The following is a 119,445-nucleotide window of genomic DNA, read 5'->3' as shown; positions in this document are numbered from 1 at the left end:
TCTTCTAAAGCAAGCAAATAAAAAGAGCCATATACAAGTTATCAATACATGTGTTTATAATTACACACTGATTCATCAAGAAAAATTAGCAGGAGAGCTAGTGTTAAATATTCAGCCTCATGGTGTTGCAACACTTCCTCACTTCAGGATACAAAGCCTAGAACCTGGGCCATAAAAAGACTGTAGATCCTTCGTTCCAGCAGGGAGTGGTCTATGCATGGTCACTTCTCCAACGTGGAATGCTCACCCAGTCTTGTTCCAATCACTGTAGGTAAGAAAAGACAAAAGAGCCTGAAAAAGTTTGAACACTAACAGGCAAACAATAACTTGTTAAACACCTTAAATAGTATCAGCACTGATCATGTTTGAACTGTTGGCTCATGACATCTGTGTTTTTAATGGTTCACCTACACTAATTCTCTAACAATAGGCAATTAAAAATGTGAATCATTACAGGGCTACCTGTTACAGAAGGATCAAATGACTAATACTGTTGGAGTCTAACATAATGAATAGAACCCAAAAATAGAGGTAGCTTTGTCATGCATAGAAAAAGTGATAAACACTCATTTTCAGATCATGCTGTAATACTAGAACTACCAAATGAAATTTGATGGTTTGATACCAGTTATACATAATGAAGTATGCAGTAAGAATCTACACTAACAAAAATTAAGTGAAGCCTTACTTAGCACTAAGGCTTATGACTGAGTTTCAGATGGCCCCAAAAGTGATCAAGAAATCCTCTTCTAATATCATATCATCATTTAAATGTTAACATAATTTTAGATTAGTCTAATGACCTATACCATTAAAATACAACCACTGACTACAGAAAGGATCTGTAAATCCCTTTTCTTAGGCTCATCAGAAAGGCTAAAAAGTTTAAATCACAGCCTTTTAAATACGCAAGTAATTGTCACTGGTCTATCAGAAAAGTTCCATTAATAAAAATCTTAGATCAAAACTATTCTATCGATATAAAAGAATACTTTGACCTTCATAATCTATCAAATATGCAATTATAAGAACTTAAGGTATCAAAACCTTATGAAGCTCTAGAGAAACTTCAGTCTGTACTCTTTTCATAACAAGGCTAAAATGCCTGTGATAGTGGAGAAAAAACAATACTTCATCCTTTTATACTTCTACATAAATTAGAGATGTATGCAAAAACTTGCAAGATAAACTAGTAAAAGTCTACAAAAATTAATACTTTATAACTTCTGCAGCCCCTATTTTCATGCTAGTAATACACACAAATTACATGAATGTTTTAATAAGTATATTACATACTTAGATTAAAACTAAGGACTCAATTCATGCTAATTATGATAAAACATTTCTAGATCACATACTTCTGTCTGGCCTTTAATTTACAACAGTAAATCAAGAATGAAAAAAATGAACATATACCTGCTAATACTAGAATAAAATAGGCTTTCCTGCTGTTTTCTCTTGCACATATGATGTAAAACGCTTCAAGAATTTTGGATATTCTCGTTTTGCCACTGCCCGTAACACTGATGCTGGTGCCCATCCTCCTGGGTTCACTAGAAGTAGAGAGCGAGACAGACAGTGAAATACAGCAAATCTGCTAAAGGCTAGAAAAAAAAAATTAAGTCTGATATTCCTTCAACTCTTTCTGAAGTAACAGGAAAGAATAGTGATCAGCAGATTCTTTTATGCCTTTACAGCTTGTGTTGTAGCACTTTCTACTCTTAATACTGAAGCTTAGTCCAGTTCTATGATGCTGCTATTATAGAAAACATTAAACACGATGTGTTGTGAGTCTTTGGGGAATTTCCAAATAGAAGATCATATTCTCTAAGGACCTCCAAGAAACAACAGAAAAATAGACTTGAGTTACTTCTTACTTCAAAGAAAGCAGAAGTCAGACTTACTGAAAAGTTAACTGCTGCATAGTCAGTGTCTTATAAATTATTTTTAAAGCACTTTAAACAAAATTTGAACTGATTCTAAAAATATGCTTCAATTCACAGAGCAAGTATTTAGCTGGAACAGCTGCCACTTCCCATATAATCACAGCTCAGGCATTATCAATGAAAATGTATTTTTTTAAGTAGTTGGGGAAACTTCTAAAAAGGAAACAAAGCAGCTTACCCCAGAGTTTAACACCATATAGTATTATTTGTACAGGATTTAATACAAATTACATCACTCCTATATGGCAAAGATTTACTGAACCAATGTTCAGACTGTGACTTTTTAGTAAGCCATGTAATAGGTGGTTAAAAGTAATAAGCAGGTGAGCTACTCTTGAAATGTTTTGTAGCTACAGGAGAGGAGCTAATAAGTATGTAGCTCAAATACTACAATACACTGCTAAATACTGGGTACAGTAACAATACAGTTTGGCTTTCATAACTTTTCAGTCAATACCCAAAAGTTGGGTATTGACTGAAATAATATCCAGGTAAAAAATTATAAAAAAAAAATGTAGACTAGATTATACAGCTTGCAAGCATCCTCATACAAAATGTATTTGCTCCTTCTTAACAGTGAGGGTAAGAACTGTATCTTTACTATCAGCAGCTTTTCAGCCTAACAAGATTAATCAAGGGGAAAAATATTACAGCAATACATAAAAAAATGAAACTAAAATCTATGCCAAGTCATCCCAGCTGCAGGTATTTCTTCTGTCCACCCTCCTCCACTCCAAGGTTCTGTACTTAGGACTGACCTACACACCACTTCCATTTATACCTCACAGAATGCCACACAATGAATGATCACATTCTCTGATTCATGAGGCGTATTAATTCAATTCTTTGTGAACATGAAGACCACAAGTGTGATGCTATATATAAATTTAACAGAAAACTGCATCAAGCTCTTTTTGCCAGTATTCAGCTCCCTGGAATTAGCATATATCATAAATGTCAGAATAAAAAATTTTGGACTTACCATTAGCTACATACGTAATCTTGCATAAGATGTTGTCCCTGCTTATTTCCTTGTTCCCCTCTGGTGGGCTTACTAATGTCTGACAAATCATAGCAATATTTATTTTGGCACGGACACAGCGATTGTTCAGCTACCAAAAAAAAAGAAACATTTGTAAGCTTCAAACTGAATTTGTTTCAGCATACTTGACTGCTAACATTTTAATTTACCATGAAGTCTAAGACACTCCAGAAGCTGTGCTTCTGAGAGTTTGCATTCTAGCACTACATGGATATAAAATGAATATAAGTGAAAAGGATATGATGAATAGGGAAAGGGTTAAACTGAAATGCCTGAATCTCAGGTTTCTGCTTGCCTAATACATACTAAAAGTAAATTACTTCAGTTATTTTGACAAATGAGTAAGGAAACATTTAAAAAATAATGTATTAGCATTTACAAATATCCGTTAGTAGCTTTTCCCTTGTAAGCAGGCTATGGCATAGCAATCAGCACAGAAATACTCCAAAGAAAACAATCATTGCTACTATCTGACAGAAAAAAGGCAGAGCTGTGTAAGAGAAGTTTAACAGATTTCGTATCTTCAATTATATGAGTCTACTCCTACATTTGGCAATACCAAAGAGTAATTGATTTGATTCCATACAAAATAACCTCAATTCTTTAAAATGTTTTTACAGCTCCAGAAATTTTGCTTCCATTCTGCTGCAACACCTTAGATCTGCCAACTGTTGAGATAAGGCAAGAAAGCTTTTGGCTTAGAATGCCTTCATCAGGTCATTGTATCACCTAGTTTAAATAAACTGTACTTTTGCATAACCTTCTCACCTCCCTGACACTAGTCACATATATTACCACATAATAGAAACATTATCTTAAAAGCAGAACTTGATAGAATGAAAATACTTACAGGAGCACTGTCATGTTCCACGGAGAAATTGCACACAATCCAGGTTTCAGGATCATTTTCACTGAATGCTGGTATCTTTCTGATCGCAGACAAATACAGCACATCCCTTTGAGAAGCTGGCCACACCCTCTGCAGAGAAACACCTGAATATAAGCTTTTCCAGTTTTGCAAGTTAAGTACTTACTATCCTTAGATAATGGAAAAAACAAGGCAAAATAGGTAATTCATGTTATTTAAGTAAAAGTTTCTTCAAGTTAGTAATTTCATTTTCAAAACTGAAACATAGGTGTTGCACAGACGCATATCAGGTTATATGGCTATGCTTCATTTTAAAATATTTAAGGCAAAAGTTTAAGGCCTTTGAAATGCAGGAAGCCAAGCTGCAATGCCTTTTTCAGTAGACAAACAGGAAGAGGCAGTTCCCCTCCTGTTCCCTCAACCTCAGGTTTGCATTTTAGTTAATACTTGTAAGGTACAAACTGAGCTAGTGGTTAAGTATAAAGAGATGCATCTACAGTTATTTATGCCTCCAGAGAGCGAGTGTGGGAGAGAAATTTTTAAAACAAATATTATTTCAAAAAGCTACTACTTCAGTAAGACTGATATGGTAAACCGATATTATACTGATTATATAATAATTATATATTTATTATACAATTATTATATGTTATATGTAACATATAATATGTAATAATTATATAAACTGATATGGTAAACTGATATTATAAGCAAAATGTCTGATAAAATAAGAAAATACACAAAAGTGATTTCCCTGACACTCAATAGGGGGGAAAAAAGTCTAGCTTTTATGACGACACTATACAGTTTACAGCAACTGTCTTACTCGCAACTGTCTTACCTCTGTTTATGGTAACCACATTACTGGTAAAATTGTCAAAGAAATATATTTGGTTTAATATCTGACTATACTAATACTTGGAATCATGCAAGATTAAAGATGAATCTGCACACTTCATTCCCACCTTTTTTTAAACCTTAAAGTTAGTTTTTGGGTTATAATTCAAATGAACATGTAGTAAAGCTACACCAGAACTGTTTGCAGTGGGGGGAAACAATTAAATTATAGGAACAAATATTGTACCAGCAATTATACGCCCTCATAATGCAAATGTGTATGTCAACAATAGCTTGCATTATTGCAACAAAACCTATGACACAGTGGTATGGGTTTTTTCCTTCTAGTCAGTGTTGATTTATTGCTTCCATTCGCTTTAGGTGACTCTTGCTATTGACTCCAGCAGGCAGTGATGTATTTAGAGATTAAAAACAGTCCTCATTTGTTATTACAAGCTCTATCAGACACATGCACAAGCAATTATGCTATCAAGACAAGTTTTAAAAATTGACAAAGTTGCAGTTTAATACAGAACTTGTTCTGAAACATTGTTCTGAACAGTATTTTAAGTTGCTAAGCCACTAAAGTATTTCAGAACAAGATTAGAACATGTATGCCCCAGACTGTCTGAGTAAGGTATGCATATGGCAGAAGTGTTATTACCTTATGTGTTTGGTAAATGATGATCGCATTATCAGCTAAATTTTCGACAACATGGAAATTCTCAATTGTTGCTAAAAAAGCAGAGAAAAAAAACCTATCAGTAAACAAGTACATATATTAGGTCAATGTTATAAATACACTTGCTGATAAACATGCCATACTTAAGAACCAATTCCTTACTTTCCCAGTCATTACGAACATCAACATTCCAGAAGTAGTGGCAAACTTCATGCCCTGTTACCCCTTTAACAGCATGGGTTGCTTTCAAAGGATCTAAAACTATTCCATTCTCTTCCACCTCTCTTCTGTATACCTATAGCCAAATACAAAGAAAGAAATGTAGAACAGAAATTGTCAAAATTGTTCATGTTTTAATTGTTTAAAATTTCAGCTGTTTTTTATAAAAACACCTATCTAAGAAGACTAAAACATGAAAAATTTGCCATGTCAGTGTTCTCTGGTAACTACCAATGCAGACATTCTTACCTGGTAATTGACATTGAAAACCAGTACTTCAAGAATGGCTACTCCAAAAATGACTAAGCTGCCTTATTTGTCACTATGCAAAAGGATCCATACAAGCACAGTAGAGCAGCCAACACAGTAACTTGCTAAACGTTTTCGTAGATTGAGTTTACACACCATTTTGATACCAAGTTTTAAGTATGAGAGAATGAGAAAGGAATCTACAAAGATAAAGCTATTGCGAGAGTTACATAGGATTTTGCATGAATAAATATATTAAAAGCCACAGCTCTTGTGGACTCCAGTCCTAATGAACAGTACTGTTCTCAGAGACAAGTTTTAACAGCAGAACTCACTGACTGATAGTATTAACAGAGAATCACAGAACCATTTAGATTGAAAAGACAGTACCAAGTCCACTAGACTGAATGAATCTGTCTTCACAGCATATCATCTTACATCAGTTAAACAAAAAATCCCACACATTTACCTTCATCTCTCCTTCTTCAACAACTAGCTGCCAGTTGGCATCTCCTCCTACATCTTGCAAGGAGTATGTCATGTGGTTTTGTACCATCTCTTCCACCTTTAAAAGAAAAAAAAATTACACATATTTAACTCATTCCTTCCATCTTCTTAGGCAGAGAGTATACAGTATTGGAAGGCACAAGTCAAATACTTCAAATCCTGCGCAGGAGCTGAATTTGGACAACAGAGCTTTCTATTACAGGTTAAGAACAAGCAGATAATTCTGGCTTTTTGATTCAACTTCCAACTTCATTCTTTATGGGCACTTCCTATCCTTCTTTTGCACCTCGAAACTGTCAAAACTCATTATTCCTACCTAAGACAGATTTATTTCAACATACAAGAACATATTTCAGGTATGTCTAAATAGAATTATAATGCACTTTTAAGATATTCACTGAAGAACGTTTAAAAAGCCGAACAAAGGTGGGGGGATGAGAAGACAGACAAAAAAGTGAATGCATATCAAAAAGTCATATTGGAAGAGCACCGAAGGAAACAAGTCATGAGCAAAGAATGTCTAGTCTGTTTCGCTGGCATCCTTGGACAGTTGCCAGATAGAAAAAATGAACAGAATTGCTTACATTCAAAAAAATGATAATGCTACAGAGATTCTACTATTACAAAATATTAATTTAAAAATTATTTCACTAGACAGCTGTGTGCTTTTCTTAAAGGCCAAATATTTGATACATTTTTATCAAGCTATGTGAATACCTCTTTTTATTCCATATAATGTGCATGAAAATGGGTGCTGTGAAAGGAAATGGATTTTTATTTTAAATCTACAATCTTACTCTGTTTTCTTTGGTTCCCCACCCCTTTCTAAATCCCACTCTCCCCCAAATAAAAATAGAAGCAAAAATATGAGGTATCCATTGCTATGTAATATTTACAAGTACTGGAAATGCTTTAACTTTTTTCTACCCAAAAGGTAGATGACTACTAAAACTTGTCACAGCAAATAAGTCTGTGATTGACACTATTTTTCTGAATTACTAGAAATACCTTTTTGTCCAACAGGAAAGGCACTACAAGCAAAGTTTAGTTAATGGACCAACACAAAGATTAATTTAAGTGCACAATCACAAGATCAGTAGCTTGAATCCATAAGTGGTTTTGCACAAGCTACAAAGATATGAAGCCTAGTGTGCACATAAAATGACACAGAAAACATATTTGAGCAAGTACGTACAAGTAGAAAGCAAAATTAAAAAATACTTAATGATCTTTTTCTTTTCTTATTTAATATAGAATTGAAAAAGGTTATTTACTTTTAATTTAAAGCAGTAATTTTGTTTGTACTATGTGGGCAATACACTTAAGACCAGTAAGAAAAAAGGTAACTGAATCAAGTCAAAATCCTCAAAGTACAACATCAAAATAAAATCCACTGGATGGAAATTCTAGTTTATCTTATTTTAGCTATAGACTTCTCTGCAGAAGCAAATGTTGTCACTCCAGTTTTTGGGGTTTTCTTTGCGTTTTCTTTGTTTGTTTTGTTTAAGTTATAAGGAAGTAAATACCCACAATATTTGTGTTTCTGCTTTTAGACAAGTCATCTTTTTCTGCCAGTTAGTAGCAGGTTTTCTACAAAAGATTCTTTTTTTTCCCAGTGAAACAGTAACAGTACAATCCAAACCAGATAGGAATGTGGGCTATTTAAATATTCAATTTACTAGCTCTAGGTCACACTTCTTTCAGAAAGGAATCCTCGCCATACTCCCACTTACCTGCAACACCTCCAAGTCCCTATGTCTCTTCTCCCCTAGCTCCTCATCTACTAAGGACAAAGCTAGCTTTTACATGTTTGTTTTGTCTTTTGCTGCTTTTTGCTTTATGCTAAATGCAGAGGGATGAGGGAGATAGTAAGGAAAGAAAAGGAGTCATCCATGGGAGTGCAATCTAAACAGTTTACTTTTGCTTCACCAAGGAATTGCAGTACCTACAACTGCTTTGTGGATACTACCTGTACAAACTGTATGTAATCTATGTACTGGTCACTGTCTGTCAACTTGCATCTATTCCAAAGGCCCACAGTCAAGATTCATAACTTCTTTCCCACTGGGGAGGCCACACTACCACCTCTGGGTTCTTGGCAGGCTACAGGAATGGTCTGCAAAAAATACTTGTAACCTGTACACCCTGCAGCCTTGGCCTGAACATTATGTGGGAAGTTCTTCACTTTAAAGGCCCTCAGAACAGCTTAATCTATTTTAAAATCTGATAGTCCTTTAAAAGAAAGTAATCTGAAAAACATCTACAGAGTTTTAAGCCCACAACCTCCTACCCAACTGGCAAACACAAATCAATGCCTTTCTACAGGCACCCTGAAGAACCAGCTCCCATTAGAATACGTATTTATACTTCTCAATCTTAAAAACGAGGCAAGTTTCTATTTGACCTTTTACTGATACCAAAATTCCCTTTGTATGAATGAAGTCTAGACACAAGTCACATATTATTTGGCTTTTCAAAAGCCAAATCCTCAACCTGGGGACAGAGGCCAGTTTCGTATTAATAAGGTCCAGGGCAGACTGTCACCAAAAGAAGGTGTGCTGCTTTTCTCTTCATGCTCTCAGGTGCCTTTCACCTGCTCGTTCAGTAGCAATGAAGCTCTACAACAGGTAGACTGACTTGCAGATTTGGCAAAAATTTGTTCTAGGGAAAATATTTGGGTGGGGGAGGGGAAGAGAGTAATTTCCTGTAAGTTAAGATCATCCTTTCTGCATTGAGTTCATTAACTTGAAACTGCATTTGAAGGCATGCAGTAGTAACTTCTACATACTATAATCCATGCAGCAGCTGAAAAGAGCAACAAGTTGATCCAGTCCATTTGATCCAGACCCTTAACCTCAATTTGCATTACTGTGGTAAGGACCTGGTCAACTTCACACTTGTTTTTAAATGCTTAGTTTTTCAGCCACACTAGTGCTCTGATACTCAGCTTTATCACATGAATGCACAAATGTTATTACAGGCGTAAAAGAGGTGAAAATGAGGAGGCCTGCTTATTTTAGCAACTATGAGTTTCCCTTATATTGAACTGCCCATGTACCCATAGCCTGACAGACAACCAGTTCCTATCTTTGGAATCAAACTTACTTTCTATTACTTGATTTCCCCCTTCCTCCCAAACAAAAAACTTGAAAAACTAACTTGACTACTGGAGTACTAGTAGATGAGCTTATCAGTGTTGTGCCATGTGACCTGCATACTTTGCCCCTTGCAGTAATTTCAAATTTCAGAATTTAATTGACTGCAAAAGGTCAAGGCAAGTGGTGGGATTTCCATCCAATAAGCAAGTCCTTAAGTGTTAGGGACCTGGTCATAAAGCTGGTAGTAAGGTCTGCAGGTGGTACAATTCCAGGATCTGTTAATCAAAAGAAAACCCATTCCTTCTATTTGCAAGAGCAGATTGTTTGCAGTGTTAGTTAAAAATTTCAAAAAAATTCCAAAATAATAGACCCAGAAGGAAGCCATATTCACAATCACATATGGACCACAGCAGAAGGAAACCAATGGCATGAATGCCATGTCTGAACAATTTTTTTTGAGACTAAAGAACAAACACATGAACTCACCTGTCTAATTCTACTGTAAACTATGATCTCCACAGCAAGCACCCAGGGTGATTTTGTACTTTACTAGAATGTTACTATGAATACATTGACATATTCAGGATGTCAGACATTTTTTGAAGGGTAAGTGAATATTTACTCTTCAGTAAAAATTCTCATACCCCCAAGCTTGTTTGTCAACAACACACTTTATGAGCTTTCTGTAATAAAACTAGTTGTAGAGGTAAAAAATGGTAATAATGAACCTTAACATTTAGTATCTCAATGTCATTACAAACAAAAGTTAAAGACAAAAATAAACCCTTTGATTTAAAAGCAAGAAAAACTATTCAATTTGAAGCCAAGACCATCTCCAGCCCACACAGTAGTAGTGTTCTACTTTGATTATAATCAGAATTACAAAATTTTCAAATTATAGGCTTTTTTATTAAAGATGCTGAATTAAATCCAAGTTTCACAAGATTTGGGCCTCTGCACAAGTGATATGCATGCAAGCAGAATGTAAAAAGACAACCATTTAGTGCAGAAATAGAGAACTCCTTTGTTTGTCTCAACATACTAGTTTAAAGCAAGCAGTGATTTCTGTAACAAAAACCCAGGTTCTAGAGAAGAGGATGAAATACAGCAAAGATATGCAACCCCCACTCTACACATTAATACAGTACCTGGGCGCTGAATCTGTGAACATCATCAGAGGCACTGACTAGATCAATGGAAGACATGGAGGAAGAGCGACTATAGGGCTACCAGAGACAGACAAAGAAAAAACCAAGTAATCAGAACAAAGGCACAACAGAGCATTCAGTACCAACTTGCAAGCACAAGATAATGAAGAAAAGGAAAACAAAAGCACCATAAGCAGCAAGCACAGCAGCAAATGCTGATTTCATGCACCTATTACGTATTACGCTCCCAGCATAGCCCTGAGAGGAACACAGTGTTTCCAATAACACCAAAAAAAGTCAACTGGTCCTGATACAAGACACTGGATTTTTTTTTTTTATAAAATAAATTCAATGAATTTTGGTGAAGGTATGTTAAAAACACTGAGGTTAGCAAGCTGGGATTTTTCCTTTGTTATCTGACAAGCTTGATACAAGTCAAGGGTATTCTAAATAGATACTCAAATCAGTATTTTTTAAGTCAAGACAGAAAACAGTCCTCCTCCAATTCCAGCTACTTCATTTGAAAATAAAGCCATTGAAAGTTACTAGAAACACCTAAAAAAAATCTCACCTAACTATACAAAATATTACACAGAAATATCATAGGTCATCATATACATAGGAGATCATGAGACATATCTTACCTTTTGGACAAATCGATGAGTCCCCACAGCAGAATATGCATCTCCAGAAGGTAAGTGTGTTGGCCAGTGTAATCTGACCTTTTCACTTTGGGACTGCAACAAAATAGGTTTAATTACTAGTAGTCAGCTGCTACTGGGTGGACTATGAAAAGAGTGAGTCATCTTCAATCTACTTAGTGGCCTCAACTAATGCTGTCCATGACAGGCATGAAGCTATCATCCTGCTGGAATTCTCAGTAAGTTAATAGGTCTGAAGATTGATTTAATCTATACTTTGAAGTGTATTTCGGCGTTAAGGAAAAGAGATTGGCAGCATTAAAGACCCATGTGGACAGTCACTCAAAACTTCTACTCTCTGCTAAGAGGTCCCAACATAGGTAAACTTTGTTGGGTACTGTATGTCCACCAGAAAGTATTTTGGATCTTAACCAAGTCATTGTATTCACTATACTTACAAACCTAAACATTTTTAAGACAAAGGGTTCACCACTTTGTTATTCCCTCTCCTTTTATATACTGCTATACGTTCTCATATTCTATATATTTCCTCACATGCATCATACCCCTTTTTGATCCTTGCCACTGAAGTGTATTCAAGAAATGAATTAGAGAAGTAGGCAGACCCTACAGAATTTTTAAAGAAAAACAAACACCAACAGAATCATGTCTATCCTATTTCACATACTGCTAGAGTCAAAAGAAGCTTCAGAGCAATAATTAGTTTTTGAGAAACAGCTGCAGTGTTTGATATTCTTATTTGCACAGGGCATCAGTTACATACAAAGGTAAGTTTTACACAGGACACTTGCTTAGGAATTAGAAACTAGCAACATTCAATTAGCTTAACACTTATACTATCTTTTTCTATGTAAGCTGTGAAGTCACCTTCTCAAAATTCATGTTAAGCAACAATATTTAACTGAAAAAATACTAAGTGAATCCCCCTTACGAGCGCCAGAATAAAATATCTAGAGCTTCAGGAGAAGCACCCCAAGACTGAGTTTAAGTCACAGAAGTCTCCCACAAAGTGCCTATCATTAAGGCATCTTTTGTCTCCCACGAAGTGCCTATCATTAAGGCATCTTTTAAAGTATCAATACCTGTTCTTCCATTTTATCCTGTCTATCGAGAGCAGCTTCAACAGCATCAAAGAATTCTTCTTCATTAATCAGACTATTAGGACCCTCCTAGAGCATAAGAAACAAAACTAGTTCAAAGTTTTGGAGACATGAGAATTCCACTGAAGTTTAACATTTGAAATACACACTTATTATGCATATAATTGATGGAAGCAAATATTTTCTACAGACTTCAAATATTTTCAACAATATTCTTAGACTACAATTCCTCTGAAAACCCTGCTTCTTAAAGGAAGTTACTCCCTCTAACTACAATTTAGGGATAGTTGTACAAAGAATAAGAAAACCAGGAAACTGAGTAACAGTGTCAATACGCTTTGACATCAGATTTAGGTTTTAATTAACAAATAGCTTCTCTTAAAATGTTTACAGAGTGTCAGTAATGTACACATATTAACCTAATTGTGTAGTTAGACTCCTTCCAAGTATTCCACTGCCTTAGGGCAGATTTCAGATATGTGCTTGAAACATAAGACAAAATCCTGGGGTTCTCTATTGAAAATTCTTGGAAAGAACTTTAGTTTAATGCTAAACAGCAGGTAGAGTTGAGTCAACTATTAAAAATTTGAGTTTATTAAGTAAAATGTTAACTCCAGAAAATTAGATTTACTGCTTTTTATTGTAAAACAAACTGGTCCAGCTAATTTCAAAAAACTATTTTACAATAAGGGATATCTGGGAGAAATGGCTGGGTTCATAACCAGGTAGACAAAGTCCAACTCCCTATCCATCTTTTTCTTTTACAGTGTATGCTGCAATCACAACAGAGAACCTAAGCTCAAGTATGTTTTAAATATCTCAACATATTAGTACTGTTTCTCAGGCTATGATTTGTAAGCAGAAACATGTTTGACTAATGTACATGAAGTGGTCAAGTTCTGAAAAATTATGCAAAGTGCATTATAGGTACATTAGCTTACATTATTTTTTAGGAGGTGGTTTAAGTGTCTTAGAATTTGACTAAATATCTCACTCAGGAGGAAGCTGCTGAAATATGCAGTTTAACAGATGAAAGGAACCTAAAATGACTGAATTTGTCAACATGAAATTTCAAATGGCAGTGACAAGTTAAAAATCAATTCAAGTTAAACTTCAGATTCTAGGACTACCTCTGCAGTCATGATTTTCATATTTGCTTTACATATCTATACAGCTGAGCCATTAAACAGGGAAAGAAACTATTGCATATAAGCAGTATCAAATGTACAGGAAAATAAAAAATCAGCAAAAATATCAGTAAGCAAAATATGTTAGACAAAAGCAGAACATGGAAGCCTGAGGTAAAGACAGACCTCAAAAAATTAGGGACTGAGTTTCTTCATCCAGTTTCAATTTCCAAGGTGGAAAAATAGAAGTGCCACGAACACACTTGCATAAGCCAAACACCTTGATTTACCAACCCTTTCCCTCTTTGAGAAAAAAGAAATCTTTAAAAGTCATAGTGTTTTTAAAAATTTCAAAAGCAGAATTTGTACCTCATAGTCTGGCCCTCCAAAGTGGGACTTTTTCTTCAGTTCTGTCACAGCATTTTTGTATGCTTCTTCAATTCTTCTCCTTTTCTCTATCTCCTGTAAAATTACATTATCATTTGACACAGTAAGAATAAATTGACTGATAATAGCTAACATGCAAATAAGTGGAGTGACCAGTATTATTTTTTCCAAGTAACAATTACAAAGCTGCTGATTTTCTGAATTGATTTGCATGCATGCATCATGTCTGCCCATATACATGCATATATAAACACAAAGCTTGGGAAGCTAGCTACCTTGAGGATACCTAAGTCATGTAGGAGAAATAAGATCAGCAAGCAAAAAGTGGAATCTAGTTTAAGCATAGCTATTCATGGTTCATTGAGGGTCAGACTTTGTATCTGACTGACAGTTTATATAAGCCTCTTTGACACAGATCCTTGTGCTGTGATAACAAAGAGTGAAAAGTAAGACTGGTAAAAAACTAACTTGTTGAATGTGGTGAGATACCAATGAGTCACAGCGTGTCAGCTTCTATCTATAATTAGCTGGCATAGGATCAACGTGAATCATTTTGCAAACTCCATGCAGAGACTAACAACATCATTCTCCCATAACAGGTGTGTGACTACCTAGCGCCACTGACGTCTATTGTCATTGTATATTTTGAATTAAAAAGTAGTAATGCCAGAATCAGATTAAGTATAATATGTCCCCTGCAAATTCTACATACTGCCAGTCTCAGTGAAAAAGCTATACACACTTACAGAATTCTTGCAGAATTTAGCTTTAGTATGTAAGATGCTTCTCTGTCCCCTTTCAGAATCACTTCAGGTGGAAAAAAGTTAAGTCTTACAGGTGACAACTGCACACCACAGACTATTTTCAGACATGAGTATAATTATCCAGTAACCCAATTTGAACTTTAAAGTTTTAGTGGAAAATCCCAAAGCAATACTGAAAGGCTGAGTTTACCAACTGGGAATTTGTCAGTAATGTTCACTCTGGAATACATTTTCCAGTTTCTAAAGAAAAGTTTGAAAAGTAAAGCAACAGTTTTGATGTAAAACAAAGTAGTATAGTTTTCCACAGGAAAATTCTTAGGAAAAGAAAGCAGCATTTAGGTGAAGACAGTATTGTCTTTATCTGTGAACATGTGTTTTTCCCTTCTGAAACTATCACAAAGAGGCAGTAACTGCTAACACTTATATGTCACAAAATGTTGCACGTTTATCTTTTTTGAAAAGAATTGGGGAGTCCTGAAGATGCATAAAGTATGACTTGAGTAATTCAATAAGAGAAGGCATAGAGGTTTTACCAGAACACTTGGAAGGAAAAACAAAAACCCCCAACCAACCAATGCCACCTCCCGCTCGCCCCAAATCCCCACACTTTCTGTACTTCAATCCACAAATTACTGATAATTCACATGTGTCAAAAGACAACTCTCCAAATATGCCAGCTTCTCTTGGCAAAAACACTAAATAAAGCAGAAACTGGGAAACTGACTGCACAGCAGAAAAATTACTGGTATATTCAAACTCTGTAAAATGTAATGAGACATTTAAGTTGTAATTGTCAAAGGTGAACAAAATAAGCTAGACGTGTTAATCTTAAGGTAAAATTTAATGTTCAGAAGATAATTTTGCTCATTAATAACAATTAGCAAGACCAAAGGAAACAAGAATAGAAAAATGTTTCTGCAGTCAAGACAACACGAAAAGCATCATCACAAGGATTTTGCTGCAAATAAAACAATGGACCAAATACTAGAGATTAAATCCTTTCCTTGTTTATCCATTTTTAAGAAAAGTCTATTTTAAAATAATACATTCAAGAGGCTTATACTGAAAAATATACTACACTGGAAAAATAAAAAGTCAAGCTCTGGATTTTAATAGCTAAAAGTGAAAGGTTGAAAGCAAAGCTGTAACTACAGTTACAGTTACCTTTAGGTAACATTACATGTTTTCATATTGCTTTTATTCTGGCCATCTAACTGTTTTGGTAACAGAAAGAAACCTAAGTATAGAATTCTAAAATTACAATCAAATGCATTATTTTAGCAGTCTCCTTAAAAATTAAGATGTTTTTAAAACAATTTCTTTTTTCAAAGGTTTAAAAATAGTTTCCATCCTTCAGAATGTAACTTAAAACCCTTCCTTACATTAAAAGAGGCCGTTATAAAGAAAGATACTTCATAAGATGATCACCTCCTGATTCAACAAATTCTATTGAACTTGAGCTCTTTTTAATATGAGAATTCTTTTAGGACATCTATAATTTTGAAACACATTTGCTTCAAGTTCAGGAGACATAAATCTGTCTTGCATCTTTAGGCTAAGATAGCCCTCTAGAAGATGGAGGATGTATAGTTTTGGGACATAGCAGGACTCTTACTAAATCACCTTTGTCTGTTGCTGTTAAGTAAAAGGCAGTTCTGAAGCTACTGGAGTGAGGAGGCTGGAGAGGAGCGGAAAGTGAGCTGGATTACAGTGGCACTTATGCTACTTGTAAAACACTCATTGATATTAGCCACCTTCCGTGATCTTCCTTGTGACAAACCTGCACAGTGCAGAGCCAGCAGTATGAATCTGCCGACACTCAAAGGAAAAACTTGATGCTGCCCCTTTAAACTCTGCTAGATGGTCTTTTAGAGGCACTGGATAGACTTATAAGAGCTCTAAAACCCTCCCAGCTAAAACACAAACAGCTGCCTAATTTAATGTAATTTTCCCCACTAATCTCTTCAAGAAGGTATTCTGAACTTTATTATCTCACAGTATGTACTTCCTTTTCAGGGCAGCGTACGCATCTATTCAAGAAAACCAAAAGTACAAAGATCAACACCATTCTCCTCTCACATCTATTTATCAGGTGACAGAGCAATGTTTTTTGTTCAGGCCTATAGTTACAGAAGATACTTTTGTAAAGCCATGTTTAACCACTAAAACAACACGATAAAAAGAAAACAAAAGCAGCTCTAGAACTGAAGTGGAATAGTGCTAGCAAAGGTCTGAATACAGTCAACTTTAAGGGTGTAGGTGTCACGGTGTTGGTCATGGGGGACTGCAGGGGTGGCCTCTGTGCAAGGAGGCCAAAAGCTGCCTTGTGTCAAACAGAGGTGGTTCTATCCAGCTCTGAAACAGACCCACCACAGCTGAGCCCATCCACCATGTGTGTGACACCTCTCCGAAAATGTATTTAAGAGAAAAAAAACACCCCAGAGAGAAAGGAAGGGGGAAACAAAAAAAGTGAGAAACAGGGAAGATGCAATGACCAGAAGAGGAAGAGGAGCAGCTCCAGGACAGAGACCTTATCCACACTGTAGCCCATGGAGGACCCCACACAAGAGCAGAGGGACATTTTCTGAAGGAACCATGTTCTATGGAGGACCCATACTGCAGCAGATTTCTCCCACAGGACTGCTGCCCACAGAGAGTGCCTGCACTGGAGCGGGTAGAAAGTGCGAGGAGGAAGGAGTGGCAGAAATGAAATGTTTTGGAATGACTGCAATGCCACATTCCTCACCCTGCAGTGCCTGGAGATAGCAAGCAGTGGGTAGAGGGTCCTGCAGTGAAAGAGTGAAGTTGAGCTTGGGAAGAAAGCTGTTTTAGTGTTTGACTTTTTGTTTCCCATTAACTGGATCTACTTTAAATCAGCAACAAATTGATTTTCCCCAAGTCAAGAACATTCTGCCATGACAAGAACCAGTAAGCAATCTTCCTGTTTTTCTCTTGACCCATAAGCTTCCTCACCCTATTTTTCCTCCTAGTCCTGCTGGATGGGTGGTGAGCAGTTGGGTGGGCATTTGGCCGTTAGCCAAGGCTAGCCCACCACAATTCTCTATTATTTAGTTCAATAGAAATCTCCTCTTCCAAAAGGCTAGCAATTATAAGAACACAAAAAGTACTTTACCATGAGTGTGCTGTAGACCCCAGAAAATTTAATTGACAAACATGACTTTAAAAAAGTTGCAAGTGTACCAAAGCAGAGCAACTTAAAACCTCCAAGTTTTTAGAAGCTTTTGCTATTTTAATTGCTGGGAAAACAAGTCCAAATAAGCTTGTGGCCCCTTTAAAACATATTTACTCTTGCTGTATAAAGTGTCAGTTACATGAGACCCAAAGTGAAATTTAGGTTTGAACTTGTTAAACTACTTGCAGCTAAAAACAAGTTCTTTAAAGTTAGTTCAGAGAAAAGTGACAAATACCTAAACTAAATGAATTCAAATTTTATATTAACATATTATTCTGTATTAACATATACTAACCTAGGGACAAGAAAAATTCACTTCATCCATGCTCTACGCAAAGTCTGATCAACAAGAGTGAACTATGTTTGCTCAGCCCGCAGAAAAGAAGGCTTTTTGAGGGGCCCTAATAGTAGCCTTCCAACACCTCCACAGAAGTCATAAAGAAACTGAGCCAGACTCTGCACAGCAGTCTACAGTAGAAGTATGAAAAACAATGGGCAGATACTGGTATAAGGGTTACTCCAACTGGATGTAAGGAAAACTTTTTCACTATAACAACAGTTGAGCAGCAGAACAGGCTGCCCAGAAAAGTTGTGCACACTATGGCCTTGTAGACTTAAAACCAGACTTGACAAAGCCCTGAACAACCCATTCTTATCTCAAACTCTCCTTCCTTTAAGCAGGAGAATGGACAGAGACAGACCTCTTGAGGTGTCTAGTCCAACCTGGGTTACCCTATGATCAAGCTTCAAGTCTTATATCTACTGTAATTTCTCCAAATATTTAGATGAAGCAGTAACAATTTAAGTTTTGACAAAAGTTGCAATACAGTTCGACAGTGCCAGGCCTTTGACATATGGACAAAGAACCCAGGAGACAGGGGCAAGGATTCAAACATGGATGTATTTTGTCCAAACACATTCATTCTTTGAATCGTGTACCACTAAAACATATGGTGTAAGATTTGTAGTGTGATATACACTACATGGAATCACATTAATTGAAAAACAAGAGACAACAACAGCTAGAGGACTGCACAGGACACCAGCCAGTGATGGCAGGATTCTAGAAAACAAAGTGTGAAGTACAACCTAGCCACACCTCCAATGCATCTCATGAGAAGGCACTGCACCTTTTGAGTTGTTATAGTGGTTGAGTAGGCTTAGCATGAACTATTACTGCCATCAGAATAACAGATATTTTAGTACCACACACACCTAAAAAATTTAACCAATTAGTATAACACATGGCTTAATTTCGTCAATCTCCTAAATGAAAGAGAAATAATTGTATCTTAAAGAGACATTTAAAGTTAGAACTGGTTGTTCTCCTCAGTATTGTCACCATCACTTATCACAATTACAGTATTTCAGGGATTTGCACATCATTTTGCAAGTATGGATAATTAGGTCTCTTTTAGAAGGCTGCAAGCAATACACTTGTTACTACGGAATACTGTCAGGTTCTCTATAGATATTAAAAATATAGGAATACTATCTGTACAAGGGCTTGGAAAAGAAAGACTATGATGAATAGTGTTTCTGTATCACCAGTCAGGTTGAGGCTTTAACATGCTATAGGAGTAATAATGAAAGCTCCTAAAATTAATAAATGCTGTACATAAAAATAAAGCAATATCTGTAATAAAAAAGTTAAGAACAGCTCATTTGAAATGTCAATTTCAAGCTAAAGAAACTTTTTTTTTTCCAATAAAAGTAAAAGGAAAATGATCTTACCTTATCTAGCCTTTTTTGCCAGCTTTCTTCACGTTTTACCATGAGTTCAATACAATGAGAGAGTGTAGCTAGGATTCCAGCAGTAGTTGCCTTGAAAGTTATAGCTTCTCCTTTAAAGTCTATGCCATTAATTCCTTTGGGTGTCACATGTGGAAACACTACAACGAAACATGAATCATTCACTGATAGCTGCCTTTATCTCAAACAAGAATTTCACATGTATGTTTTATATTACAACTGTTTGAAGACAACAGATTGGCTAGAAAGATAACTTAAAAATAAAAATCAAAAGTGCTAATAATTTTCAGCTATCCACACGATAAGGAAAGATTCAGAAGGAGGAACTCATCTCTTCAGCTTCATCTTGCTATACTGTGTTTCAAGTCTGCTTGTAATGCCGTATCACTCTGCACCCTGCAAATCATGTGGGTGGAGAGAGTGGTAATACTTTGTAACAATAGCGATTTGACAGCTTGAAGTGGGGCCCAATTAGAGAAACCTTAAAACGTATCTGATACAGCACTAAGAAAGGAACAATTTCAAAATGCAATCAAACCCAAAACATAATATTCAAGGTTGCTTTAAGCAGGTAATTATAGACTTAAAAACAAAGTAAAAAGGTATGATATAAGATAAAAGTATCAAATGTGTTGAATTATCCAAGTACTGTGGGTTTTGCAGTTGCAAACAACTACTTCATGCTGTCAACCAAGCCATCTGTTGCTAAGGCTATTTAAACAAGTCACTTAAAATGTGTGACAAAAAAGTACCTATTATATGTCAAACTCATATGTAGGTTGACATAATAACAAACCAAACACTACACATTAATGTCAGAAAATATTAGAAAGCAGAAGTAACACCCATGCTGAAGATGACTGAGCCCAGCAACTTAAAGTAACTCCTGCTATGCCATGGGGCAAGCTAATGACTTCTCACCTAGCTGGATATCGCTTCCCTCCCCAGTCTATCCGTTTGTCAGCATGCCACTGTTATGGTTTAAAAACTACAAATAAATATTTGTGTAAGTTTATCCAGTATCTACCCACAAGGGCAAAGCAGAGCTTTCAAGCAGTTCAGTTCTTGTACGGCAGAGAAATGCAATTGCTGTTCTCTAATGGTAAAGCACAGTAGCTACACTTCAGGAACAAAAAGCAATCGTCACATGATCTTAAGCAATGGTTTAAGTTTCCAGAGGCTTCATATGCCCTCCTTTCAGGAGGAATCAAACTATCTTTTCCAACAGATAATTACAGACTACACACTAGTTCAAATACCTCAATAAACATACATACTATGATAGAATACAGCTTGTTTTTTGTTTCATGTTAATCAAGAATACTCCTAAAAGGTAAAGATGACAGGGGCTGGAGAAAAAAAGAAAGCAAGAGAAAAAAATCTGTTTCAGAAACAATAACGAGCACAGCAGCTCTCCCTCCCTTTAACAGCTGCAGAGGGAACACGGAGGAGGCTGAGACTGAAAGTGGTGTAAGCTGGCAAGGAGGCGATGCAGTGAATTCACTGAGAATAATGAAAATTACACAAGAGCTTCGCTCATAACACTTCATGACTGAAAAATACAGTTTATACTAATAATTTGTCCTGTTAGTGTAGACTGTGTTCATGTGCAGGCTTGGCAGCACAGCTATAATGCTTATGGATGTGATTTTTCTCTCAATTATGCAACTTGCTAGACATGCTGAAGAAACTACCACTGGCTGCAACACTGTAAAATCATTTCAGAAATTTCTGTGGTAGATTGTAAGGGGGATGCAGCAACACAGCCTCCTTTCCTGGAAAAAAGCCAGCTTTTGTTCCTGGATATCTTTAGGTCTCAGCTACAGCTCATTAATACTTACATACTGTTTCAGTCATCACATATTCTAAGTCATTCGTTAACGACTAGTCTCAAAGCAGCAGTGACACATGCAGAGCTTGCAGTTTTAAAGTCAGTGTCCATAGTTCCTTTCAGACATTACAATTCTGCACAAAAAGGACTTGTTGCAGGAAGATGCAGAACCTGTTTCTTTGAAAAAATGGTCACTCAAGAGTTTCCTTACAATGGATGAGAGTATTTTCAGTCATTCCTAATCACAGGAGACATTTGTCTTCCTGGAACATGTCAGAAGATGACCTCAAGCCCTGTGTCAGTAACAGTTGAGCTTCAGCACAACAGAAGTATTTGTCAGGAGATTTTCTATTTGGAGAGCCCCAACATCTTCCCTATTCATTCTTTATGCTTTTTTTTTCATGTCAGGTACAAGACTGAGTGTTTCAAAATGAAATCTGACATCATGGTTCAAGGTAAAGGCTAACAGGAAAGTGTCCTTGCCATTGCAACTGTTCTTCTAGCTTGGTGATCAAACTGCATGCAGCCAACTGAAAAAAGCAGCAGGATGTTTTTTTCCCTCCCCTACTTTAACTTCAATTTCAGCATCTTCCAAGTGGTTCATTTTCAATTATCCTGTCTTTTAAGCATTTTGCTTTGTCTGATTTGTCTTCTCTTGCCCTTCATATCAGGGATTCTTCATACCATGCTTTAGCCTGCAACAGCTCTTTAGCCCTTCTCTCTTATACCTCCATGTCTGTTAGGACAGGTCAGTTTTCCATTCCTGTTCCTAAGATTCTGTTTGTAACACTTTCCCAGATGTCCCAAACATCACATAGTTAATCAAATCCATTTTCCAGTGAAAACGGAAAACTATTTTAAAGACAGCAAGTAGAAAGAAGTTCCTTTATCTTTTCCATTTTAAATCACCTTAAGATCTCAGGTCACTAAACTAGCTCTAAGTGAAAAAGAAACATTCAGGTGCATGAACCATTTCTTGATACCTACTGTTGTTGAACTTCTGTGTGTAGCAGTAGAATCAATATGATTAATTTTCCTCTAAGAACAACCCCATTATTTCAGCAATACATTGGTGACTATTCTTCCTCCAAAGCACAAAAATCCAGCATAAATCCCACTGTATTTTAAATCAAATTTCTCTCCTTCAGTCTCTGTACCATTTCCATCTTTATAGTTTCAATACAAAAACACCTTCTGTCTTCAAAGTGGTTCCTTAAGTAGGCTTCACCTGCTCTTCCTATTCTTACACAGTTTAACTCCAATATGCTCATTTTCCTGGGTGGATGGATGGGAGCACTTGCTGATTAAGATTCTACATTATTAGAATATAAGATCCCAATGGATAAATATGCATCAGCCAGAAACTCTCTTGGTATTTTATAAAAATGATCATTGTCTCACTTACCAGATTTAATTGGAAAGTGACCAAAAAAATTCAATACATTCATAGTACTCTTCCTAGCTCTTTACTCAAAGATCCTAGGGAACACAGAAAACAAAAAGCCTCCCTATCCAAAATGTCTTCTTCAGAGTAGTACACAAATCTCAATAGTCATGTTAGCTTTCACTTCCCACCCAGGAAAGGCACAGAAGAGAACGTATTTCAAAAGACAATGTGAATATGGTCTCTTAATGCAGTCTTAAATATAGTGGTTTGAGCATTAGGTTGGTGCACTGGTGGTTTGAATGGTAGGCTTAAACACTCCTTATCATAGTAGGCTAAGTAAGAGGTTGAACCCATGCTTCTCACTTCCTGGAGCACTGACTGCAGAGCAGCCCCAGAATAAACAGTCAATCACTTCTTAGGTACAGTTAAAAAGATTGTTCCCGTCCTTCCAGGACTAGATAAGAAGGGAAGTTCCCTTCAAGGGAATCTGAAATTCGAGAAATCAAAGAATGTTAACAGCTGCTCTGAGATGAATCTTTAGAAAAGGGTGAAGCTGAAAAGAAATCTTCCATTAACAGTCTGAGTAGTTTTCTGCCCAGTACATGGGCATGGTTGTCTCAACCCGAGACATCTGCTTTCCCCACTGCATCACTTATGACTTACGATTCCACTTTAGGACAGAGACTAATTTTTCATTTCTAATCAAGCTTTGCAGCACTCAGCTACTAAATGTTTAATGGATTTAGCCCTTAGAAATCAAACTGAGGCACAGAAAACCTAAAGTGGGCATAAAGCTTTTCATAGAAATAATTGATGGAAAGTAAATTTAATGGAATCAGGAATCATAATGGAATTAGAAGTTCTGCAAAAAGCAAGGGGTTGCAGAAACTATTTTCTCTAGAGAGCTATAGTAAGTGAGTTTACAGCTACCCATAATATATAGCCATTTCTTAGCATGTAAGTTCCCAAAGACTTGATGCAGAACTTTTTACAAGAATATGGGTATCATTTAAAACTCCTGTTAAACAGGTGATAAAAAAAATGAAGCCACTTACTTCACATTTAAATGTTTTAAGATGACCAGATGTACAAAAAATATAGCATTTTCTAATGACATTCCAAATATCATATGTGCATATACAGCAGATACACCACAAGAATACAGACATGAAGAAGTGTTCTGAAGGTAAATTAAGCTGAAACTCCTACATGACCCTACAAAAATTAAGCCTGACAAAGGCATCTCTTTCAAAATGAATCATACAGCAAAATTAAAGTCTCACTTAACATTTTTTAAAGGAGGCTTTTTCAGTTTTCTGAAATTCGTTCTACTTCAGTCCTCAAAAAATAGAGTACCCTTTCACATACACAATAGGGTTAGTGGAACTGTACACTTGCTTACAGGTGAGCATCACAAGCTTGCTTATCTTTGGTGATAAGATGCAAAAAAGATTTATTCAAAACTTCAGAGTTATATGCTACTTAACTGCTAAAATAAGCAGATTATGATTAATCCTCAGACCAAGCACTTTATATAATGGAAAAAAATCTATTCGTATGATGAATTCTCGAAGCATGCTGAAAGCTCCTTCCATTTCCTTTCCTCACAACAGTTTTGGCTATACTCTAGAAAGAGCACTTAAATACAACACGGAAAGATGTAATCCATGGGGACAACAGCCAATTAAAAAGAAAACAGAACACAGAAAAGGCTTATTTTGCCCATATATTTTAGAGGTTCTTGATGAAAGTGTTTACATTTTTAAAAACACTTTTGGTGAGTATTTCTTTGGGAGATTCCATCAGATTTGAAGCTGGAGCTAGGGCAACTTCAAAGTTTCATGAATCAAAGTCTAAGAAATACCTTAGGACTAAGTGAATTGTCAACATCTAGAGACTGTAAACACTAAAATATTTCAGTCAGGAAACAAGGGAAAGTCTAAGAAGAATGCAAACAGATTTTAAAAGCATACACAACTTCTGCCAGGCCAGAAGTATTGTAATTCTAGCACAGGAAGACTCGCACGAGTTCTTCACATTTACTGCACAGATGCAGCAAGTACAGTAACTAGATCATGTAGGGTAAGAATAAAAAATAGAATTATGTTAATTATAACAATGGAAAATGCAGTTAAAAAGTGCTAAAATTATGATGAGTGAGAATCAGTGAGTGTTGACTTAACCATCAGGTAGCCACAGAACTTGGAAAAACCATATTGGAACATACCTACCTGGAAAAGCATTGTGCTCCATCACGCTCCTAAAGCGGGTAACACTTGCAACAAAAACTGCAATTAGCTGTTAAAAATCTCAGTTACCAGTGTCTGAATGATGCAGCTGTTTCAACAAAATTTTGTAGCAAAAATGGCTTTGAACACAGAATAGGAAATTCCAGCTGTATTAATATTTGTGTGAATTAAGAGTAACTCAGCAAATCATGAAAAGCAGCTGATGAATGATAACATGAATAAGAACTTCCTGTCACATACATTTAAATAATTATTCTTGCCATTTTCTGCTTAGAATAGAGCATAACTATTCATATCAGGCTTATCATTATACCATTTATATGAATTTCCAGGGAAAAGTTGGGACACTTACATTTTTCCTTACTGCTGTTACTGTTATGTAAAAAATCCCCATCGGAACGCATCATAGGGAAATCATCTTCATCATCTTCTACCACTAAATTTGAGAGAGAGTGTGTCACAGGAGTGAGAAAGCTTTTCCAATTCTTTAGTGCGCAAGAAAGAATTAAGAGCAATCTTCATGACTAAGCAGCATTTAAGATTTTTTCCTACAAGTCATGAACACCTTTTTTTTTTTGACCCAAGACCACTATCAACATTACTGTCAGAAACCACCAAGAGACTAACATTTGCTTAGTGTTGAAGTTTAGCACTCGATTCTATGGCAACAACATTATTTTGGTGTTACAACTGGATAAGCAGGGAGCCATGATTCAGCAACTATCTACTCTTCTGCACCAGAAAGTTTGCAAAGAAGCAGAACTGTACTTATCTACTATTTTCTTGCTACCAAAGTTTCAGGCTGCCAGAACAAACCCAGGGATGACTAAATGCCTCAGGAGAGTGTATGGATACGACAACAAGCTATGGTCCGAGACAAGTAATTCAGAGATACGTAGACATCCACATCTGAGTCTCCTAGGGCCCCAACTACGGACTGAGTGCTCTAGTGCCAGCCAATACATCTCAGGAGCATTCATATGGCAGCAGCTTTGCCTTTTTAAAAGAATGTATTGTTTCTATCAACACTCTAATATCCCATTGGTTTTTCAAAATAAAAGGTAAGAGACATAGCGATAAACTCAAATTCATCTTACATAGCTTATTGTTCTGTAACATCAAATGCTTATAAGGATTTCTTTTGTACAGTTGAGAGCTACAGGTTAATATTAAGCAGATTTTTATGGGAATCCAACTTCTGAAGTAAAAATAGTTAACACTGTTTATGCAGAAATATCTCAGATTGATTCCTATTCTAAAGAGTAAATTTAAGATACAGATTTTATTTATATGGCATCAAATGCTATAGTAACTATTTCAAGGGCTACTACTGCGTAAAAAGCTAAATTCTACGAAGATAAGAGTTTTCAGTTATAGTTTTACCTTTATCCCGCTGGAGTTCATCTTTGGAAACTGCATCTGCACAGGCATCAAAGTATTTCTGTAAAGTATCAACTTGTCTACACAAGATGTCTCTAAAGGTTTCCATTTCAGCAAGCTTCTCACGTAAGCTATGGCCCTTCTGAAAATACAAGAGAAAAAAGTCTGAAATGCTTTATGTACTCAGCAATAGTTCAACGCATAAAAAAACTGGATTTCTGCAGCTATGAAGAACAAATTCAAGTATAATAAGGGCATTATACATATCAGCAGCTATTAAAGTTAGAAACGGTAACAAGTGTTCCATAGTCATTTTGTCCACTGGTCTCAATTTTTCCTCTTGACTGCATCTGCTACTTTACAGCATTCAACAAAACCTTATTAAAAATGCAATCTTACACACTACCAACTTTATGTCTATTTGTCCGAAAACACTCAGCTTCAGTTTAACATCTCTGTTCCAATCTCTAGACCCCTTTCTTGCATTGCTCCTTTTCTGCTCTCCCAGAAGTACAGCCCATCCAAGTTCATATATTAGATATTATACACAAGACAAGGAAAACCATAATCTGTCAATCAATATTAGTAAAATTTATTTATTAGGTCATAGAATCAGTATTTCTTTTCATTTAGAGGCCCTAATATTCTGAAGGCTAAACTAGGAAAGGTGAATAAATGCTCCCACAGGTTTGATGATCTTGCCATTGGAAGATGACACCACAGTTTAAAAGGGACACCTGCACAGAGGCACAAGCGAGCTTCCTGTGTGATCTATTCATCATCATATGATGAATTACTAACACTTAGAGTAAAACAAATATTTTGTATTTTTTCTAGAATTGTGTGAAGAGTCTTCATATAAGTTATTTCTTTTCCAGTTGCACACGTTATTTATGCACCAATACTAAGAAAATTCTATTCACTAACCTTGAACGAAGAGGTGGATGTTGCAGAGTATCCACTTGCTCCAGAAACAAGAGACACCATGGAGCCATGGCGGCGTAAACTTGACTCTGATCCATAGCCAGATTCAGTCTAAAAAACAAACCACACATAAAACTAGAATGCTGTGGCTTTTAATAAAAAAAAAAAATAATGAAAGTGAGATTAATGTAATTTCCTCAAACCAGTTCATTTTTCTTGTCAGGAAGCAGCAGGGGATTAACTCAAATTATGTCTGCATATTTATGATGTTGATGCAGCATCTGTGAAGTTACTATGAATCTATTTTTTTATTATAATGATCTGTAAAATTTGTCTACAACATAGTATGTGCCCCCAAAAGAACAAGGCAACATATATTTAAGGGTTCAAAAAAAGGAACAATGTTCCATTATTTCGGTTTATGTAATCCTACCAAGCAATTTTCACAAAGCATTCAAAAACCTACAGCACTCTACAATTAATCAGGGGATTAACATGGTTCAATTTGAAGACAATCAGCCTCAGTCAGTCTGTCAAATCATTCAAATAATGCTATTTTATTTTTAAAAGAAACAAATAGAAATTATAGAAAAACAGACAATTACTGCTATCAAGGGTGGGGTTTTTATTCTTGTTTCAGGCTTCTTTAGCAAAATTCTTTATACTAGACTGATTTTTTTTTTTTAATGAACAACAAAGTCTACATAAAACAACGTGCGATACTAAAAGCAAGACGACGACAGTAACAGTAGTCAGTTAAATAATGACCAAAAGAAAAGTATCTCTTGATTAAAACAACATTAAAAAGATCAATAAATACCAAGTTTCACAAATCAAAATGAAGCAGATACTGAGGAACTGGAAGAAAAATATTTCCCTAGAGGTTAATATAAAGAGCCTGTACATGGCAAAGGAGAAGAAAAACCATTAAAGAGAATGTAAGAAATAAATAGGTGGTTCAGAGTAATATTTGAAATACTGTTAACAGATGAATTTGATCAAGTAGACAGTGACAACGTTGTGAAGGACTTCTGACAGAAATAAGAAATTCTGCAGTACCATAAAAATTCAGGTGGTACAGGAAGAAGGGGAGACAAAACAGATATAGAATAAACAAGAACGAACAATGAAATTCTAGCTGTTTTACTTTTTGCGGAAAAATTGGAAACTGCAGAGGTTTTGGGAAGGCAGGACAAGTGCTGGTAAATTAAGACGCAAATGAACTTTGAGGGTATTAAAAGCAAGGAGAATGACAAAATGTTGCAATGTTGGTTAAAACAGGAGGATTTGGACAACACTGCATTACGCACGGCAATGTATGTACATTCCAAAGGAGCAGTGGCAGAGAAACACAGTTTTACAGAAGTGAAAGCATGACTGAAAAGAAAAATGCAAGTCTCAGTTGTCAACACAATTTCTGAATGAACATGGCAATGAGATTATCCAGTAAAACCAAGCAACAAAGAGCCAAAAGTCTATCTGGCCCATTTAAAGAGTGAGTTGGAAGACAAGAACGCATTGAGGAAGCAGAAGAGAAACAAGAAGAGTATAAAAAGTAGAAGCAGAGCTGAAAAACTAATATGACCAAGAAATGCAACTGTAATTAGAAAAAGGTAATCCAAAAGTCTTGGCAGAAGAAGGCTAAGTGATCATCAAGTTAATAAAAGAGCACTTGTTAATTCAAAAGATTTAATAAGGCACATCTTAAGCTCATTGCTTACTTTAGCAAATATTAGAAATACTGCAACTTATCTGAACTAGCATAAATTAGAAGTTTATGTTTAATGACAGCTTAGAATCAAATGATAGAATAAGGAAACTATGTCTTGTGTTAAGTCATAACATAATCACAGAATCTTTAAGGTTAGAAAAGACCTTTAAGATCATCAAGTCCAACCACCAACCCAACACCACCATGCCCACTAAACCATATCCTGAATTGCCATGTCTACACATTTTTTGAACACTTCCAGTGATGGGACTCCACCACGTCCCTGGGCAGCCTGTTCCAATGCCTTACCACTCTCTCAGTGAAGAAATTTATCCTAAGACCTAGTCTAAACCTCCCCTGGCACAACTTGAGGCCATTTCCTCTCGTCCTATCACTAGTTACTTGGGAGAAGAGACCCCAACACCCACGTCACCACAACTGCCTCTCAGGTAGTTGTAGAGAGTGATGAGGTCTCCCCTCAGCCTCCTCTTCTCCAGGCTAAACAACCCCAGTTCCCTCAGCCGCTCCTCATAAGACTTGTGCTCCAGACCCCTCACGAGCTTCGTTGCCCTTCTCTGGACATGCTCCAGCACCTCGATGTCCTTCTTGTAGTGAGGGGCCCAAAACTGAACACAGTATTCGAGGTGCAGCCTCACCAATGCCGAGTACAGGGGCACAATCACTTCCCTACTCCTGCTGACCACACTATTTCTGATACAGGCCAGGACGCTGTTGGCCTTCTTGGCCACCTGGGCACGCTGTTGGCTCATGTTGAGCCAGCTGTCAACCAGCACCCCCAGGTCCTTTTCCACCAGGCAGCTCTCCAGGCACTCCTCCCCAGGCCTGCAGCATTGCATGGGGTTGTTGTGGCCGAAGTGGAGGACCCAGCACTTGGCCTTATTAAGCCTCGTACAGTTATCTCGACCAATTGATCCGGCCTGTCCAGATCCCTCTGCAGAGCCCTCCAGCAGATCAACACTCCCACTCAGCTTGGTGTCATCTGCAAACTTACTGAGGGAGCACTCGATCCCCTCATCCAGATCATCAATAAAGATACTGAACAAGACCAGTCCCAGAACTGAGCCCTGGGGAACACCACTTGTGACCAGCCGCCAGGTGGATTTAACGCCATTCACCACAACTCTCTGGGCTCGGCCATCCAGCCAGTTCCTCACCCAGCAAAGAGTAGACCCGTCTAAGCCATGAGCCACCAGTTTCTCCAGGAGAATGCTGCGGGAGGCACTGTCAAAGGCTTCACTAAAGTCCAGGTAGACAACATCCACAGCCCTTCCCTCATCCACTAGGCTGCTCACCTGGTTATAGACAGAGATCAGGTTGGTCAAGCAGGACCTGCCTTTCATGAACCCATGCTGGCTGGGCCTGATCCCTTTGTTGTCCTGCACATGCCCTGTGAGCACCCTACCCTCAAGATGAACCACTCCATAATTTTCCCTGGTACCGAGGTCAGGCTGACAGGAACTGATCCAGTTCCCAGGATCCTCCTTCTGGCCCTTCTTGTAGATGGGTGTCACATTGGCAAGCCTCCAGTTGTCTAGGACCTCGCCTGTTAAGCCAGACTGCTGATAAATGACGGAGAGTGGCTTGGAAAGCTCCACCGCCAGCTCCCTCAGTACTCATGGGTGGATCCCATCAGGCCCCATAGACTTGTGTGTATCCAAGTGGCTTAATAGGTCCTTAACTGCTTCCTGCAGGATTATGAGGAGTTCATTGTGCTCTCCATCCCTGTCTTCCAGCTCAGGGGGCTGAATACCCTGAGGATACTTGGTCTGGCTACTAAAGACTGAGGCAAAGAAGGCATTGAGTACCTCAGCCTTATCCTCATACTCGGTGACAATGTTCCCCCCCAATCCAGTAAGGGATGGAGATTCTCCTTGTCTCTCTTCTTGTTGTTAATATATTTATAAAAATCTTTTTTGTTATCCTTTACAACCATGGCTACCTTGAGTTCTAGTTGTGCTTTGGCCTAATTTTGTCTCTGTTTGACCTAACAAGATCCTTGTACTTTTCTTGAGTTGCCTTCCCCTTCTTCCAAAGGTGATAAACTCTCCTCTTTTCCCTGAGTCCCAACAAAATCTCCCTGTTCAGCCAGGCCAGTTGTCTTCTCTGCCAGCTCGTCTTGTGGCACATGGGGACCACCTGCTCCCGCACCTCTAAGATCTCCTTCTTGAAGTCTGTCCAGCCTTCCTGGACCCTTCTGCCCTTCAGGATTGTCTCCCAAGGGACTCTCTCTACCAGTGACCTGAACAGGCTGAAGGCTGCCATATAAGGATGTACCAATCATTTAGTAATTTCTGTTACAAATCATGCATTTAAAGCTATTTTATACTGAGCCAGAGTCCTAGAAAAATAGCTACCTAAGTGTAGCAACCAACATGCTAAAAGCTCAATTTTTAAAGAATTAGTCCTACTATTTGTTTTAAAGCTTGGCTTTAAAATACCTGTTGGAATCGGCTTTTTATTAAAAACACTCACATTGGATACATGGGGCTTTTTTAGAATATCAGTTCAAGTGTTAAGCAGTATACCTGGCTTTGGTAATGTATTTAGGATATTGAACAATATTTTGCACTGCAATGCAATTCAGTGCAAAGATTATACCTTAATTCACCAAGTTGTAATTCTAAGTATAACAGAAATCAAATAACGAAGCTTTGATTAGATATTTTGCAAATATTCAAGTAAGGGCTTTTGGCTCTTCTTATGGGCTTTAAGTCCTCCAAACACTTGACAGGTGAAAACAAAGTAGGTAAGGGAATAAAAGGACCTTCAAAAAGACAAGTAAGAGTTTTGGGCATAAAATTATTTTGTTTTAGAAGTGTTTACTGAGCATAAACCTCAAAAGAGCATCTTATAAGAGTCACACAACACTTGGGAGCATGAAACATTTCTTTTAATATTTCCTCTAAATGCAAGTCTTTTTTTCTTCACTGTAAAACTTCACTGTTTTATTAGTAACTTCAGGATTTATTTAATCATATGCTGCAAATATTAAGATGACTCTGTGCTTTTACTACAGTCAGTTTGACAGTGAGGACTCATTCTATTTTATCTGTAAGTTGTACACACTAGAAAGAAGGTAAAATTTCTTTTCAATAGAATATGACTTAATGAACATATTAATTTTAAAATGTAGCCAAAATATCCATTGCATTGAGGTCATAGCATTTTAACTAAGGACAGCAAATATCTTCTGATTACTTTCTTCTTTAGGTGAGAAAGACACACTTAAGCAAAACCTTGATTTAAGCTCAGGAGTGAAATTTCTGAATTTCTGTATTTGATGATGTAATCAAAGTCACATTTTAATAGTAATAATAATAGTAATAGATGTAATCTTAGAAGTAGAAAATCTAGTCTACCTTTGAATTAAATCCTTTTCTTCCAATATTACCCATACAGTCAACACTTAATTTAGTTCACAAAATAAAAGCTGAAGGTGAAAGAAAAACAACTTCTTTCCATATCAATGTGTGAGCTTGATTTTTTTTTTTTACCTTTTCAGCAGTATATTTATTTGACTGTCATTTATGCTTGTGATTATTAATTCCATTAAACAGTTTAACCACACTTTGGAATTGTACACGTCTATCACCTGTACACGTCTATCACCTGTACACGTCTATCACCTGTACACGTCTATCACCTGTACACGTCTATCAGCTTGTAAACCCTACCAATAACAAGGTGCTACATATAAAGCATTTAGGCAGCTTTAACTATTTGCAATCAAGGAACAAATTCAGCAGATGGAACAGCTGACCAAACAGCACTCAAGATGAATCTAAAGCATGTGCATTTACAGATCATGTTCACAAACCTGTCTCTAATAGGGGAAAATATGAAACTTATATCAGTAATACTTATTTGTCAGAAGCAAGAGGAAATAAGCATTCCTTTATAACTGATGCAGAGACAAGCCATCCAGCTCACAGCAGACTCATGCAAGCAGCTTAACACAAACAATGAAAGCATGCATCATGCAAAGCCCCACCATTCTACTACCGCAACATCTAAATGAGAGCAGGTCACTGCCGCATTTATGTCTTGCAAAGCAGATCATCATTAACTGTTCCCTGCAGAAATACTCAATTACATTGAGAAGAGGAATGTTGACACAAGCTTCTTCTATTTACACCTTTGATTTCCCAAGATAAAAATTGGAAAAGCAGGTAGAGTCCATATGATAGAAGCTAACAGTCTCTGCTTGAAAACAAAGTAACTTGCAGAAGTTGTATCAATTCATACCACCAAGCACTAATGCTATATTACCATGTCTAGTATATAGATACAGTTCTTTCAAATGCCATGTATACATCATAGCTTCAAAGCTACACTAAAACTGGCATTCGTTAGTGCATTGCAACACCTTCAGCTTTCTAAGGCACTGCACAAAATCCATTAATCCTTTCAAAATGCTTTTCCATTATGATAGACAAGAGGAAGGAGCCACATGATCCAAAGCTTCATGTGATTCTTTACTGGAGCAGGTGCCAGTATCAGCAACAAGGCAGTACATCAGAAAAGCTGCTTTCAGTAAAATAGCTGAGTACTCGCAGAATCATATTGCAGACCTCCATTATAGCTCACACTGATCCGCTGGTTAAGGATTTCCTTAAGTGGGTCAATAATACCCTCAAGTAAAGCACAGACTCACAGGAAAGCTCCCCCACTTAAAAAAAATCAAATAAAGCAAATTATTCTCCCATGTCTTCAAGGAATTATTTTGGTTCTGTCTCAGTTTAGCGCCTGTCAAGCACTTCAATGTACATTTGTCCACCAAGGTGGATATTTTCAGTTATAAATTATAAATTATCATTACAAATTATTTATTATTTTACATAACACAAGCAGCAGGCAGCTCCTCCCTCAAAGGCATACAGCTCACCCTAGGAGGTGATAAAACAGACATTAGGGTACAGTGACTCTATGTTCTCTGCACTATTTGTGAAAATCCTACTAAAACATCTAAGAGATCAAACCACAATATTTTATTAAGAACAAGAATGCAGAAAAAGTAAAAATGCAAAATTAAGGAAGTGGAAGATACTATCAAAGACTCTGTGGAGACTAAGCAGACAAGCTCTGTAAAATGTCTGTGTTCCAAGAGCCATTTTTAGACTTGCTGCAAATGTTTCAATATATACTTGAAGAAAAACAGGTAGAGCAGTCCGGGAGGCATTTCTGAGGATTGAGGTTAAATATACAATTAACATGTGTCTGCTGGTCTGGTTTTTTCAATTGTTCCACAGCTACCGATAATAGAAATTTAAGGTTTCAAAAACGAGGGAGTTATTAGCAGGAAGGCAGAGGTGGGAATTTCACAATCCAGGTCATAGTAGTTGGATGATGATTCCCCTGCCTACACAGCCCTCTGAAGCACAGTGCAGGAGACTACTTCGAAAGCAAAAAAGCTTGTAACATGACCTTTCCTTGCAACTGCAAAAACAGGTAAAGAAATGTAGATATAATTTTCCTCCAACAGTGATAAATGTTGCAGTTCCATAGTAAGTAAGGATCCTATGTGCACACAAGGAAAAAACCCAGGTATTCCAAGTTGAAAAATAAGTATAATAAGACAAATGAAAAAAATAGAAACTATAGCAACATAGCCGTAGGATTATTGTAACTGCTATACTCACTTGTCCAATCTAAGTAACAATTATCTTTTGGGTCTTTACTTATCAAAGTCCATACACTTTTGGTAAGCCACCATGTCTTTCCTGCAGACAATAAGCCTCTTTAGCAGCTGCATGAGCTATGGTAGTACACAGGCTGATAAGCCCTGGAACCACATACTGCTTTCTAAAGAAAGGGAAAGGGCTGAGAAGCAGTATTAACACAAATCATTTCAAAGAGAACACAGGCTGACAAAGAGGCAACCAAAGGCAAGTGACTGGCCTTTGATAATCTTTATCCACATAGCTGACACCCATCTTTAATTAGATGTCTATTGTCTTTCCATGAATTCTCTTAACTTGTTAATCTACATAGGAAAACTATTCACCAAACACTATTCAACATCTTTAAATGCTAAGATTCCATAAAAGCTTAATACGGAGAGGCAGGTGCTCCGAAAGATGAAGAACAGCCAGGATGCTGAGGAGGAGGACACGCAAGAGCCCACAGAGAAGGTGAGCAACAGTACACCTTTATCATCCTGCTCCTCAGGCCTGGCAATCACCATGTCAAAGTGAAAACTCTTCCTTGAGCAAAAGTACCAAAACCCAAGCTAACAATAACTGCATCTTTCTGTATACTGACTTAGTAATAAAACTAAAGCAGCTTGTACTGCTGGGCCATGAAGCTATAGCAAGACTGGGAGAGGGCTACATTTGTCCCTCCTACGAATGTGGGCTGCCAGGAGAAAGACAAGTAGGATCTGTAAAGCTACACATGAACTAGAAATCTCTGTTCTGTTATTAGACACTGTCAGGATAAGCACTGATGTTCTGGCCTCAGCTCCCAATGCACTGAAGTAAGCACTCTTATTTGCTTTAATGGTTTGGAAGCTAGAGGAAATAATAGTAGATTTCAAAGAAAGAATTCATTCAAATACATACTGCTTGATCTTGGTTTAAGGGCAGTCCTTGCGCAACTGTGCCTTTAAAAATAAGAACAGTTGTGATCCTAACTGAAAGCACTTGCCATATCATTCTTTTTAATAGTTATATGAAACTATGTATTAGTTAAATTGCATAGTTACATTAAATATTATTACATCATCGTTATGTATAAAATTCAAAAGGGTGTGTTGCCAGGGACAATGCAGAAGTGCCAGGAGGCGGCAGGGGAACCTGCTGCAGGAGCCCAAGTACCAGCCTCTGGGCTCCCTCCCATGAAGCACCCGCGATGCGGAGGGAAAGCCTGCACCATGTGTGACAGCATGCAGCAACAGCCTCACTCACACCAACAGCAACGAGGACTGCACTACATGCTGTGTGCACGGTGAACAGGCTTTTACGTACTCTCTGTTATCCTTCAAAGTAGCAGGGAAGGAATGATTGCCTCTTACTTCACTTGTTTGGGGTTTTTTTAACCTATTTAAGATAGTGAAGCATTATATTAATTTCACCTCTGTGTAGAAGTGGAAAAACGTATCCACAACCAGTGTTATGCTGAAGAATCTTGTGCTAAAGACTATAACTGGATTTCAAAGGAGAGACCACGATTAAACAGCAAAGTATTTTTTTTCATATTTGCAGAAAGTCACCTGTTCCAAGTCTGAGACAGTTTTGGTCCTGGAGCTAAGAAGCCTATACTTTGCTTATTCAGAAGAAACATTTTTATATATGGAAAGCCTAGAATTCAATGTACAGGTGCAGGCAAGGTTCTTGCTTGCACAGGAAGAAATGGACTACAAAAAGCTTTACAGCAGCACAAAACAAATCCATCAGCAGGCTTATCAATAAGCAGAAAACTATCAAAACAAATGCTTCTGCAAAAAACCCCAAAAGATCATTACATCTCTTGTTCACCTAGTGCAGTTAACAGTTACCTTGTCACTGCTACACATAGGAACAGATTTTTTCCCTCCAATGAATCCTCAGACATTCACCTAGCCATTGAATAGAAATCTCTATTAAATGCTCTGCATACCCCAGAGTATGCAATAGGTAGCAAGCACTGGAGGATGAAGTTGGAATTGTCAAAGATGGAAAAGTCCATATTATGTTTGACAGAGGATTTAAGAAAAATTGATCTCACATGCAGAGGAAAACTATGAGAACACATTCAATTTAAACTGCAATCTTACTAGAGTAATTTAGGTAGAGATGGGGAAAAAAAGTTTACTTTGACCACAGTGTTTGCTTTGCATCTCACACCCTATCAAATCCAACATTTTTCTTGATCTTCAAAACCTATTCCCTATTCTTATTTCCTTCTTGCTGTAGCCTCTGTTTTTATCAGGTCTCAAAACCCACTTTCCTCAAAACCAAGGAAGGCTCACTGCACGCATTACACAGCTGAACAAAAAAGGTCATACAAAATAAGGGACTCCGCAGGACATTAATCTTTTTGTCATGTTCCTGATATAGCTTCAGATTCCTGAAGCTGTCCAGGGTTGAAGTTCCATAGGAACAGTCCCATTTCTGTAAAAATTATGTTTGTTTAGAAACAAAGCCCAGTCTGGTTTAAAAGCTCTTTATGCAAACAGAATCTGGCCATCAGTAGAAGCTTGACACCCATTTCCAACCATAGATCAGTTTGGCAACATAAACATTCTGTATCTTAAGCTCAAATTGGGCAGTAATTCTGCCCAAAGGTAATTTTTTTTTAACAAAAGATCAACACACTAGATAGAAAGTATCAGTTATAAAGTTCTGAAAGGATAACTATATAAACAAAAAGAACAGTTCAGCATGACAAACTGGAAAGAGCTTACATGGTAAGAAACATTTGCAAGCTCTTAAGTCAAACACCAGTGGATGTACCAGTATTTTTAAAAGTTAAAAGAAAACAAATCTGTTTACAAAGACTAGCACTTCCTGATTCTATAATGCTCATGCTAGTCTGTGAGTCAAGAATAAGTCTAACTTGATGAAACCAAAATGTTCAAGTGATAAATTATCTTAACACTTCAACTGTTTAGACATAAAGCCTAGTCCCAGATACAGAAAGACAAAGATATGCATATAGTGCAGTTCCCACCTCAAAAAACCTTCAGATGCAAATTTAGATCATGTTAAGAGCTTTGTATGATTGACCTGCAAGTAAAGGGCACATGTGGATAACCAAAAGGATAAAAATTCGGATCAGTTCCAAAAGCCTACTGTATCGCCGACCTGAAGCATGACATTACATCCTCCCATCAGAGGATATCATGATACACTGCGTTCTTACAGGTCAGGACTGGGCAAATTAAGTTTCCACAGACTGCATATTACTTCTGTGTTTGTTTATGTGCAAGCGTTTGAAAAGATAACACTTCATGTATTTAACCTCTCCAAGTCAATATCCTGTGTGACCACTAGAGGGTAATAGCAAAAAGGAAACAGACGCCTCTCAAGGTTACTATTGGTCAAAGCCCAACAGTAACCCTTACCCTGTTTCTGCTTCAGTCCCTGGGCATATAAGCCTCCTTTCCTCGTCAGACAGCTAAAAACTGAGCAGTTTTACCTTTAGCCTTTATAATTACATTTGAAACGCATTGCTAAGTGAGGATAAAGTTTTCCACACAGTATGCAAGAAGTAACAGTGACAGCTATTGCTGAAAGAGGGACACTGAATTAGAAGTTTTAATAGAGATTAATGAAATTATTCCGAAGCCATACCTCTCAGCCAGTTCAAAACAGTGAACCAACTAACAACATGCTAATTTCCAGTTAAGATTGTCCAAAGACATTAGCACCATATTAAACACTCTCACAAATGCTTATGCACAGATTTGTTAAAACTTCATCTAACATGAAGTAGTTAGGCTCAGTATAATTTAAAAAAGAATGCTTACTATGCAACATACAGAAAACTGGGCACCTCTGACTCAAGTACCATGTCCGAGTAGAAGACTTTTCTTCACATTCAACTGCTCTGACATTAGTCTGCAGTTGTCAAACAGCTTATCATGAAAAGGAGTTTTATATACCAGCCAGATGAACAGGCACGGATTTCTTCATGTACAGAGTATGCATTAAGTAGGTTCTCACCAAACCAGTTTCCCCTGTATGCATATGCACTTTGAGAAGCATCAGAAGAAACAAAGGTCTAGTTAAATCCTTCCAAACCCATAAAAAGTCATGCAGTAGTGATACAGAGACATTTCATTTGAAACAAGTTATCTACTCTATTCATAAGACTTAAATATAAGCAAGCTTACTTAGGAGTTTGTAGAACTGTTTTACGCAATGCAACTTTCAGAAAGCTAATCTTTGATAAGTAAAATGTCATCTGTAAATCAGTAAACATATCAGTAAAAATATTAAATTCAACTTAATCTACCAATACAAAACCACCTCACACACTATCATTACTCATTCATGTGAAAAGAAACAGACTGTTTCTGTTTGCTGAAAGCCAACACCCTTTGTGCAAGACAATAGCAAAACCAACTTCAACTCTACAATAGACTGACCTACCCTGCCCTTGAAGGAAAACCTGGGAACTGGTCAAAACACAGCTTACAAAAGGCTGCTTCTAGTGCACCAGAAGAAAGCAAACCGAAGTATCTAGGCTCTAAAATGGACTTTGAAGATAAGCGTTATCACCAATTTATACAGGATTGTAATACTGTTGGCCATCATTAGGTTGTGCATTAAGCTGTGGGTCACCTTCTTTGTTCTTACTGCTTTCCAGAGGGGTAAAAAAAGTATGAGCAAGACAAAGGATGACAATGCAGTGCTGGGTACCAACACAAAAAGCTCCCTGCAATAAGCATTAGCTAGAGAATAGCTTACTACTGATAAAGCAAGCGTTTAGTACCCTATTCCAACTCAGTTTTCTAGTAACTAAACTGTCAGTAACAGAAACACATTCAATATGTATGTCCTCAGAATAAACTATTTAGCAGTATGTAGAGAATATATGGGTCTACAAAGTCCAATCCCTTCTGGTTCCCTTACAGTGGTATGTCCGTGAAGAATCCTTTGCGAGAAAGTCACCCATGTGTTAATAGCTCACAAACTGCTTGAAGCACTGATGCTATTACCTGCAGACACCAGAGTATGTGTATGGGGGAGTGGAGTAAGACTTGAGAATTGCCATGTTCTTGCTGTTACCTGCTTTGAATTGCAACACGTTAAAAGCTGACTTCACTCCATTGCTAAGTGAGGGGAGGGAGACTCCCACCTAATGGTAGGCAAGGCAAGGTGTTCCCTGCCCATTCTGCATGGCCATGACAAAATCCGTATTTTGCCACCAGATCTTCATATTCTGACACATCCAGATGCAGTCCAGTTCAGGCATGACAAAATAGGAGCCATAAAAATGGCATTTAAGTGAAGCTATGGTATCCAAAAGCACTCCAGACTCAAAGCTGCCCCACAGTCTAGGACAGTAAAGGAAAACTTTGCAGATTGCCTGTGTATCACAGGGCTCTCAAAAGACTTTTACTGAAGCATTTTATATCAAGACACTACAAATCAATGAGGCTGGCAGAAAACCCTTCCAGCCAGGTGATACACAAGTTTTGCTTCTAACTGCAGCCTCAGGTCACATATTGCAGACTTCCTTTCCATATGACCAAGCCCAAACAGATAATGGAGCATGGTTTCATGCCAGGTGCATCACCTGTCTACTCACATGGATATTCCAAAAAGACAGGCTATGTGTGACTGGTACTGCTGGCTGAACACTCGTGATCTATTAAAGACATGCATCTAGCAGCCATGATGGCCTTTTTTCAAGAATTAACACACAAGCCAGTCCAGTAGTCTCTGAAGATGAATTAGATACACTTGCACAAACCTGAAGTCCTATGCCTAACCTCGTTTAGCATATTTGGGGGCAGGTAGAAACCAGGATGGAAGTAAGTAGGAGCTGCACCTTCAAAGAGCACAAGAATAAACCAAAACTTCAAGGAGACAGAGTTTAACTGGATCTTTTTATTTACAAAGTCTGAAAACTAGAAATTGAGGCAATAAAACTTTGCTTTGTTAAAAAAAAGATCATTTCAAGACAGGAATAAGGAATCCTTTTGCTGTGAAGTAGAAAACATGACCTAAGCAAGAAAGAATTGAACTGCTATATAAGAAATGTGGTTTTATCATAGAATCAGAATAACTAGATTGCAAGATATTTCTAGTAGCACCTCCTCCTGCTCAGACAGCATGTCTAACTAGACACCCAGGCCTCCACCCCATAAGGATATTTCTTCAAAGAATTATAATATCTATTTTCAAAGCCAAAGTGATTATTATGAAACATAACTGGAATACAAGCAAAGAACGATTGGGCTGGTCAAAGTGAAACAATCTGCATTGTTTATAATTAATAAAATGTGTTGGGTCAGAATGGACTGAAAGCTTTAGTCCAGGTTTAAACAGTCTTAACTGTAACTACTTAATAATAAAGCTGCAAGTTACAGCTGCTGTTCAAATATGGGCCCAGGAGTGGCAAAAGGATGCCAAGACAGACAAAGAACTCCTTTTTTTTTTGTTTCCTGAAAGGGAAGTTTCAACAGTTTGGAAGCCACAGCATTTATGTTTGCTGCAGCACACACTTGTGTAGTCAGCTGAAACTGCTGATTCACTGGCTTTCCCCTAAAGTCTTCTTTCAGGAAATACAGAGTTTCCAGCAATTAGTGCACTTAGCAAATTTAGTAACATTAAGTGACAAGAAATATAACATGTATTAAAGAGTTCCTGCTGATAACAGTGCTAAAATAATGGAATGCTTAAGCGATACCCAAGCTTAGTTTTCCTCCTTGAAAGAGGACATTTGATTCAATTTTTGTTGTTGTTTCTAGTAAAGGACTAGTAACTTGAGCAATCCATTTAATCCTCTCCTGAAAGCACACATTCTCTACCACAAGTGTCACTACCAGCATCATAATGTACATCAGTTCTAATCAGCTGAGCAGCCTCAGCTGTATTTGCTTGTTTAAACCAGCAATTTTAATATAACACACAAATCCCCACAAGTTATTTCAGATTACCGGGGGAAGAAAGATGGACATCTCTCTCTTTACCCCCCCCCCCATTTTCTGATGCTTGTGTTCATATCAATCAATGGATGACATTTAAATACTAGCAGTTAAATTAAATCTTTCTTCCTCCCCTCCAATTTAAAAATAGTTATGCTCAAGACACCAGAATTTTTATTCCTCTGGAGTACATCCATTCACCTACGTGACACTGAAGTGAAGAGCAAATGCACATTTTCAAGCATTATCTGTTTTCAGGAGAGAGAAAAGGATCTTTTTGTTGTCCTACAGTGGAAATTATATTAGAAGAATTACCTTAAGAGCTTCCAATAATGGCAAGTGGACATTGAATTAAAAAAGGAGATGCCTCGAGTCTTGTGTTTTTAAAAGAATTCCCCCAGCTCTTCAGAGTCACATCAGCTCCTGCAGCTATTCTCTTTTTCAGGAGGGGCACAGGGGAGAGGTGCAGTGGTGGTGTGTGAGTGTTTCTGCGGCTTGTCTCTCCCGAAAGAGCCAAAAAGGTAACCCTGTTGAACCTTACTGAATATATATCATTGCTACTTCTGCACCCCACCCACATGGCTGAGCAGCGTCTGCTCCCTATGGCTAGGGTGTAACTGTCCTGTTCATATCAGCTTGGTGAGTTTCACTGTAATGAAAGCTCACTGCAGAAAAAACCCACCCCTTACCAAGCCTTCTTCAAAAGAAAAAAGACTGCATTTGGTAGATGGAGGCATACAGAGTATGCAAGATTTTTCTATTAAACTGTTAATACACAGTACTATTTGAGCTGATGAGTAATAATTCTGAGTAAACAGCAAGCAGATTTAGTTTAGTAGTTTAACAACTCACTACTTCCACATGGTATCAAGAACTGGAATTACAGAGCTGCAAAGAGCTTAGTTTGATTCCAAGGGGCATTTACCACTGAAGTCAAGCTTGACATAGGTCTTTCTCAATGAACAATATTGTTTTCAGGGAGACGATGTAAAAATGTGCTTCCACTCTGCCACAGAGAGCTCAACTCCTAGAACTAGCATGTGTCTTTCTGCCAGAACAAACATTGACATTCCCCTTACTTGTACTAAATGAAAGTATACACTATCAAAATGATCTACCACAGTTGTTTTCACAAAGTCGGTTAATAACAACTTTGAGTTTACTACTAGAACCCCACTTGTTCACAGAAATGAGACTGGTTATTTACTGCACAGCCAGCTGCATGTTGAGTCTGGTAGCTTAGTTCCAGTCACCTCAAGACTCAGCATTAGACTTGGCATCAAGTTTACTTCTGCCAGGTACATCACCCTTCAATAAACAGCATTAAAAAAAAATATTGACTAGACATACTCCTAACAGCTTAGCAGTATTGTTACAAGCCTTTTACACTATCTGATACTGAGTTAGCACTTTTCAAAGTGTCTTCTTTCACACAGTATTGCACCCACAAGGCAATGCTCTGCTAATTTGTATTTTGGCCTGTAATTTTCAGGCATTCTTTAGACATTTCAGGACACCCTGGATCACCAGTCTGGCTACACAGCGATCAAAAAGTTACTTTAACCTTTATGTGCATTTCAATCTTCAGTCAATTAGTATATTTAGCTAATTTAAGGTAAAGACAGGAGTAAACCATCTCAACTAAGTTCACCTTTTAGGTGTGGAGGTTAGAGAGAAGGAGAGTTCTAGACCTCTACTAAGATTATGACAACTACTTGTGAATGCTCTGATTAGATGGAGGAGAAAACTTTTTAATTAGGAACATATGGCAGACAGTGATCACAGCTTTCAAAGATTTAAGATTATCCTAAGTGCACATACATATACAGCTTCAGACTCAGATAAGCAGCTCCCAACAGAATAACAAGCAAGCTCAGCTATCAACCAAGATACCACTAAATGATCTTCACCCAGCCCGTCTCCATACTTTAGAAATCACTACAAGCAGCACAATCACTTAAACTGAACCCAACCCAAGCAGCACAAAGAACTACTTCTGGAAAGACCCAAGACAGCAAGGTTGAAAAGACTGAAATTGATAGAACAGCAGCAAAAACTTCACTTGTGTACACTGAAAAAGACCAAAGTTCAAAGTTTACTTGGTTATAAGAAATACTGTACTGCATAAGTACAGGACAGGTAACAATCTACCGATAGTTCTAGAGATGAATCAGATTTAGCGGTTCTCAAGCTGAATAAGTACAAAAAAATGGTGTTGCAGAACAGGGTAGTTGACAAAACCCACAAAATAATCCTACATTCTATACAACATCTGTAAGATTCTCAGTAGGAGTACTGAGTCTAATTTTGATGCTGTACCTCAAAGAAAGATGAGGACTAGTTCAGAAGAGAGTCATACAAGGTACCAAAGAGCTGTAAAAGATGTCCACATGAACAACAACCGAGGAATAGGGAGCTGTTCAGGCCCAGCTGTTCAGCACAAGACAGTAAGAAATCTTAAGTGTTGCAAAGATGAAAGGAAAAAAATCTTCTCTCCGGGCTGACTTTAAGACTATGCCATAAAACTCAACTCGGATTAGATGAGGATGGCAAGAAATGATCCCTTTAACAGCAGAAATAGGCTAAAATGATTCCATGACCCATCCCCTCCAGCCCTGTTACAACTTACCAGTCTAACTTATAATGAAACACAGCATCTGATAAGGACTACTTTAATTCGTATTAAGGGAAGAATTAGGATGAACTTTATTACTCTTCCTTCAGCAGGGCCGTTCAGTTTATTTTTCCTCTGATACCTATACTAGTGTCAGATGCCACTGAAGAGCAAGAAGGAAAAGCCAGTATTCACAGTTAAAGGACCAGTGAACTTGAAAAGCTAGAGAAGGTGCTTGGACTTGAAACAGCTACATCCTTCTTCTGCATATTTCCCACTTTAGTCTGAGATACAGGCCAAAATAAGCGTATTACTGCAGAGTTCAGAAGACTATTCTTGAACTTAATTTTTTTCTTTAGTTATCAGGGAGTATTCTTGCAAACTCTTCAAATTCAGCTTTGAAGGGAGATGTCAAATGTGAATACACAAGAACTTAAGTTACAAATTTTAAGTCAACATATAACAGTGACAGAACAGCAACAAGAGCAGATCTAAGTTCCTGCATAAGCTTAAGCAACATTTCATGACTTTCTAGTTTCAAACTAGCACGCAATGTTTTTGCAACACCTTTAAGCATATGTGTCTACCACTCATCAGCTACTTGCCTACACATTCAAGTCTGTTAAACAGGTAACAACTTTTTACAGCTTAACACAGATATCTTGATGCTGTTCTCCAGCCTCCTCTCAGGCAAGCTGCACTGCTGCTGCAAGTCCACCACAGTGAGAATGGGGCACTAGCTTCTGGAGCAACATGTGATATCACAGAAACTAACAAGGGTATTCTATACAATCAGAATGTCAGCAAACAGAAACATTTAGACTTTGTTGATGTGCTCCAGAGCATCAGGTAACAGAACAAGGCAACCCAAATCAATCTGATAGGGAACAATAGCTGACACCAGTACTACATAAGAAAATTGTTCCAATGCTTAGGTCACCAACATCAAAGGAAAAAAGAGGCCTTGCTCTTCTACAATCCTCACGATGAACCTGAGAAATAAAAACAAAAGTTAAACAATGTTTACCTTACTCCCATACCTCCTCTGCTTTCCTTCACCTGCACTGTTGCTTTCACTTAAGTTAGTCTTATTTGTGAATGGGTACAGAGCTGAAGTAGGGACAGAGGAACTGTTGTTAGGATGAAATGCTAAAAAAAATGAACATGTTAGGGAGCCACATTTTCCCCTTTTCAGACCTCAGCAACCACTGCTGAGGAAACAAATAATTTAAAAATCACACATTACTGAAACACCCAAACTCCAGGAGAGGAAGTAGCTGGAGAAATGTCAACAGAAACTATTCCTATTACTCCCACCTGTATGACATATCTGAAATTACACTATTAGAAAGTTTTAATTGTAAAATAATCAACACAGTTGTATTTGTAATTAGTATTTACTCGTCAAGATTAGAACAGGTACCATTTGCTAGAAATTACTTGACAGTGCCTAGCTGTCAGCAATATAGTGAACTGGTACCAAAGAAGTTACATTTGTAAAGGTCAGAACATCAATGTAGACTTCGGAAGACCATTTACACAGTGTTTTGCCATGCATTTAAATACAGCCTATGTAAACATCTAAACTACTATTTCAGTGGCTCCACAAAGATCTGCCAGAGAACAGGAAAATTGTTTAATATACAAAACTATTTACTGGTGGCAGAAATTTATACTTCTCATTTAATTTCTATTTAAGAAGTTTATTAGATCAGTATGCTGAATCAAAATGTTTCTATAGCATTCCTACTCTGCATATACTTTCCTACTCATTCTGAACTCATCATACCTTACTGATACTAGTTTCAAAATCCCGATACACAACAGATTTGGACTGATATATTTGCATGACTTCATTAGCATTGTCAGTAAATTAGTTGAATCTTGGGGCAGGATTCAAGGTGTAGAAAAAGAGAAAATTACCCTGTCTTCACAGAATGTTATAGCTCTCCTCACAATTGCTGAAAGCCTGTGTACAAGTTAAACACGTAGTACCCTTATGTACTCTCCCTTTCCTGTTGATAACCTAGGCTCTTTTTCACAAAATAAAACTCTGATTAACAGGTCAGAAGTTTTTTTTGCTTTGCCATCCACAGCTAATACAGTAGTGGTATAAGAAAGTTACCTCCATTAGCATTTTTCAATGTTTTCTTATCACAGCTAACTAAAAATAATCTCATAGATCAATATTTACATACAGTATTCAAATAAAAGCTTGACTAAGAATTGCTGATTTGAAATTTCTTAAGGCAGTTATAAGATTGAAGGAATGGGTAGATGCACTCGGGTCTCAGTCTGAAGGTAAAGCATTCCAAATACAGAACAAAACACAGGGAATTGAGATACTGTGTGCTTATAAAGTTGGAAGTGAAATTTAAGGTTTCCTCTGAGTTTGAAAAAAGTTAGTCCTGCATTTCGTCTTATACTTGAGTCCATAAGAGAAATAATGCAAAATCAGAAGACCAAGTTTGATTTTAAGAAATACTTCAATATTGTACGTTAATATTTTACCTGATGTCCTTCATCCTGTTTATCCAGAAGCTAATTTGTATTACCAACAGATTTAAGCAATCTGACATTAACACAACAACTAGAATGGTTTGAGGGTGCTCTTTTAAGAGTACTCTGTGGACTATTTTGTTGCATGTAAGATGCTTCTTAAGTGCACAACACTACGGTGCTCTGGTTTTAGCCATTGGGAGTTTCGCTTTTGTATGGTGTTACACTCACGTGAGACTAGCAAAGGCCCACCTCTACCCCTTGTCCTCTCCTCAGACACCTACCTGGCTGCCTTCAACATCACAATTACAGTTAGTAGTAATATTTTTCAATGCCTAACACCACATTCAGTAACTCCTTTAGAACCGTTCACTGACAGGAGAAAACACAACATGCAAATGACCTTCAGGGTGAAATTAATGACTTTTAATACTTTGTGCATCAGGTAACAACTTTTTTGAGGTTATGTGGAAAGAACCACATTTTATGTGGTTAACAAGCACTGTGTGAAAATTTCAAGATAATGTTTTTTGTGGTTCCCCCCCCCCCCCAATATTCTAAAGTGCCCTTATTAACTGCAATCAAAATGACACTGTTTAACATTTGCTCTTCAGTTTTCTAAATTAATCTATGAACTAGGATCTACATTCAGAAAATAACTGTCTCAAAACTAAATGCCCCAATTCTAGTTTACTTGTTTGGAAATGTATCAGTGTTCAATAAAGGAAGACAATCAACTGTATTAATACTTATGCCTAAATTTGACTTTACTAGCCTGCCAAATCCCGCTTTTTGGTTTTTCAGCATCTTAACTAGATCTTACTTAAACAGTCAGGAAGAAAAAAAAAAAAAAAAGGACGTGAAGCATCTTAGTGAGTTTGGCAACTGGTAATTTAAAAAACAAGTTGTAGAGTATTAAGAATTTCACAAAATTAGAATAATTTACAAGCTAAACTATCTTTGACCCTCTGAGGCTGCCACACCTCAGAGGAAAAAATTTGGGGAAAAGTTTCTAGACAAGACACATTTTGTAAGTTTTACTCTTCCCTATGTTTCTGTATTCTAAGTAGCTTATTCCTCCTCTCCCAGTATCTGATCAACAGTAGAAATAAGGAACTGGTCACTCCTTCAAGGTAGCTACTTGATGCCTTTCACAGTCAGACCTTGAAATTCATGACTCCTGCTCTAGTTACAAACACTTTGTATATCACCACTTCAAAATGAAAAAGAGAACTTACCTACTCTTTACATGCCAAACTTGTTGGATATCTAGATATCCCTCTAGAGAATGACCTTTTCCAGTTTGACACACTGAAGGCAGGTATTGTAAGAAGTTCAGCAAGACTTAAAACAGTGTTTCAGTCCGATAAACACAAGATTTTGAAAATCCAAGACTGAAAACACGATCAATTTATTTTGCTGAAGAGTCCAAGTCAATAATGAACACATGCAAAATCTGTGTGGAAAAAATTAAAACTAAGATGGAACAAAAAGGGATAAACCTAAGCTGATGCAGAGTTTCTCATGAAACATTCATTTCTAAACAAGTTCTCAGCAAGTTTTCAACTCAGGTGTTAGATTAACATTAAAAGAAATCATTAACTTGAAGTCCTGAGATCCAGATAATTTGTTCAAAATAGATTTAATTACCTAGATGGTTCTCACAGCAAACAGTAATTCACTCCCTGCATCTATACCTTCAGGAAGTAACGCAAGCTTGTAAGTTAACATATTGACTCTACCAGAGCAGAAGGTAAAGAATGAAAACTTTGGATAAGGTTAATATATGTAAAGAAACACTTTCGTTTCAGTGATTCATTTATAGAAACACAGCACACATTCATTTTATTTGTTAGAAGTTACATGCTGCAGGAGTCCATGTTCTTTACAGGCAAACCGAGACATTTCCTCACAGCACAGCACTAACAACATTTAAGCCAGTTTCTCTAACTGTAGGTTAGAAATTTCATATTCCACTTTCAAACCACAGTAGAGATCTGGAGTCAGTCCTTCAATTTATTATTTAAGAATCAAAAGCATTGATACCTTGGTGCTTATGCACCCTCAATGTTTTTACACCCAAGAAATGTGGAAACATAGTCTGGTCTTGAGTTCTTCAGCAATATACATTTCCATTAGATACATCCAAGAAAAGGTCATCAGCCATCCTAGACCTGACTATCTCTTAGGGTAGGAGAACAGAGAATCATTCCTAATGATACACACCCCTTTACAACCAGCTATTTTGCAGGTAAATATCTGCTCAGTACATTCAATGAAACATTTTAGTAGAAGAAAGAACTCCTGGTTACGCATAAACTGTTTCCTCATTTGCCTCAACGATGGTCTTATCACTGTTTTCCTTCACTTTTCCATCCTCCAGTTGAGGGAGGCAAGTATTTTATAAGATGTACTTGAAACATTTAATCAAGAACCTTCATGCAAGAAAAGGCTAATGCAATGATTAAAAAAGAGCAAATTCTAACACTTTTTATGCTTGAACTTCAGATGTTTTAAATTTCTTGGCTAACAGCTACTAATTGGTGTTGCTAAGCAGGAGGTTTTTCTAAGTCTGCTCATACACTAATATAAAATTAATTTAAAATGTGTTTTCTTCTGTTTAGAGCACAATGAAACACAGTCACAAAGTTTCAGTCCATCTTTCATACTCTAAAGATAAACAACCTTGTGACATGCTACAGTAAGTCTCACAAACATACTTTTGTTAGCAAACAGCTTAAGCAGCCTACCAGAACTACCTAGCCACTCAGTAAGCAACAAAGAGCTTCAAAAACAAACAGAAAAAGTACTTTATATAGCAGTAGGCTCAAGTTAATTAAAATGACTGCTTAGTAAAGTAAATAATTTCCTCTCTCAATTTTATTCAAATTAGTATGTGTCAGTTCAAGAACCATGTTCCCAAACAAAAACAATTATCTAGCAACAACAGCTTGTCAAGGAACTTTTGCTTGAGTTTTGGTAACGTGACCAGGAAAGTTCCTTCAGAAAATTTCAGCAGACAAATCTGAAAAGTTCAGTGAAATGAGATATTTTGCCTCATAAAACACATCTTCTCCTACTCTAAATCAACTGTTTAGCTATAGAACTTCCACATGAGCTGAAGAAAATTAAAGAATGGGTGAAAAGTTACTTAACACTAAGGATCACTGAAGTGTTGTTCATATAAATTCAAATGAAAAATGGGAGTAACTTCCAGACTCCAAGAAAACCTATTTTTCAGATCTTATCAAGAAGCAATACATTTTTCCAGCACATTTTTCATGTAAAGTTGTAAATAAATAATAGGGTATAGAACTAACAACTCTAGAAAAATAGAGAAAATTTAGAAAATAGACAAGACATTTGGAGACACATTCCTTAAGAAACAGACTGAACAGTGGATTTGGAAATTTGTTTTATGTTTAATTACCTCAAACGCCTATTTATGTGCATACAGCATTTTTCCAAGGCTTCTGGTGATAAGATTCTTATGTATTTTAGTAAGAACAGTTAGTAGGAACAGATGCACCTCCACATCTACAACATTCATCACATGAAGCTGCTACTGTATTGTGAAGACAGAATATCACACTGGAAAAACACACCAGCGACTATCTTCTGAGATTTACTTACATACTTTAACTTCAGGCCAACTATTGTTACAAGACTGCATTACCTTTTGCTGTTTTCCTTGCCTTTTCTTGATCATAATATTTAGTTGCACAGTACAAAGAATATTTTAATTAATGCATTGCTTTAATATATTAAATGGTTTGATGGTTTATTTAGATATGAGGTATCATAATATTTCCCTCTCCATTTAAGAATGAAAACAACTGCTATTTGTCTTGAATACTGTAAATGATACAGAGTAAAAAGGAGCATGCAAGAAACTGAAAAATAGCCATGAAACTGCAAACTATACATGCTGAAAAAGCCACCAGATTCGGACCAGTAAAGTCCAGTGTTATTACATTAGGACAGCAAGATGCAAGCTGAACTATTTCTTGTCAGTTCAGCATATACAGAGAGAATTTTATTTCCACTTTCTAGTGGTAGACATACTTTCCTTCAGTTTATATAACATTTCAGAACACAACTCTTTTAGCAATGAGTAGAAAAATATAACTTCAATAAAATAATGAAAAAAGCAGTCATTACACTTATCCTGACACTAACTCTAAGCAAATACTGAAGAAACTTGGTAGTAGGATTATCCATGAAACCTCTCATTCCACTACTTTAAATGTGAAAACACGGATCTGGTACAATTTATTTTTAAAGAACACCAAGTTCTCGCAAAGCATGGAAGTTTAAAACAGTCCAAACTGAAATCAAGATTAAAAGAAGCCTTTTCCTTTTAAAGTGGAAAACTGCATAATTAATCAAGTTTCTTCACAAAGGGAGGTCACTTTTGGAATGCTCCTCAACTCACTCATTAGTGATCTGAAAAGCAGGCTGAATAAGCTGACTTAAGTTTACCAGTAATACCAGACAGAAAAAGAAAAGCAAACAGATACCTTATGATGGGGCTGTGAAGCAGAAGAAATTCAGTGCTGATCAATGCAAGGGGGGTTTTTTGTACATGATAAAGAAAAACAATTCCAAATTTACACATACAATAACCACCTCTAAACTATTACCGCTTGATACTTCCATATTATAAATACGTGGTTCCATAGAAGTGTCAGCTCAGAACTCAGCAACAGTTAAGGACAGCCTTAGAAGAGGGAAAAGAACAGCATGAAACAGACCTCCCTTTGAGGCTGTGCAGAGCAGACTGTAAGACAGGATTTGTTTTGGGTTTTCCTTCATTCATTCCTGCATGGTAGCATGCAATGATCCAGCCCGCATTTCTGCTTATCCAGACTTCAGGTTAAGTTCTGCATTTTACCAGCTAAATCATTCACCAAACCTAGTCTGTATTTTAGCCCAGGGTTATCAAGTTCCATGTCCCCACAACCCCATACCCTAAGATCCCCATGCCAGTAAAAGTTTTTGAAATGCCAGCACTATGGATGTGTAATCCAGCAACTTGTTTCAAGAGGGTGCACTGAATGTTTCTTTCACATATTGCAATAGTAACAAATTGCAGTATTTTTTTTTTAAGAATACTCCATGGTTAACTTCATATTTTTCACTAGACTACAGAAAATAAAACTAAGTTGCAAAACCAGGATTATCTGTTTTAATGTTACCTCTGTATCAAAGTGAAGGCAAAATGCCATGCTATAAATGGACTAATACTCTAATTGAGTTTGAGAACCATTATCAAAAGGCAGTACTTTAAATTTAAAGAGCATATATTGCTTACTATAAGAATTGATCAATACAAGGTGAAACTTTCTAATTACACATAGTACTTATATAAGCAATACTTCAAGAAGCTCAAGGTAGAAATATGTACCTACTTAGATATCTATTTTAATTTGTATTCCTGTAACACCTGTATAACCCAGCTGCAGAAGTTGCATTGTGCTAGGTATTGTAGTTAAACTCAACACCTTGGGGCAGTGCCTCTCTTGTACCTGAAAACATAATGGATGTTTCACATGCTACGTACTTTAAAAATACCTGATCTACAAGCCCTTAAGGAAACATGAAAATAACTGAGTTCATTGGAATAGATGAGGAAAGCTGAACCAAATGCTGATGAAAAGTAGGGCCTTAAAAAGACAGAGAAACAAAAGCAAGTAATCAGATACAGTAAAAGCAGACAAATGATGAAAAGACAGGAGCCTAAAACATGGAGGGTAATCTATGAGGACTGACTCTAAGACTAACAAGTTTAACATTTAGGACAGATAAGAAACAATTCAATAATCAGTGAGAGAGGATGGAGAAAACCAATTAAAAAGTCACTCAAACATGATGCAAGCTTTTTCTTTTTCAAGTTACAGAGCTCAAGAGAGGTTCACAATTGTTACCTTCCAGTTCCCTAAGCTCTTATCTATGATGAGCAAGAAAATCAATTCATTTGAAACATATTTAACACACAGCTTCAATTGTACAGCTTTTACCTGTCATAAACACCTTCAGTACTTTAATCACTGTACAAGGAAGCCTATAACTCTCTGCAAGCACCACCAGATCTCAGGGAGTGAAAAAGAAAATCAGAAAAAAACGTACCTTGTGTTGTTCTATTGCATCTATCCACTGTTGCCTGTGGTCTGGATCCTGAGCTCGGAGGTACCAAACACTATCGTTTACGCTAATATCAAATCTGCATTCGTCAAAGTCATGGGGCTGTGACAGAAAAGAGTGTAAGAGTAGCTAAAATTAGCAACATGATCAACAATACCTCACAGAATATTTTGACACTAAAATCATGTAATTAAAAAGCCTGGTCTATATTGTCTTGAATTCATCCTGGATTCTAAATTCTGTTTTATGTAGCTGTCTCAAATAACTAACATACACTCTTATAATGAAAAATGCTGATCTTCTGAAATAGAAAACCTGTTTAATACATTCCTGTTACATAAAACTGTCACAAAAAGTTCCACACAAACACTGACCAAAACTTCATATTTGAAACAAATCCTTTAGCAAAGTAACTACTAAACACAGCTAGGAAAATTCACTTTTTTTCTAATTTCAAAGCAGGAAGAAAAAGGTTATTGCTATCAGTACTGACTTTACATCGAAGGAATACATACATCATAGTAAAAAGCACCAGGACAGAACCATAAAAACAGACTATAGCAAAAATGCAAGAAAGAGCAGGAACTAAATGAAGCTGTGGTACCCTCTGCCTCAACTATTTTCACCAGGTAAGACAGGATTGTCAGATAATTGGGAGCAACATGCAATCCTTTCCAATATCACCACTCAAATACATCTAACTTTTGGTTCACATGCCTCAAATAGTAAGAAGCTTTTACTAGCATTACAATGAAGCTGGTAAGGAAAGCACACAAAAGAACCCAACTTGCCCAGTGCTCTGACACTGTCAGTTCAAAGCTACTCCTTAGCAAACAGGTTCCACTATAAAAACCCTAAGTTAACTGAACATGAAATACAAGTTCTCTAACACGCATTTTACCAAGAGCAAATAAAATACCTGAATCACATGTGACCTGTTCTTTTCCTAACACAGAACAAATGAAGTTGTGGTCAATTAACCCCTTCCTCAACCAGGAATGAGTTCACATTTCATCTTCATTGGTAACTTGGCAGACTTTAGTATGTAACTTTTCAGTATCAGTTGTTACGTTCTCCTCCCCACTGAGTTATTGACAAACTTGCTTGGTTTCCCTCTTGCTATAAATGCTTTTACTGTTTTCTGTAGCTGCAACTAGCAGAGAACACAAAGTGTTATTCACCACTTCTCAGGTCTGTATTTTATTTCTAACATCCTCCTCAGACTAGTTTGAGCCTCTCCTTGCACTTGCAAGTTTTTCCATTTCTCTTCACTTTCTTCCTGTAGATCTCAACTCATTTCATTTAGATCTCCTTTTTTCCAAGATTCACTTTTCTCCTTAGGCTCAGAAGCGATTATAAATGGTACTGTTCTTAGCCAGCCATCTGACAAGATGTTGGAGGATACTTAGGGATTTTCATCTGTAACAAGCTAAGGACCTGTGCTGAGGCTAGGATATGTCCTACTGACCTTTCACAACCAAGACAGAGCAAGAACAAGGAATGTTTTAGTCATGCAGGGAAGCAGGAAGCAAGTCATTCACTACCTACCCTCAGGACCTAAAGCACATTGGAGAACTTCAGCTGCTTTTTTCTAACACCCCTCAAGCTGCATACATACATAAATTGAGAGCACCAGGAAAGAAAACCCAGATTGGCACTACACAGAATGGGAGCACCTGAAAGCCTTCACAGCATTTTCAACAGGGAGCTGGGCAAACGTTAAGAGTCAGTGGCAGATGCAACCTGTGCATGCCAAGGGCTCCTTCTAGAGCCAGCATTTAAACGTGCCCCCCCCCCGCCCCCCAATCATAATTCCATGCAAGAATATGCTCAAGGAATAGGCCTCCAGCATCCCCAAACACCCTTTCTATCTGGCTCCTAAGCTTTCTCCCAAGGTACTTGCATAGAATCCTACTGAAATAAAGGCAATTACAACTATTCAAGTGTCCCAGACCTTTCTGTATAAAACCAACTGATACTAGCTCTTAAATTCTAAGCAAGCAAGAACAGTTTACATGAAGAAACATTTACTTGGCTACAGTTACTGAGGAAGTCCTTAGCCAGCTCAGGTCTCATGAGTCATAGCTGACTGCGTTGCCACAAAATCCTTCCTGCTATACAGCTCTCAAGCCTGCGGTATTCAAGAAACAAGCTTCAGAGCAGTATCTGCTTAAAAAACAGTGGTTCAAGTGCTTAAGGCAAATCACACAGGGAAGATTAAGTGGTTTTATATACTTCGTACTGTGAATATTCACTTCTCCCACCCCCCCTCCAAAACAAAATCCAAGTAGATCCACAAACCTGGGGAATTAGGGTGAGACAAAATTCACAACAGAAAATTCTGGTTTTCCTTTCTGAATTCCAAAAGCCCATAGAAATATTTGACTAGGATGTCTTGCCTTTCCTTACTGTTATTCTTAAGCAATAAGAACTCACTTTTTAGTTACATCAGCTGTCTACTTTTTTTTCTTTTTAACAGGCTATAGGAAAACCTTCTTGCAAACAAGCAAGTAAACACCCACTTTATAGCTTTATGCCTACCGAAATAGTGATGATCATTTTAGGTAACAAAACATGAGACATCTAATGGTCTGCTCATTAGTACATTAAAAACTTTCTCATAATGGCACATTTACACATGTAGAAAAATTTTATCAAGAAAATATGGTTAAAAATATAAAAGCTTATTAAGTATTTTTCCATTCTTTGCTACTACCCAAATTTGCCTTTCAACTCTGCTTTTTCTTTTAAATAGTGATTGTCTTATCTTTCCAAAACCTAGCTAAAGTAGAGGGCCCACGGCACCCATGAAAGTAGAAGCATGCTAAGTAGAATTTAGTATTAGCTGTTAGCATGCTATGCAAACTTTAAAATTAGCTTGGTTTAACCCATTACAGAGAAGCTCTCTCACCTGAGAATCATCTTTGTAAGTCTGGAACAGGCACACATTGTATGTGTTACTTTAGCCGTGAAACCACGTTTAAAATTTGAAACCTACAGTTCTCAAGAGCAAACCTGGCCAATCTAGTTTCCTGCACACCCAGCAGAGAGGTTCAGATATAGGAGTGATGATATAGAAACAATTTTTTAGATTTTTTTGTGGGTAATCAACTATCCTATAGTCTCACAGTACCCGATTTATTAATTAATATTTTATCCAATTATTTCCCTGTTAATAATGTTGACTTACTATGTAGCATCGAGTCATGGTGTATATGTAACAGACCTCTGACACAGGCTATTCCCAACTGCCTACTGAAAAACCAATGACTTGTAATAGCAAGATCTAGAGTATAACAAATGTGCACTTGAAGTATCAGATGAACTTTGGTCAAAGACATGCAATGGCACTGTGTTATTAGAAGAAATGAGAGCAATACTGAAATAGTTGTAAAACAGCATGTGCACACAGCCATTGCCTAAAGAGACCTACTAGTGACTATGGATATCCTATGTAAGAGCTCCATGGATTAATGATGGTGTATTAACGCATTTAGATATGCACCATGAGAAATCATGGTATAACTAATGTACCTGTCCTATCTGAACACATCTTGAAGAATTCTAAGCTTCACTGAAGTCATAACAATTTGCCTTTAGAGCTAACTATCAGTTAATGACTGCAGCATATAAGATACATACTGGCATTTGAAGTATCTCGTTGCTTTGGTGGGAAACCAAACAGAAAATTCAGTCCCTCACAGAAATATGCATATGATGCTTCTCAGGTACCCCTTAGGGGCAAAGTATTTGTGTTATCCACCAATATCATGCATCAGCCACAGGGGAAAAAAAATAAAAATCGGAATTATAGCACTGGGAAAAACATCAGCTTAGATTTTATTTGAAATCACCAAGTTAAACTCATTAGGAAGACCAGTATATACCTCCTGCCTTACAGGCAGGAAGCAAGACAACCTCACATCAAATTTAGAGAATGCAGAAACCACATGCACCACTTTTTTAAAGCTTATTTTTATAGGACAGTCAAATATAGGAGGAATATACACTACATAAACACTACAGTATCCCTAAAATCACTATTTGTGTATTGATTAGCTTTGTTACATCTCAATCTATGTACTGCAGCGTGCCATGGAAGACCCAAAAGCTGTACATAAACCAGCAGCAACAATACAATACAGATTTCACAAGAAAACCATGAGGCAACACCCAGAGAAGATACACTACACTAGGAGAAAAGCCATGCTTTGCAGCACTATGTTGACCTGGCAGAGAGAGTGGAGAACACTGGACTTAGCCTCACAGTGACGGGAACAGAGAGATCCCATCCAATGAAAGCAGTGGACCTGCAGCTAAAGCAGAGGCCTGCTGTACCTTTGAAAGCTGCACGCTAAGACTTAAGATTAGCTTGGTGTGAAGCCAAACATAAGAACTTAATGCAGTACAACTATAGAAGCATTTCTATAAATGCAGTATTAACATTACCAGTAACAGGCTTTATGCTAACCATGCAAGGCCCCATCCTGATCTGTGAGGCTCGTTATTAACTTACGAAAATTGGCTTTGTGAACTAGAGCTTGGTACCAGATGTCTCGTTAGGACATACAATTTAAGCACAAGATACCAAAGGCCTTGAAAATATGGACCCAGACTAAAAGCAGAAGCCCCAGAACCATTAACAACTTGTCAGTGGGTCAGTTACTGGTCAGTGAGAAAGTACAACCTCCAGAGCTGGGAAGGCTGCTTTTGCTCCAAGTAGCAGCAGCTACACAAGAGGGAAAAAAAAAAACCAACACAAAGAGCTGAGCAACAGGGCAAGGCAGCTGCTGCAGTCTGGGAAAGCATCACACCTCCTCAGCATCACACCACACATAGTCCAGGACCAGGAGCCTCAAACGTTTTATAAAAGATCCTAAATTGAGGGGGAACAACAGAAGATGCCTACTTCAATTCTGTTCCTGTCCTGGCATCCACTTCCCCCCACCCCTTATTGAAGGGCTCTTCAGTCATGTCACCTTGACCTCAGCAACTAGGACCATCAAGAACAAAGATACGAGGCTAGCTAATATGGTACTGGCTACAAGGTACTGCATACTGTATGCATACTGCATACAGCTAATATAGGATGTAAGTCAGACATAAGACTGACTGCTTTGATAATGGCTAGTAAGAACTAATGTATAGTGATAATTAACAATGTGTAAGAACTAATTATAAGCACAAGGCATGTTGCTAGTGAATGTCAGCCTAAAAGCTTTCATAGTGAAGTTTAAAATTGACCTGATTTGTCCATCTAAACTCTCCTACCACAGCTATCTCTAACTCCTTAATACATATAATTGTATTTGTGTACATATGTATCTATATATGCATACATATTTAGTTGTGAAAGAGCTTAAAAAAATAGCAAATTTTCTCCTTAAGAGAACAACTTAAAAAGCTTTAAGAACGTATTAGACTAGTCACAATACAATCTGTGTTAAGCGCCTGGAGACATGGAGGGAACAAATACTGTTCCAGTTGGTCCTCTTAACTGAGGAATGGTGGACTTGAGTGGAAAGACACACCAAACAGCCAAGAAGTGGCTGAAGTCAGCTAGAATATTTGATCTAATCCACACTGATTAGAATTCATAAGGAACATGGCAAAAGCAGAAACTAAAGTGTATGCCTAAAGGAGGCAGCAAAAAGATTAACTTGGAGAAGCAGAAACAACACTCAGGTAGTCATCTGTCAAGAACTATTCTGAGTGCAAGAACAGGTAACAACTTTAGGAGGCAGCAAAACAGGAGATGGCCTGGTGCAGCTGCATATTAGTAGATTTTAAAAAAAGAGTATTCTGACATTTTACTTGGCACTCTAGCAATGCTTATCAAAAAGGGAGGTCTGGTATTGTACTAATCCTCAGTAGACATGTTAAAAATGTCATTAATGGCTATCACAAAACAGATCAGTTAATCAACAGCAGGTTGCCTACAGGACTCTTGAACAACACTACATCCCCCAAGAGGGGTGACATATGAACCAACTGTATCCATAAACAATAAATCAACTGTAAATCTAACCTATGAATATGCACAGAAATTCAGATTGAGCAAGAATAAGGATTGCAAATACTACAGAAAAATTGGCTGAGGTATAAAATCATAGCTTTAACACCAACTGCAAACACTGGAATTATTTAAGGCTTGGTATAGCATCTGTAAGAAATGCTCCACAGCATGAAAATGCTCTGATACAAACCACGGGCAGCAATTATGATCCTAATTCAAGTACTTAAGGCAAATCACACAGGGAAGCTTAAGTGTTTTTATATACTTCATAACATTCAAGAGCACTCCATGGGAAAAAAACCAAAAACTTGAATGAAGAAACTTTTGCTTGCGCTCTCACTACTCTAAATGGTATTTCTTTTCCCTACAGAGGAAAGCCAGAGTGGTTCATAGTAGATCCAGCTCAGGTCTGCACATCACTATTAAAGTCTGTTTGTGCTGCTATTCCCATTGCAGAACTAAAATTTTCTATGGTGAACTTATTTTAAAAAATAAAATAAAAATTTATTTTAAAATTCTGAAGGTTTTCCGTATTACGAAAATACGAAGCAGGGTACCAGGATACAAAAACAAACAACAAATGCCTACAGAAAAAGAGAACTACCATTCTTTAGTTCTCTCAGACACAAATGTCACTAGCATAAATGCGACAGAGGCTGTCATGTAGCCTAGCTCCACAGTTCACAGTTATTAACAAAACAATACTATATACTGCTATGAAGGTAACTGCAGTTTACAAATACACCAGTGTTATACACTGTAATAAGACATTAACTGAGTGAAGACAAGTATTGTACTCACCTAATTCAGCACTACAAAGCTATTTATCTCTGAAGTTTTGACGTAGCAGTTTTTTGGTTTTTTTGTGATGCCAATAGTAATTTTTTTCATCTAAGATTAAGAAAAATTTAGCAAAGCCGCACAGCTTTGTTCACAGCTAAATGTGAAAAACTGTTCAGCTGCTCAATACAATCCTTGAATTTCTAAATTCCAGTCATATTTAAGCCAGATCCCATAAAAACCTCTAATGCTAATTCTCATTCATCCTGCTAGAACACCACATTATTTATTTTTCTGTGGACTGAATTATCACAGCCATAAAATCTTATAAGAGAACGATATTCATAAAAGAGTAATTTTACAATGAAGGCAAATATTAAGTACTACCTGGTTTATTATTATTTTTGCAAAGTTGTTGCAAAATTGTGAGAAATCATTGCTTTTCTAAAGCAATGTATTTTGGTTTACTTAATTAGACTTAAGAAAATTCTCTTAAGGGAAAAAGCTCAAATGATGTGAATTCCTCTGATGATTAGCTCACTTTCAGTCATTAGCAAAGACTTTAGTAGTAGCTTTCAGATAAAATATGAAACCTGATGTTTTCCCTTCCCTTCTCTTAGTGCAGCTCAAAGCAAGTTAAGAGAACGCCTCGTTCTTTTCGTACAGGTAGTCTTGAGAATGCTGTCAGTCAAGAGGTAATTTTAATTAATTTTCTCAATTTTCAGTTAAAGTTTTTGTAATCAAATTGAAAATGTTTTCTTTAAAAATGGCCTAAATGTACATGCCTTATATCGGAATATCCAAAGCTACTAAAAATGCTAATTTTCAGCCTTTAAAAGCAACAACAAAAAAAAGCCTTGTATAAGTCAAACTGACTTAACATAAGACTACTCTTCCTATATAAATGTGAAGTGTTTAGCATACATTCCACTGATGGAAATGCTGTAACCCAGGCTTACAGGTTTTTTCTTTCTGCAAGTAGGATGTGTATAGGGGCAAACCACACCAAGATCACTTCTCCTGCACTCAGAGTACGGGTTCATGCATTCTGTCTTTTGCTTCATCTGATGGGACAATACTGGAATACCAGTTTGCAAATCTGATGTCTATCTGCAAGCATCTTCACATTCATAAGCCTGAAAAATCTTTTAAACAGTCTCCACCAACTGCAACTTAAATACCTCTTACAAAAGCCAATATAAGAAGTTATACTCTGGAGAATGAGATGCACACCAGGCTATCAAAAAGAATATTTGCCAGCTCAGAGCTGAATACAGAGTCTTTTCCCACATGAACAGTCTCACTTTCCTACAATGCAAGGTACAATTTATCCACTAGTTTGTGGATTAGTTTTTCCACAATCCCCATGGAATTCAGGAAAAAGCATCCCTTCTGCACCATTCTGCAACTTCCTGAAATCCTCCAGTTACACAGTACCTGAACAAACTACCACTTCCTCCCCAAAAAAGGGAGTTCAGTGCAGTTACCACATAACAAGATCTACAGATCTGCCTGCATGTTCTCACAGGTCATTCAGTAGGTTCTGGACATCAAATAGTCACTCAAATGCCAAAACACCTCTATCCTTTCCAGTTTCCAAAAGGAAATCCAGAAGATCATTCCATGACAGTATGTACAGGACAAGAAAGGACAAGCAATTACCAGAACATGATAAATTGCATCTGTAACGTGCTACTGCTTTTGAAACAGAAGTTCAAGAGAGGCCTGTGTTCACACAGAAGCAAGGGAACCTCCTCACAACAGGAGGCAGCAAACTGAACGGAGACGTGTATTTGATAATTTAGGAAGCAATGGACAAAACCACTACCACATCTCAGAGAAGGCGTAACTTCTTACATGATGAGCTATAGAAACATGATGCTGAGGACCTTAAAAAGTAGCTTATGTGATGCAATAGAAAATTTAGGATCTTTTATGACCGTCTTCTAGAAAATATTTGAGGCTCCTGGTCCTGGACTATGTGTGGTGTGATGCTGAGGAGGTGTGATGCTTTCCCAGACTGCAGCAGCTGCCTTGCCCTGTTGCTCAGCTCTTTGTGTTGGTTTTTTTTTTTTCCCTCTTGTGTAGCTGCTGCTACTTGGAGCAAAAGCAGCCTTCCCAGCTCTGGAGGTTGTACTTTCTCACTGACCAGTAACTGACCCACTGACAAGTTGTTTATGGTTCTGGGGCTTCTGCTTTTAGTCTGGGTCCATATTTTCAAGGCCTTTGGTATCTCGTGCTTAAATTGTATGTCCTAACAAGACATCTGGTACTAAGCTCTATAGTTCACAAAGCCAGTTTTCGTAAGTTAATAACGAGCCTCACAGATCAGGATGGGGCCTTGCATGGTTAGCATAAAGCCTGTTACTGGTAATGTTAATACTGCATTTATAGAAATGCTTCTATAGTTGTACTGTATTAAGTTCTTATGTTTGGCTTCACACCAAGCTAATCTTAAGTCTTAGCGTGCAGCTTTCAAAGGTGCAGCAGGCCTCTGAAGTTGGTGTCAAATCATGAACACTGCTAAAACTTAATTCTCTTAATATAAAAAGTCAAGTGGGGGAATGATATTCTAACTGATAATAAAGGGTTGACAGAAGTACTGTTGGATTTACAGCCCTAATTTCAAGTGTGTGGTAACACGTGATTATATGCAAATACTAAAGTTGAATTCTGCAGCAATATTAAATAATGCTAAAATATTTAATGAACACACTTTTTTTTGGTCACATCTTAATCATTGTGGAATTTTTCATCATAATATGAAGAGTCTCACCTGAACTGATCTGGATGCATATTTTTCCACTTCTGGTTTAATTTCTCCAACACATACTAGGGAAGAAATCTTCCATTTCTCCACCCTGCCAAATAATTCCTTTTTACTTGCCAGGGTTATTAGCACTCTATAGCACTTTGATAAATACAGAGGAGCGTTCTGACATTTTCATTTTGAATATCAACCCGTCCATTGCTGGTTCAGATAACTCAAAGACATATGCAAATTTGCACAGAGGATGTGAATGCTAAATATAATTGTCCAGGAGAAGCCCATGTTCCAAGCACCTTCTGCCTGCTGCACCAGCACCAGCCTAGGCATCAACTCCCTTTCTCTCCCTCACTCTCCTGTTGCTCATTGGCATTTTCCTCTCCAGAATACAATCACTTTGGCACTTTCACATATGAGTAAGCATTCCTGACCACACTTGCCTCTGTCCAGAATATCTATTCAGATTTCTCTCCAGATTTTCCACCAGTGTGGATTTAGCTACTTCATTATTTAAGGCACACACCAAAGTGTAAAAGTACTAATTGCCACGTGTCCTAAATAAACTCCTATCTTATTAGGGCTTGTATTCTAGGTCTTAAGTTTACTCAGGTCATCTTTTTAGTAGCAATTAAAGAAGCACTTTATCAAATAACAGAAAATGAATTAGTTAATTAAATATTCATCACTTCATACTAAACCAGATTGTTTTCCAACCTCAGACAGTTGGAAACAATATATTCCCATGCAACTAGCAATTATTACAAATTTACTGCTATGGTATTTCTGCCCATGGCACAGATTTATAGCTTAGCTATAAAGATATTTTAATAAAACCTTTCACCAACTAAAGGCTATCAGTCCCCATTCAACTTAACTAGCAACAGATTGAATCAAACCTATCAGTAGATAAAAGCTGCAATTACATCACTCTTCTGTCATAAGGAGGTCTGTCAGCAAGATCAAAGTTTGCAGCAGTAACTAGAAAAAAGCAAACCCAAAGTTTAACCACATTAGTCCATCAGGTGGGTCCACTTCTATACACCACCACTCCAACTGCTTCCAAAATATTGCTACATTTCACATTTTACAAAATTTAGAAGAAACATGCCAACATACTGTTAACATTAAGGTAAATTTTTGAAAGTCTATTTTGCAAGACATGATTCCTTCCGCCAAAATTGTTTTAAGCAATTCTACTAAGAATATTTGCCTAGCACAGACATTTCCTTCAACTGAACATCACATCTCTATTCTAAAACTTAAATAAAAAGCTCTCATAAGAAGCTTCTGTATCTGTTAAATTGACAAACACATGAAGCATCCTCTGACATTTTTAAAAATAGATTGACAAGTTAACAATCTGTACTTCCTCTCACAAGTGCCCAATTATAGTATGACACCGGCCACTATTAATAAAGCAGAACTACTGCTAGAGTGAGGAAGCGTGGCTGTTCAACCAACCATATCTTTAAGAAGTGGTGTAAGTTTTTCATTATTAGTGGCTGATTACTGGAAAGAACTCTCTCTCTTTCTTCAGACTGTGTAAGGAAATGAGAAACTTAAAATTGGAAACTGCCAGTTTAGCTTTTGCATGTATAGCGCTCTTATTTTTGTAAACTGGAACTAACAAATGTATATACCAGCCCTAATTTATAACATGAATATTTATGAGGTTCTTCACAATAGCAATTTATTGTTATTTAGGAAAAAAAAAATTTAAGACAATTCACTAAACTGTCACTCAGGCAGACTTCAGTTTTCTATCTTCTTGCCGGTCCTGAGCTCCAGATATTCACAATAGATCCTTAAGAAGTCCACCCTTTCAGAATTCCATTCTGAAGGGGAATGGCTTGCAACTTGTATATTAATATAAAACATCATTACTGACTTCATTAAGCAACAGTGCTTTCTAATTACTGTTTCTGGAAAAAAATAGTTTACTGAAAATATCTCCATTATGCAAACAGAATTTATTGCTCAATCCTGGTCCAGGCATTTCCACAGAACTATGTCTAAACATCTCTTTAGAACACAGTAACATCAAACCATTCTGAAAAAAAAAAGACTAATAACCAATAGCATGTTTCCATTAAGATTTTGACACAAGTATGGATCACAGTATAACCAAAACGAAGGAAATCATTGCATCACGGTTACTGCATCTTGTTTAAGCTACCAAATCTACCAAATTAGAAATCAAGAATTTTTTCTACATCAGTAATACTTATAGATAGGAAGATGAAGAACGACCACTGAATTAAAACATGGCAAGTATGAATCCTAACTGAAAAAAAGCTGAAGGTTAAGTTGGAACATAAGCTTTTGGAACTCTTCATGTATAGGCAGTCACTTCTAATGACAAAAAATACAAAGTTCACACATGACTTAATCTTAAAATTTATCAAGCATGACATTTCCCTAAGCATTTTTCAAGATCCTCCATATGGATCCATGCAGAAGAGCTATACTGACTAGCCAAATCTGTTCTGGAAAAACCCTAGAACTCATGAGATAAACACTTAGTTGTTAAGAATTTGTAAACAGGTTTGAAAACCTATTAATATAAATTACCACCAGGATTAAATTAGTGCTGGCCTTTCTGCGAGACTGCCCCGCCTTAAGCAGGGGGAGCACAGCAGATGACCTCAGGAGTTCCCTTCCAGTTTAAGTTATTCTATGCATACCATGTTATTCTTGACATATCACACTGACTGCTTACATTAGTGCAAGTAACTCTGTACAAAAGCAGAGGTGGTGCTGCCATCAGAACAGACACTTACTTTACTTACTTGATTACTTCAAGGCAAAGACAATACAAGCTGAAAGGCCAGTTTGCCTGGAATTTGGATTTTGAGCTCCACAGAGCATTTCTGTGTGGGGTTTTTTTTTGGGGGGGGGGCGGGGGGGGGGGGGGAGGTAATGACAGACCATAGACCTTTCAACTCCAAAGCTGAATCCCACGGATCCACCATTACTGGACTGCCATCAACATCCACTCCTAATCATGTACATGGAAGTCCCTATTGAAAGTTTGACTTTAGGAATAAAAGAACTACAAAGCTTTACAGTAATGAAGGATCTCTCTAATAAACGCCATCTGGCTTTAACAACCAACTACAGCAGTAATTTAGGATGTCCACGCTAGACTAATACAACAAAGCTTGAATCTGTGCATATAACTTTTTGTAATACCCATGATTTCTTTTCATCCCCTGAACACATTGCAGAACTTTTAACCTGAGTTCAAGCCTCCACCCTATTATAAACCAATTACACACCTTTGAGGTGTTTCTCCTTATCTGGCTTAAAGCAACTCAGTTTGCATCATGCATTGACTTTCATTGTCCTCCCCAATAACTTAATTCACATGGCCAGTTCTTAACAGTTCATTACTTGATGTAATCCAGTGAGTATATAATAAATACTCGTCCTTTAGTCCTCTATTCCAGAAAAGTCAGCTCTTTTCAGTCCCAGTGGCTAATACAGAAAGTAGTCCAACCAGACACCATCTTTTGCATTCAGTTATAGACTACTGTCACAGGAACCTACCCGTTTTGGACAGATGACATTATAATTCTATACTTGAAATACCTGAAGAAGCTATTTTAACAAGCTAATTTAACAAGAATTCCTCTCATTAAAGAGGGGAGACATGAGTGTCTTATAAAATATCCCTGTAGAATTATCTATCAATCTCTGCCCAATGTGATAGGAATGACACAACAAGAACAGAAGCTACTGAGGCTTTCTAAATACAACATTCACATCTCAGTTAATACTCTGACTTATCATTAGGCTGATCTTCATTGCTGAAAGGACAGTGAGACTACTCAGTGACAGCAAACTTCCAAATTTAAGCTTATACATCAACAAAATATGGACATTCTATACTACTAGTTGCATTAATTACACACACAAAATCATTACATTCCCTGTTGAAACCCAATGTGCATACCTAATCTGAATGCCCAAAAGAAAGCTTCATGAAAATCCAATCACTTTTGCCAACACAAGGAAACTCTCAGCCATCAACACTGTCTCATACCACTCGTGTCCTGCTTTGTGCTGAAGGAAAGTTTTACTGAAATAAACCGGGTTAGGAGGTAAGCAGTTACTACACCTGACTCCATATCAGCAAGATCAAGGAAAACTAAACTTAACAGTATAGTGAAAGACTGTTGAAAAATATTCAAGACTAAGACCTCAACTACATCAAATCAGTGCCACCGAACATTAAGCCAGTAAAAAACCCGACTTCCCCTCTCTAATCACAAAACATATAGTAAAGAGTAAGTTCCACTGGTAGCAAAACTAGTTTTCACACATTATCATCTCAAAACTTATTTTATCAGCTATTGGGGTTCTCCTATGCATTTAAATACATGCTAGTAAGCTTATAGTGAGTAAGACATTACAAGGACAAAGATTAACTGTGTACCTCAGGAAGAATATTTTTAACATTTATCTTTGAGCATAATTAATTTTCTATTACAGAGTCACAGAATCATTAAGGTTGGAAAAGACCTTTAAGATCATCAAGACCAACCATCAACCCAACACCACCAAGCCCACTAAACCATATCCTGAAGTGCCACGTCTACACATTTTTTGAACACTTCCAGTGATGACTACCACCTCCCTGGGCAGCCTGTTCCAATGCTTGACCACTCTCTCAGTAAAGACATTTTTCCTAATATCTAGTCTAAACCACCCCTGGCACAACGTGAGGCCATTTCCTCTTGTCCTATCACAGTTACTTGGGAGTAGAGACCAACACCCACCTCACCACAACCCCCTTTCAGGTAGTTGTAGAGAGCGATAAGGTTTCCTCTCAGCCTCCTCTTCTCCAGACGGAACAACCCCAGCTCCCTCAGCCGCTCCTCATAAGACTTGTGCTCCAGAAGCCTCACCAGTTTCATTGCCCTTCTTTGGACATGCTCATGCTCTCAACATCCTTCTTGTAGTGAGGGACCCAAAACTGAACACAGGATTCAAGGTGCAGCCTCCCCGGTGCTGAGTACAGGGGCACGATCACTTCCCTACTCCTGCTGGCCACACTATTTCTGATACAGGCCAGGACACTGTTGGCCTTCTGGGCCACCTGGGCACAGTGCCAGCTCATGTTCAGCCGGCTGTCAACCAGCACCCCCAGGTCCCTTTCCGCTGGGCAGCTCTCCAGTTACTTGTCCCCAAGCCTGTAGCGTTGCATGGGGTTGTTGTGAACAAAGTGCAGGACCCAGCACTTGGCCTTATTAAACATCATACAGTTGATCTCAGCCTGCCGATCGGTTTAAAATAAATAATCCATTTGCTACTAAACAAATATCAAGCCAGAACCATTCATGCTAAAACCCTGGCTTAGAAGAATAACTTCTGAAAAATAAGACATATAGAATAATTGGATTACAGTTTCAAAAGTAAATTTCTATATCCTAGAGACATGAAATGATCCAATAGTATTCCTGAACCTCTAATACTTACACAAGAATCACTTTACCTACAGCTAGAAATAATTCAGGAGTATTACTACGTTTCAGAGATGCCATCTCAAATCATAATCAAGCAATTAAACTGTCAAGTACCACTCACAAAGCATAAGCCTGAATGAAAACGGAACTCAGATATCAGACTAACTTTTAGAACTGTGCCCTCTTTTTATTCTCTCTCCAACTCCGTAGTTTCTTTCTCAATGTACTCAAGCAGCTCAAGAACTGGGAAAAAAAGAAGCAATGATTCAACTCCAAGTTACCAGATGTAACAAGTAGGCCAGGCAGAAGTGGAAAAAAGCGATCTGTTAAGAAGCTCCAGTGTTACACACCTAGTCAGAAGACACGCTCCCCAACTTCCCTTCACAAAGTGCAGTGTACCAACACATTCCAGTAGCAGCAGCATCAGTATCATCTCTCACTCCACCACAACTGGAATTCAGGCTGCTGAGATGTGCTCTACAGCATACTCCCAAACATTCCTTGTCCTACCTCTTTTCCTACCTTCCCATCTCTCCGTGGTCAGCATGTTAAGCCTCCTGCTAGTGAACTTAAGACCTTTTTGGAAGTCCTGACCAGAGGCTGGTACTACTACAGACTACCAAAAGTACACTTAAGTCAGAATTCCTAGAGACTGTTGTGCACTGTAGGTTCCTAAATAAGTCAAATCATGAGCAAGTTTTAAAACTTCAATCAATTTTTAAAAGTTTTAAAATAGAAATGAGGTGATAGGTTTTAATTTTTAGATGACTGCAATAGCTGTCAGGTATTTAAATGTAAAAACCTGCTTTTTCTTCACAAACTTTTTTGCAAAGGCATACAATTGATGTAATCAATCCAGTCTTTTTCAAACCAAGATGTGTTTAATATAATTCTATTTGTAAGCTGAATATTAGTACAGAAGAAAACTTCTTATTTGTCGCCCTTAATGCAGTTTGAAGAAAAACACATTTGGTGGAATAAGTAGATAAACAGTAAGATTTATCACTATTCCTCTAGGAACTTGCATGCTACATGGAAGGCCAGCTATTTTTTCCCCCTAAATCACTAACTGGATTGATTATTTAACAGTAACACAGAAAAGCTGCAGCATGCTTTTTGGCAAGCATTAGTCATAATTAATAAATATCATAATTCTGAAAGCCACAGATATTTTTTCCTTACCTTTAAGGCCAATTCTTCTTTGTGAGATTTAATTTATATGTAGTCTCTTTACTCTTACCAGTGTAATAGCTAATGTTTTAGCATTAGACAAAAGCAGCAACACACTAACTCTTCCAGAGGAGGAAGCACACGGTAGAACATTTTCTTTTGGAAGTGTTCTACAGAATCATTTTCAGAAAGTACCATCAGAGAACTACTACCTTCTCCCTCTACTGCAAAGTGTAAAGACTGTGATGGAGTCAACCCTTTAGGAAAGTTGTCCCAGGGTCTTCTGCCAACCCCTGAAAACACCTTTGCAGCCTCCAAAGGCAAACTTTATCCCTACCCACAGAAACGTCTAACATATGAGATGAAAAAGCTGCTTACTGCAGCTGCAAATAAGAACAGGTAATTTTCTCATTAGGAACTCCTTGCCCAGCTCCAGTGTGCTACTGGTACCACTAAATTTCGTAACAGATGACCTAGTAGAATTTGCCATGCCCACATTTGCTTTCACCAGACATTAGCCTACAAATACATAACACCCCAAAATGTGAAAAGATGCAATAATGAAATATCACTTACAGTAATCACAGCCTTGCTCAGACAGATAGACCCCCTGCAGCCATATTCTGTTTCATCTTCAGACTTGTAATAACTGAGCGTGTTGCCTTTCAGAGCTACCCATCGATCCTGCCACCCATGAATGTAGTTGGTCCACTGTAAAAAAAATGCCAAAGATCAGCTAGTAGAAAAATAACAATAAAAGACAGTGTGGCTGATATTTCACAGGCTTTGAAGTACCAACAGAAAAAAGCAACTTATTTTTAAAAGTTCTTCCTAATTGAGAACTTTATTCTGCTCAGAGCTCCTAAAACAATTTTTCAAACTCCTAAAGGTAGTAAAAAACCAGTTGTTTCAAATGAACAAGATAACAGATGTCTTCACTGCAACTGCATTGCCAAGGCCAGTTAAAACAAAAGTAATAAACATAGTGATGACACAAACTGAGGAAAGAGGGGAGGGAGAAAAACAAACATTAATCACTAAGACAAGTTTAGCCACCCGATTTAAAATCTGGAGTTAAAAGCCAGATTTAAGTGGAAAATGAAATAATTTATTTTATACAGAAGATAATATCTACAAAAATTATTTTACTAAAGTATCTATTTCTCTTCATATAAATACAAACATGCCATTATCCCACAATACATTATACAACTATTGTAGTGCCTACAGTAATGAGGTCTTTATCAATTTAATATTGTCCATAGATACTGCTTTAAGTTAATTGCTAACCACTTTCTCATTAAGAAGATACTTATCAGTGGACATCTAATAATGCATTTGCTATTCAGATTTTTCTAGGGACTCCATATTCACATGTGGAATGAAACTGATATTCCAGGAAGTAAGTCCTGCGGTCATCCTACTGAAATCTAGTAAGAAGTGACTAAAAGTTGTGGTTATTTATATCTGCAACATCTTCCCAACTGCACTTTGTAGAATCATACGATACTGATAGAGCATCAGGACTGTTCTGTAACTCTGACTATACACTGGTGCTTGGTCTTCAATCACAGCGCAAAAATTATAAATTATATAAAAATAGGAACAAAAGCATTGAAAATAATTTTATTGTGCAAGCATTTCTTTGATCATGACAACCGTTCTTTGACAAAAAGCTCTGAGAAAGCTCTTTCTAGCATTTAAGGCTAACCATTATTCATCATTTTGTAACGTATAAATGGGGGAAGAAAACCAACTAACAGGCTTGTTTCCACATTATATTATACATGTTACTTAATAGATGTCCCATAACTACATGGTAACTCTAGTGATAACAAGAAGACATCTAAGAAAAGCAAATTCTGTAGCTGAGAAATTCCTAACAACTTTCAAGCATGGGTAAGACCTTGATTTGCTTTACAAAGATAAAGCCCTTTGTGATCTCTTAGTACCTCGAATTGCTAAGTTCAGTATTTCTTAAAGAAAGCCTCAGCTGTACTCAGTACATGAACTAGTGGCACAAGCACCCATGGAGGTGTATTATTCCCTGTTGCCTTCTTTTCCTGTCTCTCATGTTCCCAACTCCTCTCAGATGTGAAAGGCAAGAGTTCAAACTTATCTCGGGCAAACGAACAAGGGAGAAGGGAAGGAAAGCTCCTTTCTTTCTTTGACAGGATTAAATGACACAAATATAGCATTCAATCTTGCATTTGCTGTTGCAACCAACACTTGCTGTTGCAATCAAAACGTGCCATGAATTAAGAGACTCCTTAAAAGTATACTGGGTAAGCACACAAGGTTTTGGCAAAGAAAAGACCACTGGCTTTTCAAGCATCTGGATTCTTGTGCTTTAAGATAGACTCTTCCATACTGAAGTTCTTTCTTTGTATCCACCTTAAAATTGTTAGCAGGAACTACAATGGAAAAACAACTAGAGTTCTGAAACATTTAGAGACCAGCAGGACATACTTCTAATAAGCTTCTCTTACCAAATTATTCCGCTTCCTTCAAAGCTTCTCTTTACTGAAGAGCAGAACTGAAACACTACAAAGCACAGAGAGAACTGCAGCCTACTTTTATCCCTTCAGAATTTAATTATACATAGTAAGTTATTAAAAATAGATATTTCCTTAGCAGAAAGCTTGGTATGCTACCATTTCACTTTAATTAGTTTGTGTCAAGTATTACTGAAGCATCAATTAACAAAAGGTAAACTTATCCCTTAAGCATATTCACTGCAACAGGTTTCACCATATTCACTATTTGGATTACATCCTGTATTCTCACAGGAAAGGCAGCATCAGCTACATTCAGCATAATCATTGGGGAAAATAAAAAGTTTGCACGTAACTAAGCCACAGAATGTCAGAAGCCATGCTTCACCTGCTACACCGGTAAGAAACAGCACCTGGACTTAATAAAGTATTTAATTTGCCAATATGAAAACCAATTACATCCCACAAATATTAAAGTGTCTAATGATGGAAGTATCTAATCAAAGGAACACTTTGCAATCGAAAAAAAAAACCCCCACAGTAAAACTATACTAAACCAAAACCTGACATTTTAACTGCTGTAACATCTCACATCCATCTCATCCTCTCCCTCCCCCATCCCACTATCAGGTGACAAAATCTTACAAATGAAAGCAAAGACCCTTCTCTTCTCTTAACCGTTCCTCTCATGTCTGGGGTTGGAAGTATTTTCAGGCTTGAAGGAGCTCACAGAGTCCTTCACAAAAAACAGAGTACCCTGTTATGGCTGTTTTCTCAGCAGCCAGGGCCAGTTTATGATCTCTGCATCCTGTGACCTGTGCCTCCTATGCTGGCTTGTGTCCAGCCTTATCGCGTAAGTCAGGAAAAAATTCAGAAAACAGTGCTTTAAAATTAAAGATATTTCAACATTATTCTGAAGGTACTTTCTGCAATAACCCCCCCCCCGCGTTCAAACTTAGTAGTTTAATATTCAACTTTAAAATACTCCTAAAAATAACATTTCCCAGTATCACCCGATGCATACTTGCAAGTCATCTTATTTTCAGGGATAAAAGAGAAAAAAAATCATGCTTATTTTTAAAAGGGGGAAACAAGCTTTAGGGCCATTTTCCTTCCGCCCCTCCCGACCTCCCGTATCTCTTGCTGCAGGAGTATTTTTATTACCCTGTTTTGATACTTGGGCCAAAGGCTGTGCCGCTCCCGGAGAGCGACCACGGGCTGCGCCTGCCCGCGGGAGCTCCCGGGGAGGCGAGCAGTTCGCCGCGGCCCCCACCCGCACCCGGGCCCGCCGCCGGCTCCTCCTAGCAGCCTGAGGCGCGGGGGAGACACCCTCTCCCGGCCGCCTCCTCCCGGGCCCGGCTCTCCAGATCCTCACGCCGAGCAGCCAGCGGGCTCGAGGCGGGGGTGGCAGGGACCCCCAGGCCGGGCGGCAACGGCGCCTTCCCCAGCCACCCAGCCGGCCCGAAGCCGCGCCCGCGACTCTCCCCCGAGGAAGGGCTTCCTCCCGACGTGGGGCGCGGCGGCGGCGATGTGCCGGTGGCCACGGCTGAGGGAGGGGGCGCGGGCGGCTGGCGCCGGGCGCCGCAGCGGCTGCCTGGCAAGCTCCCCGCCGTCAGGTGGCGGCTGCCCCGGCCGTGCCAGCGCCTCCCGCGGAGCCTCCAGGGCCCTCCCCCCGGCCCTTCCACCGGCGCCGGGCGTCTCGGCCTGGCCCTCCGGAGAGGACAAGAGACAGGCGGAGGGGGCCGACAGCCCTCGGTCAGCCGCGAAGCGGGGCCGGGGGCGCGGAACAAACACGGAGAGGGGAAGCGAGAGGCCGTGGGGAGGGGGAGAGGCGGCTTACCTTGCTGAGCACCCCGCAGAGCTCACCAGGCAGCCCGAGCTCGGTCTCGGGGTCCTCCTCGGAGCCGGAGGAATTCCAGCTCTGGTTGTCCGACATGGAGACCCGAGCCGCAGCCACCGCCGAGCAGGGAAGAGCTGAAGCGGCCCCCGCCCACAGCAGCCTCAGCCTCCTCCTGCCGAAGGGACGGGAGCGGCGGGCTCTACCTGACCGGCACCGCTCCGCGCCCACGGGTGCCACCAGCGCCGCCCGCCCCTGCCAGCGACCGGCGGGCACCAAGGCACGCAGGCTCGGGCTTCCCCCTCACCGTAGCTCCACAGCCCCCACCGAGAGCCACAACATAGAGGTGGCGAGGGGAGGAGGGGCGAGCGCGCGTCCGCCGGGCCGCGCACTCGGTTCACTGCTCAACGGCTCCTACTGCCGCCATCTTACGCGGGGCGCGTGCGCTGTCCCACATTCACAGCCCCGCCCCAAGCCCGCCCTCCCCAGCCCCGCCACAGGGCCGCGCGGCGCCTGACGGGAGTTGTAGTCTTGCCCCGCGCAGCGGCAGGCCCGGAGCACCGTTGCCTCTGGGGAAAGGTAGTTTCTGGTGCTCGCTGGTGCAGCACGGCGTGCTGGGAGGTGTAGTCCGCCGGGGCGGCCGTCTCCCTCCCGTCGGCAGGTGACCGCCATCTTGGTTTCGACGTTTCTACGGCGCCGCCAGCAGGTTTTGTCTCCGTCCCCGATGAGGTGGGGAACTCCGCTCCCGCCGCCGCCGGGCGAGGACAGCGGTGCTGCTTGGGGCGATGTTTGCTTTATTTTTGTGGGGTGAGGGAGGGCTCTTTCTTTAGTGACGTGAAGCGTTTCTCCGGCCCTGCTTGCTTTCTAGTGTGAGATGTGGCCTCTTCCCTGCCTCAAGCCGGCGGGACTTCACGGGGCGAGCGCCAAACCTTTCCCTTAACAAAAATGGTGGCCGCGGAGGCTGCAGGAAGGGGCAAGGGGGAGGTGCTGCTGGGTGAGTCGTGAGGGGAGGGAGGGCTGGCTGTCCCGCCGCAGGTAGCGGGTCTCTGCCGCCCGCGGGGGGCTGGCGGGCAGCTGCGCCTCTCCCTGGGGCTGCGGGGGGAAGCGGCCGCTGAGGCCCTTGTCCTGCGGAGGGCGGCGATATAGCGGTGAGGGCCGGCGTGGCAAGGAGCCGGGCGGTGTGGCCGCCGATGGGTTCGGCAGCCCGCTCCTTCCCGACCGACGGGGAGGCTCTGCGCCGGCCGCTTGCCTTCTGCTTCACGGGCGCGCCCGAAGGCGTGCGGTGAGCAGAGCGGGCAGTGGCAGTCAGGAGTCTGCCTCAGCTGCGAGGTAGCCGTGGCCCATCTTTTATTTGCCTAATATGTTTGCAGTTTGGGGAACGAAACGGTAATTTTTTTTTCTTCAGAATTATGTCTGAGATATGTGTACTTGCCGATATTTATGGGTGGAGAAATATTTGCTAAGAAGAAAAAAAAAAAGGAAAAAGGCAATTGAACGTGTCACTTCACAATTTATGAACAGATGTAGAGGGTTGGGAAGGACTTGAGATTTGTGCTGGCTCATCTCCTTACTCGTGATTTCTTGGGGGGAAAAAAAAAGTATGTCAAATAGTGTTGGTTGAGGAAACTTCAGTTTTGGAACACACACTTTGGTTCTATCGCAAGAGCAATGCTGTGCAATTGTATTTTCTCTGACTTCCTCCTTACGACAAATTGTTGTGTAATTTTTCCATGTTATGCTGCTGAAAGTTTCCATTGAGGGTTTATTCATTTTTTTTAAATAGCTTTTAGCATTAACACAGCTATTTACATGCATTCTCTATATATGTAAAATTAAATTTTACATATATATTTTTTTAAAAGCTAAAAATTAAATACTATTAGTACCAGCTCAAAGTCTCGGGTATAAAGATACTTACAATGAATGCAGCACTGAGAGTGGTTGGTAAAGCAGCATCATTGTCCTAAACAATTGGAAATAAAGAACAGTCACAAAAAATGTTAATATTTGTGTAGTCACTGGAACGCACAGAAAAATTTTTACATGACTCTACTGTGGGTGCTATTTTAGACAATTTTCTAATATATAAAACATTGTTGAGAAACTTTGTTCTTTGATTCAGCAGCTGTTTGGAAAGAAACCAAGAAGATATTTTTTCTTAGTGTCTGTTGCAATATACTGCCTCTGTTAAGCAAGTAGAGTGGCTGAGTTTTGTATGTATTCATATGTATGAGAATAATTTATACATTTTCTCTGCAGTATGTTGATGAAGTTAAGTGGTATCACCTGTAAAGCCAGTTCTGTTTTCCCCATTAAACTCCGAATGAACTTCTTTATCCTGATCGAGAGCAGGATTTGAAGAGACTTGTCTGAGCAAGTCCTTTTGGCAGTGACAAAGGTTTAGGACTATTAACTTAATTCCAGAATTACCTCTTTTTTCTTTTTTTTTTTTTTCCTTCTCTCCAGAATATATATTGATTCAAACAGATGTTAAAAAATAAAAATCCTAGGGGTAGATATTCTTGCAGGTTGTTTAAAAAACATATTCATCCCTGTTAGGGAGAATATTTGTTTAGTTATTAATTCTAGCTAATATTTTTTAACCAAACTTTAAATGAATAAATACTGGATGGAAAAGGTTTGCCTTTTCAACTTTTCATATAACACTTTGTCTGTGCTAACAGATTTGTTTTTACATCTGCCACATCCTCCTTATATGTCATATTTTTTCCACAATGTCACCAGCTTATGTTCTTCCAAAAGGTGCAGTGGGATTGTGAATGCCTTATGTAAATAAACTCTTCTTTATAGTATTATGACCATCTTTTTCAAAGATAACTTGCTGTCTATTACTCTTAATGAGAACAGGCCATATCTACATTACAAGAATGTGGTGCAGTGGGAGTAGATTTGTAAGGGAAAGATTTGGTGCTGAGGACCTTAAGTTCATCTTATATATGCTTTAAGAAGCGTTTCTTCAGACTAGCACTAGTCGGGTCCCATGGAGGGCACCTGCATTAGCAATTGTAATGCATCATGTGTGCTCTGAAAGCAATCTTTCAGTTTAGTTTCATTTGAAAGGGATCTGGTTTGTGTGCTCTAAAACCAGTCTGGGCTGCAAACCGAAGCCTGGGAAATGGAGATAAAATTGATATGCTGATATGCTGTCTACCTCCTTCTACACCTTTTCCACTGGACCTTTATTTTGCGCTTCATTGCTGTGTTTGTTCTTTCATCACAAGCCCCAGTACTCAATCTGTACCCCTTCTAGTACCTTAGAGATTGTGAGAAGTTTACAAATTATTGTTTTAAGTGGAAATAGTCATCACCTTTGTTAGAATAATGGAACAGATACTGTTGTTCTGTATTGCTGATACAGTACTTGTAATGCAAAAATGTTTTTTTGAGTTTTACTTCTAAAGATGTCAGTCATAAACATAATAAACTGGGTAACTTTATCTAATTTTTTTTCTTCTCCATTTTTCATAGAATCAGAATAGTTTGGCTTGGAAGGGACGTTTTAAGGTCATCTAGTCCAACCCACCTGCAATGAGCAGGAACATCTTCAACTAGATCAGGTTGCTCAGAGCCCTGTCCAAGCTGACCTTGAAGGGCTCCAGGGGTGGGGTATCTACCACCTCTCTGGGCAACCTCTGCCAGTGTTTCACCATCCTTATTGGGAAAAATTTCTCCCTTATATCTAGTCTGAATCTACCCTCTTCTAGATTAAAACCATTACCCCTTGTCCTATCACTACAGGTCCTGCTAAAAAGTTTGTCCCCATCTTTCTTTCTAAAGTCTCCTTTAAGTACTGAAAGGCTGCCATAAGGTCTCCCAGGAGCCTTCTCTTCTCCAGGATGAACAACCTCAACTCTCTCAACGTGTCCTCATAGGAGAGGTGTTCCAGACCTCTGATCCTTTTGGTAGCCCTCCTCTGGACCACTCCAACAGGTCCATGTCTTTCCTGTGCTGAGGGCTCCAGAGCTGGACGCAGGACTCCAGGCTGAGTCTCACCAGAGCGGAGTAGAGGGGCAGAATCTCCTCCCTCAACTTGCTGGCCACGCTGCTTTGCATGCAGCCCAGGATACGGTTGGCCTTCTGGGCTGCGGGCACACATTGCCTACTCATGTCCGGCTTTTCACCTACCAGATCCCCCAAGTTCTTCTTGACAGGGCTGCTCTTGATACCTTCATACCCCAGCCTGTACTGCTCCCGGGGGTTGTCCTGACCCAGGTGCAGGACCCTGCACTTGGCCTTGTTGAACCTCCTGAGGTTCACACGGGCGCATTCCTCACGCTTGTCGAGGTCCATCTGGATGGCATCTCGTCCCTCAGGCATGTCAACCACACTGCTCAGCAGTGCAAACTTGCTGAGGGTGCACTCGATCCCACTGTCTATGTCATTGGTGAAAATATTAAAGAGTACTGGTCCCAGTATGGGCCCCTGAGGGACACCGCTCGTCACCGATGTCCCTCTGGACATTGAACTGTTGACCACTATGCTCTGGCTGTGATCTTCCAACCAACTCTTGTCATCTACACAATAGCTGACCCATCAAATCTCTCTCTCTCTCCAACGTAGAGAGAAGGATGTTGTGGGGGACCGTGTCAAAGGCCTTACAGAAGTCTAGACAGACAACATTGGTAGGTCTTCCGTTGTCCACTCCATCCTAGAAGGCCACTAGGTTGGTCAGACAGGACTTGCCCTGTCATGCCCAGCCATGTTGACTATCTCGGATCACCTCCCTGTCCTCCATGTGCCTTAGCATAGCTTCTAGGAGGATCTGTTACCTGATCTTCCCAGGCACAGAGGTGAGCGTGACAGGTTTTATATATCTTACTTCCACTATCACATTTTCTGTTTCAGTGTGTTCATTGTATGTTATTAAAAGACATTCACCACTAGCATATAAACATTTTCTAATATGTTCATGCTCGTAGTTATGCTTGTTCTTAAGTTTAAGACTATTTTTCTTAAGAGGATCCTTGAAGGAGCTTTGTTTATGCCACAGCATCTTGCCTAGTAGTGTAAGCTCTGAGATATAAATGATTCAGACAATTTTTTCTAAGACAATTGTGAGCTTTGTGAATCATTGAATTAGGGTTTTTCTTATAAGGAAAAAAAAAACCCCAGAAGATTGCTGCTATTTATTTATTATACTGGCAATAAATACAGATCTGTAGAAATTGGGTTGCAGGTAGCTTCATCAATTCTGGTGTAGTTTTAACTGATGAATATTGTTAATAATAGTTCAGTTCTTTCATTATTTTGTTTATGCATTAAGCCACTAAAACATTTGTTTCCAGTAACCTAGAAGTACTAGGAAAATTTTGTAAGAAACCTGGGATAAATCTTTCAGTTTGAAAGGTGTTGTAAAATGCTGAATAGAGAGAGAAGAAGAAACCAAAGTTCTTTTCCCTTTGAATAAACTTTGAAGTTTTAAAGACCTGAGGTTTTTTTAGACAGAGAAGCCGAAAGCAGCATTTACAACAGAATTGTACTGCATCTTGCCTACAGAAAATAGGGGATGACTATTCCACTTGTTTCACTTGTGTCGTTCTTCACATAAGCAAAGAATTATTCAGTTTGATGAATGGCGTAAAATACATTATTTTGACATTTAATTTTGGGCATTGTCAGAAGCAGTCTCTGTTTATTTTGCAGTGTGAATGAATTACTTTGTAAAAGGATTGACTTGCCTCTAATTTGTGGTATCTTAAAGCCAGTGAGTTTAGGAAAGACATTATTCTAGGGCTTAGCTTTTTTAAAGGTTAATTCTAGATGCTTGTATAGGATCTATGTTTTTGTAAAATGCTGAGTCAGCTGCTACTTGAAAAATAGTCTTACTCAGCTACTTCAAAAATAGTCTCATTCAGCTGCATCAGCTTGGGCACATGGAATTTTCACTTCCATGAAGCCTGGCCTGGTTTTCTCTTCAGTGTTAATTTATCATGTACCTTGGATTATTACATTTGTAAAAATACTTACATCTTTCTTTAGAAGATTCTTTTTTCTAGGGAACTAGATTTTATTATATATTGAGAGAGAGAGAACAGCAAAAAAGTAGCAGTTTTGAGTGCGCTAGTAAGGAACCTAGGTGGTTAAGACTGTCTATATTGAATGCTAGTAACATTGTTGTGTGTTCCTCCTGCCAGTTCTTGTAAATCACTGCAGGATTAAAACTGACAGGAGTCCCCTTCTTGGGGCTATTCAGGAAACCAGGGCTCTAGTAAATACCAAAACCCCTCTGGCTGAAAAGAATTGAGCAGGTAGTTCAGAAGGACAGTCTGATGTGCTTGCTTGCACATGTTTTAGTTTGTTGGTGGTTTATCCTGCTGAGGAGAGAGCAGCTGATGCTTAATTCGTTATTGGAGGAACATGTTTTTACAAGGAAATGAGAGTGAAGGAGTTAAATTTGATCCTGTCAGCCAGAACATTTCCTTGCCAAATGAATACTCAGAAAAGACAGGTGCACTTCTTGTTGAAAAGTATGTAATGCCGTGTTACTGTTTTGGGATAAAATCCTTATCCAAGTAATGGATAAATCAAGCAGTATGAAATCAAATGCACTACTGGAGTTTGTAATGTAACATTTTAAATGTCAGAAATGTTAAAAATATTCTAGCAGGGTTGAATTTTCCTAGTTTCTTGAATGTATGTTTGCTCTTTTCTTAGAAATTCAAGAAATAAAGCAATGCATTTGTGGGAAACCCATTGTTCAAATGGCCTATCTGTTGGTATTGGTCTATGAATTTCTATAGCAAGGTGGGTTAGCTGGGTTTTAGTTCTTTAACAAGGGTGACTCAAACAGTTTCATGCACAGCCTAGACGAAGATACTCCGGTGCAGAATGAAGTTAAGTGTAGCTATGTGGCCACCAGTTCAATCTTAATTAGCAATTGGAATAAAAACAAAGTGGTGTCCCTTAAAAATGTTGATTTAGACAAGTTGTGGTCTCATTGGGAAGGTCTCATCTAGTCTCTTTTATTTATTATTTATAGTATTGCTTCAGTAGTACCCAGAGGCTTTGTTTCGAGGTGGCCTATGATGTGGTTTCCAGTTGTAATAATTTCCAGTGCAAGGGAGACATTTGAAAGGTTGGAATTGAGAGTTATTCTTGAATCTGTCTGCTTGGGTTGTTTGTTCTGCATTCACTTTTGAATTCTTTATTCTTGAAGTACTCTTCAATACTTGGCAAAAAGTAATGAAGTGGATAGAGGAAGTGTTTTATACTTACTTGTGAAGTATAGTGTTTGGTAAAAATGATTTTCATTTCTGCCCAAGAGTATCCCCATTCACTTACAGTGGAGTTCAACAGCTTTCCACATCTCTTGTCAAAACAATTTTCATTAGATTGGTTTTTTTGTTTTCTTTGGTGTTTTGTTTGTTGCTTTTTTAAAGGACATGTTTTCTTATCCATTGATTCAATATGTATATAACTTTCTACATTATTTCTTTGGGGTATATTTTATATTTTACATGTATATAAACTGAAAGTTTTTGCAAGTAGGTGAATGAACTGTCTGTTGCTGTCTAGAACAGTAACTGCTCATTAGTTCATGGTTTTTGGTAGAGGAAGCTGCTTACAACACTAAGCTTAATTCCATCTCACTCGGAAGTGACTGCAACGAATGGTTATTAGTGACTTTTTTTGTAGCGTTCTCAGTAGGGAAACACACTTATCCAGCTTACTTATTTTCGTTCAGATTGCTTGTCTTGGCTTAGGAGGTTTTTGGTTGGTTTAAGTGTGTATTATGCTGAGGTGGTGGCCCAGCAAAGTTTCATGACCTGTGTAACTGAAATTGCCTCTTTTAGCATCTTAAACTACTGAATTACCCACTTACTGAAGATGTATTAAAGCTGTATATCTCATTTTTGATTTTTGAGGATCCTATGAACACTTACAAAGTGTTCTATGAGTTTCATATTGTTCATAACAATCTTCTACATAGATGTGATTATTTTAATAATTGTTTTCTGGAATAAATTTTTCCATCCCACACTTGCACTGAGTGCTCTGAACTTTAGTAGTGTTTGATAATGGGTCATTTGTAAAGTTTTCATATGAAAAATAAAAGACCAGGGATCTCATGTGTATATATATTGATATTTGAAAGGAAGTTTTTTCTGTCTTCTCCTATAGTGCTAACTTCAGAGGCATTTATCTTTCGAACATAGAGTGATCTGTACTACACCACACTCGATTTTAGCCAAAAGCCTGAGAAGTGGTCCTTTGTGGTCAAGGCTGGATGAAGCAAGTCCCAACAGTTAAATTTTTTTTGTGCTTTCAGTGCTTTTACAGAACTCCTATTAACATCTTGACATTGTCATCGAAATTAAGGGTAATACTGATTTACTTCTGATGCAGCCTAAATGACAGGATTCCTGAAGCTATCCCTTCATCCATGCTCTACATTTGTACATGAAGTTAGCTATTACACTTTTGTTTTGTTCTTGCTAAAGTAAGAGCAGAAGAATTTAAATAAAGGAATCTCTAAAACATTTTAATCAAGGGTAGATAGGAAGTTTATTTTGGGCTCATACAACAATAAATGAGGTGTCAGATTTTGGTGAAATGTTATTGGAGGCTTTTATGAGTTTTACAGAAATTAAAGAAACTAATTTAGGTTCTTATTTAACCATCCTAAAAATAACAATTAAACAATAATGTAGGAAGGACTCTTTAATTGTTGTGTTGCTATTTGCAATATTGGTATTTTTTTACACACTGTGGAGCCTTACTCAGGGTAATTTGCATGCAAAAGAAGGTCCTTTACATCTCTAATACATGTCCTGATACCTGCATTTAGCTTTTGAGCTATGGGGGAAGTAGGCAGTTGTATACCTTCTTTGCATCTCACTGTTGGCATGAGCATCTGTGATAGCAAAGATGTCAGAATTTGATTTTCTTTATGAGGAATGGTATGCAATTTACATACATAATTCAGTATGTAAATACATTATTTTTCAAGCTTTTCCATACTGGTGTTGTTTTCCAGACCTAATATTTTGTTGCAACAAGTTGTTACCTTTATCAATAAAAGAAAAACTGGTAACATGCTTTGTAATTGTTAATAGCCTGCATAATACACTGTGTCCACTGAACTGAATATTCTTAGACATATTTTTTATCTTTCTTATATATTATTTTATTCATGAAAATAATAATATGAAGGCATTTAAGTTTTCACACAACACACAGGGTTTCTGTTGCTGGAATTGGAGGATTTTTACTGAAGACAGGCTGGAGGAGTTGCAGAAGATCAAATACAAGCCATTTCCTTCAGGCTAGTTCAGTCAACTGTCCAAAAATATGATCAATTTGAATAAAGGTAGAGGTGCTTGAAATTAAATTGTTGCTACTCTACTGCTGTTTCAGTCTCTTCATACTTTCACATACTGTATAACCCTTTCTGACTGTGTTCAGTTGAGTTTCTTTGCCTACTCCTAGAAAAGCTTAATTGGGGTTTTATTAGTGGTCTTTTTTGACTTGTAAGCATCTCAGGTTACTAACAAAGCTTCCTACACAGTAATGCTATCTCTGACTCCTCTCCAAAACATTTTTGGTTTGCATTAGTTGTTGGCATCCATTGCCAAAGTCTTCCTCTTTACTTTTAGAAGTCCTTCCAGTAGCAATCAGAAAGTTACCTCCTCTACTTATAGATGATTCTTTCTCTTGCTCCCTTCCCCCCAAGTCACAGGAATAATAGGATAATATTTAATTGTAGACTGCCTTCACACACTTCCCTGATTTCACATGCTACTTACTCAGTATGATGCTGAGAGATTTAATGTGTTCCGTTAGAGGAAACAGCTCAGTCTTGCAGCAGCTTCTTGAGGTGACAGCATGCCAAAAATACGTCACTCTTTGCCTAGACTGTTCTGAGTGAGTATTTCATTAGACTCTACACCTTTACCCACTTTTTCCAAGTTGTTTTAGCAAAAATTTTGTAAGACTGTGTCACCGTAAGCTAAATATTTTCTCTAGGTCAATTTTCCATTGAAACAGTTACTACTTGTCCTTACCAGTTTCTACATTGACATTTTGTTCACATTTTGCGTAGTGTTTCAAACTGTGCTTCTCCTGCATTTCCTTTAAATATTTCCGTTTTAATTTTGTCTATGGCAGATGATCCACTGGTTTTATCTGGCAGTGCTATATCTATTGTGTTATTGTGGCTTTTGTGATTCATTTCAATATGCTAAGTATTTAACGTATTTTTTTTCAGGCCTGTTAATCGGAAACCAAGATAACCTTCAGGTTCTGTTCATGTTAAACAGGTGAAAATTTTATGAGTTGTTATTCATGTTTTTCCTTCTGTACACCTTTAAACTGTTGGTGGAGAGCTAATGTTGTGTCCTCAAATGAATGTTTTCTTCTTAATTCTGGCTAAGGTATTATTTATACACTTTATCATCTGGTACTAGCAAGGTATTTTGATCCACACAAGAAGTTGAAAAGATAAACCACTTACCAGAGTCTTTAAAGAAAATTAATTTTTCCATCACTGGTATCATCATGGTGATTTTTTTCTTGCTGGACATACAACAGTGTGATAGAGAAGGCTTTTGACTGGCATGAATTAGTGTTTAAAGCCTCTGCTATAAAACCGAGCCTTTAAGAGTGATCTGAAGGGGTGGGGGCAAGATTTGTATATGCTATGGATAAAGACACTTTCAGGAATAAGGAACAGCTAAAAAACGTCTAGTTAAGACTAGAACAGGAAATGGAAGCAATCTCAAGTTCATTCCAGGTTCTTGAAGAGAGAAAGTGATAAAAGAACCAGGGGCATTTACCTTGAGGAAAGTATTTATTGGGAGTTGTGCCTGTTACTTACCAGAGATTGCCAGTAACAACAGAATTATTGTGGAGCTAATTGATATGGGGGTGCTTATGAGCTTGAGATGAAACTTGGAATATGGTGTGGGATGCAGTGCTTTTACCTTTGAAGTCTAGCAAACCTGTTCTGCTAAATGTGTATGTTAACTGTAAGAGATTGTCCTAGTGTAAGTGAAAAATTAATGAAAATGTTTGTCATCATGGTCTTTTATTTGATAGATACACGTAAGAGCTATGAAGCTGCTCACATTCCTAGTAGCCGTGATAGTAGCTCATGTGCTGCTAAAGGGTCAAGAGAAGAGTTTTGGTTTCTGTATCACCTTCTGTTCTTTGAAATACAACAAGCTGGAGATAAATGCAGCGTTCCTTTCCTGATCTTGCATCTTTGGAAGACATCATAAATAATAAACTGAATTAATAGAATATGATTAAAATTTGAGTGTTTTTGTCTGAAGTTTTTTGTAGAGATGCTTTCTTTAAGATCTTGACTGCAGTTGGCTACTATGTTTCAGGAGAAGATCGTGAGGAAATGCAAACATTGCCACCATTACTTTTAAAAAGTCACCCATGTGGTAATAGCAGAAATTAATCTCTAAATGCAAAAATACATAATGACCTTCTTCAGTCTGGTTGCTGATGAGACCCACCTAAGTCCCACAGTGGGAAAGCTGCATTTACAGACAAAATGTAACAGTCTTAGATGTGTGTAATTTGTGGTGGTTATAATAGAGCTGCTGTATGTGCCTGAAAGGGTGTGGCTCCTCCAAACAGGAAGGGCTTCTGTCACAGGGAGCAGCTTGAAGAGGAAGCTTAGGAGCGAATGTGCTTCATGCATGAGTGTAAAGCTGAAGTGGTTTATGAGTCAGCAGCTTGGCCTAGGAAGAAATTCTTTCTGTATGCTTTTCCAGTAATAAGTACATGTTAAGTAATTTATGTCAGTATCACACTTCGATTCTTCCTGTTTTAATCTGGCAAAAATAACACCACAGTTTCATGCTACACAGGGTAAAATGTGCCTTCTTTAGTTTTTTAAGATCAATTTTAATAACTGGACAATTTACCATATAATTGGAACCTATCAAAGGATTCAGCTATTTACTTTCATAAGGAACAAGGGAAGATGTCAGATGTTCACATATCAGAAGTACCTGCATGTATAAGAAGTTACTGATGGCAGTAATTGAGTAGTAAAGGCTTGCTAAGTTCTATTAGTTGGATAGCATGGCTCTACAAATTAATGGAAGAAAAGAATGCATGAGTTTTACCCTGAATTAAACAACAGAATTTTATTCCAAACTTTTAATTGAAACCATCTTTTTCTAAAAGATGAGCTTTAACACAAACAAAAGTTTTAAATTTGAGCTAGAAATTACTGGGAAAGATTCTGTGGCTTGTCTCAAGCAGGAACAAGGTCTGAATGAACAATGGTCTTCTGCAATTTAAAAATCGTTCAACTTCTTTTCTTTTAACGTAATAATCTAGTGAGCAGTATTTTGTGTTTAAGGCAGTATTGTTTCATCTGAAATGCAGGCATAAATCTCAGGTGCATGTGTAAGGTAGTAGCCTTTGCCTGAAGTTGGTGATGCTCAATTATTTCTGTAAAGGAGCTTTTAAAAGAGTACGTTTTTAAGTTAATAAAGTAAAATCTTACTGTCTCCAAACACTGATATAGTTACAGGTGGCTTTATATGGTGACTGTGGGAGGTCAGCCACCTTACAGGAGTACAGGTCTTCATATTTGTGATAACGATGTTGTTTTCTGAAGAAGAATAATGTGCTTATTCAAGAAACACAGCAAATGAATTCCATAATTTTTGTCTTATATTGTTCAGCTGGAACTTATAAACAAACATATGATTTCAATTCTTTTTTTCAGATATTAAGTCTTAGAAGAGGTACTTGTTTTCAAGAATTACTATGGACAACATGAAAAAAGTTGGTAACAGCTCTTGCAATGATGGAGTTCTACTTAGAATGGGCCTCAATGATAACAAAGCTGGAATGCAAGGTTTGGATAAAGAAAAAATCAATAAAATCATTATGGAAGCTACCAAGGTTGGTTTGAGTACTCTTTTCCTGGTGCTTTATCTGTTATCCAATATCATAAAGCCCTCTTCCTCCCTTGCCCAAATTTTATCTCACTAAATGGAAGGCAGCTTCTAAGAAGAAATGCATGTGTGGGAAGGAAGGGAAGGGACTGTAGCTTGGAGTACCATAGGGTACTGTTGGGATTCATCCGGAGGGACATGAAGGAATGCAACTGAGTACATTCTTAGATGCTCCCTTTTTGCATGAGGCAGACAGATCAATTATCACAGCATTGTCCAGAGGCAATTGGGAATGTTTCTGCTTCCTTAGGCCTCTTGTTTTCCCCCCTTTCCATTCCTTTTGCCCACCCCATCATTAATCAGCCAAGCAGATCTACTTCTGTTGGCCACCTTGCTGTAACTGATGAATTGATGTAATCAGGTTTTTCTAGTACTTTCCATAGAGTATCTTTGTGCCTACTGCCTGTTTTCTTCACTGTTTTGTCGGTATTCAAGAGAGGTGGCCAGTAGTGGGCAACTTTGTACCAAAGATCCACAGATGACACAACAAATGTACAAAGCATTGAAATATTAGTCCTCTTACTTTATTGTAAGTAAGAGATTGTTATTGGAGAGTCTTTACATAGAATTATATGGGGATAACACTTTATTTGAGCAGCTCTGGGTTTTCTTACTTTTCCTTGCACAAATGTGTATTTCATTTGGTGTCACTATGGCTCTAGGTTATGTGCTTGATATTTTGCTTAGGAATTCTGTGTTGACTACTGTTGCTCTGTGGTAAACTGCAGGGGCAGGGTGGTGGTGGTGGAGCAGGAAACATACTACAAACAGCTCTTGTTTGGCAACTTTCTTTTTGCTTGCATTTTCACTTTGATGATACTTTATATGCTATCATGCCCCTTATTGATTACATGTTTCTTTTACTTTGTTCACTCATTCTTGAAAACTTAGTGCTTTGTCAGATGTATCCCTAATAATGATGTCTGGATAAACTATTTTGTCAGAACAGTTACTGTTTCATTTCCCTGTATAAAATAGAATAAACTGTAAAATAGGCTTTGAAAACTGATATACAGGCATCTATGTATTAAAATATATTTCTGTCAAAAAGGGCAAAAGAGTATAAATACTAGATATAGTTTGAGAAATCTAAAAAGTGCTGGGTTTTTTTAAGCTTTTTTTTTTTGTCTTCGAAATTATACCTACAAACATTATGCACAATTGTTTTACAGCAAGATTTTATAGCATTTGAACTGTGAAATACTGCAAGAAACATAAAAAAACCCACAGGTTAATAACAATCTTAAGTATTGTGTTGCTTCCCACACAAACATTTTGGTACTTATTTCTTTCAGTGAGTCTCAACAAGTCATGTCTGATTGTAGAGGGGATAAAAGATGAAATGCATGTCTGATTTTGAAAAAAGACACACTCTAATGTCTTATAATTGAGATTTCTTCTAAGCTATGAGACATGACACATTACAGTCTTGCCATTCATCATTTTTATGATTATTGTAAAAGTGAATATTTTTGCTTTTTATATAAATGCCTAGTTCTTACTTGACTATGGCTGAATTCTAGGCATCACAGTTTGGCAGTCAGAGGCTTTGAGCTAAAGATTTTTCCACTTTTGGAGACTTTATCAGGTGGTTCAATAAAAGACATTGCTTCTTCCTTCAAATGTTATTTCTCTTGTAAGCTAAGCAGATGTTGCAAGGGAAGTATTTTGTTTCCTGGTTTTTAATTTTCATCTTTTCTATTTCATTATATCCCCTCTTTTCTTTGTTATGAGTCAGCAAGGGAAGTCATGCTATATGTTCTGTACATGATTCTTGCCTTTTTATGCTTTTGTTACATCTCCTTTTATTCACTCCTTTTCTTGAAGGAGTAATTACACCCTTGAGAGCAAGAGGGCTTTTTTATATGCATTTCCTTTTCATCATCCCCTTCCAAATAGCTTCTAATTCTGCAGTGTCCTTCAGGATGAAATGGTTGATGAAATACTCAATGTTATAAGTGGATTTGACTTTTACAATGTTATTATTTATTTCCGCGTAGATTAAAAGCTTAAATCAAATTTTTTTAGAGTTTTATACTCCTTATCTTGGAGGTGTTGCAAAAAATAGTTTGACTGTTATCTACTATTTTGGAATTTTTGTTGTCAAGTGTTAGAACAAGTAAACATAGTAAGTTCTCTAAATAGTCCCTTATAATCATCTTGAGTGCAGGGCATGTGAGAAGGAGAAATGTATTTGTGTCATTTGAGGAAAGAAATGTGAAACACCAGTGGTCTCTTTTGTGCATCGTTTATATGAAAATCCAAAGTATGCATTAGAAACTGTTACTGTACTTTACATTTTCTGCATTTAAAGACCAAATGTTATTGTTTATAGGAAAAGACAGAGTAAAAACCTTAATGTTTTTGCAATTTTCTTCCAGGGTTCTAGATTTTATGAAAATGAACTTAAAAAAGATCAACAAGTTAACCAACGAATTGAAAAAATGATGCAGCTGAAAGAGAAGATTACAACACAACAGCTCTTGAAAGCACAGCTGCAGGTACTAATCTTGTAAAGTCTTTCTGGAGTAACTGGCAAATAATAAACATTTTGGTGTGTCCTAGTTTATTGCGTTAAATTCTGGTAATAAGCACAATGTTAACTACCATTTTGATATTAGTCATGCAAGTGAAAGTGCACAATGTTATGATGATATAATCTTAATAAAAACTTGCTAGAAGAATAGATTGTAAAATCACTCTGAAATGTTCTCTAATTGAGTAAAATGAAGCAAAGTAATTCCTGTTCTTCTAAGTCTGATCAGTTGAAAGGTATGTAATTATGCTTTATGTAAAAGTTATGTTAAATACTTTGTTAATAAATATCATATCAGTCTTGAGTTTACTTTCTGTTTTTATAATATATGTGTATTTGTGTTCAATGGCCTACAGTGGGATGAAGGGGATCACAGCTGTCAACTCTTCTGCATATGATGTATTAATTACTTATGCTAATTAATGAAAAAATCATCATGGCAAGCAGTCACAAGAAGTACAAGTGTCCTGAACTAGAAAGTCGAAGAGGCTATTTATTTTCTCAAATGCCAATGATAGATGATAGTATCCAAAGTATTACCATGTATGAAAGGTTGTTAAAAGGAAACAGCACCAAGGTTACACAGTAAACATTCTCAGGTGCAGAAGAGTTAAAGTTCCTTGTAGAAGCTTAATTCCTTTCCTTTTTCATTTGTACTGTGATTCAGTCTTTAATTACATGATTGCTTGTTATTTTTCCCTAACAGGCTTCCTACTTCATTCAGTGCACAGTGCAGACAGTGTTCACTGAGTGGGCATTTATTCAATATTTACTGTTGTTATTGTTCAGTGGGTGACTCCAAGGTTTATTTGTTGTACACTAGTCTAATCCAGCTTTGAATACAGAATTACTGACTTCTTCATAGGCTTTTCTATGTTGTACATCACATAGTGTGAATTCTTTAAATTATTCTTGCAATACTCCAGCAAAGTAGAGTGATATTTATGTTTTGTAGATGAGGAGCTGAAGCATGTGAAGATTAAACACGTCCATTAATTTTGGATGGCATTGTGAGGATTACTGGTCCTGAGCTTTGGTGTACAATCTGTTTTTATTCTCTGCAGATTTGCAAATCACTTCTGTAAATTAGATGCCAGTGTATCAAATTTGTGCCCAGAAAAGCTGGCAATTACTGAGTACCTCTGAAAAGTTTGTTACAAGCCTGTATGCCTCAACTGTTTTTAGTTAATCTTTAACATGGATCAGTTATGTCTTTGCTTGTCAGTTGGGGTTTTTTTAGTTTTCTGGGGTAGCTTTTAAGTCATTTAATTCTGAAAAAATATTTCCATTTCCATCCCTCCTTCACCACAGAACTTCTCATTTTACAGAGAACAGTCTTTCTTATAAAATGAATGACATGAATGACACAGATTCATTACATAATTAAAGAATATATAGTGCATATAATGAAAGCCAATACATCTGAATTCCTTCGACTACCCTCATGCTTTTTCTAAACTTGATTCTTTGATCTTGCAATATGTTATTTTCTTTTAATGTTTTATATGAAAATTGCTTTCTATAGAAGAAAAAAGGAACTTAAAAAAAGAGAGAAATTCTTTCACGTGGGTCTTACTGGGACCTGAGTTTCAAACTCCGTGTTTGAAATATTCATGCCACTTACTCAGATGGCAGTTGTCTTTATTTCCAATGGAGTCACTGTTAAGTCAGCTGCCATACTGCATGAGAATTGTCACTAGAGGGGGATAACATGCACACTTTTTTTGCTGGCTAATTTTAGATCTTTGCTGCTATAAAGCCATCTAAAAATGTTGGATTTTGGTACCATCCTCTGTATGCATATAAGCTCTGGTCATGATTGTTGTTGCTGTCATTTCTTCATCACAAGTTCTGACCCTTCTGCTCTCTCCTCTCCTTTCTTTTAATTTATCCTCTCCTGAATTTTCCTTCTCTTGTTCTGCATTCCCAGATTACCATCAGTCCTTTTTCCAAAGCAGTCCTTGTCTATGCACCCGGAGTCCCCACTGAAGTCTCCAGTCTTCTGGTCCAGCCAGTCTTTATCTGGTTATGTCTGATAGCCTATATGCCTCCCCCTCCTCCTGTCACTTAACTGCCAGCTACTCTTCCCCAGGCCATTGTCTCCACCTTTAACTTTGCAAGTCTGGTTCATAGTATTTGGTTTTCTTAATATGTGCTGTGTGTTGTTTAATCAGCTTTCGTAGGTCTTCAGATGTGAATATGGTCAGCTCTCATTATCTTCTTTCTTCTTTATTGTTGTTGTCTATCCAGCTCTTTAACTCTTTCTTTTTAGTACTACCTTCTGATACACCATGAGAGAATTTGTGCTTTTAAAATTTGTAAGTGGGAGGTACTCCAGTGGTTATCACTGCTTGTTATCTCTTCACTTCGTCAGATGCTTTTACAAATAGAAAAGAGATTTTGAATAATCTTTTCTGTCTTACTTTGACAAAGCAATTTAAGATAGAAAACTTGTATCATGGGATAAGAAAGAATGAGAGGTTACTCTTTAAGTTGTCTAAAAGTCAGTATAAGCAAAATTAAAATTCTAATTACAATTTTTACTTTTAGGGTTTTTTTAATCTAGTTTAGAAGTAAAAAAACTTAGTATCTCTTTTCAAATCTTCAGTGCTCTTTCAAATCTTCAAAGGAAAATTGAAAGCAGCTTTTAAAAACTTGTCAACCTGGCTTGCCTATGGAACTATTCCATAACTTTCCTTATCTTACTAAGGAAACATTTGTAGGTGCCCAGAATTCTCTCAGTATGTTTGGGTGTGTTTTGTTTTGGCATATGACTTGTATCAGTTGCTTTTGTTGAAGAGTTATGCTTTTGTATTTCTGATTAGTTTAATGCAATTTTACTTCATTCTTTAGATGTATATGTTAGCTGATCAACATCATGTTAGAAATACATTTGGGGAGAAAAAGCAAAAAGAAGTTTGTTAAAATGTGATAAACTGAAATACAGAAGTTATGTAATTAAAGGAGCATTTGACAATTAATTAAGCAATTTGAGAGTAACCTGAAAATTATCTGTGAAGTATGATTTAAAATAAGGGTACTTTTCATTATTATAATGTGACTTGAATCCTTGCTGAATTAGTAGCATAACGATGCTAATGTAAATTCTCCGGTTTTTGTTGTTGTTGTTTGAATAGCTTTTTCCTTGTGCTTTTAATTTGTCTAAACCAGTTTTCTTGACCTCAGGGAGCATACTGTGCTCTCGTGTATGGAATAGCCTAGTCTGAGGCCCCATTCTAGCCTTTCATCCCTCAAATCAATTTAGAACAAAACAGAGAAAAAACTTTGTAAATTATTACTCAGCAATTTAGTTAGAACATTCATAGTCATTTGCCTTGGTTCAAGTGTCTTCAGCTCCAAAGATGGGGTTTTGGATAAGTTGTTATGTTCTTTGTTAAGCACCTCTCCTGAGGGGAAAAAGAGAGAAACTGTCTTAAAGTAAGAGTGCAAATTGCATATAAATAGCCCTCTCCAGGACCATAAACTCATTGTAATCAAGCCAGAGACATTTCTGTAATGGTACCTTGATGTCATGAATGAGTCTGCGTGTCTGTGCTTGCAAGCAAAGTGAAACTTCGGTTCCTTTTCACTATTTGCATTTCTTGAGCTCTTTTATGCTTAGTTGTTTTTTCCTAGCAGTAGCAACCTTGTGTTGTGTAAATAGAGGTTAGCATAGTCATTAGAGTGGTTAGATAATCATAGTTTGATAGCACTTCTTTTTTTAAAAAAATATTTTCTTTTGCTTCGAGTGTGATGTGTAGTACTGGCAACATAGTCATCTTAAACCAGTAGACCTTAAAAATCACCTGTCAAATAATGCACTCATGCTTCTGGTGGCACTCACAGTTCATGCCTTATTCATAGGTGACAGATATTTCAGAAACAAGCACATGATCTGCAAGTCTTTTGTTAAAAGAATGCAAGCAAATTAAGCACAATTGAAGTATTTCATGGCGAGGTCTGTGTGCTTGGCCTCTACCTCACAGCACCATGGAGCTGATGAAGCAGGAGTACTGCTTACAGTCTACTAGTAGACATTAGATCTTTAACTCTTGGAGTGAAACACACTTTCTAGGTATGGACTTTTCTTTAAAAGTCACCTTGAAGTTTTGCTAGCAATCTAGCCTTATATGATACAGATTCCTGTAAAAAGTGTTGAGGAATTTTATGACGGGATTAACAGCAACTTGCTTAGCAGTCAAAGAACCTGTTTGTTTGAGACCTTATTTCCGACAAGGCAAGATAGATGGATCTGCCCTGTGAGTTGTAGGTCTTCTCTTCACCTCTTTAGGCCGATTTTCTGAAGTGTGATAGCTTAATTTAGGAGTATTCTCTAACAGCATGTTTTCAGTTGTATTTTTTTAAATAACCTATATCACAGGAGCTAAAGCTGCATGTTCAGTGGTCTTAGAAAGTTTCTGTCTAAATTGGATGATGTACCTTTTTTTTTTTCCACACAGGTGTGTGTTTGTTGTTTGTTGTGTTGGAGTTCTTTCATTAGGTTTGGGGGGTTTTTTTGTACTGTTTGCTACAGCAGTGTTCTCTCTGAGAGCAAGTTTCATCAGAAAGATGGTTGGGGTTTTTTTTTGATGCTGATTTGGTAGGGTTTGGGTTTGTTGGGTTTTTTAACAATATGCCAGGTGGATTTGAGTTTTTAGGATCATCTGTACTATTGCACTTCTGCCAGATTAATAGTTTTTCAATTATTGGTTTATTCTGTTCAGGTGGACAAACTTGTGGTAGAACTGGAACAAAGCCGTAACCTTAGCAATACAATTGTACACATTGACATGGATGCCTTCTATGCAGCTGTCGAAATGCGAGACAATCCAGAGCTGAAAGAGAAGCCTATAGCAGTGGGATCAATGAGTATGTTGGTAAGGCCAAATGTCAAGCTAATACAGAGATCAATTACATGAACCTAAAGCCTAATAAACCATACAATAATAACATATTATAATGACACTGTTATATAGAAATTTTTGTAAGTGTGGAAAACTAACAAAAATAACAGAGGAAATACCTGTTCTTAGACTAGACCATGTAAGCTGGATTTAATTTTCAGTAAAAAGTCTACTGATGTAAGTTCAAAGGATGTAAACAGATTGAAAAGACGGAAGGGGGAATGCATATAAGTGCTCAGTCTTGTCAGTCTTTTCTGCATGAGGATATGTGATTAGATCTTGATTATTTAACAATAAACTTCAAGAAAAACTTCATTACTGAACACTAAACTTACTTAATCTCTCCTAAGTCCACCTCAAATTACCATGCTCGGAGATTTGGTGTACGTGCAGCCATGCCTGGATTTATTGCTAAAAAGCTATGTCCGCATCTAACTATAGTACCATTAAATTTTGAAAAATACGGCAAAGTGAGTAAAGAGGTAAGTCTGAAAGTGCTCTCTAACCAAAAGTCAGTGTACTCTGTTTTAGACTCTATCAATACATCAGTTCTAGATAACATGGAAAGTGGTAGTTTAAATATTAAACTCTTCAGTCATGTGGCTTTGAGCATCAGTTAAACAAAACGTTGATGCTTTTGGACAAGGAGGTGAAAAAACATTGCATTCACCCATCATGCCATTTTAATTAAGTCACTAGCAGTGCTGATAGAGATTTTCAAAACTGTGTAGTGAGCTGATGATGACACTTGAGCCTTATTATTCTTTAAACTTCAAAATCATGGAGCATAATCTAATTACTAGGAAGCTGCAAGTACATAGGAAATGTGGAGATAATAATTTCATACAATGCATAATCATAATTTTGAATGTTAATTACTGGAGAGAGAAACAAAAACATTAGTGAGTTCTAAATGCAGATTCATTTGTTCTAAAAGAAGGGACTTGAAATAAAGAGCAAGAAATTAGGGAGAAAAGAAATCACATTTTGCTTTAATGCAAGTGATTTTACTTAGTGCCAGGAGAAATACTTAGGATAGCCAAAATCATGTTTATTTAAAAAAAAAAAAAGTCCTTTGTAGGTCTTAGATTAAACTAGTGCATGGCACAAGTCTCCTGACTTCAATAAAATTATGCCAAGGTTTATTTCTTTATTGTCATGAAGCCTCAATCTCTTCACATAACTAAAGGAAGCTAATTACTAATTTTGATATTACTAGATTTTTCTCACTTCTGTTGGAAAAAAGCATATACAAATATGAGTATTTTAGAATGGGTTTGAACTTGTTAAGGATCTTGGATTTCATTCTGTGTATTTCATTTGTTGTTTTATGTGGTAAAGTATTAAAGGTTCAGGTTGATCTGTTTTTTTACTTATGTTTTTCTCTTGCAATTTGAATTGAAAATATTTGAATTTATTTCATTTTGTCATTAAAAGTTGAGCAGTGAATCCTATCCTTAACCAGTTTCAGAAAGATGAAGTGCATGTGAACAAATGTTGTGATACCTAAGAATTTGACCAAATCTGATAGAGAAAACATGCCGCAGTCAAATTTTCCTCCTTGTTTAAAAAAAAGAGAGGGGAAAAAAAGAAAAGAAAAGGTAGAGATTTTATTTTTAACAATTAATTTATTATGTTGCCTTTTGGGACGATCCACTTATCACTAAAGACTTTTCTAACAAGTTTTGCCTGTGGAGTTACAGAATCACAGAATCACTAAGGTTGGAAAGGACCTTCAAGATCATCAAGTCCAACTATTAATCCAGCACCACCGTGTCCCCTAAACCATGTCCTGAAGTGCCACATCCACACATTTTTTGAACACTTCCAGAGATGGTGACTCCACCACCTCCCTGGGCAGCCTGTTCCAATGCTTGGCCACCCTCTCAGTGAAGAAATTTTTCCTGATATCCAATCTAAACCTCCCCTGGCGCAACTTGAGGCCATTTCCTCTCATCCCATCACTAGTTATTTGGGAGAAGAGACCAACACCCTCGTCACCACAACCCCCTTTCAGGTAGTTGTAGAGAGCAATAAGGTCTCCCCTCAGCCTCCTTTTCTCCAGACTAAACAACCCCAGTTCCCTCAGCCGCTCCTCATAAGACTTGTGCTCCAGACCCTTCGTTGCCCTTCTTTGGACACGCTCCAGCACCTCAGCATCCTTCTTGTAGTGAGGGGCCCAAAACTGAACACAGGATTTGAGGTGTGGCCTCACCGGTGCCGAGTACAGGGGCACAATCACTTCCCTACTCCTGCTGGCCACACTATTTCTGATACAGGCCAGGACACTGTTGGCCTTCTTGGCCACCTGGGCACAGTGCCAGCTCATGTTCAGCCATCTGTCAACCAGCACCTCCAGGTCCCTTTCCGCCGGGCAGCTCTCCAGGCACTCCTCCCCAAGCCTGTAGCATTGCATGGGGTTGTTGTGGCCGAAGTGGAGGACCCAGCACTTGGCCTTATTAGACCTCATATAGTTGACCTCTGCCCATCGATACAGCCTGTCTAGATTCCTCTGCAGAGCCCTCCTGCCCTCCAGCAGATCAACACTCCCACCCAGCTTGGTGTCATCTGCAACCTTACTGAGGGAGCACTCGATCCCCTCATCCAGATCATCAGTAAAGATATTGAATAAGACTAGCCCCAGAACCGAGCCCTGGGGAACACCACATGTGACCGGCCACCAGCCGAATTTAACGCCATTACCCACAACTCTCTGGGCTCGGCCGTCCAGCCAGTTCTTCTTTACCCAGTGAAGAGTATGCCTGTCTAAGCCACAAGCTGCCAGTTTCTCCAGGAGAATGCTGTGGGAGACGCTGTCAAAGGCTTCACTAAAGTCCAGGTAGACAACATCCACAGCCTTCCCCTCATCCACCAGGCAGGTCACCTGGTCCTAGAAGGAGGTCAGGTTGGTCAAGCAGGACCTGCCTTTCATGAACCCATGCTGGCTGGGCCTGATCCCTTGGTTGTCCTGCACATGCCCTGTGAGCATTCTCAAGATGAACCGCTCCATGATCTTCCCTGGTACCGAGATCAGGCTGACAGGCCTGTAGTTCCCAGGATACTCCTTACGGCCTTTCTTTTATGAGTGTCACATTGACAAGCCTTCAGTCTTCTGGGACCTCCCGTGTTAACCAGGACTGCTGATAAATGATGGAGAGTGCCTCGCTAAGCTCCTACGCCAGCTCCCTCGGTACTCTCGGGTGGATCCCATCAGGCCCCATAGACTTATGGGTGTCCAGGTGGCTTAACAGGTCCTTAACTGCTTCCTCCTGGATTATGGGCAGGTTATTGTGCTCTCCATCACCATCTTCCAGCTCAGGGGGCTGAATACTCTGTGGATACCGGGACTGGCTATTAAAGACTGAGGCAAAGAAGGCATTAAGTACCTCAGCCTTGTCCTCGTCCTTGGAGACAATGTTCTCCGTCATATCCAGTAAGGGGTGGAAATTCTTCTTGCCTCTCTTTTTGTGGTTAATATATTTGTAGAAGCATTTTTTATTATGTAAAACATAATACAGTAAAACAACTGTGGCCAGACTGAGCTCTAGCTGGGCTTTTGCCTTTCTGATTTTGCCCCTGCTTGACCTAATGAGATCCTTGTACTCTTCATGAGTTGCCTTCCCCTTCTTCCAGAGATGATAAACTCCTCTTTTCCGAGTCCCAGCAAAATCTCCCTGTTCAGCCAGGCCGGTCGCCTTCCCCACCAGCTCTTATGGCACATGGGGACTGCCTGCTCCTGCACCTTTAAGATCTCCTTCTTGAAGACTGTCCAGCCTTCCTGGACCCTTTTGCCCTTCAGGACTGTCTCACAAGGGACTCTTTCAACCAGTGACCTGAACAGACCAAAGTCTGCCCTCCGGAAGTCCATGGTAGCAGTTTTGCTGACCCCTCTCCTTACTTCGCTCACAATTGAGAATTCTATCATGTCATGGTCGCTAAGCCCAAGACGGCCTCCAACCACCACATCTCTCACCAGTCCTTCTCTGTTTGTAAACAGCAGGTCAAGCAAGGCACCTCCCCTGGTGGGCTCACTCACCAGCTGTGTCAGGAAGTTATCCTCCACACACTCCAGGAACCTCCTAGATTGTTTCCTCTCTGCCGTGCTATACTTCCAGCAGATGTCCGGTAGATTGAAGTCCCCCACAAGTAAATGCAAGACTTCTTCCAGTCGCTTATAGAATGTCTCATCTGTCTCTTCGTCCTGGTTGGGTGGTTTGTAACAGACTCCCAGCAGGATATCTGCCTCATTGGCCTTCCCCCTCATCCTTACCCATAAGCACTCTACTTGATCTTCACAATCATTGATTTCTATACAATCAAAACACTCCCTAACATACAGAGCCACCCCGCCACCTCTCCTTCCCTGCCTAGCCTTTCGGAAGAGCTTATAGCCATCCATTGCAGCACTCAAGTCATGAGAAGCATCCCAGCATGTTTCTGTGATGGCAACTACATCATAGCTGTCCCACTGCACAATAGCTTCCAGCTCCTCCTGTTTGGTGCCCATGCTACGTGCATTGGTGTAGATGCACTTGAGCTGGGCTATCGATTTCAACTCTGGCACGCCACCCCTAGGCTCATCTCTAGTGAGCCTGGTTTTATCCCCTTCCCCTTCAAATCTAGTTTAAAGCCTTCTTGATGAGTCCTGCCAGCTCATAAGCAAGAATCCTTTTGCCCCTCGGAGACAGTTGCACTCCATCTGCTGCGAGGAGGCCCGGTGCCATGTAAACTGCCCCGTGATCAAAAAACGCAAAATTCTGATGATGGCACCAGCCCCTGAGCCACGTATTGATCAGATATGCTTTCCTATTCCTTTCAGCGTTCTTCCCTGTCACTGAAGGGATTGATGAAAACACTACCTGTGCTCCCACTCCATCGACCAGTCACCCCCGTGCTCTATAACATTGGCTATAACTTTAGTTTGAATGTAATTTAAAACTTAGGTGTGGCTTTTTTTAACCTTTGCATATATGATGTCTGACACACAGTGCATAGAAGGGTGCATCAGCTTGTGCGCCCTGCATAGTTCCCTGGTCCCCAGAGTTCTATGCAGGTGGTTACTGCAGTGTCTGTGAACCTAGTGCCTGTGGAGTCCTTATGCACTGATTTTAATGACCTCTGGAGTAAAATACACTGCTCAAAATCTGTTTAGTTCTCACTTATTATTACTATCTTGCTACTTGTGAGAAGCAGTACTAGAATTTTCCAAGAGCAATAAATAATTTGTTCTGTAAGTATCTTTGATATTGATTGGTCATCTTGAAGTTTCAGAGTACATTTGTTCACCTTGTAATTGTGTGTCAGGATCTGCTCTTACAGCAACAAGGCTTTAAAATTTCACTATGTGTTTATCAAGGTTAGAGAAATACTGACAGAATATGATCCCAATTTTATGCCTATGGGCCTAGATGAAGCCTACTTGAACATAACAGAGCACTTGGAGGAAAGACTGAACTGGCCTGAAGATAAGAGAAGATTCTTTTTTAACACAGAAAGCACTACAGGAAAAGGTAAGCAGGTTACTGTTTTTTCATGTGGTCACCTGACACTGAGGGGAACAGAAGGTTTCTTTTAGGGATCCTTGGCAGACTGATGACAGCACTAAATTGTAGTTACAACTTAAGCTTTGTTTTCTTAACAGGAAATTATGATTACACAGTTTGCTGTATCAATATGACAATCATAGTCTAGACTCAAAAATCATGTAAAAGAATACAAATCACTCCCTCAGTCCTCGGAGGAAGCAGATGATGATGGAGGTGTCCCTGGCTACCTGGGGGTCCCAGTCTCACTGTCCAGCAGCAGTTCTGGTCCAGGTTCCCCCTTAGGACTTGTAACTACTTGGTTTTATGGACAGTGCACTGGGTGCTGTCACACTTTCCTGTCCTGTGGCGAGGTCATCAACAGCACCTGGCTGGCCGGGTGCCTGCGACCTTGAAGGCTGGAGAGGAAGTGAGTAATCGGCCCAGTGCCCGGGAACCTTCAGGCCACTTCCAGAGTGGAAGAAGAAATCTGGTTCATCTACTTGTGCACAGGACCTTCAGGGCCTGATAACGAGGGGCAAGGGAAGGGATACATGACCCGCTCAGTCACAGAGAATGACTGCTTGCCTTATAAAAAGGCGTTAGTTCTGCTAACTGCATTACCAGGGGTTGGGAGCAGGGGCTACCAGTCACACAAGCATATAATGTAAGCTTCAGATAAGCTGCACACATTGAAAGTGTACATATGTAAGTCCTTGCATAATTCGTCCTTCCATATAGTCTCTACCTCTGACTTGTTAGTTTAGAGGTTAACTTCCTCTACTACTCACCTGTGCATAAAAGGTATGCTGCTGATGATTTGGACTTGCAGAATTTTAAGTTGAATAAAATGTGTGAAAAGTGGTACTAGGTTTACTAAACCAAATCATGTGTTTTAGGAATGTATGTTTCCTTTACAATTCAACATGATAGTTTTGAAAATAAGTCATAATAATCTTATGACTTAAGGAGGTGTAGAATAAATAGGTTTACTGTTCTAAATGTTATTTGTATTTTGCAAAGGTGTTTCCTAAAATACTATAGTGAGTCCTGTACATCAGAAACATGAGAAATTGTCTGCAAAGACAGTGTGCATAAGCTCTAGTTACATGATTATTTTACAAGACTAAAAATGTATAAAGTAATGGGCACTGCAGGAGTTACAGTAATGCTTAAGGTATGACTGGATTTCACTTGGCTCTGGAAGATGAGTTGGTACCACATCCACAACTGCATGCCCAACTGTGAATAATAAAAAAGGAGTCATGCAAATTGTCGATTGATGCACAAACCAGAGTATTTATATATCAGTATTCAAAAATGATCTAAGGAGCCATTAAGAGGATAATCAAGGATACAGTACTACTGAAAAACATTAATAGGACAGAAAGAAAAAAAACAGCATAGTCTTTACAAAATAAATATGTGATATGTAGTCATGTGCCTCTTCATACCTCTCTGACGTCTTGGTTCTTCTGAAACACAAACAAGCATTCAGAATGTGAAACTATAATAATAAAGTTTGTAGAGTCAGACAAAGAGCTGCTGACATTACTTGTTCTACTATGACTGCAGTTGAAAACAAGAAGCTTACCAGGCCGATGGTTCTAGAACCAGATATTCCAAACCCCTAATTTTCTTTGGAGACTATTGAAAAAACTTCTGCCAAAGATTTTTATTTCCACAAAAAGGGAGCATCTGGTCTTTAATCTGATATGAAACAAAAATAATACCAAAATTTTGATGCCTTTCTGCTGCTGCAGCAACAGACTGTTAAACCTTGTTGCTATTCTGGAAGTTACATTCAGTCTCCTAGCCAATTCTTCCAATGCCAGCCAATCTCAAATCATATTAAGAACAAAGCAGTCATGACTCTCTTTAAACAAAAACGCAATGCAATTGCTTTGGCTAAATAATTACTATTTTTTTTCCAAACAGAAAAAAATAAAACTGCTGATGAGCTCTCTTCAGCCACTGCAGAAGGAAATCAATAAAGTATATGTTTTATATTGATGGATTAATTGTTTGTGTTTCTATCTAACATAGATAGAGACGATATAAATATGTCAGCCAAATTTAATGAAGATGGATACTCTTCCTCACCGGTATTGTTTGAAGACAGCACATCTCTGATGGATGACCACCCTGAACGAAGAGATCAATCAGTGGAAAATTCGGTTGTCTTTGGAACTTCTCCAGAGGAAGCTGTGAAGGAAATTCGCTTTAGGATTGAGCAGAAAACTCAGCTGACTGCTAGTGCAGGTATTCGGACACATGTGCATAATAATAATAATAATAATAATAATAATAATAATAATAATAATAATAATGCTTTGTATTTCCACAGTGTCTTCTACTCTAATCTCAGAGGGCATTAAGAAATTAGCATTGCCACAGTGTTTTTGTGCTGCAAAGAAATAACGCTCTCTTTGCAAGTCTGCAAAGACTATGACTTTCAAGTGTTTCAAGAGATGTTACGGCTATCAAAGCCACTCCTTGGTTTAGGGGTTTTTTTGTTGCTTTTTTTTGAACCATAGAAACAGTTATATCATTTTTTGCTTCTTTCTTCTTGAAATATAAGTAGTGTTGAAGAATGACCAGTGTGCTCAGGAGCTAACCTGAAACACACACTGGTGGTTGTTGTTTTAGTGTTTCATGTAAATTGTAAATTTAACCAGAATTGCTTTCATAAGCCAGTGGTCATAGTGACATCTGTCACTGGTTGCTAAATTGCTGTTAGTTTGAATAGCAGATCTGTATTGTTAAGTATTTCTAATAGTTCTCCACACTGTTGCTTCCTTAAGGCGGTATCAAAATTAATTTAAAAGTTCATTCCCAGAGAAGTTTGTATTGAAGTTAATAAACTATTCGCTAGCTTTTTCATATTTACCATTCAAGTTTTATGTCTTTTGACTTCAGGCAACCTACCTGTAAGTCTCAATTGTTTTGATGATAATCTGGATTAGGTCACTAAAAAAAGTGTATGTCCCTAGCTACTTGGATGCCATCCAAACTGCTTTGTGAACCAGGTCAGTGAGTCATCAGGGAGTGCTGAACGTTCTGAAGCAGATGTGGAAGGCCAGGAAAGTGTTGAATGTAAACAGAGGTAAAGGAACAGCTAGGAGGAAGAAGAAGGATGAGACCCTCCTTTCCTGTATGTTATCTCATGAGTAGTAGCAAAATATTTTGTTCTACTGAAATTTTGCCTTGCTAAGGATAAGTTAGTGTTTAGAAAACAGACATAGCTTTATAACTGCATCAGGCGTTTTAAGCCTAAAAATTAAAAACAGAAGTTTTGAATAATCTTGAATAATATATTATATTGGTGAGCGATTCAAAATTTAGACCATTAGAGCTGTAGCACAGATTAATTTTATTTTTCTTGCTAAACCAGTTCCAGAGTTCATTTGTAAAAACAGAAATTTTCATAGGAAAGAGCCAATGCTCCTCATCTCTGTCAGTGTCAGTGAAATATATATATGTTTCTAAATGACTACCTAGCAGTTGTAGCCCACAAAAGACTTTCATTTGGTAAATTTTGTCAAAATTAATTTAGACTTTTTGCTGAAATAGAAGGAAGAAATATCTCCTCATTAAGAGTTCATTATAACTGCTGTTGTAAGCATTTCCTTTTGTCTTACCATAATCACCATCATAAAATCATTCAATTGTGTAACTGTTGTTATTTTTAAACACTTGGTATTTAACCCCTCATGACTTATTAGTGCATGTTGTGTTACCCTGGCTATCTTAAAATAGTAGGTACACTTTATCTGGTGCATCCATTATATTTAATCTACCACATGTATTTATGTTCGCACATGTCTATTACAAAATTTTTTTGCAGAATTGTAACAAATCTGGTTATCAGTTATTGTCATGCTTTTGCTTATGTTTAGTCTTTGCCAAATGTGTAGGTTACTCTTGTGCTTTTAAATACTAGACAGTTAATTAAACATTGTCTTGTACTTTTTAAGAATAGGGGGTTTGTTTGTTTGTTTTTAAGGAATAGCACCGAATACAATGTTAGCAAAAATGTGCAGTGATCGCAATAAACCCAATGGGCAATGCAGAATTACTCCTGAGAGACAAGCAGTGCTAGACTTCCTGAAAGATTTGCCCATTAGAAAGGTAAGATATCATGATATATACTATGAAATCGTGTATGTTCCTTATGTTCTAAAAGGAAGATTTCTACTGAAGAAATAGACTTTTCTAGGTAATCTGCCCCGTTGTGTTTGATTTAAATTGTTCTTGGTATTGGATCTACAAATGGAAAGTTTACAACATAATGATACTTAGTCTTTTTCAGGTGCCAGGTATAGGAAAAGTAACAGAGAAGATGTTAAAAGCCCTTGGAATTGTGACTTGCTCAGAACTGTACCAGCAGAGGGCACTGCTTTCTCTTCTTTTTTCAGAAGCATCTTGGCGTAATTTCTTGGATATTTCTCTAGGTTTGGGTTCAACGCATTTGGAAAAGTATGTTTTGGTGTTTTTTTCTCCTGTGTTTACATTTTTATAAATTTTTCCTTATGTGTTACATACTGTACATTTTAAGACATATTTTATTGACAAACAAACATTATGAAAATTTGTCTTGTTTAACAGGTTTCAAAAGATCTCTGATACCTATTATGGTTACAGTTATGGCTAAGATGTACACAACAGCCAAACATTAAAAAGAAAAAGTTTGTACAACCAAATCAAAAAGTCTGTCAGAGAAGTTGCAGTTAAATGTATATCCAGAAATCAAGTCAGTATCATTTAGGATAACCTCATAATTACTGAAATAGCTAAAGAGAAATGAGTTATCCTAAGCAGAGGTGTTCAGTCCTGTTTCTTCTAGAAAACCAATATACATTAATTGCTTATTATTATAATTATATGATTGTAATGAAAATCATGTTAGTATCTGATCTCCTCTGGTGGTAAATTGCCATATTTCTGTTGAAAATAAGTGAAGTTTCTGTGTCTCCTATCATGTTTATGTACTTATTTGTAATCTAAACTTGTGAATTTGCTGGAATAGAACTGAAAATTTTTATATACTTCTTCATACCTTTTCCTTTAAGGTTCATACTACTGTAATGGCTTTTTAGCCTCCTGTTGGGAGGGGGGAAATCAGTCTTACTAGTCAATACTTCTTTTCAATAATAGCTGTCATTTCTAAGCCTTTCCTGGATACAAACATGGAACACTTGTTCTTAAAAAAAAAACATAGCATTTTGCTGTTTGTGTAAGAGTCTTAATTTAGGATTGAGTCCTTTCTTTTAAATATTCCTTCCTTAAATATCCTTCTATCCTTCCCAAAGTGCTGAAATTCTATTTAAAAATGGCTTGACAATGATTTGATTTCATTAGGAGTTCCAAAGTATCTTACGTACTTCTGAAAGACCTTTTCCGTATTATTTGTTACTTCTCTGACAGTAATAGATCCTCTTTTTTCCCATTTGACTAGAAAATAATACATACAGTTACCAGTTTGTAGACTAGTAATGTGCTAGCACAAATTTTTGTGTTGTTTTTGTTTTCAGAAGTATGTTGACTTGAAACAAAATATGCAGTAAGATTGACTTTGTGAAGATGACTTGGTAAAAGATAAAGTGCAGTTTTCCAAATATTTCTTTCTGTTAAGATAATGCAGCCTGAAATGGTCCTTTAATAGTTGGTGCACTGTCTCCTCTTATTCACCCTGTTTAGGTGTTACATGGTCTGGGAAATCTCCCAGTATGTACCAAAAAAAAAAAAAAAAAGGGCATTTCAGAAGCCTAGATTATCATTGTGAGGGGGAACACATTTTTACAGGTGTTATCTAAGAAATTTATTTCTTGGTTTTGTTTTTATTAGTACGAACCTGATTTCAGTGATTTTACTGTGGAGAAAGCAAGCCCTTAACACACCAACACATGAGTCCTCAGTAAATGGTTCGTCTTGCAGTTATTGTCTGTGACCTTGTCTTTTACAAAAATCTGAGGGTACCAAATTTGTTATTTCCAATACTTAGAAGAAGAACCTAAAAAGAAAACGCTTTGAGGAACTCCTTATATGCAGAAGAGTTGTTAAAGGTTGCTCAGTTAAAACTGGAAAGAAGAAAACAACTAAACAAATAAACAAAAAAAGCCTTAACACATCACCTTTAACTTGGGCAATAATTTAGACAGAAGGCAAACTAATTCCTCAGATAAACAAATATTCAAATAGACACAATATGTTCACGATTTTAATGGCAGTGCTTCACAGTTACAGCTAGGTGAGACAGCACAGGATTTGTAGTTAGTTTTGTTTTTAAATAAGACTCCTTCTGATATAGGAGGTAAGTTTTGGTGGTTTGTGGGGGCTTTTTTAAAAACTTTACTTTTGTTGACATCTGTCTGATCTATGTCTCTACTTCATCTATGTCTATCTTTTAAAAAAAGTATTCTCCATTTCTCACTCGCTTTAACTTGATGTACAAGATTTGTAGAAGAAGTTAACATCCAGATTTTATAGAAGAGACTGCTGTTAGTTATTGAAGCATGATTGGTTGACTCAGAGTTTATTGAAAAAGTAACAGTTCTATGTAAAGTGAGTATAATAAATTCTTTTTCTCTTTAAAGGGATGGAGAAAGAAAAAGTATGAGCACTGAAAGGTATGCTTGTGCCAGAGGTACTTCTGTCCATTTGTGTGTTCTTTTTTCTCATCATCTGATTCTCCTCATGCCTTTAATGTATCAAAATGGTCTTTAAACTGTAATATAGGATGGAAATATATAAGGGTTTGAATTTTTTTCATATGTTACAGCTTAATGTCAATACCAGTCTAGTATCCTGCAGTCACATGCATGGCAAGTATAGCATAAGGTAGACTCGCAAAGCAGACAATAATTTTGCATGGTTAACTAAAATTGTTTACATTTTCTAACTTTTAAGTTTTTACCAGTGTAAAGTTTCTAAAGAAGGTGGTGTATGTAATTTCCAAAAGCTATTTTTTAAAAAGGAAATACTGCGAAGATAATCTACAGAGCACCATAATAATTATCCCTGCCCTCATGTGTTGTCCCTTCTTAGAAAAGATGAGAAAAGATTCTTAATTCTTTTGAGACTTAATAGTTGTGGGCACTTAAATAAGCTCCGTAAGGTTTGGTACCACCAGAGCTGAGAAATTTATGGCTGTAGTCTTGTGCTGGTTTGCAGGCAGACAGATAGTCTGAGTAGCCTATTGTACCTTTCTGCTTTTCTTTCTTCCTTTTTTCCCTAAGGGAAACTGTTTTAGACCAGAGACATCAATGGGCTGCTGAAATCATGAAACTAGTTTATATGGGGGAAGAAATGGGCCTGAAATAACATTCTCTCTGTCCTTCCCCTTCCAAACTTAGGACTTTCACAGCTTCTGAATTACTGCAGCATTGCAATGCTGTAAATCACTGCAGCATTGCCAGTATAACCTGAGTTACTCCTTGGATAATGGCATGGGACCCACCGTAAAATATTAATCGCATTAGTTTGGCAGCATGCAAACGTTCTTCGGGGAATGTGAATTGTAATACAGGGTGACTTTTCAATGCAATCAGGTAAACCTGAGTATAACTTAGAGATGTGAAATCCAGTGTAACGATAGGGACTTTACACTCATAAATATAAAGCCTGGCTTGAAACAATTGATCTGCGAGACCTTTCCAAAGTCATCTGGCAGCTGTAAGTTTTGCTTCCTGCTTCTCTTAAAAGCATTACTAACTGAAGGTTGCCTTTCCTCTCATGTTATTACTAAAAAGCAGACGAAAAAATAATACTGTAATTCCCCTGCTGAGAACCTAAAAAGCTCTAGCAAAGGCAGTTAGCAATGTTTTTGGCAGAAACATAGTTTTCGTCCTCTGAGGCTGACATAATTATCCTATCTTTTTCTTAGCATCCATGTTATTTATTTCTGATACTTGTCTCTAATGACTTTCTGATCCTTTCTTTCTTCTGATGTTACACAGCACTGTACAAAGGAGATTAAATACAAATAACTTGGCTGGCTCCATGAATTCAGTTGGTGCTAGTATTCTCTCCAGCAAACATTTAAGCATTAAAGACCTTAAATCTGATACATTTTCAAATAGTGCATGAAAAATTGAAAGCCAAATTATTTCCTTATTTGAAGGGCTTTGCAAACATTTTGAAACATGTAAATGTGCACAAATATTTCTGTGTCATATTTGTATTAATATTAATTTTTCCTTGAAGTAAACACTCAGACTTATACAACCTTCTTCTGATGTAGTTTTGTTTAGTTACACAAAAAATACTTATAGATGGCAGCCACTGAACAAATTTTAGGATTTATACTGAAAAACAGATCTTACCTTTATCTTAGAACATTCAGTGAAATAAACACAGCAGAAGACCAGTACAGCTTGTGTCGAGAACTCTGCAGAGACCTTGCTCAAGAGCTACAGAAAGAGGGACTTAAGGTATTTTTATTTTTCTCTGTTTACTTGCAAAAAGACAACACTTTGCACTCAAACCTATTAAACGCAGCATTAGTGTGCATGCTTTCAGCAGCATCATACCATGCAATCTATTTTCAGAAGCCTCCATTCTTTTATTTGCAGATATTTAGAATGATTTAAGCAGCATTTTGAAACTGTTCAGGTGGATATCTAATAACATACATGGAAAAAATTAAACTAATTAACCAAGTTACTTAGCATATAAACATTTTATGCTAAAAGCAATGTTTATAAAGAAATAATAGAGCTGATTGTCTATGAGCTGTGCTTTGGTCATGTAATACTAATGTATTTAAACTACATGTTATACTAACGTATTTAAAAGAGACTGTTTCTCTCCCATATTCACACAGGATCCAGTCAATAGCCAGTAGTGTAGTTTAAGAAGGTCATGTGTCCCAAACTTCCTGACAAGTTACTCATACCATTCAATAGTATGAAGGGTATGAACAGTCCCTGTATTCCTTCTTCCCAAATTTCTGTTTATTATCTGGAAAGAACAGTTCATATTTTCTATGGACGTCTTTATGGTAAAGCAAGGAATAACATTCAAGACCTAAAAGAATTGTGATTAGTCTTCTTCAGCCATAAAAGATTGTCTCAAAAGATGACAGATTTAAAGGAAAATCATCAGCTAAGAAGGACAAAGGGATAAGCTTACAAAGGCACCAGAACAAAAGGAGTGCCATTTATTTACATTTGAATGGACACACTAAATCACACAAATGGTTTGGAAGGTGTTGCCACACGAATATCTGTGCCAAACACAGATGCTGTGTGTTGCTTTGATAGGACCATGCAGGAGGAAGGATGTTTTCAATGAATTACACATCCTTAGTAGTTTTTCCAGCAGACTTAAGATACCTGGCACTGAAAGTTTCCAAGTGAGGAAATAATTTTTTGTAGACAGGGTAGAAGTTGTAGCCAGAGCACAAAATGCGTTGAACTGTGGCAGATGGTCTGCTGGGAACCATAGCCAAATGACCCAGTTCAGAGAATTCAACTTTGCCAGCAGTTTAGGAGGAAAGGCAGAATCTTTCAGACAAATTCTTGGCAGTGCCCCTTGCTGTACATAGATAAGCACACAGTCTTGACTATGGCTTTAGGGCCCTTATATAGATGCTACATAATAATTGTTTCTGTGCTGTATATGACATACTTAACCTTTTTCTTTTTTTTCCCTTTTTTTCTTTTTTTTTTTTCCCCTAGGGTAAAACTGTTACCTTGAAGCTAAAGAATGTGAACTTCGAAGTAAGAACAAGAGCTTCAACCGTGCTGTCTTCTGTTTCTACTGAGGAGGAAATATTTGCTGTTGCTAAAGATTTGTTAGGAACAGAAATTGACAGTATTGCTCCTCACCCTTTACGGATAAGACTTATGGGTAAAATATTTTAAACTCATTCTTCCTTTTCAGAGTTAGGTCTTAAAGGGTTTCAGAGTAATAGACTGTACTCTAAATGGCTATAAATGTGTTTATCCTTTCTCCATTACACTGCTAGTTTTTGCAAAGTGAAACAGGTCTGGAGTGCTGAATGGTGACTCAGGAATGTTTCACTAACTGCAGTTGTACTTTTCCTGCCACCTGTTAGCCCTGGAACAACATAGACATCATCATGAGAGTAGAATCTTAACGCATCGCAATGCTTAATTCAACTGCCTTAAAAGAGATTTCAAATCTGCTTTGCACCACAGCACCAGATAGTTTTGGTCCATAACCTTTTTTAGAAAGAAATGCTCTAAAGTGCTTACAGATTTGAAGATGCTACGTACTGCAAGAAACTTGAAAATTTCTGTCAAAAGTAAAGTCAGTGTTTTGATTCAAAGACACTTGTGTTTCAAGTGCTTATACATTCTGCTTGAACCATTTAGTGATACATAAAACTTAGTTTTCTATGGTGTTAGAATACACTGAATCAAAAAATATTTTGGTGAGGAAACTTAATGGAAAACTCTCTTTCAGACTGAATTCTATATAACTGTATTAAGTTTATAGCCTCATGTTATGGTGCAGCCAGTTAAAACTTCATGGCTATTGAAATTAATAATATGTTTGGGCAAGTGTTTGGTCTGATAAAATTGTATAGACCTTGTGATCCATTGTTAGCATTTGCAAGTAGTGTAGCCTCCTTTAGAGACAAAATACACTTTTATTTGGTGGATGTGTACCTCAAAAGCTGTTAATTAAGAATTAGTATCAAGTTTTCATAAAATTGGTATTAGAAGTTTGTTTTTTAATCATTAGGTGTACGAGTATCAGGATTTCTGAGTGACGAAGAGAAGAAGTACCAACAAAAAAGCATTATGAGTTTCTTAAAATCAGGAAAAGAAATTGGTTTTCTTGGGCTTCAGCCAGGGAAGTCCAACAAAGAATATTTCACAAAAAATTCAGAAGCATGTCCCAGAGGGAGTTTTTTTGATAGAAAGCGAGCTGCAAGGCAACTAAACAGTAGGGATCTTTCTCCAAATGAAACTGTAGGTAAGCAGCTCTTTCATGATAGTAAATCATCAGCAAATTTTGTGAAAGAAACAAAGGCAATCACAGACTTACAGAATTCTAATGTGTGTAAGATCCTCACCTGTCCTGTTTGCTTTGAGGAGCAAAGCAGTAGTAATTTGGAAGAGCTTAATAGGCATATTGATGAGTGCCTCAGTGGGACTCTTGTTAAAGATACCATGGAAATATCCCAGAATGACAATTCAAGAGAAAATACACTTAACTTTATTCCACAATTTAAAAATGAAAGTGTTGATGAATGTAAAAAAAATAAAACGGATCAATTAGCAGAAACAGACCAGTCAGCAAGTACATCTGACAACTCTACTAGCAATAGCACAGAAGAGGTCACTCACAGAGAAAGACAGCCTAGCAATCTCGGTGATATTGCTAGAAATGTGTGTCTGAAACAGTGTGTCTTCCCCAAAAGAATTTCACAAGATGAAGACCATTTTGAAAAGACTGAACATACAGAAGCAACTAGTTCATCCTGTTTCTTTGAAGTCAAAGACGACAGTGTTCTTGTTTGTCCAGTTTGTAATTCCGAACAGAAAACCGCCAGTCTTGTATCATTTAACAGACATGTGGATGTCTGCTTAAATAAAGGCCTTATCCAGGAGCTGACAGAAAAAAAAGATTTTCCTACTAAGACTTATAATATGGAAAATTCAAACAGAGTTGGTGAGTATGTACATTAGGATATGCTTAAGCATTCAAATTACCTGCTTGTATAAGTAAAGCAATTTGGTAATGGTGTATTTTAAACTTTTTAGGGCTTTGAGCGTTTTGCAACAAGTTCATTTGAGTAAGGCCTGTGTAAGAGTAAACACTTTTATTTAAAAAATATCAATTCAGTTTTCATGACAAACTAGATTTATGAATGTGATGGTAGTTACACAGCGCATTCTCAGTTGCTACAATGGTGACACAGGTATTACCGCTCATTTCTGTAAATTTCATGGTTGCTACCTCCCAGCCATGTTCAGAAAGGTGTTTGTAAGGCCACTGAGATTTAAGTGAAAATCAGTGAAAACATCTTCAACCTCAATCTTTTCAGAGATTCAGTGAACAGAAAAGTTCCATTATATAATGTTCTGGCAAAAACAGAGAGGTGGTGAACTAAAGCATAATGGCAGGAACTTGCAAACCTGTTCTACATCTAATAACATTACATAACCACACCTGTAACTTGCCAAACCTGTAGCATATTTACTCAAGTAGTTGGTCTTTTTGATGAAGAGTTAATCTTTGGCCAGATTAGAGGACATGTGCAGGTAGTTAAGTATGTATTTGAAGTACCTTGTCAATAATCTAACTTGGGACCTTTGTAAGAGGAAATTAAAATGCTAGTGTGCTAGAATTATCGAAACACAAGACATTACATATATGAATCTTTTACACAAAAATATTTATAAGCAATGTTGTTGTTACATGTGCAAACAGGCTTTTTTTTAAATGAAAAACTTACTGTTGGCAAAGATTCTTCTCCCCCCTGCAGGATAAAAAAAAAAAAAAATATATATTTTTCAATGACTGTTGTGAAAATCAACTATGTTATGCTGAAATATTTCTGAAAACTACAACAAGGTTCAAATTAATCTCTTAGAATTCAATGAACTAAAGGGATTTTGTTTTTCTCTTTTAAAAATGTTACTATAAACTACAGTACTCAGACTGCAGATAATAAAATATTATTTGCTCCTTGAGACAGATTAAATTTGGTTACATTAAAAAAAAAAGGAAGGAAAGCTTTACCTAAAACTTTTAAAAGTTCTGCCATGTATGTAGTTTCTAAAGCATTCTTGCTTTATTGAAGTAATTAATTTTGGTTGTTTCCAATTAATTTTCAGGAGGTTTAAGCAGAGGACAGCAACGCACAAATCCATCACAAGGAACAAAAAGGTAAGGGTTTTCTGGAAACTTAAGTACACTACTACTTTTAAAATAATAAAGTTTATAAAAATACTTGGTGTTGTAAAAGTTCTGTAGGTATGCATTGTATATTTTAACCTCTTACTGGTTTTTGTTTCTTTCTTTAACTTTAGGTCTGGACTAACAACTTCACAGTCGGTATCAAAAAAGGCTAAATCAAGCAATTCCAAGCATACAATTGAAATGTTTTTTAAATGACTATGTAGCAGCATATTCTATATGAAGTATTTCATAATGTTTTATGACTGAAAATTAATTTAGCATTGGTAGTAGGCTAGATTCAGGTGCCTGTCACTTTGGAGCCATTGCACAGCTGTGTGAAAAGAATGCGATGTTTGAGGTAGAAGAAGAGGTACAACTAAGGTGGTTTATTTGTTTTGGGTTTTGGTGGAGTTTTTTTGAGAATAATACTTTTTTTCCAGTTGTTTCTGAGAATCAAAATTCACTAGCACTTCGACTTTGTTTCTATTGGACATGTGGAACTTCACAGAGTCACAAGCAGCCTCATGACTTCTCTCTGCCATCCAACAAACAGAACAGGGAGATTAGAGCTGCCACTGAGCAGGCCTGTAGGGCAAGCTGCCTGAAGGCAGGGATCATGAGCTGGGGTGCCGCCCTGTGCTTACTGAAGACCCTTATCCCACCCCTGACCTGCTGTCGTCTTTGTTGGTTGTATTGGCCATGGTAGCCATAGTAGCTCAGGCTGATGCTGCCTTGGACAATTCAACACCAAATTTAATTGTGGTATTAGCTGTGTGATAACAAAGAAGTTGTTGCTTGATTTCAGCTTACAAACAGCTGTCTTCTCAGTGCACACAAAAATTGATTGGTCTTGCAGTTTCAAAGGAAAAGAGCAAGAATGTAGAGCCCAGGCAGGCTTTCATTGTTGTCACTGAAAGTTACTTCAGTAAGAGTTGATGGACCAGCCCTGAAGGACTCATTGTGATGAGATACAGGATGACTTCACTGATTGAAAAAATGTTAATAAACCTGTTGATGAGAGAAAGATTCTTCTGGGTTAGTCAGACGAATGCTGTTTGATCCTTGGCCTTTCCAAAGTAACTGAGAACTTTTTCTTTGCAATTGTGAAATTGTTACCAGTCAGTAGCACTAAATTTACTCTAAATAGAAGGTCTCATGGTGCAATAATAATATCAATGATGTGCAAATACGCAAGATGCTGAACCTTCTTATTGTTTACCTATCTTTCACTTGAAAATTATTTTGTATTTCTAAATGAAGGATATTTTATGAGTGCATATGTGGAAGGAGGAAGTTGTAAAGTGCAAATATTTAAAATACTCTTTAGATTTTTTCTGTTCATACCAAATTGCTTAAATGTAGACATTTTATTATAAGTAATATTTATCAGGCAAATAATTTATGATGACAGATTGTGTAACTGATCAGTTATATGGACAATGTCAAACCATGTATGAAATATAAACTGCTTTTTAATTGCAAAATCTTTAAAGAAATTGCTACTGTAGTGGCTTCTATGGAAGCATCTGTTTTGTTGTTTAACTGCATTGGAAGTACTTTGGGGTTTACTTGTTTTTTAAACAAACAAATGTGTACCTGGTATGTTTTAGATGTCCAGGCTAAGTCCAGAACATGCTTGTTTGTTTCCAAATTTGCTGGAATGATTTCGCCATCTCTACCTGCTCATCTCTTTTTTTGCCACATGCTACTGCACCCACAGCTCTGTTATTTGAATCCTTGACAGTGCTCCCTTATCTGCTTTGGATCAAATCAGCTGGACTAGTTCAGACTACGTAAGCTGACTCAGTTGACTTCTTCTAAACCAGGTCAGTGAGCATTCAGCATGAGCTGTTCTGTTGGCTGAGGTAGGAGCTGGAAACTTTGGGTAGGAAAGACATAAAAGCAACTGAGGGAACAATGACTTAAGGTATCACTGCTTTTTAGAAACTGAACACCTGTCCCATTATTAGTTTGTGTCTGTCTGATTCAATAAAGTGTACAGTCTAAGTATTACCTTGTCATTGTGTGTAGTTCTTTAAAATGTGTATTTTTACATATGCATTACTTAACAAAAAGGAAACTACTATAAGTGCTTGAATAAATTAAGTTGGTTCGGCTTAGCCTTGGAAGTTGTCTTACCATCTGTTTAAAAAAAAAAGTGTCATAGAGTTATCTGAGTGTCATGAAGTTAAAGTTGTGGAGTATGTTAATGTGGAAATAAAATTCACAGTATGATCCTAAAGCCAGAAATATCTGTCTTTTGAGATGTGTGTAAAAATAAACGTTTTGGAAAGGCAAGCCTGTGTGTTTACCGAAAGTGCTCAGTGAGATTATTTTCATGTTTTCCATGTAAATTATTTACAGAAGGGCAAAACAGAAGCCTTTTTTTCCTATTCCCTATAGTTTTGTATACATGATTAAATATTGTCATGAACTTCTGTGCTATGATTTTTCATCTCAGTTCTTGTTGAGAAGACTTGTGTAAGCAATGTTTTTGTTTTGCATTTTTTTCAGTGTGGCTGTGTTATGTAATTGACTTTAACTTAAAATCTGTTTTCATTAGCATCTGGAAATTATTGATAGCTGTGTTAAATATATAAATTCTTTCCTGTGTGTGAGCCATTCCACACTTAATGTATCCACAGTTCTGAAGCACGTGAATTATCTACGTTGGCAGCAGATGAGGATTCTTGTGTAGTTTAAGTATCTCTCTTATTTAAGGTAGATAATATATACATGTTGAATTCCTCCTTTAGTTATCCTCCGTGACTGAGTGCTGGTTTCGGTTACAAACTACATTCTGTAAGCAAAATTTTCATTTACTTTTGAGTTTTGAAATAACTACTATAGATGGCAGAAAACAAATTCAACAGGGAAATGCTACTCTACATACTAAGTTTTTAGGTATTAAGAATTTAAAGATAAACTCAAGCAGGTCTTGACATCGAGGACATTGAGGTGCTGGAGCATGTCCAAAGAAGGGCAATAAAGCTGGTGAAGGGTCTAGAGCACAAGTGTTATGAGGAGCGGCTGAGGGAGCTGGGGTGGTTTAGCCTCGAGAAAAAGAGGCTGAGGGGAGACCTTCTCACTCTTTACAACTACGTGAAAGGAGGTTGTAGCCAGGTGAGTGTCAGTCTCTTTTTCCTAAGTAACAAGCGATAGGATGAGAGGAAGTGGCCTGAAGTTGTGCCAGGGGAGGTTTAAATTGGATATTGGGAAAAATTTCTTTACCAAAAGACTTGTCAAGCACTGGAACAGGCTGCTCAGCAAAGTGGTTGAGTCACCTTCCCTGGAGGTATTTAAAAGATGTGTAGACATGGAGCCTGGGGACATGGTTTAGTGGTGGACTTGGCAGTGCTAGGTTAACGGTTGGACTTTATGATCTTAAAGGTCTTTTTCCAACTTAAATGATTCTATGATTCTTACTGTGGCTGGATATCATGGTGACCGATTTTGTTTATTAGTTGTCTGGCCTGGGTGTCTCAAAATCATTATTTCTAGATATAAATGCTTTGGCTTATGTTGTTTGTTCTAAGAGTTGCTGAAGTTCCACTTAGAAGTGTCAGTAACAGGCAGGAGCATCAGCAGGACAGAGTTGGGACTTGAATTGCTCTGCCTGTAGCTTGATTCCTGTTGGAATTATTTTTGGAGTTGGTTTATCCCATCCCTGTCTCTCTTCCTCACATTGTAGTATGCAGATCCAAGCAGAAGATTGGAGCCATTGAGAATCATGCTGCCTACAAGTGAACCTAGGGATCAGCCTGCAGGTGCCCGAGTTTGTTGTCCAGCTGGTGTGCTGGGGATCTCTGCCATGTCTTTTCTGATTGCCATTTGTATATGTGAGCACCTGTTAAGACTGGGCCTCTTAATTTCATTGTTCTAATGACTATTCATAGGCAAAGCCAAGTGGCAACAGGCAGCTGTAAGAGTAAGGGGGTGACTGTAAGGTGCTGCAGTTGCACAGGCTAACGGTTCATGCACCACAGGATTCAGAATCCTGCAGAGTTTCATAGTTTCAATAAAAGTACACAGTTAAATACAGATTAATACACAGTTTAATAAAAACATAATATTCACTACCTTGACTTTATCTTCAAATCTCACCTACTTTTACAGGACATAATTTTTGCTTGTTTCTCTCTCTTTATGCACTATTCCCCATGCTTCTGTTGGTTCTACTTGTTTATGTGTTTATTACTACTGTTATTTTAAATATTTTAAAAATGCTCTGAGTTCCTGGCAGAGAGAGCTTTGCAAAGGCAAGTGAGGAAGATGTTCCGGTACTCCCCTGCTCTGCTCTTTGTTCTGGATTCTGGATCTCTGTTGGATTCTGCATCAGTTTTTCCTGCAGGTTGCTGGGGCCATTTGAAAGAGTCAGGATTGTGGGAAATCGTTAGAGAGTGTGGTAAACTTGCTGTTTGCAAAGTTTAAGCACATAAAGTATAGTTGTACTGGCAAAGTTAGTTAAGAGACAAGGGATATGCTGTGAAATAGTATTGTATGATAGTAATTAGAATTGGAAACTAACAGCTGATGTTTCCAGACTCTATGTAAAATTATGATCCTACTTCAAAGATTCACACTATAACTCGTGCTCTGCATGAGGCTGCAAATCCTTATAAATCCTCCTTTGGTGCCAGCTTTGTAGGCAAACCTAATCATTCCACAGTTGTCTGTTATCTCTCATTTCAAAACGGAGCATTAATGTTGCGAACATTAATGGGTCTGTATTACTAGCCCAGTCACCATACAGAAATAAAACTCTTCCTCTTAAGAAGTTTTGCTGGAACATTTGACTCACAGGAAGCAAGGAAAAGTGGAACGTCCATGATTCAGCTATGGCTAAATCAGTTACTTGTTCTCACTCTGGGTTTATTTTCACAGGGTTTTTTTCATCTGAGTAACATTCATCTCCTGGAAGTACAATCGATGAAACTGTCTTAACAGACTAAGGTGTTTCAAGTGTACATTCTTACACATCAGAGCCTGACTATATCAAAAATGTTTAAAGGAGAAAAGAACTGTGGAATCTCTTCATGTATGATAAGCAGAATCTGAGCAAATACATTTGTATCCAAATTGCTGAATTTACAAACTCTTTTGGGTGTTTGAGATTAATTTTACCATGGTCATATATGGTGTTAATAATATTGGATGTTAAGATGACCGTGTAATTTAATTACAAAGAAAAAATTATAATGAAGGAACCCAAATGTGTCTTCAGTTGTGTGAGGCTGAATACTGATAGTCCTGCATTCACGGAGCTACTTTTCCGATATTTATTTTGAAATGTTAGCAATATCAAGGGCTGGTTTTAAAGTAAAATTTAACCTAGTCATTTTACACAATTTTTATGCCCTAACTCAGAAAATCATTGTCTACGTGAAATGAAATAGCAATGCTGGCTTAAGTAGACTAAACAGTGGCCTTCAAGATAAATTGAGAAATAGGTGTCATAGAATCATTAAGGTTGGAAAAGACATGCAAGATCATCAACCCAACACCACCATGCCCACTAAACCATGTCCTGAAGTGCCACGTCTGCACATTTTTTGAACACTTCCAGTGATGCTGACTCCACCACCTCCCTGGGCAGCCTGTTCCAATGCTTGACCACTCTCTCAGTAAAGACATTTTTCCTAATATCCAATCTAAACCTCCTCTGGCGCAACTTGTGGCCATTTGCTCTCGTCCTATTGCTAATTACTTGGGAAAAGAGCCTGACACCCACCTCACTACAGACTCCTTTCAGGTAGTTGTAGAGAGCAATAGGTCTCCCCTCAGCCTCCACTTCTCCAGAGTGAACAACCCCAGTTCCCTCAGCCCTTCCTCATAACACTTGTTCGCCAGACCCCTCACCAGCTTCGTTGCCCTTCTCTGGACATAATCCAGCACCTCAGCGTCCTTCTTGTAGTGAGGGGCCCAAAACTGAACACAGGATTTGAGGTGCGGCCTCACCAGTGCCAAGTACAGGGGCACGATCACTTCTCTACTCCTGCTGGCCACAGTATTTCTGATACAGGCCAGGACGCTGTTGGCCTTCTTGGCCACCTCGGCACAGTGCCAGCTCATGTTCAGCCATCTGTCAACCAGCACCCCCAGGTCCTTTTCCACAGGCAGCTCTCCAGCCACTCCCCCCCCAGGCCTGTAGCGTTGCATGGGGTTGTTGTGACCCAAGTTCAGGACCCAGCGCTTGGCCTTATTAAACCTCATACAGTTGACCTCAGCCCATCGATCCAGCCTGTCCAGATCCCTCTGCAGAACCTTCCTACCCTCCAGTAGAGCAATGCTCGCACCCAACTTGGTGTCATCTTCAAACTTACTGAGGGAGCACTCGATCCCCTCATCCAGATCATTGATAAAGATGTTGAACAAGACCAGCCCCAGAACTGAACCCTAGGGAACACCATGTGTGACCGGCCACCAGCTGAATTTAACTCCATTCACCACGACTCTCTGAGCCCAGCCATCCAGCCAGTTCTTTACCCAGCAAATAGTACACCCGTCTAAGCCACGAGCCACCAGTTTCTCCAGGAGAATATAGTGGGAGACACTGTCAAAGACTTTCCTAAAGTCCAGGTAGACAACATCCACAGCACTTCGCTCATCCACTAGGCGGGTCACCTGGTCATAGAAGGAGATCAGGTTGGTCAAGCAGGACCTGCCTTTCATGAACCCATGCTGGCTGGGCCTGATCCCTTGGTTACCCTGCACATGCCTGGTGAGCACCCTCAAGATGAACCGCTCCATAATCTTCCCCGGTACGGAGGTCAGGCTGACAGGCCTGTAGTTCCCAGGATCCTCCTTCTGGCCCTTCTTGTAGATGAGGGTCACATTGTCTGGATCTCAGTATGTCAGTTCACAACAACTGAACCTTTGAGGATGTGTGTATTGATTTTGACTGGACTTGGACAAAAGCAAATGAAAGTGTTTTCTACCTGAGAATTAAGAGTCTTGTGATTGGATCAATACTGCTACCGCACGTGCTATTTCTGCCCAAATTTATGGCGGAAGCACTTCAGTCTCTTGCAATCCAAGGCTGTGTCAAGCTTGCAGGGGCACAGGGACAGTCACCCTCTCCAGTCCAGTGAACACTGGTTCACAGCAGTGGGAAAAACTCCCAAGAGGAATTTCCCCCCCAAAATGGCCTTCAGCCTGCAGGGAGAGATCCATGACTACCCTGTCATCAGTGGCAATGCCACCTGG

The 119,445-nt window shown here is 38.0% G+C and overlaps 2 protein-coding genes across 3 annotated transcripts; one reads left to right on the top strand and one right to left on the bottom strand.

Moving 5' to 3' along the window:
- Nucleotides 1–1,425: 1,425 nt before the first annotated feature.
- CERT1 (ceramide transporter 1) lies at nt 1,426–73,550 on the bottom strand (the record flags this gene model as incomplete). Of its 2 annotated transcripts, XM_082012942.1 has the most annotated exons (17): nt 1,426–1,553; nt 2,929–3,058; nt 3,839–3,967; nt 5,358–5,428; nt 5,538–5,670; nt 6,313–6,408; nt 10,597–10,674; nt 11,241–11,333; nt 12,341–12,427; nt 13,855–13,947; nt 19,564–19,721; nt 25,401–25,484; nt 26,432–26,570; nt 27,356–27,463; nt 52,904–53,020; nt 69,696–69,830; nt 73,455–73,550. In XM_082012942.1, 17 exons carry the CDS (start codon nt 73,548–73,550, stop codon nt 1,426–1,428), a joined length of 1,875 nt encoding a protein of 624 aa, XP_081869068.1. The 2 variants fall into 2 exon arrangements, with proteins under 2 accessions (XP_081869068.1, XP_081869069.1); XM_082012943.1 differs by lacking the exon at nt 10,597–10,674.
- Nucleotides 73,551–88,827: 15,277 nt separating this feature from the next.
- On the top strand, nt 88,828–112,455 carry POLK (DNA polymerase kappa; the record flags this gene model as incomplete). Its single annotated transcript, XM_082012993.1, has 13 exons — nt 88,828–88,899; nt 93,659–93,811; nt 94,189–94,320; nt 99,195–99,348; nt 101,407–101,622; nt 103,367–103,491; nt 103,673–103,839; nt 105,957–105,989; nt 107,696–107,792; nt 109,041–109,212; nt 110,074–111,006; nt 112,176–112,227; nt 112,371–112,455. Exons 1-13 carry the CDS (start codon nt 88,843–88,845, stop codon nt 112,453–112,455), a joined length of 2,376 nt encoding a protein of 791 aa, XP_081869119.1. The 5' UTR covers nt 88,828–88,842.
- Between the last annotated feature and the right edge of the window lie 6,990 nt (nt 112,456–119,445).

The sequence above is a fragment of the Phaethon aethereus genome (genome assembly GCF_964289735.1).
Source record: "Phaethon aethereus genome assembly, chromosome: Z".
NCBI classification, from domain to species: Eukaryota; Metazoa; Chordata; class Aves; order Phaethontiformes; family Phaethontidae; genus Phaethon; species Phaethon aethereus.
Note: the sequence above shows the minus strand (reverse complement) of the source record. Positions and strands in the feature narration are given on the sequence as shown.